The sequence below is a fragment of the Trichoplusia ni genome, chromosome 16 (genome assembly GCF_003590095.1).
Source record: "Trichoplusia ni isolate ovarian cell line Hi5 chromosome 16, tn1, whole genome shotgun sequence".
In the NCBI taxonomy this organism is placed as follows: Eukaryota; Metazoa; Arthropoda; class Insecta; order Lepidoptera; family Noctuidae; genus Trichoplusia; species Trichoplusia ni.
Window position 1 is genome coordinate 8,652,637 of NC_039493.1, and position 143,210 is coordinate 8,795,846.

Here is a 143,210-nt window from a genome sequence, read left to right on the forward strand (position 1 = left end):
CGTTCTTCGCCTTTAAACGTTTCTCTAAATTAGTAATAATAATTGATTCTTCAATTAAACTGTTTACATAAAACCTCGAACAACATTACTGGTTAACTTCCATCAAACTGAATATTTTTGCATTATTCGTGATTTATTGTCGAAAAAAAAAACAAACAATTAGAAAAACATGCTAAAAATTAAGAATGAATTTTAATTGCTACACGATAACGTAGGTAATCTTGTGTTTAACCGACACTTTGGATAGCTCATAAACCTTGGTATTCGTAACTACTATATTTAAATAAATTAATTATTTGTAATAAAACACTTTGTATTTGCGAAATTTCATCTATCGTAGATGCTTTTGATTACGATCATCAAATACCTATTAATACTAAAATAACCAATTTATGTCGGCAGCTATAAAACTTTTATTTCTTCTAATTACCGAATTAGGAAAGTGTTATTTATGTTTAGAAAAAACATTGATATAATTAATAAAAGCAATTTATTTTGCGAAGTTTTAATCGTTAATTAATTATTGATAGTAAAATCCTATATTGTCGGCCATTTACGGATGCACATCCTAGCAGTTGTGACTTTTTTAACATTCGTATGCGTAGACAATACCGCTTCCGTACGCCTATTTTTGGAATGAGTTTCCCTGTCGCTCTATCCGATTGACACTTCTACAACCATTAACGTCAATATAAAACTGAGAAATTTATTGAAAGGACATTTCGTTTAAATAACTTACGTAAATTCATGTTATCGAAAAGTAATGTCATCTACATAGCTTCAAACGGTTTTTTGTCAACGCCAACAATTGTCGAAATTTCACTTTTCAAGGGTGGCTGGGAAAATTTGTTTGGGGCGAATCGGAATCTATTGAAATATATTTGGTAGTGATTTTTCTTTTTCTTAAAAAAAAACGACTCCCGCAGTAATTAATTTAATCCTTGTGTCGCGGGGGTTTCACAAAAATTCAAGTCACAGGCACGAAGACACCCAGACTCAGGACAAGCATTAATGAATCACACAAATGCTTGTCCTACGCGGGTATTAACCTGACGTCAGCCACTCGGCTATCCGTGCAGTCATATTATGACAAATTCATGTAGGTATTATTTATTATGGAGTATAAACATACTATGTGTATAAACACAGTACTTGCATTGTTTTCCTGTTCCACATTCGATTAAATGATTAAATATTATTAAAGAGTGTATTCACCAACACTAATTTATCTATACATATAATTAACCGTACTATGAAAAATACTAATACACAGCTCACGAACTGACAACTGGATTGATGACTTTTCATTTCAAGTTTGTGACAAAACTATAAAATTATGTCGAAGTTCGCAACACAATGCGCATATGTCCCGTACGTAAACAGCTTTAATCATATATTATTTCATTTAGATACGACATCAAACACGAAACAAAATAAAGGCGAATTCATAACTATTTATTTGTTTATTCACGTATAGATTTAATGAGTATTTATCGCGATCGTCTGACTAGTTTCGAACCAAACGATTCCTTAAAAATGAGTTGTCGCAGTAGCGGGATTAAAAGTTTAATTTGGAGTAGTCGGGCGATACCGATAAATACTTGTGAACTTCACTTATCACCTTCAAGTGTAATATGAAGGGGTGGTAGAGTTTATATTTTTTTAAATACACCTTCCAACAGTTTACAAGAACTAAGTAATATATTTACCTATTCCGTTAAAATGTTTCTCTTTTTGTCGGCAGATGTCGCGGCGGTGTAAAGACAGATCTCAGGGGTAGCTCTAGTTATAAGAAAATGTCTAGAGACAGTTAATGTATGCAAATAAAATAATTAGATGATTAGTGACGGCAGACATTAGTGGCTACGGGGGTAATGGACGCGGATTGACACTTAAAGTGGCGGCGGTTGACGTAAACTACTGGAAGGTGAGCTAAACTATCATACTTTTTTTTATTTTAGTAAAGTAAGTGAGTACAGACCAAGGTTATATGATGAGCTAGTCAAATATACACGTGGCCAGAAATTGAAAAAGGCCAGAAAGAGGGGTTTTGAAGAGAAAGAAGTATGCGTATGCCAAGCAGTTGGATTTAAAAAAGGTCTATATATAAAAAAAAATACTTTAGATAAATTAATTTATATTTATTTCCTCCTCTCTCCTACGCCCGGCAGGGTCCACAGTTTAAACCTACTTCGTTTTTAATACTTTTTTAGATGATTGAGTACAAACAAGTATTTAATTATTAAATTAAGTATTTGTAATTTATTATTCTTAATTTGTTCTTCAATAATATAGAAAATTCAAATCAAATAATTAATTATTTTTACTTGAGGAAGTTAATTTATCAGGCGGTAGTCGAATCCTCCTCTTTTTGGCCAACCAGAAACGCCATTAATGAGGAAATAAAATTAAAATGACGAAATATAATTAAATTCACTTAGCATTACCATTTATGTCTATCTTTAGTCTACCGTTGTTTAGATGAGGTAAATATATTCGTATTCATAATTTTCTAAATTATTTAAAAACAATACATATGAGAGAATGTGTAATATTCAACATTAATTTAGCCAATCAAAATCAAGTCTCAACTGTTCAAATTAGGCTACTAAGTAGCACTTTTTAAAGGTCAAGTTACATTGGGCATTACCCTTATTCAACTGGTACAACGGTTTACTCACTCCTTCATGAGCTGTCGTGGCGGCGGGTTCGTAAGACATAGACAGGACTCTGAAACTAGTCGGAAGATGACGACAAATACGCGTGAGTAAACCGTACGTATCACTGAAGTATGAATCATTCTAAAAATAAATTAAATTCTCATAATCATGTTGAGCAATGATTACATCACTAAACCGTTATCAACCCTACTTTAATTAGTTGTAAAATAAATGCAATTGTCCAGGAAATTGTGACAGGAAAATTAAAATAATTAGCTGTAGGTATCTAAAAATACAGTTTTAAAACGGAAATCAAATTAAATGAGACTGTTCTAAATGAACACCTCAGGAACGTCGAAATACAAAGAGTTCAATTCTAAAACAAGTTAATTGAAGGTGTCTTATCGGTAACTTATAGACATACATTGTAAATAAGACTCCTACTCATAAACGTATTCCTGAAAAGCATTTTCAGCCCAGACTAACTAGAACTGCATGATTTACCCGTATAAGCATTTGCTGTATCCACGTGTTGAGTCTGGGTGTCTATGCATCTGACTTTAATATTTTTAAAACCCCCCGCGACACAAGGATTAAATTTTTCATAGAGGGAGGCGAGCCTTAAAAAAATATCTAACCTTCTAAGCTTTCTATTTTGCTTTTTATAGCAGTAGGTATTTAAGATCTTTTGATCTGACAGTTGCTCATTATAATACCAATCGCAGTAACTACTGATCAACCTTGCATATCTTAAAAGGAAGGTATTACATATAAACCACAGCACATCTGGATAATAACTTAAATTAAACAGAACACAAATGAAAACGGATACCGTTCGAGTCGTATTTGCCCACTGTGCGTCCCGTACGAAAATATATTTTTGCAATGTTTAATTCAAAGCCGTAGGAACTTGAATTTTAAATCCAGACTCCCTACAGACATAAAGACTATATTTTTTTACTAATTGGGTAAGGTTTATTTTTCATGCACGTGTGGGTTGTGACGATATTATTTGCCGAATTTCATAGTCAACAGAAAGTACCCTATAGAGCTTGAGTATCTTGAGAACTGAGTATCAAAATATGCAGTTTTGCTGTATAAACTGCGGTATCTATTTTTTTCCTTACATTTAATGTTCGTTTTTTTTACCGGTTAGACTGGTCGCCGACCCTAACATAGTTGGGAAAAGGCTAGGCCGATGATGATGATTTAAAGTTCGTTTTTTTAGCACATAGATACAGTTCAAATAAAAGATCTAATGAGAGTTCCGATTTTCCTTTTGAGGTTCAAAACCCTAAAGTTATCAGTAAGCTAAGGAATTTTTCGTTATTTAAATAAACCGCATTAACAAACGCATGACATTGAGGTTAACCACAATAGAAAACTAATAAATTGCCAAAAGAAGGAAACATAATTAATTTTAAATATGATGCAATTCTGTTGAGGAAAATTGTTTCGCTTAAAACGACAGAAAGGACGATAGATAACAAATATATTCCAAATGTTTTGTGTGAAGAGACAGATTTTGGGGTGAGAGAAATGCGTGGCATCTCTTAAACGTTAACCCTACACACTGCCTTTGTATGACATTGAATTTTTTAACATAAACCTTTTTATTAATCTCCTAAAATACACAACTAAGTCGGTTATGTAAAAATCATCCCTGGCTCCATAACAATATCGGTATACCATCTCAATTTTGTTTTTCTGATTTTTTGTTTCAACAGTAACAGAAATACATAATCTCTAAGAATGTCATCTGTATAATCTATATCTGAGCAGTTCAGCATTGTAACAGGCGCAACACAACCTTCTTGTAGACCATAGAATAGGGTTTCATTGTAACCCTTTGTGCACGGAAACCTAAATTTATAACGTTCCAAATAAAATTGAATTTAAAATAAAGTCGCAAATTATTTAAACTTTTTTTAACAAACTAGAATGACATGCTTTTCTTTTTTTTCAGGTAATGGCACAAAAGAAAAAAGAAGCTTGATTTGAAGTCAAAAGAACGATTCCCTCGTTATATATGTATTTGCTACGTAGTTATAATTGTGTAAACTGTGATATAGGTTAGGTAAACATTGTAAATATGTAAATATAACGCTATATATTAAAATAACAATTATAATTTATTGCAATAGATTGTAGAGAAAGAAAATATAGAAAAAACTGTGTTAACTGTTTAAAGTGTTTTATTTTTCTTCTTATGTTAAAACTAAGTCAAGGTGTGCATAATGCGTGGTGACTCAATTAACAGCTGTGAAGAAGACCTTTTTATTCTTCCACTTTGTCGAACTTTCTAAGTTTTTTCTTAAACTTATTTTTAAGTTTTTAAATTAGATGTGGCAGAACTCTATCATTCAGAATATTTTTGTAAGAATTCAGGGAGTGATCTGACAAAGATGAGTTTATCAAATTAACGAGGAATAATTTCACACAAATATAATGCCTTTGTTTTTCTTTTGTTAATGTTCTGCTTTGGTGCAACTAGAATTTAATTAAAGGAATATATTTAATTCATTCTGTACACCGCGGACTACCTGCACAAATGTTGCTCCTTCAGAATCTAGTCCATCCAAAGGTTGTCTGTAAAAGATCGCTTTTAGCGATAAGACCGACCATTGTGGCACCATGTAACTATTTATTTGTATCCAATCCTGTACTTATGTTATGTACAATAAAGAATATTCTATCTATCTATCTATCAATGTCTATAGAATACATAAAAGACTACCGTGTTTTTATGGTCAAGTTCTGCCATTATCCTTTTTGAAACTGGAATGTAGAGCCTAATTTAAGTGTCTCGGTTATTCTTTATGAATGATCCCTGGAAAAATACGTTCGTTATAGAAATCTGTTAATTAATCCTGGAAACAAGTATTATCTACATGAAGTCATGTATGTACTTCCTGTAACTTGGATCTTCCTCATCGTATTTAGTATCAGAACAACTTTATAGAATGTCTGCTATTTTTGTTTTCCGCCTTGAAATGCTCGCTAAATTTTAAAACTTAAAGTTCCTGGTATTTTAAAAGGACACCACATATGAAGCATAATTATTATCATCATCCACAGCCTTCATCCTCCTACTGGTGGACATAGACCTCCCCTTTCTCGGGCCAATTTCATAATTATGTAAAAAAGATTTATTACATGTTATACTTATTTCAAAGGTTAAATTAGAATTATATTACTTTTAAGTAAATTAATTGATAAGCTCGAACTTATCTAAATGTTAATTAACCACAAGCAGGTACTACAGGAAATCCACAGTAAATCTATTCAGGAACATTTGGACAACAGGCCAATGACATCTACCTAAATTCGCGGACATTTATAATTAAGGATATAAGGAACATTTTACCTCAATCACTTTCCGCACTCACTACTCTCCTGGACTCCAAATCAGAATGTGATGCCCGTGAGCGGTGACCTTGCATGAATACTTGTCTATTGCAAGATGGTTGGTATTTTAAAAGATTTTTCTTTATTTAATTTTTGTAATCATTTACGGGGTTCTTCTTTCTCAATAAAAAACATATTTAGGACTTGGGTACAATAAAGCCACAATTTTAAGACCGAGTAAAAAGCAAGAGAAATAAGTATGTCATCGCTCAATCTTGAGGGAAAAGAAAGGTTATTTTATATGCAGGTTACATTTCTTCAGCTGTTAGCAGTAATAGAAAATACTCAAACATTTGAAATTGTATGACGAATCGAGCGTTTTCTTACCACGAAGGTCGAGATCCACTGCTGCACGAAGACTCCCTCAGCAACATCCTCAGCTTTCCGCATCCCTAATGTACCTTGGACGTATATTGGTAGGTAGATAAATTGTTCCAAGACAAATTTTGTCTGAGCACTATCAAAATTAGGACGCTCTGAAATAAATACTTTTCAATACCACTCGTGCTATGAACTCACAAAGTATCCATCTGGTTCTCTTAATATTTTAAACTGAAATAATCTGCTACATTATATACATTATACTCAACAAAGCCACAGTTATGTAGGTCATTACATTTACTTCATTTTTTCTTGCAACAGACGTTTTACTAGTAGATTTGACATCAAAAGGAATTGAAACTTCACTCAGCGTTCATTCACTCTATTCATACAAAGTCTTGAATGGATAGGAAAAGGTATTATGTTAGTCTTTTGTTAATTCTTACCGAAATTTCCCGCCTGTTTTTTCCGGTAGCAGATGAACCTCAAATGAGCGAATGGTAATGCGATTTTAATTGCCTTAGCGATTATGTGAATTATGAGAAAACAGATTAATGAGAAATTAGGAACACTTACCTTTTCTAAGAAACTTAGATAAGTTAGGTATTTATCAAGAGATTAATTACCAATTAAGATTTTTAAGGATATTGTTATGGAACAGAATATTTTCTTCTCATTCGATATTCAGTCTTGTATTTTTCCAGATATTTAATTGTTTATCTTGGAATATTTCTTAAATATTTATAATAATTTTGAGCCAAAACTTTCGCATCCCTGATTTATAAAGATACGCGTAGAATTTAAATATAATGAATTTACTGGAATTTTTCTTTATGCGAAAACGTCGGTACCATTAAGTTGTACACATATAAAAGTACAAATCAAAAAAATAATTTTAAAACGATACCTCAATAAAATCGATTAATCTGATGAATCGAATAATAAAACTGATTTGGCGGTTACTTAAGAAATTGATTTCAAGTTTTAAAGGTAAACAAAATATTGCTTGAGGGAAAATTCATTTAAATCATGGATATGGCAATATTAAAAATATATTACTCTTTGGTTGAATATCAGATCAGTTTAATCACATTTATGGTTAAATTTTAATTTACCCACTCTTCAATAAAAAGTCGTAGTCAGTGTTAATAGCAATAACCTCGATGGTTTAGACGTCGCAATAGTGAATGGTCGTACACGAGAACTTGGGATCGAATCCCGGGACAGGACAAGTATGTACGGATGTATGTGTGCGATACGTCTGGGTATGGGTCCTTCTGTTAAGTACTCAGTAGAGCTCAAATCAAGAAGCCCGTTCAGCAATTGTTCCAAAAAGGCTAAACTGCAGTTTAACAGCATCGAATAAACCTTTGGCAAAGAGGAAAACACCGCTGGCGATTAAGAATAACCATTAATAGCGCAAAATTAATTATTTTCCAATCAGCCTTTTAGTAGGGACATCTTCATATCCATTTTTTAATGTCTACATGTCAAATCTACAACAGAGAAAATATAGTATATTACATAGCACGTTCTCTCTTCTAACCCCGATAAGAAAGATGAGATTGGTTGGCTAAAATTGAAGGAGGTTTAAATAAAGTAGGTTGTGTAAATAAATTAAACTTGATTGATTGAACAAATTTTATTTGTATAAATAAATATGTTGAACAAGTTAAAAAAACATACAATGCAAAATTGGAATGGATTTTTTTCTGAAAAGTCTGATGTAATGATTACAACAGTCCTAACTAATCCAATTAGTAATTGCAACACTCTAGTTAGCCTACTTTATAATAATTAGCAGAGAGAAATGGTAACATTGTGTTAATACGTGTGGGAACCTAGTGAGGAATATCCGGTGTTGCCATAATCGTTTGTTCGGCTCGTTCACTATAACTGGCGTCGAATGACCGACTTCCTTAATGGCGATATTGATGTTGTTTATCACTTGTCCCTCATTTAATTATTAATTTATAGAAAATATGGTTGGGTAATACTGTAAGATACGTACCAGGTACCTAAGACGACGATAAATATAGAACGTTATTAAAAGTAAAACCATATCGTGTTATCACTTAATTTGTAGAAGAATTTGGACCACCACTGATAGTAGAATAAAGGTAAAAATCTAAAATATACGATAAAAAAATACATTTTTATGTTAGAGAAACCAAGAGGTCTCACTAAATACAACTGTCCGGTAAATAATTACAAGGGACAGCGTTTCCTGATTTTGTTCCGACATTTCTTTTGATAGTAATCAAATGGGATATTTCGACACAACAGTTCTCAACAAAAGACATGTACAAGTGATGACTACTTACAGAATAAATGATTTCATTGAGTTTTCAGTTTACATCGATCAGTTAAATCCGTAAATTTCATTCACCTTGAAGTATTATTCCCGTTCGAATAAACAGCATATCTGCAAGAACTATGACATCAGTAACATGAAACTGCTACGGGAAACAATAGTTAAATTGTCGTAGGCGATTAAGCGCGTAACCATTGTCTACGACAATCGTAGCAACACTATTTTTCACCGATCTCGCGTGACAAGTTTAAGGTCAGGTAAAATTTTATAAGTAAAAATATGGTTAAAATTGTATTATTGAAACAAATAATAGTTTATTTAGAAGTGTTTCACGACTGAAAAAAGGGATAAAATAATTTAATTTATGACACAACTATTAAATGTACGAAATCCGATTGTTTTTGTTAGAAAAGTTTTAGAGAATAGTACTGGTAGTTTTATATTTTTATTTTTTAACCTAGCCCGCTATTTTCCACTCCTGGTCAAAGGTCTCCTACAAATCCTTCAACGATTCTCTATCCTGGGCTACACAGAACCAGCCCAAAGCCTTAGGTGTTTTGATCGTCCAGTCACCACTTTCAGTAGCCGTGAAAAAGTCTTTGGTTTCGGTCAAAAAATAGGCTATTCATTCAATACGAAACTCATACAATTTTTTTTACTGCCATAATTATCTATAATGCTAATCGATTTCAATTTATATTATGTCAACGTTCCATTTTCATTATTTTTACATTCTGTATTTATTTTAACTTATACCTTTCTGAATACTTAAAAAAACAATAACAAGAGACTCGGAAACCTTAGTCGCCTTTTCCTTGACTTTTGGAGAATAAAGGCTTTCTTCTTTAAACCTATTTGTTGCGTAAACTCTTTGCTTAAATAGGTATTGTTTTTTGCCAAAAGAGTTAAAAGTACATATATAGGAATTATCACGTAAATTCTTCGTAAGCATACGACTATATGTTGACTATAAATACCTAGTAACCTTTCCACCTACACCGCTATAAAATAAACTGAGCAATAAAGCGTTAGTAATTAAACATTCATTATGTATTTGTTTGTAGTCTTATGTATTTGTTAGAAGACAAGGGTGACGGCATCAGGCATTATTTAAATACATATTAAACACATTTTAAAAGTCATAACTTAATGAGTTTAGCTTTTTGTAAGTATTGCAACATCACGCGTCTACTTAGAAGTGTCATTTCAGCCCATCCTTACATAAAATACACGAACAATAGTCGTAGGTAATGCCTAGGTGTTGTGTAATTGTTAACGCGACCCTCCTTAACATCCAACTTATTCAATGGCAACAAAGCTCAGCTCCATAAAACATCGTAAGTCATGGCTCAGCATCGTCGGCGGCCCTCCGACAAACGATATGTCACGGCACGTAGTACAATGCAAACAGTCGGCGTCTGTGTCGGCGCTTGTGATGCTCTGTGCCAGTGTCACAACACTCGCAACACACAAATGTGGCGGCCGCGGCGCCGCGACTAATGCGCGACAATACGCCGCCGCGCCGGCCGGCCCGCTATGCCGCACCGAGCGATCAAAGCCGCGCGGTGGCGACAAAGCCTTTGTGCGCGGGCGCGCGGGCGGTCGACACACGCCGCTCTACCTAGCTCTACCTCCACTCTAACACTCGACGGACAATGCGCTAATGCAGTCTGCGCACTGCTACGCAGATTACCCAGCCTACGTCGCATCAATTAGATAGATCTGTATCAACACTCGTAACACAAGTAGTGCCCATACGAAACACGATCAGTAGAGGCGGCGTCGGAGCGATTGCGAATCGAACTCAATCAACTGTCGGGTTTTATTAATCTATTCTTCATTAGACACTACCGTCTGATCTGCCCGCTTTCAATTGAAACAATATTTAATGCTTTGCCGGCCCAGGAATAAAATAAAACGGTAGAACCATAAACATTCCACATTTATATTCGACCTCTGCCGGCCGGTCGGACGCGTTCTCTGTCGCGCGCGCTCCTGCGTCCCGCTCGCGCTGCGCCGGAGCGTCTGCGGGCTCCGAGCACCTCTCTGTTTAAAGATCCGAGAGGGAGATAAAAATTGTATGGCTCATAATGTTTTAACAGTCTCATCGTTTGAGCGCATCAAGCCGAGGTCCAATTTAATTTTCATCCTCGGGTTAGTAATAATTGAGTCGATTCGTTCTATGCGGCGAGGAGTCAGCGCAGAAGCAGACGCGTCTGCTTCACAACTACGTAATCGATTCCTCTTAATTGATTATTTCGACTCTCACATTTGGAATGCACGAGTACATAGGTAAAGTGTCTATTAATCAAAAACCAATCTACTATTACTATTAACTAATTTACGTACTATAATTTACATATAAAACAAGTGATACATACATAATATACTATATATACTACTATATCCATTTGAATTAGAAATGTATTAATTGAATTTTATAAGTGCTGCGTAGTAGGTTATGCGCAATAAGGGCAATAACAAAATAAAACTGATTTATTTTTGAATATAACATTAAAATATTTTTGATTCTCTAAATAAGAAAAATAATAATTTCGCGATGTTATTATCTCACACACGGGAATTGGTCACAGTCGTCAACAATGGCAGCCATACAGAGATCGGGCGAACCACCTACATCACCGAGAACGTCTGTCGGCGAGCCACAAAGCCTCTCCACATATACAAATAAATAACATCGGAACAACAAATATTTTAATAACCACCTCTAAAGAATTGTTGGACGCTTCGTTACGAGTACATGCGTGACACACAGGCTTGTCGCGTAGCTGAGTACCACCTGCGAGCCCTCAGCAGCGCGCCGCCGCCGCCTCACGCGGATGTCGCCTCAAACAACACGCGACTAAGTACCGTTTTACTATACAGTTTTGCACGTGCAGATACGTAAACATAGACGGACGGCATGACCAATGTCAGAGTATGGATTCAGTGTTGAATAGCGCTCTTTTCGAAAACATAAATTTTTATAGGGACATAAGAAAGAGCCGATGGAAAATTGGAAAGGTAAGCGTGAAATGTGGCAGATGTTGTGTCATAAAACGGACATTCGGCCGGCAAATGTTAACACCGAGCTTTCATTGCAGCGCTTGGTTTGGAAATAGCTTGAAGATATCCCACGGCAAGGTAAAGAATAATTGCGGACTACATGAACTCGTTTCATCTCCTCAGAGCACTCAAACAATTTGTTATCAATAAAAAGTATTAATTTACCTTCTCCGTCAATTTATTGGTATCTCGTTAACTTATGCGCATTCGTTATTAAAAACTAGCAATACCTACACGCGACAAAGCTTGAACTTACCACCTTGTGCAAATAAATCTTCAACAGAAGCTAATGGCTAATAAAACTTACGTAATCCAAACTAATATTATAAATGCGAAAGTAACTCTGTCTGTCTGTCTGTCTTTCTGTCTGTCTGTCTGTCTTTTCTTCACGCCTAAACTACTGAACCGATTTGTGTGAAATTTGGTACAGACATAGTTTGAAACTTGAGAAAGGACATAGGATAGTTATTATTACAAAAAATAAAAATAAAAAATAAAATTTATTACGGACATACTATATAATAGTGCCATCTATTGGTCAAATGTCGAGCTGTTCCTATGCTCCGTAGATAGATGGCGTTAATCGCGCAATGGTGTCATTACACGTGTTCGGTTCATGTTATTGTTTTAATTCATCGGAAAATCCATCAGAAAAATGTAAATAAACAGTAAAAAGGTTAAAAGTTTTACTACAAAGAAAATGCTCTAACGGAGTATAGATAATTCTATTAGTACTACGCGCAATGGTGTCGATCGTTACACGAGTTCGGTTCATGTTGTTTTAATTCATCGGAAAAAAGTAAATAAATAGTAAAAAGGTATGAAAAAAATAATAAAATAACATATAAAAAATATAATACTACTTTTAGTACAAAGAAAATGCCCGAACGGAGTATAGATAAATAATCCGAGTTGTCACTGTGGTCGATAGATGGCGTTGGGATCGAAATAGATCGCGCTATGGTTTCGTTACACGCATTTGGTTGGGTATCGGCCGAGCGCTTCGGTACCGTCGTGGTAAAATTGTATTGTCGGTTGTATGGTCGTTTATGTGGATTGGTCCTGTTTCGTAAATTCTAAATTGGTTCCGTTGTTTGATGTAGGGTTGATCCCGAATATTAGTACTTAGTTATTTTGTTTAGTAAAACTGTAATTCTAAGTTCGTTTTAAATTATTTAGTTTTAAGCTTGGTTGTTAAATAGGATAGGTTGTAATATAATTTCTTTTAAATTGTTATAAGTTCGTTTTTTTTTTATTCTTTAGTTTTAAGTTAGTTTTCAACTTAAGTTCGGAAAGATTTTAATATTTCTTTAGTTTAAGTTCGTTTTTAAACTATTTTTTTCAATGACTAGAAAACGCAAGACCAATTTAGCACGTAGTTCCAGCGGAGCTCGAGCTAAAAGAGTTGCAAGAAGTCAAGAGTCTGAAGAACAGACTCAAGCCCGTTTGACTTTAGACGCCGAGCGTCACGCTGCTCAAAGAGCTGCTGAGACTGAAGAGGTGAGGCAGGAGCGACGGCTCCTAGACGCTGAGCGTCACGCTACTCAGAGAGCTGCTGAAACCGAAGAGATGGCTCGGGAGCACCGGCTCTTAGACACCGAACGTCACGCTGCTCGAAGAGCTGCTGAGACTGAGGAGGTGAGGCAGGAGCGACGGCTCTTAGACGTTGAGCGTCACGCTACTCAAAGAGCTGCTGAGACCGAAGAGATGGCTCGGGAGCGTCGGCTCTTAGATGCTGGGCGTCATGCAACTCAAAGAGCTGCTGAGACCGAAGAGATGGCTCAGGAGCGCCGGCTCTTAGATGCTGGGCGTCATGCAACTCAAAGAGCTGCTGAGACCGAAGAGATGGCTCAGGAGCGCCGGTTGTTAGACACCGAACGTCACGCTGCTCGAAGAGCTGCTGAGACTGAGGAGGTGAGGCAGGAGAGACGGCTCTTAGACGCCAGGCGTCATGCAACTCAAAGAGCTTCCGAAACTGTAGATCAAACTCGAGTACGTCGGCTTTTGGATGCTGAGCGTCATACGTCTCTGATTGCTGCAGAGTCACATGAAGAATCTCAAAGACGACGTGTTCTATTAGCTGCACGGCAAGCACAAAGACGAAATATATTTACACGTAATACGTGGGAGGTATTTCATGATGCTGCTTTTGATTATGACCCTTTAATTGATTACATGAACCATCGATTAGTGCTCTTAGGACGGATGGCTAAAAAGTGCACATATTGTATGGCACTAAAATGGAAAGAGGAAACTCCGGGTATGTGCTGTTCTGGAGGTAAAGTTTCACTTCCATCACTTGGTGTTCCAGAGGAACTCCTGAAAACATTACTTTTATGCGATAGTAATGAGTCACGACTCTTTTTGAACAGTATAAGGAAATATAATAGCTGTTTCCAAATGACATCATTTGGAGTAGATCATGAGGTTGTTATGCCTGGATTTTCCAGTACATTCAAAATACAAGGTCAAGTTTACCATAGGGTTGGGTCTTTACTGCCTACAAACGATCAGCCTAAATTTTTGCAAATTTATTTTATGGGAGACGAAAATAGTGAAGTTAACCGCAGATGCCAAAATATTAATGGAGTTGAAAGGGATACTGTCTTAAAAATCCAGAGAATGTTGCACGAGCATAACAACCTCATTAATACTTTCAAAACAGCATTAGAAAGAATGCCGGGAGAAGAATACAAGTTGATTATGCACCCTGACCGTACACCAACTGGGGAACATGAAAGACGGTACAATGCACCGCTTATTAATGAAGTAGCAGCTGTAGTCACAGGCGAACAGTTTGCTTCCCGTGACATTATTTTGCATGCCCGTAATGACATTTTAAGTAGGGTACCAGATACACACAAATTTTACGACGCATTGCAATATCCGTTGATATTCAGCAAGGGGCAAGAAGGGTACCACTTTCAAATACCCCAAGTCAGTCCTGTAACAGGTTTGCCTGTAAACAACAAAAAAGTCTCATGCATGGATTTTTATGCCTACCATATCATGGTTCGAGAAAATGATTTTAATATAATATCACGATGTAGACAACTGGCCAATCAGTTTTATGTTGATATGTATGTAAAAGTTGAAAGCGAACGATTACGATATATATCATTAAACCAAAACAAATTGAGAGCGGAGAACTATGTCCATCTTCAAGATGCTGTGGCAAATGATGGCAATGTTAACCCTAACGATTTAGGTAAATTGGTAATTTTGCCATCATCTTTTGTAAATAGCCCCAGATATTTACACGCTTATACACAGGACGCATTCGCTTACGTACGTACATATGGTCGCCCCGATTTGTTCGTAACTTTTACATGCAACCCAAGCTGGCCTGAAATAGTTGAAGAGTTGCTGCCGGGACAGAGGGCAATCGATAGACATGATATTGTTGCAAGGGTTTTTCGATTAAAAGTTAAAAAGCTTATGGAAGTTGTCAATAAAGGAAATGTATTCGGTGAAGTACTATGCTTCATGTACTCGATAGAGTGGCAAAAACGCGGGCTTCCTCACGTGCATATTTTAATCTGGCTGAAGGACAAGCTGAGACCCGATCGAATAGATAATGTTATTAGAGCGGAAATACCGGATCCAAGTAGTGACCAGGCACTTCATGAAATTATTATTAAAAATATGATTCATGGTCCTTGCGGTCCTGACAATCCTCAAAGCCCCTGCATGAAAAATGGAAAATGCTCTAAAAAATATCCTCGCACGCTTATTAAAGAAACTGTCCATAATGACAATGGATATCCGCTATATCGAAGAAGAGCACCAAGCGATGGGGGACAAACCGCGTCTGTAAAAGTTCGAAATGTTTATGTTACTATTGATAATAGTTGGGTAGTCCCTTTTTCGCCCGTATTGTCAAAAATGTTTAACGCCCATATAAACGTAGAGGCTTGCAGCTCAGTGCGCGCTATCAAATATATATGTAAATACATAAACAAAGGTAGCGACCAAGCTATTTTTAATTTCAAAAACACCGATACTGCTAATCCCATAAATGAAGTCCAAACGTACCAGTCTGGTCGTTATGTTAGCAGCAACGAAGCCGTGTGGCGGCTTTTAGCCTTCCCGTTACACGAAAGGCACCCGACAGTCACACACCTGACTGTACACTTGGAAAATGGTGAACGTGTCTATTTTACTGCAAACAATTTCCAAGAGAGAATAACCTCTGCTCCAAAAACAACACTCACCGCTTTTTTTGAGCTCTGCACAAGAGATGAATTTGCAAGGACGCTCCTTTATGTTGATGTACCAAGATATTACACTTGGAACGCTACAAGGAGGGAATGGAAACGACGAATCCAAGGAGTTCCGGTCCAGAATTGGCCTGGTGTCAAATCTGGAGATGCCTTAGGCCGAGTTTATACGGTTCACGTTACCAATATGGAGTGTTTTTGTCTGAGAATACTGTTACACCAAGTGCGGGGGCCAACTTCTTTTGCAGATCTCAAAAAGCTAAATGATCAAGAATTCTCGACATTTAGAGAGGCATGTGAGGCAAGAGGACTATTAGAGAACGATAATCATTGGGATCTAACTCTAGAAGAGGCCGCGCAGTGCAAATCTGCGCCACAGGTGAGAGAGCTTTTTGCTATATTAATAGCAACGTGTGGACTCTCAAACCCTGAATATCTGTGGGAAAAATATAAAAATGATATGGCGGATGACATTTTGTGTAGATTTCAAGAAGGGGACCCAAATATTTCGTACAATGAGGTAATTTACAATGACGCTCTGACCAAGGTTGAGGACCAAGTGATAACTATCACTGGTAAATATTTGTCCGATTTTGGTATGAGCAGACCTCAAAGAATTGGGGAAGTCAGTAATGATTTAATGCGAGAGCTAAATTATGATCCAGTTTTGTTACAGCAACAAATTACAGCGGCCCTTCCACTTTTAAATCCAGAACAAAGATTAGTCTTTGACACAATAATCAACAAAGTTGCCAGTGGCGAAGGTGGTTTGTTCTTTTTGGATGCTCCAGGAGGTACCGGCAAAACCTTTCTTCTAAACTTATTATTAGCTGAAATCCGGAAAGATAAAGGAGTTGCTGTGGCAGTAGCTTCATCCGGAATAGCTGCTACGCTGCTTAGTGGAGGACGAACGGCCCACTCAGTTCTGAAATTGCCACTAAATTTAGCTCATGAGGAAATGCCAGTTTGTAACATAAGTAAAAGTAGTGAGCGTGGAAGAATGTTACAACAATGTAAACTGCTGGTTTGGGATGAATGTACGATGGCCCATAAAAGAGCAATCGAAGCACTTCATCGCACGATGAAAGACATTAAAAACAGTCAAGGTATTATGGGAGGAATGGTAGTTCTATTGGCTGGTGACTTCCGGCAGACCCTGCCGGTTATAGCAAGGGGCACACCGGCAGATGAAATCAATGCCTGTTTAAAAGCATCTGTGCTGTGGACACATGTGAAAAAGGTTTCACTGTCGACGAATATGCGAGTATTACTCCATAATGACTGTCAAGCCGGGCAGTATGCTGCTGCTCTTCTGAAGATCGGCGAGGATCGTATGCCTACCGACTCCGAGAGTATGATCACGCTGAGCAGCGAATTATGCCAAATTGTGGATAGCACATACAATTTAAAAAATAGTGTCTATCCGGATCTATGCGCCAATATCGAAAATCGGGAATGGTTATGCGAAAGGGCAATATTGGCGCCAACAAATGAAATAGTAGGCCGGATAAATGACCAAATTATGTCTGACATAGAGGGAGAAGTCATCGAGTATCTATCAGTAGATAACGTCGTGGATACCGAGCAAGTGACATGTTACCCAACAGAGTTTCTCAACTCCTTAGAGTTATCAGGAGTGCCTTCTCACAAGTTGAGGCTGAAAGTTGGTGTTCCTGTGATGCTTATGAGAAACCTTGATCCACCAAGGCTATGTAACGGCACACGGTTACAAATAACCTATTTAGGACGGAAGGTCATTAAAGCCGTTATTATGACTGGAATGGCAAAAGGCGAAACTGTAATTATTCCCCGCATTCCCATCATTCCAACTGATTTGCCATTTCAATTCAAAAGAGTTCAGTTTCCGCTGAAAACTGCGTTTGCAATGACCATAAATAAAGCCCAAGGGCAAACGCTAAAAGTTGCGGGGGTACATCTTGAAAAAGACTGTTTCTCCCATGGGCAACTCTATGTTGCGTGCTCAAGAGTGTCAAAACCACAAAACCTTTTCATTTTTGCAAAGGATGCCAAAACTAAAAACGTGGTATACAGAAATGTCTTGGTGTAAGAAACATTCATAATCTGTAAAGCCTAAAATAATTGAAAATTTGCCAATGGGAGAAACAGACTTTTTTTCCTTTTAAACTGAAATGACAAATCAGTAGAATGATGGGAAAATAAGGGAAAAATAACATTTTCGCCTTTTTCGATCGGCAATAACAGCTTTAATGCCCTAAGTGAGTATACATCTCTTAAATTGAAACGCAGAGCTCATTCTGTTGATTTTTGATGAGTTCCCTGGGATATCTTCCACATTTCAGACTGATCAAATTTATATGGGACCACACTGACACTTTACTCTTTCAAACACTAAAGAATTTCTCAAATCGGTCAATAACTGATATGCCTTAATATACATATAAAAATACGGTCAAATTGAGAACCTCCTCCTTTTTTTGCAGTGGGTTAAAAACTTTCTGCTCAAAGTAAATTTACGGACGAAGTCGCGGGTAAAACTACCCATGCTAAAAATGCGATAATAACTCTGTCTATCTGTCTTTCCGTCACGCCTAAACTACTGAACCGATTTGGATGAAATTTGGTTCAGACATAGTTTGGAACTCGAGAAAGGACATAGGATAGTTTTTATCCCAAAAATCCTGCGGGAGCGGGAACTTCTCAAAAATCCCGCGAGATCGGGAACTATGTGAGTAAAACCAAAAATCTGCCGGAAGTCACTGTTCCACGCGAACGAAGTCGCGGGCAAAAGCTAGTACATAAATATTTTAATACAAATACCCCCTTTTATGATACAACTATACCGGTTTTATTACCCGGATATTAAATTTATCTTGCCCACACTCGAATTATATATGCGATTATTACTACGTCTGTCAATAATACTTTAAATACAAAATTTAAGAAGAAAATAATTATATACGGTGTTTCTATGATAAGTGCAATGCATGATTATAAGTAAGTAAATCAGGCAATATTATACATTGACAATAACACTAGTTCAATACAATTACTTCATCAACTTATTAGAATTCATATCTTAAAAGTAATAAAACCTCTTTGTCGTTATATAATGAGTTATGTTGACGCAGCCAAGTCGCAGTGTTCATGAAAAACTTTTTGGAACGATTCCATATTCAGAGGAGGTACTAGTCTCTCAAAGTAAAATGCGGTCGTTGAAGAGAGACGACGCTCTTCTACGTGTAATGCGCTGTCACGCTTTAACAGAAGTAATTATAAGGTGGTAACTAGTAGATCCTATGGTCTTAGTGCAGCCGGACAAATGGACGAGAAACTTTTATTATTATTCATTAGTATGTTTATAGTCGGTTATAATGCCAAGATCGTAAAATAAGATGTCAGGGAATAATATTGTTTCCTTTTTAACGATTTAGGTTAATCGTGGGTGTGTTTTCCAATATAGCTTTGATAAAATTATGTTGACAAAATATTTGTGTGTCTAAACCAAAGGCTAAACTTAATCTCAGACTTATTTGGAAAAAGATATTACGAAGAATAACTTCACCAAGATCTAAGCATGGCTGCATTGCTTTTTCCCAATTTTCATAATTGGACTGAGTATGTAGGTTCTATTTGATGAAACTATTATACAATAAATTGATCTTTGACGGATTTATGATGGCATTACAACATGCAAATACATCATTATAACATAATGAGATGGATTTAATAAGAAGTTCAAATCATTATGAATATGTAAATAAATCTGATGGTTTGGTAGTATTGCTTAATTAAGACGATGTTAGTTTACGAATTTATTATATATTACGAATATATATTTATTTTATTTTAGTCTGTCTACTAAAATAAACATGGCCACATAGTTGTAAAACTGGCTACTGGTCTAATAAATAAAAAAGAAGAAAATGGCAAAATCAAAAGACGTGTCAAGCTTGAAAAAAAATACAATTGACGGATGACATAAAACCTAAACCTCTTTTCAAATTTTCTAAGCGCGTACTTCCATAAAGCAGTAAGAAAACTTTTTGTTGTTAAATGTCAAAATTAAAAACCTTTCTTTCTTTAAATATTGAACGAAACAGACCACTTTCCAAAGGGATTCCTTTCGTAAACGAACTTCGCTACAATTAAGTCAGGTAACCGATATGTGTGATCCCTTGTTCGGCTTTTGACGCCACCCCTAATCTGAAGACTGTTACGTCATCATTTTGGCGGCATCACAAATACTCTAAATGATACACAGAATAACAAATCGAATGTTGGATCATTATCATTCGAAAACGAATACAATAAACTGACAAATTAGCTGAATTTTGAATCATGACAAGTTAATAATAGAGGAAAGGTTTCACAAATTTTTAATTGGCTTGCTAAATAAAAGCAATTATTTTTAGCAGTTGAAAAGTCTTTGAGTACTAAATAAAACCCTAATTTGTCTTATACATATGCTTCTATCACCAACTACAAATGAAAACGTTCAAACATGGTTGTAACATCACATTTACTGAATAACAATCAATCGTGCACTTGAAAAATAAATCGAAACATTTTAATCCGTACCTATCTGCACTTAATAGTGAATTATTTTGTATGTGTGCTGCATTCGTGGGGTAATAAAAACAGCGCGGGGTCGGCAGACATCGCGGCGGGGAGGTGATGCAGGCAGACGTGCAGGCACCGCCGCCGCATCACTCTATCTTGTATAAGTACTCACGTAAAACAAAAGAAACAAAACAATTATGAATTTTCTCCTTTTCTGAAGATGTTCTGAAATGTACCGCTAAATGGATTGATAAATAATACTGTATAGTTTGCGTTCTGAAATTTAATGAGCTTTTAAGAAGACAACATTTTCTCTACATATCATTTTGAGAACTAACTTGGAAAGAAACCTTTTTAAAATAAAGATGTTTGTGAAATAATGGATATATGTAGTTCCTTATAACGCATATTTGATTATATTACTTTTACAATAAATCTCAATGCCTTACAAAAGGCCGACGCCAATAATAAAATTGACACACAAGCTTTACATTTCGGCAACAACTTAAAAGCACGTTTTATGAGCGACGTTGAGTGCAAGTTATTAATCCGGAGCTAAGTGGAAAAGCAATAGCTGATCGTAATAGCTTCGCTTACAAATATCGATCACAAAATAGCCCGCTTTCATCTCATAAAGTTTTTCGCGTCTTTTTGGCCCCGAATCCATCAATTCTCGTGATGGATGGACCATTGGACCCGACTCGGGCAATCGAAATTCAAATTCGCTAAATCTTCCCACACGGCATCGAAAACAGGTCGGGTCGTTAACAGTGTACGCACGCCGAGCCGAACGTTGTTTGTGTTTTTTTCTGTTTGCTCTGGAGATATTCGCCCCGGGGCGGAGAGGGGACGGGGGCGCGGGGGAGCCGGGCGCGTCGGCGCAGACGCACGGGCAACAGAGGCGTGATTACAGGCCTGTGCGCAGCTAATCACTCCGGCAACACGGCCCGAGCGACGGACCAGCCAGCACGGCTGCCCGAAAAACAACTGCACCCTACTGCCGGTTTGTCATGAGGTCACAATAACCAAAAACACATTAAAATAACGTCACTGTCACCTATCATTTACGTAGCTTCAAATCAATCATTGCAGTAGAGCACACAACTTCAATTGTTTCGATCAGATGAAAGTTAGTATTGAGTACTTTTACGAGTTAGTTTTGTTATCCTCACGCAACGACTCGAACTCGCATCTATTTAAGTGCTACGACAGATTTCAGCGCGTCACTTTCTCGTAGCCGCGCGGGGCCTGCCCATTGTTGTAAATAACAAACAAGACAAAAGTCTCGCGCTAACTACACACGTTTCTCTACGTGGAAGGTTCTTACCGACGCCGACGACCCGATAACGCATGGAAATATGATGAGCCCTGTCCCCCACACCTCTCATTGGCACGAAGATTGCTTAAACAGTTTTAAACTGCCTATCGGGCTTGTTTATGCCTTTGTAGTGTGGCCTTTTGAAGCCTCCGATATTTGCATATGAATGTGTATTTGTTCTTTTATTGCGATATGGAGTGTATCAGCCGTTTGTCATGTTGGCGACTCGTAAAAGTCTCTTGATACTGACGTCGTTATGAGATGGAAATGTGACGACTGAATTAATTGTCTGAGACCATTGCTTTAAATCAGTTTTAATTAACGCTTAAACAGTTGTCACATTTGATAAATGTGTGATATTTGAAGACAATTACGCATGTACGCATTAAAAAACAACCGAAATACAGAAGGCAAAGACGTCACTATTTCGAGGAGGTAAATATTATTCCTTTCTTAAAAAACACGAAGAAATTAATCATATCAAAAAAAATATCATCATCAAGAAATAAGTAGTACATATTGTAACAAACGATTTTTTACAATGTTCATGACTACGTACTTTTGCAAAATTTTCTTACATTATCATTTCAGGAATAACTTTATTTATGCAAGACGTGTTTTTCCTTAATTAAGCATTCAAGTAAAATGATAATTTAAAATTGTAATTTATCAAAATTATTTGTTTAGTTACGTAAGTACAGACGTGTGTATTAACTATACTTGCCAACACTGGCTAATATATATTTCATATTAATCACCTATTTACATAACCCTCAAATTAATTTATTACTAAGAGGTTTATAGTCAGTATTAATTTATAATGAGATCGGCAAAGCTTGTTATAAATAGTTTGACATTTGATTTGATATTCTGATGAAATGATACTTGAACTTATCGCAAGCTTCGCTCGCATCGTAACCTATATCATATGTCAGAATCGTGCAACGATTGTCGATACTCGATACACCTTTGTGTTACGGCAGCCATGCTTATCACATTTATAATGCCTGTTAGAATATTATATGATTTGGTGCTGTAGAGAAAAGCTTTCGACAAATTGGATATACTTCTGTTTGGAGTATATTTTTTGCTCATCATTATGTCCAGCCTTGAATAACCCACGGCTGGGAATAGGCCTCCCCTTGTTTATGACATTCTCCTGTCTCTTGCCCTTTGCATCATTCATAAATATTTGTAAAACTTGAATAACGCTCGACTAGAGAGGGCAAAAAGATTTCATTAAAAATAAACATTTGTTTTTTATTTGATTTATAATCGAATGCACATCATAATGACCGCTTCTTTCTATTGAGGTGTAGATCCCTTAAAAATGAGGCCAAATTTAGTAATACTAAACGTAATTCTTCACCTTTGTATTTATTTAAAATAAATTTTATGTGGAAATCTAAATCACTAGCGTTCCACAGGGAAGTATCCTGGGACCCTTACTGTTCTTGGTTTATATTAATGAGTTTCCGCAAATAATAGAGGATCAATCTGTCTTATTTGCTGATGATGCATCAATATTTTTTACTAGTAAAAGTATGAATAAAATAGAATACGAACTAAAAATAAATAATTCTCTAGCTAAAATAATTGATTGGTTAAAAACTTTAAATCTTAAAATTAATATAAATAAAACAAAGTATATACAGTTTCAATCATATAAAGCTGCACAGAAAAATCTAAATATAAGTTATAACAATAATAAATTAGAAGAAGTAGATGCATCAAAGTTTCTGGGTCTAAATATAGATAAACACCTAAATTGGAAATTGCATATAGAAAATTTAAATAAAAAAATTAGAACATATTGCTATACACTACAGATAATAAAAAATACAACTAATATTAAAACAGCACAATCAGCATACTACGCTAAAATTTATTCAATTTTAAATTATGGAGTAATATATTGGGGTAACTCCGTGGATTCTAAAACTACTTTTTTACTTCAAAAAAGGTGTATAAGAATAATTCATAACCTTGATAATGAAACCTCTTGCAGACCGACGTTTAAAAAATATGGATATTTAACATTGACAGGAATATACATTCTCCAAGCAGCTACATTCATTAAATGTAACAGTAATTACTTTCCTGACAAAAACTCTCAAGAATATAATAGGCGATTGCGGAACAGAGATAAATTAATAATACCACAACCTAATAATGAAATGTATAAAAGAAACATGTATTTTACTAGTATAAAAATTTACAACCACTTGCCCTGTAAAATAAGATCACTTAAGCTAAAGAGTTTTAAGAATGTACTTAAAAGATTTCTAATTGAACATTGTTTCTATGATTTAAAAGAATACTTTGAAGCTAACTTATGAAAACTGGGATGCTGAAATATTAATGTAAGAACATCTTTTTTTGGTACTGCCTATTATTTTAATGTTGTTTTATTTCTATAATTCATAAGCTAACATTTTATGTAAGCTAAGTACCCTATTGCATGCCTATGTAGGTAAATTGTGCAGAGCTGTAAACTTATATTAAGACCTTTTAATGTAACCACAATTAATGCAATAAAGATTTATTATTATTATTATTATTATTATTATTAATGTACAACTCAGACACGTAACTCAGCGAGTCATGGGTCGCACACAATTAATCATTCCGCTCTGCTATAGTAAATCGATTGTGTAGCAAAATGCATTTACTTAATCCATTGGACCTATTATAAACTAACAAATTGCAATAAATCAGCCGATCCCTATAGAGACTGTTATTTGTGATGCAGACGTTATTTTATAACCAAACAAATTATTGGAAGCAAATATGTTATCTATTTGTTTACATATGACATAAAAGAATATATTCAAACAACAATGTAATATTTCAAATACCGTATGTAATGCAAAACTCCAATATACTTAAAAGAACAAAGAAACATCAACAAAAACTAACAAACAAACCGACAAAACATAGTTGTTACACATAACGATGGTATTCTTTACGATAAGGCTAAACTAATATTCAAATGTGAATTTCGACTACTGGTGCTACCAGTCATTTACATAGAACAGACAAAAACACGATCTCTTATTAGCCCGCTTTTAAGCCAACGAAACATAATCTCTTATAATTTCAATACCAGTTTTTGTTCAACAAAATTTACCATATTTTTATGCAATTAGTCCGCAGTCTCAAGCGATCTCTTAATTTAATTCCATGTTATGTTAGACACAATTTATGATAAACAATATAAATCTTCTCTAGATTAAATATATAGGTGTAATAAATAAAGTACTCTGACATCGATATAACAGGTAATTTACGCAGAACACTTAGTTAATGTGACCGAGAGACGTGATAAACAAATAAAACTTGAAATGTTGTGGTGACGGCGAACTGGGTATGAATAAAATACGAGAAACGCGGATTGCAAGATGCTCAAGATTGTATTAATTAGAATACATTTTACTTATGGATAGAAATTATAATTCTGAATGAGTCTTCGTTAATTATAGTAGGTATTCTTTAAGCACATTTTTTAATTTATTATTCAATTTTGTCTATGACTATTTCAACGCTCTCTTACCAACCATATAAAGAAGGCGGACCGAAAATAAATACTTTTCCCATTTCTTTGTTCTATTAATCTCGCTCTGTAAAAACACAGACAACTAAATGTAATGAAAACAAAATCTAAATCTGAATAAATAAAATAACAAAAGCACAAACAAATGTGAGTTGATCAATATAATTATGCATTTAGGTGCACTGGAGCTTATCGCAGGGAACCATTGCGGCTCGTCCGCGGCGACAGGCGTCAGCAACGCTTGTCAAATGTCAACATCCGAAGGCACAATATTGAAGAAAATTTAATTGAATCGCGCGACATTTTACAATAAGGCGGGCCTCACTCCTACTCATTACGACTTCATTTTGTTATAACAACAATGAAAGCCCGCGTTTTGCGTTTTATTCATCCGCTGTACTTGACAGCGCCTTTGTGCTTGAATCAATCTTACGTCGCTTGTAATGATGCAAAATCAGTTCCACTGAATGACAAAGAAAAAAGCAACCGCTAATGTTGCTCTTTCGTTTTTTTGCCCACGGTGTTGTTTTATATGTGTATGAATATAAATTTCACGGTGCGCTATAGGTAGGCAGGTATATATATAGGTACCTACCTACATAAGGCGCACTTTAACATAAACATTAATAATACATTTGATTGCTATTAATGAGAAGTAATAATATAGTGCTGCGTCTGCTATAAACCAGTTAATACCCGCGCTTTGACTTGTTTATTCTACTTTTCATAATAGTATTTAAGTGCTTAAGTATATTATTGTATGGTCTTAACAGTGACAGGATAATCTTTATCACATAACTGAGAGCTCCTCAATGTTCTCTGGTTCTCTCATTAAGTTTAATAACTTAACGATAAATAATTGATTTAATCATTCGAAAAGACTGGTAGTTACAGCTATGTGGTAATTATATAGTATATTTATAATATTGTATGTTATTTTCCAGATAAAAACAGCATAAATGATTTAAATTTGTCTCTTACTTTTTTTAATTTTAGTAGTATATAGCAGCACTAGCATATCCAAGTGGTATGACCGTTGGACTGCCAAGTCAAAGGTGAAGTGGTGAGGTGGCTCTTCGCATTCCTATACGTATCAAAAAGTAATTTTCTCTTCCTAAAACCATAAAGGAAAAGGAGGAAACATTAAATTTTTTAAGTTTTGTTTTTCCACTTCTTGGCATACGGGTACACACTTTGACACAATATTGTTTGTTTATTTACCATGAACAAAATGATTGCCTATGTCGTTGACTCGATTTTGGAGGTAAATAAAAATGTAAACTAGTAAGTACGTACCTTAAAAAAATATAAAGTTTATTTGCGTATAAAAAAAAACTCATCTAAGAATTTTTCAGTAAACAAGGCTCAAACCTCCTTTGTTACTTGTAAATGTCAATCCAATGGAGGTTTAAACTAAGGGATATGCTCTCTAAAACTAAAATAACAAAATAATTTCATCGACAAAGTATTAATTGAACATCATAAGTAAGATTTGTAAAAATTAGCATGCGAATATTATTAACTGTGTACAGTATAAAGTGTTGGTTGAGCCACGTAGACTTGTAGGACTAGATTAGACATCAACCGGTCGACAAAAAACCCCTTTTACAAAATTATACACAAGATTGTAAACAAGAAAGTACCTACATTATTAAAAGTACCAGCGTCTATTAAGAAACTCTCAGTTCTGGTACTTCTGGTCTCTATAATGCTCGCAATCATCAGTGATTACTTAGAAACTAATTTGTGGAGGCGGCGCAAAGGTGCGCGGGCGCCGGTAAAGGCGTAATGTGCAAATAAAGACAGGGTGCCGGCAACCGGCGCGCGCCGTTTGTCAACCAACCTGTTTTCTAGTCCGTTTGTCAATATTTGTTAGAGTTTATACAGGGGGATTGTAGTTTTGAAGTTGTTATATGGTATGTTAAATGTTTGCCTAGGGTAAATATGGGAGTTTGTATAAAGTCGTAGCTGCAAACGAGGTTGTATATTTAGGCGAAGAAAAGATGAACTAATGAAGTTGCTATTACACTAAATGTCAAATGAGTAGCATTTAAATGCCTGTTAACTGTGCTGTTAAGCATTGTACAAGAACAAACACACACGCTCTCATTTTCTAAAAAGTATGCCATTTTGTTGTGGTTAGAAGATATAAGTTACCAATTTTTGAACGGAAGCCCTCGAAGATGATCTCCGTTCCTATTAGTTGCATCGTGATGTTATATAGCCCAAAACTTTCCTCGATGAATGGTCTATTGAACACAAAATGTTTTTTTCAATTTGAACCAGTAGTTCCTGAGATTAGCGCTTTCAAACAATAGTTAATAGTTTACAAATGTAAATATTCTTTTTTAGTTTTAGTACTTTCGAATAATGTTAATTTTGCAATAAACGTATCTAAATCTAAAATCTTCTTGAAAATATATTAAAATAATACAACATTTTTCACCTCACCCTGTAGTACTCTGTTTCTTGTTCTCCTAACTCTATCCTTAAATCCTCGCTACGCAGGATAAATAACAAATTATATTCTACTTTAAACAAATCGTCATCTGCTGTCCTCAGACGTATAATCAAAGTGCCATAAGTAGACGAGCTCATATATTTAGGACCGCATCCTTTCGCTTTTTGCTACGTTTTTTGTTCAACAAAAGCGTTCAGCGGCACCTACGAGATTATTTTCACACTGTATCGGCTATTTTGGTTCCAGAGATCCCAACTCGTTTGTCGATGGAATTCGAACATCGTTAGTTACATCACTATTTCAAATTAAACAAGATTCCGAACTTCAAATTACGCGAGAAAATTAACAGCTAATAACACTCTGCTGATAGCCAAATTAAAACAGGAAAAAGAAATCATTTCAGTTTGTGTATCCAGCGTATTCATACAAGAAATATTCAAAATGGCGTTGGCAGCAGTATTAAAACCGGCGAACTAATGGATCCTTCTATTAATCCGGTAGTAAACAAAATGAAACCCAATCAACATCGCAGACTTTGCTAATTATAAAAAAAGCAGAAACGGTAGTTAACATATTTATTGAACGTTTATAGATCCGTTAATTAATTGCAATAAAAACTAATAAAATCTACACTTTATCACTTTTGTAGAAACTCAAAATAACTTACACAATTACACGCAATTTAGTAATGATAAGCACTTAAATTTATGCAAATGTTTCTTTCAACTAATTGATAGACACCATTTATTAGTTCGCGTGCAAACATTAAATAAATCGCTTACCAGTGACTAGCATAAAGTTACCAACCATTTGTCTAATGGATATCGATACACACTTCCTTACATGCAGCAATTACCGTTCTGAGAACTTCAATCACGAAACAATTATAAACAATTGTTGAAGAAACAATGTCGGAACAAAAAATATCACAACAAGTGAAACTACGTGTATTACTAAACACATGACACTGCAAACCGGACAAAGCGAAATGAAAAAATATTTCGTCATGTAGTTATTAATTCTTTTCGAATTAAAGGTTGATCTTTGAATGAATATCAAACGAAACCTGTCTCCGACGCGGCGTCTACTCAAAATGGCTCATTACAAAGTAGGAATGCAACAATAACAAACAGGAATGAATTAACAATAGTTACCTACGTGTCAAGTCCCACACACTCGGCATTACAAACATGCTACAAAAAAGAGGTCGTATCCTAAACGCGAGCCACAAAAACTACGACTTACAAAACGGTATCGGGCGGCGAGTTCAAAAGCACCGGCGACCACTCATTTCACACCATCAGCCGGCCGCCGGCGAGCCATCTTCTACCCTGCCATACGTGACCTAATGACAACTCGAGCACGGTATACCACGCAAGCGTCGCACACGACACAACTCAAATTAGACTCTATCCGAACGGTTCAGAGCTGTAATTAGCATCCCGGTTCTCAAAGTTACGCCTTATTGAACAACATCACTTATAATGGAGCCGACACAATGCCAGATTTGTGCAAAGAGTGTTTTTAGCAAACAATTAGCAGTGTATGGACTTCGAGCTAAAACGGAATTCGCGTCATTGTAGCCGTTTATATGTGAAACATTTTTTATTAATATTAATTAACAAGAACCTAGCTCTTTTGCTAAATGAATTTAATCAACACGCTTAACATAACTACTTCTTAAGCCGATAATTGACTAATTGAGCTACTGTTTTAACTCTTTGGTATATAATTAGCAACTATTACCACATGATTTAATACGACGACTAAAATGAAACTCAACACTTGTAAAATTCAAAGTCACTACTTTCACATCGGATTTATATTACAATGTACATACACGAATGTTTTGTAATCAAAAAAATTTAACAATTTCTTAAATTGACAGTATAAGCGCTTGTTATCACGATAGTAATAAAAAAATCCATTCAAAGCCTACGACTGTTCTTCGCCAAATAGAAATATACCAACACCTCGGGCCTGACTATTTTTTTATTAACTAAAAGGCTCTGAGTATCGATAATGAGAAATTATAAACAGTCAATTATTGAAGTTATTAGGTTTTACTCAAGCGTGCCAACTGTGAGAACTCTGCAGTAATAAATAAAGGTACTAACTACCGTTAAAACGTAGAGTTAACAAGTTGTACCTTAGTTACCGGACGCACTCGAAGGTTTCCAAAAAGAATAGATTTTTCACGGAAAGCAGGCGTGATTAGTACCTACTTGTAAATAGATAATTAGGTAATAAAATAATGTGTATACCGTAAAGTAGGGAAAATTTGATAAAGAGCGTAAAGCGAGGAGAGCTCGTTGACGGAAACGCACCGCGAAGGAATAACGCTTCGTTGAACGTGGCCATTGTGGTTTCGTCACAACCAGCATTTATCAAGACATGCAACTTACCGATTTTCATCAAGTCTACTGTTTAATGTTGATCATTAAATAAGATTAAGACACAAGCGGTGGTCTAGTTGGGTAGGCATTTGAATTTAATTGCATTAAATGCGAGTTTACTTTTTCTTCTATGTATGTAAGCCTTTTCTTTAGATTTATTGTTTAATCTACAAAATGCTACATTGTAACATACAGTGGTAATACATGATTAAGGATTTCAATGTAGAAGACTTTTTTTTAAATAATTTGAAACGTGTTGTAACATTTTCAATTGCTTTTTTACCGGTTCTCATAAATACAGAATCTTTTTAAGGACCTAAGCTGAATTGGGACATTATAATAGCGAAAAAAAGTATGAATAACATCTACGAGGTACAGCAACAACTAAACAAGGACAGACCATAAATAGGTGAATGTAAATCAAGTTCGGGAAGGACCGTAGGGTTGGGGGCGTGTCCCGATACAATCGCCGGAACCACACCGCGGGACGCCACGACACCGACACACTGCGCCGATGCCGACACATTACGCCGACATCGACACTGGCACACCACTATGGGAGGTGTCACACGAGCGTTTTCTGTTCTCTGCGTTGGCGCTACATGTCCACTTTAGTTTGTTTGGATTTAAAACTTTTTAGATATCGAGCTTGGTAACTTTTTGGAAGACGACTCAATGTCTAATGAGGAGCCAGCCAGATCTGAATGACAACGGAATTGACGGACGGCGACGCAACACACTGACAGAAAAATAAGAAGAAATGGCCAAAAAGCCGAGCTTCCTTGAAATGTTATTAAATGATGTAACGGTTTACTCACGCGTATTTATCGGGGTAGCCCGACTAGTTTCGGACCCAACCGGAGTCCTTAATCATGAGCAGACGCGGCGGGATCGCGAGTCGAACTCCAGTTCGACTCGCGGTTGGGTCCGAAACTAGTCGGGCTACCCCGATAAATACGCGTGAGTAAACCGTTACATCATTTAATAATGAATCATTCCTTGAAATGTAGCAGCGGTAGTGCAAAGTATAATAGGATAAAGGGAGGATAAAGGAGCAATATTGGCGCAGTGCTCGTATGGTACTGGCACCTCGTACACGATCAATCTCGATCATGATCCAAACTTAATACGGAATATATTGATGGTCAATCTGTACAGAGCTCCTACGCGATCATGGATTATGATCGTGGATCGCGATCGAGATTGATTATATACAAGTCTCTATCGTCAACTTCACTTAACGCTCGTGTGGCACCGCTCTACAACAGCACCAGCAAACAAGTGACAATCACTACGCTATACTGTCGCAACACTTTGATCGGCATGACAACAATGTTCTTATTCTATTATAGCATTCATATAAAGCTATATCTCATCGAAACAGATTGATTGATGAATGGGTAGATAAAGTTGCACGTATAACGTACACAACGAGCAGTAACAATAACCTATATAAAACAACTAGCTCTTGCCCGCGACTTCGTCCCCGTGGGTAGAAGATATAAGTTATGATTTAGGTATACCTGCCCGGTTTGTTTTCATATTTTCCATTATATCTTAGCTCCTATTAGTCGCAGCGTGATGGTTCATAGCCTAAAGCCTTCCTCGATGAATGGTCTATTCAAAACAAAAAGAATTTTTCAATTTAGACCAGTACTTCCTGAGATTAGCGCGTTCAAACAAACAAACAAACAAACAAATAAACTCTTCAGCTTTATATATTAGTAGTAAAGTAGTAATAGTATAGATAATAAGTTATTTGAACACTGAAACTTTAAGAGTTTCTTTCGAATGATATATTTATTTAAAATGTTGGTTACTCCTGGATACTTGAATGCAACTTTTCTGTTAGATTTTGAAATAATTGCTATTAAATATTTAAAATAACATTTGATTTTGGAAATTCCGATAGCAACAATATTATGCGTCCTTTAGAGAATCATGATTGTCATTTGTAGAGAAGACTAAATTCAGTAAATGAATATTAATTAATGATAACTCGTGAATTTCCTTTTCAAACTCGGCTGAATTTTCCTTATCACATAACGTATCAATTAGTTTTGATTGTTTAATTATACTTCAATTAATTTTGAAAATTCCTTTGAGTTACCAGTTTCATAAACTAAAAGATGGCTTTAACAATGGCATAAATTTATTGTGTCGGGATACTGATAGCCTAATGGTAAGACTGTTGGACTGCCTACACAAAAGTTGTGAGTTCAAATCCCGGCACACAACAATGTCTTTTAGAATTCATGTTTGCATCAAACTTGCTTAAATAATGAGTTTGGTTTTCTTTCAAACAAAATAAAACTTTCTATTTGTTTAATTTTGCTTAACGTTACATGTATAATGTAAAACTACTTAGAGAAAACAAATTTTAAAATAATTTCTTAGCCAACCTTTCAACGAACTTTACAAAAATAATCATAGAAGCTTTCTTCCAGTACATACTCCATATAGAATTAGTAAACACTTATCGTCTGAAGAAAGTCACATTAAAACCTTCGTAAATAACCACTTTCGAGACACGAGCTGTAAAAATAGTTACTCCAACATCTTCTTATCATTAAACACGTCTTGAGTATAAAACTGAAAAAGCTGACAAGTTTTAAGGACTGGCAACAAAACTAGGAAAATGCTTCAAAACATAAATTTTACTTACATATATTATGTTAATAATGACAGTGTGTCATATCTTATTTGTAAAAATACATAATAAACGATATTGCATTATTTTATGGCTGCATAGTGTATACAGATTCACACCTCAACTAATCTAAACTAACTACACAAAATTAATGATTCAGTGAAAGGTTTATAAAAATGAAAATAATTTAATTAAATAAATATTGTGCCTAGCGGTTACGATTCCTTGATTTTTTTTCCTCTAATAATTGAAGTAATTCAGGAAAATGTTTGGAATTAATTAATGTTCTACAGAATATCGAAATGTCCTCTTAGTTCTTTTTGAATGTGACGACGGATGTAGATGATATTGCTAGTTATTTTTTAGGATATAAGGATTGAATTATTTATTGGGTTGCGCACACTCACCGAAATCTTAAAAATTCACTGATTTTAACCCACAATTGTACCTGTACTGAAGTTAAAAATTACAAAATGCATGAAATAACTGACCATTATTTTTCTCCAATGTTTAAGTATTAGTTACAAAAATGCATCATTAACACCATTTACCGCATCATCGGCAAGAGGAAAACTTGGAATTTGTATTCGCCGTTAAGTTTAGGCATGTGTTGGCAGACAATGCTTTTCACTTCTTCAATAGCAAACGAAAAATTCGGGGTGCTAAGCCTTCCTCTTGCTCTAAGCTCATTCAACGAATACCCCCAACAAGCTAGCGGATATCGTTAGGTATACGACCAAATTCCGTAGCTAATTCACATTTAGCCCTGATTGCTGATTAAAATACTCCAAACTAAACCTAAACCCTACCTCCCAGGATTAAAGTTCAAAATGTTCTCCTAATAAATTTGGGAAAGGCTCGAGGCGATGCCGCAGCAGATATAATTAGCAGTTATGGTGTCGGGAAAGCTATAAAAACGGCAAATCGAGGGACGGACGGATAGGCACAATGTGTTAGATATTAATTTCGAAATTATAGGCTATAGCGTTGCATGCAAAGGTGTTCGGGGCAAAAACATCAACAGAAGTGCTAAGAGAGACCGATTATTATTTTAGGTTTGTATAATAATCTGTCCCGAACAGCTGCCTCTACAAATATTTATTGTTTGCTGTGTGATTTGGATTGTTTAAAAAACTTTTTGGTACGTCCGTTTTGCCCTCGTTACGTTGAATCATGTTATCTAGCTGAACCAAAAGTGTATTTCTTGGTCCTTTAAAGTAGACTGCGATCATATTTAAATACCGCTTGTATTCAAAATCCTACAGAGATCTGTATAAATAATGTACATGGAATTTTAAGAATACATTAGCGAACAAATTCATCACATTAGACAAAAACCAGAATGCAAGGTGTGTATTGGAAAATAATTTAATTTATTAACTTTCTTCACATAATTCCAAACCGTTCTGCCTTTCAGATTAAAGTTCAGTACAGCGTGACATTATCAACAGACCTTATACACCGAAATATTACTCAATCCAGGAAAAACCCGAAGTTAATAACGTTTTTGATAGCGTTTTTAACTTATTAAATTTTCCCTTAAACATATAAATTTAATTTTTTCAATACACAAACTTAAATAAATATATCACTTACTCATTCTCTTATAAGGAAAACAGCGACTTTGACAACAATTTTGGTTGCATTGCTTTAATATAACTAATGACTTTATTAAATAAATTATGTATATACATTATTAAAACTGTAGGTTTTAAGTGTGAAGCGTATTATAATTCATAATGAAAAATAAATAGAACCGACATCGGCAAGGTCTTAGCTGCAGATTATTTAATCTTCAGAAGAATCTTCTCGGAATTGCGCCGTATCGAGAAATAGTGCTAGTCAGAATTAGGCCCTATTATAATCACACACGAAAACACAAACATTTAAAAGTATTTTTTTGAAAATCAATCCAGTTTAACTTTTATACTACCTAATTCAATATTTTCGTGACCGCCAAGTCGATACTACTGTATTTCTTGCTCGTTTTTTAAACGGCTTATAACCGCGCTGACAAGAATTGTTATAATTTCACTTATTATATTGGCTTAAAGCTATTACTCGATAACAGTACATTTACATAAAACACCTGTTTTTTGTAAAAAAAAAAACGAATTAAAGACATGTTTTCTTGAGGCGTTATCTTTTAATGTACATTATTGGTAAGCATTTTCAAAAGATACAAAGGCTTGACACTAAACGGTACTGTTCAGAATTTTAAGGAAACAACCCATTATTGTAACGTATAGAAATATTATTAAACATACCCACATACAATACTGGTGAAAACTTACTTGTGTAAGTCTGGAACAAGATAATAACATATTTTTTAAGAAAATTCAAGAATTGATTGATGCCAAAAGCGCTAAAAGTATTTTATTTGCAGATGAGTAAGCGAGAAGGCGCGACATAAGACGTATAGCGTCGTCTCCCTTCCTCAACCGCAAGTGTTACTTTAAAATCGACCTTCTGAAATCGTTTCACGCACCTGCCGTGCTTTTTAAAAGTAACAGACGAATTCATGTAAAACACGAAACTTCACACTTTATTGACACTTTGACAGGTCACTATGAACGGACAAAGATTTTGAGAATTATAATGAGACTGAACTCTTTAGGAACCATATACATTAAAGTGTTACCTTCATTGTTGTTCTTTTAATTTACAAACATATGTACGTTGTTAATGTTACGTCATTTAATGCAGAATGAAAAATATATTGTACTAGTTGTTACCCGCGACTTCGTTGGCGTGGTTAGGAAATAAGATATTTTCTCGTAATAAATCGTAGCCTATGTGTTAATCCAAAGTGCAAGCTAACTCCATACCAAAGTTCATAAAAATCAGTTCAGCCGTTTTGACGTGAAGAAGTAACAAACATACACACTCACAAACTTTCGCCTTTATAATATTAGTGGGATTCTATCAATAGATATAATCTCACTATTATTGTGAGACCAAACAAGAACTCTACTATCATATTTCACAATACACATACATACACATAAATACATAATATATTGATGTGTGCTCAATCTCTTGATGTGATCAACGTCATACATTTTTAGAGGGAAGTTACAAAACTAACGTAGCAACAAAATAAACTGTAATATGACGTCACAACCCATATGGACTAAATTGATAACACTTATCATAATTGAGTCAAGCATTCAAACGCACAATTGCTTTAGCATACCTATTTCCTGGTGCCTAATTACCTAACACCATTCCTTACCTTGCCTTGTCGCAGATAAGAAGTTTTAAGTTTTATTAATAAGTACTGATTAAGCTTTTGCTTTTTTAATTTAGTTTTGAACTTAGGTAGAGTCGGTATTTATAAGAAAAGTTAGTGTTTATCAATCTTACCAAGAAATAAAAAAAAATGCTATCTTCATAAATGAATGCATGTTTTATGCAATGACTGCTATAATGACATTGAAGAAGTATTTTATCACTTTGATATATTTTAAGTAAGAAATCTGACCCCTTTATTGAAATACAGCATTACATTTTTTGTTTAAATTATTATGGCTCTTCTGATAGCCTTGAGTATTTAAAACTAATTTAAAAGGTTTTAATGTTAGCTATACTAAATAAACCATCTAAATAAGTAAAAAATAAATAATTTTGAAATCTGCAGAAAACAACTCAAATTGATTAAAATAACTTCATCTAAATGTAACGAAATATACTAATTCCTATAAATTTAGGTCACTCCATTAGTTATTCTACTAAATACTTCTTTTTTAACTTGAAACTTTTTCTTTTCTGTATACTGCGTTAAACCTCTACATTTCGGCCTAAGGCTCTCCTAATCAAGTAAATTGAACCCAAAAAAGGATATAGAAGAATGGAACCGCCTATCATTAGATTAGGGGTTTTAAAAAAGGTTAAAACGTTGATCAAGCCTGTAATGCGTATTATGGTGTGTAACAAGCCGGTATGAGTCAGCGTATTGTGGAAACAGAGGCTCTACCATCAACACTATTGCGGCTGTGGAAGAGAGATGCCACTCTATACTGTATAGAGCGTTGTCCTGCTTACACCTGCAATATTATCACTTTAAGAAGGAGCGGTGGGCCCCTATTAGGGCACAGGGAAGGCCGACGCGCCGTATTACACCGTGAAAAAGACCACCAACAATACTCCATTTTCCAATTTACCACCACTTTTTTCGAGCAACCCCACACGAAGTTGTTAACTACCGCATTTTTGGTGTTCGGTCTATTAAAGACTTTATCCCATCTCTATAATTATAGCAGAGATGTATTTCTAGTAAATTGTATTGATTTATCGAGAAATGATTGCAACGATTAAGAGTTACTGGAAATTATTGATTCTTGGTTACAATTGAAGATATCTGTCTACTGTCCAGACTTAATGTGTTTAGATGAATTATTATCTTATGTAGTTTTCCTATTATCCCTGAAAAGAGTCCAGATAGGTAGTTCAAAATTGTATTTATAAAAAATAAAACGAAGAAATTAAATTGAATTCCATTTAATATTCGATCCTACTCAATAGTTATAACAATTTAAACAATATTTACACATAGATCTACACTATAAACAGGAAATGAAATACTCAGTTCTCATCACTAAAATAAATAACAATCTTAAGCTACTCTCGCTACGTATAATACAACAATATATATTTACATTTACTACGAATATTCATTTGAGTGTATAAAAAGTGTGAACATCTATTGTAAATAAACATGTTAACATAATATTATTTGTCATTGTAACACTCGGTTGTCATTGTTTTATATACTTAACTTCTAGTGTATTTTTCTAATTTGTTTGTTTTCACACGATATTTCCTCACAGCAGTACATAAACTTATCTGTTATTCACATCTAATTCACCTAATCAATAGTTACATAAATCTTATAAGTGAGATCACTTGATGATACGTTCCACGTGAGATAAATCATACGCAGAATGTTAATAGTAGGCCAATTATTATTAGCCTCGATGTAACTCGTAATAAATAGTTATAATACTAAATGCATTGTAGCCATTACAACACGTCCCTACTTAGCGGCTTTTTGAAATCCAGGACACCGTTATATACTATCGGCCTAACTTAGCTACAAATGTCGACGCTAAAACTGTAACAATTATAAACTACGAAACGAACTGGTCACATAAAAATTAAAACACTATACAACATTATGAATACTAGTAGTGTACTTACAATCTAACATTGCACGAAACATTGGGACAGCTAGAGTGCGCGCGGGGTCACGCGACGGGCAGCGGCGGCGGCGGCAGGTAGCAGGGGCGCAGCGCGTGCGCCGCCGCCAGCAGCTCGGCGTGGTAGCGCTGCGCCGCCGCCACGTACGACAGCTCCAGCCGCGGCACCGGCACCAGCACGGGCGTGGGCGGCGACGGCGACAGCCGCGGCGAGTCCGGCTCCAGCAGCGCCTCGATGGTGAACGCGCGACGCGGCCGCTGCGGCAGCATCGTCATGGCTGCCGGCTCGGGTAGCTCCGCCGGCTCAGGACTCAATTGTGGACAAAGCGGCGGTGTGTACAAGCCGCCCGACGGCATACTTGGTGGTGGAGGCGGTGCGCCCGCCTGCCTTGCCAGAAATGCTCTGTTGAAACTTGCAAGGGCTGCCAATTCAGCGTTCAAATTGTCTTTTTCGCCTTTCTGCAACTTGAACCTCTTGCGCCTCCTGAGCAGCGAGCCGTTCTCGAACATGTCGAAGGCCTGCGGGTGCAGCGTCCAATAGGCGCCCTTGCCGGGTCGGTCGGGGCGGCGCGGCACCTTCACAAAGCAGTCGTTGAAGGAGAGGTTGTGTCGCAGCGAGTTCTGCCAGCGCTGCGTGTTGCGCCTGTAGTACGGGAAGCGGTCCGTGATGAACCGGTAGATCTCCGACAGCGGCAACATGCGCTCCGGGGAGCTCCAGATCGCCATCGCCGTCAAGGAGATGTACGAGTACGGGGGCTTCTGGTCGCCATAAGATTCACGCGAGGGTCGCGGCATTGTCACTTCCCCCGACGGGAGGACAAGTCAATGTTAGCAAAGTCAAATTTAACAACACACGGGTGTACGAGCACGTCAGTCCGGTGCGAGGTGTGGAGAGGAACTGAAGCGCGGTGAGTGTGAGTCTCGGCCCGCCCGCCCGCTGTCGGCCGGATGCGGCGACCGCACGCGATTGGCGCGCGCCTCAACCAATCAGAGCCGACCACTTTCAGGTATGATGTCGGCTTTCGCTCCACTAACAAGGAATTTAAATTGATATTATGTTTATATTGCCTCCAAATATCTTTTGTGATCACACCGCTTTTTATTTAGCATATGTAAATTACGATGATACAGAAAAAGAGATTTGTATTATAAACTGATTTGACGATGAATAAGTATTATTACTGCCTACACATTGTGACTCTCTAAGGCGTGATTAGACGACATACAATATGTAGGTAGTAAACAAGTTTAACATAAGCATTTGATAGCCATTTGTCCTTTGTATTATAATATAAATTAAAAGTTAGATACACATTAATTCTTATAAGCTCTACAAAACTATTTTTCAGCAAACCTTAAAGGATAATCTATTACAGATTCCTATAACTTTCGAAAACATGAAAGCATTAAACCAATATGTCTCAAAAATACGTAAAACTTAATCGGTAGTTTCGGTAGAGCTACAGTCGTAGGAGTCGTAAACCAAGCTCGTTTTGATAATCATGCTCAATCGACATCCCTTAAAATAAACCCAAGGCCTTATTTGGGGTTTTATCGTTTTCTACCAGCCGCTATAAAAGTATGTACAACTTATATTACACTTTTATATACAATACAAGAACAAAACATGCGTCATTTATAACTTAAGTGTAAGTTAAGTTACAAGAAATGGCTCTACTTTTTCATTTCAGTTTTTTCCAATAAGTACTATATCTAAAAGGCTTAATTTGTAGATTATTTACACAGTTTTTTCCTATTAATTTTGGGCATAATAAAGCTGCTACTAAGTTATTATAAGAATAGGCATATTATTGGGATTGTAAATAGGATTCGATCAACGGATATAAGCGGTTTATATTATTTTAATAAAATACAATGAAAAAATTCACGTTTTCTAGTAAAAGTACACAGTGGGCAAAGTCGAGTTCCAATCGTTTAAAATTTCTTTTGAAAACAGCTTTTTTTAAAATGTGACGTCTTCCATAAGATGCGTTACTTAACTAATTCTTTATTTTATATTTTAAACCAAAGAAGTATGGCTTTTATAGGTAAATACCTACTTACATTAGTTCTATACATACGTCTCTACATAGCATTAAATAATTTTATCGAGTGCTCATATTTTCATCTAACTTATACCCATATCTTAATTTATTAAGCCTTATTAGCCCTGTATAACCTAAGTCGTATCCTAATGGCCATATTGTTATAACTCTATTGTTATTACGCAAGCACAAAGTATTCAAAAAGGTTCAACTAATGAGATTTCGTGCTAACTCATTGCGACCTATATGACATTATTACGCAGAAATTCTAAATACCTAAGTAGATAGATAAAACAAGAAATAACTTACTATAACAATCAAGTAACCACAATAGTTAAAAAGGTCAGAATAAAATTAACAAAATTGAAAGTCTGTGCTCTTTTATGTAATTTAAACTAGTAACAAAAGGGCTATGTATGATAAAACTCTTACTAAAGTATCCGTTATTAGTTGCAAGTAAGGTTTAAGTATCTGTTGCTTGTAATTGTCCTGATTTTTGTAAGATGTCCAAACAAATTTTCAAATTTAACCCCATATTTTTGAGCTCTACAATTTCCTTTTCCACAACACCAATCTTGTCAAACATATTATCATAATCGCACCAAAAACTTAAGCAGCTAACCACCATAAAGTGCTGATTGAATATTCAATTAAATTTATCGATACATTGCGTGGTCGTAAGATGTTTCGAATGCTAATCTTACCCAAATTGTTCAATCTCACGATTAGAAACACTATTTACTTTTAGAAAGCAAAAACGTTAATAGACGCATCGATCACGAAGTATCGTTTTTTTTATATTTTTTATTGTTATACCGTTTCAGTATTCGTGGAGGTGAACGATCTGTCACAAAAACACCTCGGTGACATTCGTCATTGCAGACAGGCCACGCATATCGACGCTACGCCTCACTTCTGTGGAAAACTATTTCTATTTCTGACTAATATTGGTTTAAATGTTTTAGTATCTTTTGTTGTAAATAGCGACAACTGAGATGACCAGAACGGTAAACCCAGCTCTTTGTTATGTCTTAGGAAAGTAAAAACTAAACTAAAGAGTTATAGTTGACCGTATGCTGTTATTTTCTGCATGTAGAGTCATGAATAGGAATGAGATGCGAAATGAATTATTTGATATCTTTGTAGTTCTACATTCTAAACTTAATTCTCTAGAGTGCTTTAGAATCATCATCATCAACGCATATTCATCCACTGCTGGACATAGTCCTCCCCTATAGCATGCCATTGAGATCTATCGTCGGCAGCTCGCATCCAACTCCTGCCAGCCATCATCAATTCACTCCACCTTACTTGAGAATGTCCGACACAACGTTTGTAATTACTAGCCTTTCGTATCCCTCTTTTCATTAATCCCGATATATTAATCTTTTATTATATGTATAATAATTTCTGTAAACGGATGGAATATTTAATCATTTTAACGTAAAATTACATAACTTGTTAGAGCCTTAGCACTTCGGGATTACTTTACGAGCGGAAACCAAAGCAGTTACGCAAAATACTGAAGCCTAATTGGTAACTGAATCTTAAACCTTCTAAGTTTAATCGTTCAAGACCAAACCCACGTCTTCATTGGGTTAAATTCTATCTGAAATATTGATCTATTATCTATATTTTTATTTGTGTAACTGACTTATTGAATTTAACTTGTCGTTGTGGCCTAGCGCCTCATGTATGAATCTATATGATATTTTTATGATTTTTATTAAACTATAGCATAATATTAATATAATATATTAATTCTAAGATACTACTGTCAAACGGTGAGGTTAACATCTTTCTATAGGAAAACTGAATTTCTTATATTGGAATGTGTGGCGACCAAATGCTCAAACCTTCCCAATATGGGATGAGATCTGTGACTGTGTCTCCGGAATAGGGATGATGACAATTTCTTTTTGCAGTGTCCGTCTTGTAGTTTTTTGTATAATAATGGATACGTATTTTTTTAATTTGTACCGCAAACATAAATTGACCAAATTACAGTGAATGAAACTTAAGCGTGACGTTACGATTGAGTATAAATTTTACTCTATCGTTACGTCACAAGCCCCCTCTCCTAAACTTTAAAGCAGTTAATCTTTGTCAATTCTAGTTTTTCTGAAAGAGGAAAAAATATGTGTCTCATACTTTTCAATTATCTAACTGAGGGACTAATGAGATTTTTTTCTTTTTATACCCAGTCATCATCCCCATTGTAATTCTTAAGCCTTGTTAAATACAAACCAATAACCTTTTCAATGAACAAAACTTCCATATAAAAGTGGCTAAATTTTTTCCTTTATTTATGTGGTACCTACTTTTCAATAAAACTGCATTCTAACAAACGTGTTATGTAAAAGTTTCCCGTGCATTTGATAATGTAATAAAATTTAGCTCACGATTTGTCATGGTTTCATCACAAGTCTATACTAGATATATATTTTAAATTAGAATCCTCTCTTCATACTTTTTCTGATTAAAATGACTTTTCTTTATAAAAGCCACGTTTTTGGAGCGAAACTCAGAAATTGCAATTTCTTAAAAATAACGAAAACACCGTTTGTAATCATCACCGATTAGCAATGGTTATTCCTTCCAGTTAATAGCAGTTTTACACTTAATATCATTTTATTTCGATTTACTTTAATCATATCGGTACTTTTCTGCTTTGTTGACTCCAAAACTGCAATTATTACGAAAAGTTCCACCCATTAAGAGTAAAACCTGTAAAATCCGTGAAGTTACATAAAAGATAAAAATTACGCGACCCCAAAATATTCTCAAAAATGTAAAACTGATAAGCTGTAAAGGTAATATTATAATTGGAATTAAATTTGTATCGATACTAATATCTCGTACATTTTCCCTTAAAAAGGATTTTATGGACCTTAACACTTGCGGCATGGCATTGGAAAATGTGTCTTGTTGCTTTGTTTTTACGGTACATTATTGGTTGATAGTGGTGACATATTAGTCATTTCAACAATGTGTTTACGCAGCCATACGAGTATCGTAGGTCCGAGTGCTCGAGTGGTGCGAATTCGTCACGGATGCTTATCGAGAAGGCAGTCGATAAAGGCGGCTTGTCGATGTTTTATTATTACAGGGGCCCGTGGTAATCACGAACCCACACTGCCTTCGACGAGATCTCGTGGGACTCATTAAACCGTTCGGTGAGTCTCAAACGTTACCGTAATGTGAGTGATTTGGTCAAAGTTGTTCCTTGGCTATTCAATTTTAGAACAGTTTACTGTAGCCCTTGAAAAATAGATAAAGTTCCATAGCCTAGAGTGGTATTTCATATTTATAGGTTGTAATAGTCAGTATGTCTGTAAAAAGACGAGGAAATTGGCAAATAAATATTTAATAAGAGATCGCGTACACGATTTTTAAATTACACTACTGTGTCTAGAATAATTTAATACTACAGTAGCCAATAAAAAAGCTTTTAACTTATAAATCAGTAAAGAAAGAGCAAGAAGCGTTGGCAAATATATTAGTGACAGGTCGGCTTTGGCCTCAACACAATTAATTCTAAGCAAGTCCGGAGCTACTCAAAAATGCTCTCAGGGTGCGTTCGTCATTACTTGCATATTTTTTGTTCCAAGTAGATCGCATTTTTTCGCGCGCCCTCTCAATTTTGCCACGGGGTGATTTATGATAAAAGTTATAAGCGGCATTTTTAATATCAACGAGCCTTTTAAGAGCCAGCCCTTGTAGATGCCGACGCTGAGATAACCTAATTAACAAACGTTATATATCATTGGCAGAGCGAGCGCAAATATGAGATTTTATTTATTAATCGACCTCAGGATAGTGTTATGTATGCGGCTGGGGGTTATGACGCGTCGTATATTCATGCCGGCTTAATTGCTTCTTATCTTGCATCTGCAAATCGGTGAGATCACAATTTGTATGTATAACTGGGTACGAGAGAGGGGCACCGGTGTCCGCCTACCCCGCGACAGAGCGCGGCTCAAGAAGTATCAACTAAATATCACTTCGGAATACATATTGCCTGGAATTGGTATTTAAATTAATATTAAAACAGTATTTATCATTTTACAAAAAAAAAAAGACAACTTATTTTATAAGTTTACGATAAATTGATTCCATCAAACCGCACCTATATAACATAAATAGTTGACCTTTCCAAACCGACAGAATAACAAAACCGTAAAAATGAAATAAATCAAATTAAGAAAAAACCCGACAGAGAGGCTCGAATTTTCATAAAACGACATAACCATTGCGGCAAAACAATAGGACTGAGAGTACGAAGTATGCAGCAATCACGTAACGCCTTGTTATTTGTAAGCTCAACCAAACCATCCCATTACCGAATAGACTACCCAACAATATAACGTAACAACCGACAACATCGCACACGAAACCCAACTTTAACATCCTCCACATAGAGTTTACGATAGCATGTAGAGCAATTGAGTTCATAACTCCCGCTGTAAGGCATATGCCGCATGTCGGCGTTAAAGAGAATCCGATTATTGTTATTGAATTACATACGGAGAGATTGCGTGTACCGGGCCACAGTATAAAAAGGTCCAATTACTCAACTCTACGAGTAATTAATAGCTTATCAAATTAGTACAATGATTTATTGTTATCTGCCGATCAATTGTGTTTCTATACGCATTATTTATGAGGTGTCTTGTCTGTGAAGTTGTGATATTAGATTGACCAACTAAGTGAGAGCTAAAGAGTTTAATTACCCTTGTTAAGTTCAGAATGGCGAAAAGGCTGTGAGTGCACCTGTTAAATATTTTATTGTACCATATCCACGCACGGTTAACTGGAAAAGTGTTCTGAAAACCATAGTTTTCTATTTTATAAAACTTATCTGATCGAAAATCTTACCGTTCATTTTAATAGAACAGGTGACATTTAAATAATATTTGATGATGAAAACTAAATTAAAATAATAATATTGAAAAATCATTAAACATTTTCAGTCTGTGTCAACCTCCTGATCAGTGCTCTAAAATTGATAAAAAATAAATAATTAAAAAAAAACATTCGAGATTCGAAATGGTCCTACTGTACAACTGTAGTCTGTGGGCAGAGCGTGGGCCGACTGGTCGCCTGTCATAGTTCCACCTGCGACTCGCTCAGCACTAGTATATGGACGTAACTTATTTATTTACACCGACCTTTGGACCGACCATCGTATACATTATGAATAACTTTTGTCTATATGTAATGAAGCAAGGATTAGAGAGCCGTCGAAATTCTGCGGTCAATTTATTTAGATACGATGCTCAATTGTTTAATTTACAGATTTTATTTCATTAAAATTAAATCAAATGCGATGTTGCGGTCTGACTCCAATGAATTTCAATTACAAAATTTGGATGAAAATTAAGTTCTCTGTAAAATAGAATTATTTACAAGGACTCTGTCCATCTCTGTTCGGGAAGAAACCCTTGTCGAGCAGTAGGACAGTAACAGACTTGATTGAAAACTGGGATAACATATACCTTATAGAATTCTTTATTTAATGTCGTGGTGGCTTAACGGTTCCAAGCATGGATTTTTATGCACGAGATGCAGGTTCGTTCCTGACGCAAGCGAATTAGAAATGTGACAAATTCAAAAGCAAAATGTTTTCTTTCTAAATATTCTATGAGACCACTCGCAAACAGTGCAGGAAAACTGAAATCCACAACCCGTAGTGAGCTAACGTGGTGATCAATGCTCAAGTCTTCCCAGTTAATGTACCACGGGAAGAGTACAGTGGGAAGTATTTAGGGTCTCTAAATCACAGAGTTTCAAAAGCCTAAAACCTTAACAATCAGCACTTAGTCTGCAAAAACAAAACAATAAATACGGGAACTTTATTAAACCATCAAGTATAAAAGCGTGCAGCAAAGTTTTTGTGAAACTAATTGTATTATTGTACCTACAACACGAAATTACGAAACACATGAAAACAATACAGGGCAACTTTATGTTAGTTTTCTTCAAAGCAACGGCTGAGCAAACGAAGTCGCAGTCACGTCAAGGCAATGCAATTACGACTAAAGAACACTACCGACCACTCACCACAACAAAAGTATTACAAACTCTAACAGATTACCTCACATACATTGCGCGGCTTCGTAACAAGCCAAGACGAGATTTTACACAAAACCAGCAATGTATATTAAAGGAAATTTTATTGCGGACTTACCTGTAGTTTTCAGTAAGGGTTAGCGGAAACGGAAGCGCCAGGTTGTGCTGGTAATGAATTTGCGCGGGCGGGCGCCGCCCTAGGAAAATAAATTGCCGCGTAGTTTCCTTGTTTTGTTTTTAAGCTTTAGTAGACTTGAATGAATTATGTCGTGTGTTGTAAGCGTGAAAAGATAGAAATTTTCATTCAATAATGGTAAAGTTGTGCCGGTGCAATGAAACCTCTGTACAGTTTTAAATCAGGAAAGGTTAATTTAAATAAATGTTTCAACATAAAACATAAATTGGTATTCGAATTGTATAATCAATACTGCAATCAAAACACATTTTATCTTCTGAATGAAACTCCGTTTACAAAATAAATTAATCTGCAAAGTCGGTACGTAATAACTTTTTGTTACGAACCTCTGATCTGATTTATGTTATCATGGATTAAGACTTGTCTTTTTATAAAGTTATAAATTAAATTTACAAGGAAAAAACGTCTTAAACCGCTCTTTATTAAGCTAAACAAAAACTATTGAAGAAGTGAGTCACGTGGGTATAAAAAGGTAACAAAGCAGGCCCGTTACACGGCAATTGTACGAAATTCAATTTGTTGTGTCGGCCGCGTCCGCCACCGCCGAACACTAGCGCCGTGAATAACAATTATTGTGTTGATTACCGCACCGCGCCGCGTCTAATAATTCACTCTATGGCCTAAACTCTGTAATTACGCGGATGGAAACGTCGGCTCACCGTTTGAGATAAAAATCGTAGTGAGCCAGCGCGGCCGGCCGTTCCTACCGCCGCCCTCGGTAATTGTGGCCTTTCGTACAAACAACATAAACATTTATTTTGTTATGATCAACCAAACGTTTTGTTTTACACGGATTCATACGATACTATTGTGTTCCGTTTACATACACAAACACATTGACGCTGATTGTTTACGGGTTGCCAGGCAGCCGACATTAGACAGCTGTTTCTTGAATCGAGAATTTTAGAGTTTTGAAACGTATTGTGAAATTAAATATTGTGAAATTAAATATTTATTTAATATGTAAGGAAATGTATGGAAACTATTTCAGCGAATCGAAATGGAACTGCAATTAAGATAACATAATATTTCGTATAAATATTTCCTACTATTGCTCGTAATCAGGTAATTAATGAAAATTATTATTATTTAATATTCGTATCGATGAAGTTTTCCTTCCTTCCTTGTATAACCAACTTGTTTGAGATAAGTTGGCCGTCATAATTAGGGATGACGTGGGATAAAGATAGAGAAACAAGATTGCAAAATTAATGTTCATTGTTCAATGCTATTTGAGTGTCACATATTATAGGGCACAAGTGTGTGCAAACACAGATGCACTCTCTGTCCCTTTACCCTCAAAAAGACGGCCCGGTTATCCAACACGACAGAATAGAAATAAGTCGCAGAACCTATTTTCCCGAGTTTTCCGAAAGGCGGAAGCCAGGAGGGGCATAGCTTGACATCATATATGCGTAAGAGCTATTGCGTAACTGCATACCTAATAGTATTTTAGAAAATATATAAGATACCTGTAAAATACACGTCTACTTTAACACAACTACAATCATTTTCGTAAACTTGTTTTTGTTTACACTTAAAAGCTTATCGATTCGACTGCGTGTCATAGTTACAAATAGTTAGTTTCCAAGAAGGTTGAGTGTCGGCGCGAGCGTCCAAATTACAGGGGCAGAACCACCGCGCTTGGCCCAAATCTACTCTGCCCAAACAATCGAATTAGCTGTAATGACTCCCATGCACCTAGTAGTTTGAACACCCTTTCTATGCCGCACCGACTTTCACAATCTAATTTGAGGTACTGACAAAGTGTACTTGAATTGAATATGAGAATAAAAATCAATAAACGAGACGATGAAATCTTTTCCTCATCTTGGAAAAAAATAAAATTAAAGTGTTGTGCTTTTTTTTTTATTATGTTTACTTAAGAATAATATTGAAATATCAATAACAGAAAATTACTTTTCTTATAAATTATACTTATCACGCAACACGTAGCAAGAATGTTGGTATTATCCCCGTCGGTACAGGTCTATCCCATCCTATTCAAGCTTAATTTACATCAATTTGGTTTGTACACCGATACCCAATGATTAATGTTCACGAAGCGGTCTAAACTAAAAGATAAATTAACGTCATTTTAATACCTACTCCCATATAACAGGCACGATACACATACAAAAAATCCTATTAGCCGGCCGAGTAAGGCCAAACATTAGACAAAAACTGACCGACATCGGCTACATAAACACGCCGGGCCCGCTACCAATAATTACCGTTTATTATAAAGGGTGAAATAAAGCGCATTCCAAACAAACGGAGCTAGCGAGCCGTACATGCTACATTCGGTAGTGCGTGTCACAGGTCGTGTCTAAACTCATCAATCTTGACTCCATTTAATTTTAGAATATAGTGTGCGGCGACGGGCGAGCGACGAGCGGCGCGTGAAAAGCTCCGCGGTGCGGCGGCGAAACAAAACTGGCTCGCGTGCACAATGAACGAGTGAATAAGAACGATGCCGCGCAAATGGAATACGCCGGCGACGCCATTGTCGATACACAAAAGAAAGGCAATCATTCGACATGAATAAATATCTTTGAATAATAGGGGCCTCGCTGCCTATAATGAAATGTTTTATGTATTGGAATTATCGCGTATAAATCGTTACTATATGACGCGGTGACGCCACTCTTCCATGAGACTTAATGTTTGATTCGCGGCTTTGATACAATAATACTTTGTTCGTGTATTTAAGGACTCGTGGCGTGAATTCATAAAGCAACTTAATTAAAAGTCCAATTAGCCGGTGCGATAAATAATTTGCTGATTAAAGTAGTTTTGGTCGTTATTTAAGCGTGAGGTCATTAGTTTAAGCGCTTTCTGTGTAACAGTCGATATGAAGGTGTGTCTGAATGAATTAATAAGCGTACTTTTGGAATATAGTAAACCAGCCAAAACGAGAAACAGTTCCCCGCCTACTCTTATATAAAACAAGTGCGTAAGTACATATAAAAAGAAACTTCAAAGTTCCCGAGTTGCGTCACAATTCCAGCTATACTAGAACGGCAATTAATTATATTCCATTAGAACACATACTAATTAAGTTTATGAGCCTATTACGACAAACAATACATACTCAGGCATTCTCAGTAAACAATAGTAATCAGAAATTCAATTTGTCTTATGAATCCCAACATTGTTCTCGAACACTTATCATTCGTGATGCTTGTACTGTGTCGAAGACCTTACGTAGCCGCTTTCAAAATCACAATTTATTCTTCTGAGGTTGAGGCTTTTTACATAAATAAGTAGAATTTAAAAAAATATTAGACTTACATTATATAAATAACAAATGGAACGTTTGTACCTACGAAGTAGTGATTTTAGACTCAATTTGCATACAGTTTAAAACGTTGTTTGAAAAAGAGAATTTCTCTACAGACTGTCTATACACTCGAAAACCGACCTTTGTAAATTAAGCTTAAAACAAGCACTAGTATTGACACATCGGGCACCATTATTAATAATATTATTCCACAAATTTCACACAAAGCCATCTAGTCTCCAACTAAGCAAGCTTGTATTATAAGTTCTAAACAACTGATGACCATACTTATAAATTTCTTAATACATACATAATTTAGAAAACACACAGAACAAATTATCGTGTACAAACAAACATGTACCGGGTGGGAATTGAACCCACGACCTCTAGACCAACAGGCCAGTCAATTCTTATTGACAACGTGACCTGAGTCAGTCGCTTATCCGTAGAGTTGCATACTTCCTTATTCGTTCGGTACCTAACATTAGTTCTTTTACCTTATGGTATTAATAAGGTTTTAAAAAACTTACAGTTCAATAAAACCTCAAAATAAAGCCTCATCGTCCTCGTTTCCAGTCTCCGGGAGGCACATTTTCCGGTATATTTCCGAATCGAATAGCATTAATTAATGTTGCGCGGGAGTGCAGCGGAACGAAGCGGCCAGAGGAGGCCCGGCTCACGCTCCTCCACCAATAAATCAATTTAATCTAATTTAATTTGGGCCAGGCTTCCTCCGGACGAACGTTTTCGTACAGTCACGCAAGCTAAACAATGTTTTTCATGAATTCAGTGATAGGCTAATGTCATGTTATCTTGGGTTTATCATCTGGTGGTCATTACAACCTACAGTTAAAAACTACTAATTTTTGGGGTTTCGTACATAAAGTGTAAAAACTGATCTCTATTACTAAGGGACGGTTATCTGTCCGTTTATCCGTCTTTCACCAGTATTTCATGAACCGTAGAAAGATGCACCTACCAGTAGAATATCTACCTTAGATAATATATACTTTGTAATAATAAGCAACCATTAAGTTTTCAAGAGTTATGTAGAGCAGAAAACGTCATATCCTTGCTATGATCACCTCTGTACAAATGTTGCATGTCTTACGGTAGCATCAATGAAACATGCTGAAAGAGAATGATTATAACTATGTAAATATTCTTGCCTGTAAAAGTTTAAATAATACATAGCTAATAGCAATTGTTAACATTCAGAACAAACATAAAAAGAGTACAAGTAGCACAAAACGTTCCCACATCAATCAACATCTAGATTGGTGTGCATTACACATAATACAGGTTCAAGTGACCAAACAAATTACAATCTCGAATTAAACCTTCCCATCGGACGGATATACCATCATTTTGCGCTTCATTATAAGCTAACAGTACCGACAAAATAATAAGACAGTCAATGCCTAATTCAATTTCATCTCAACAAATTGAATTTGTTCTACGATGTGAGTCTACATTCTTGCCCGTACAATAAGTATATCAACAATGAAAAGTTGAATACCAATACGGCTACCGGGTTCGTCTCGACCACACAGCGAGCGCGTCGTCACGTTTCCAATGAGATCGGAGCCGCGATGACACCCTTGAAATGTTTTTAATAGCGTGATTTATAGAGCAAATTAAACATTTGACTTGGCGTGAATTTGACGCTGAGTGGATCCGTCACGCACGGACACTGCGAGCGCTGCGCCCACGCCGCCCGCGGTACTGCCGCGCACAACGCCGTTAGGGATATCCTGTACAAAAATTATTACACTTATCGTATAAAACATAAATTTTCAATACTAATTAATTCCTAAAACAATAATCTAACTATATTTCTAGAATTTTCAACTCCAGTTTTGACAGCCTAATAATGAATTTTTGTTACCTTTTAAATTATATTTATCATGTAATAATTAGGACTGTGCTTTCCTTCCTTCTCCTTTAAGCGAGGTAAGTTTGTATAGCAACTAAGTTTAAATAATTAAAGCAATTTCCTTTAATGACATTCTGTATTTGTCTGTACATTTGCGCGAGCTGACTTTGTCCGGTGGTCGCAACTGATTAATACGCGCCACCGTCTTGAAAGCGTTTTTACCTCGGCGACACTGGGCGTGTGCGTGAGAACCGATTTCCTCCGCATTTTCAGCACCAACTAACGGGTCCTCAAGCTCTGTGAAAGTACCAAAACCATTACCAATTAATAAACCTCTAGTGAATGATAGCAAATCACGTAGATTTAGCCGACCGTGAAAGTACGTTTGCAGTTCTTTCGGCGTCGTTTTGTTGGTCTTGCCACAGCCTGTTGGTATAACTTGACGGCTGTCGACAACTGTATAGTGGAGAAAAACAACTCCGAAAAAGTTATTTTGGTATGACCAATATTTCTCTTTCTCTTGTTGTTCATTTTTTTTATTATTATATTAGGTGCCCGTCAATTTGTTATTTTTTTTTTCTCTTATTGTATGAATAAGTAGTTCTTCTCAGTTTCCAATACATAAAGATCGGTCTTGTATATTACCGCTAACTACACTTAAGGTATAGGTACTTAAAGTATTCAGTAGATAAAACATAACCAACGCATAACAAATACTTTCCATACAAACTGATCCCTAACCGGCGCAGAACTAATTTGCAAGTGGTTTCAATACTACTCCTGATAGCAGGCACGTTAAGTGAGGTTGTAAACCGTCAAGTGCCCGCTGTAAAGGAGTTCAATCAGCGTTCTGTCATCCAATATTTGTTATAGGCTGCGTGGCCGCAAGTACCCATTGTTGAGCACTTGATGCTTGTTATACTTTCAGCCTCCGATCTGGTCTACAGGATGAACTGATTTGTATGTCCCTTGAAAATTATTTTAGATGTTACGTTGGTTTGTTCATAGAAAACTGATGATTAGAATATACTATAAATTCGTGTAAACTCTACAGTATATTTCCCATAACCAAAGTTAAAATACCTAGTAAGAAGCTTAAAAACATTGATTAAATATAAGAAGTCTAGACCCGCAACCAGCTGACTACAGAAATAGGTATGTAAAAAAAAAGTACGACAAATTGTAGTCATCTAACTATCGCTTCTAATCTGTAATATTTTAATATCAATAATATGTAATTATATAATATCATAGCCGCATTTGCATGTGAAATCCATGCCAACAATTGGCAAGATACAGCGCAGGACCGCACAGAATGGACAGTTCTCGTTTCGGAGGCCAAGACTCACTTCGGGTCGCTGAGCCGAGAAAGTTTGTTAGTTAGTTATTTGCATGTACCAGCCAATGTTTTTTTACATCTCTCTACAGCATGCTATCTTAACTCCATAGTTGTCGTTATTCAATCACTCAATTACTCATCATATAAGTACTGTATTATTTTTATGACTTTGTTTTTATAGCATGAACTTAAAGCATGCTGTATCATAGGAGTGCTAACATACGGTCTCACGCGACACGTCTCGCGAATTGGTTAGCTTCTCCTTATTGCGTTCAACATCTACAAGCTCTGTAGCTGATTGCAAACGAGCTGACTTCCAGCCAGAACTTGGTTTTGCAAGGTTTTATGACCTTATACAAACGGAGAAATGTATACCGTCTTTAAATTCGCACCTAGAACACATTAGTGCTGATATTATTTATTCTTCGGCATTATCTTATGTTTTTGTAGGTACTTACCCCATTTTAAGAGTAGCAGGATTTAGAATCATATACTTACTTACATGTGTGTGAAACTTTTGTTTCATTCATTATTTGGTGAATTATGCAAATCACTTGTTTCGGAATATAACAACAGTAAAAAATAAATGTAGAGTTGTTGATTTTCGTCTATTGTTAGCGTGACTTGAAAACTCGAAACGTTTCTTTAAAAACTTTACTTTCTACATAAGGACTTTAAAAAAACGTGTAGGTATACCCATTTAGGCACATACATGAAGCTCAAATACACGATCATCTTCAAACAACAGACAAACTTACACAATAATCTCTTCAATCCCGTAGAGGTTCCCCTATCCACCCTAATCCCTAAGACATCACTCATAAACGTTAATAACCCCTGATCTAAACAAAAGGTGTTCAATCGCAAGCTTCTCCGCCGGGGGGTAAACGGCACTCAATTTAACCATTTCTCTATATTAATTATCAAAACAGCCCTTGGCCGTTGCAGAACATAAATAATAAAAAGTGACGTTGGTACGTCACGCCGGTCGACTCCGGCGATTGCATTAGCATCCCCTCCGAAAGACCGAAGCCTAAACGAGTTTAAGGGAGACGATTTATCACACGTTTAAAAATTAACCCCGCATTTAAACTGTAAAATTCATAAAAGTGGTTCATAGACATCACCTGCCCTGCCTGTTCTTTTATGTAATGTGCGATGTAAATGTTTCGAGTGAATAGAAAACGGGTGAGTGATTCTGTATTCGTATTTACACGCATGTATTTTGCTGTCGAGTTATTTATTGACGCAGATGTATTTTTATCGTATTTTCTTTGAATCGTGCTAAGTATTTATAAACACCACCTATTTCGAGTCACTGTTCAAGTATTTCTAAATAGTACGATAATTAAGTGTTACTTTAAGTACTTAACAGCACTTACAGCCCCAAGATTGGAACGTTAGCGAATTTTTGGTTGCCATAGGAAAAATGTTTATGATTTTGTGGAAATAAATTTTGTTGAGATGAATTTAGTTTTAAGGAAACATTTTAAAGGAAGCAATATAATCAAAATCCTATAATTCATGGTCTTGATGTTTTTAGAGACAAATCAATCGACTTGCTACTTTAAAAAATCAAAGGATAATGTTTTTTTTTTTAATTGTATGCCCATGTTTGACATTTCGTTGTTATTAAATGCATTGATTTTTATTGTCTATTACTTTCCAACAACGTTTATATGCTCATAGACTAGAAAATCGGATAAATTCCTACGTAATAAAACAGAGAGTCATCTAATTATAAGACAATATATTTAATTCACTGTACAAAATCATAACTATTAACACTTAATCTAGAAACATGACGGAATTAACAATAAAACATATTTGCAGAAAATAAAAATGCATTTGCTATTTGAAGTGTAAAAATACTTTTTATACTTCAAAGTAGTAAGTTAATCTTTACTTGGTATCAATGTTTTCAGTATTTATTTTATTATTGTTAAGCATTTTCTTATTTATATTTAAATTAGATAAGTTGGAAAAAAATCTGACGAATTGCTGGTAATTAGTAATTTTAAGCAAGCTTTAGATCCAGATAAGGTCTTGACTAAAATAATAAAACCTCATTTCTATGACAATAAAAAGTGCGTTACTTAAACTATCTATTTATTTATATCTACTTATAACAGAAATCGATCTAGGACGAAAGTTATTTACACTTGTATTAAGCTATTATTTATGACGCAATACCCTTACCAAACGTAGCTGATTAATTTCCTTAAATTAAATACTTAGAACTATTTAATATTTACAATGGAGTCCAAGCTTTTTTTTTAATCCCTTGACATTTCATACATTGCTTTGCATAAATAGTTATATATGTATAATACGGAACAAAAGTTTCATTTCTTTCAATAAAAATCCTATATTGGCATGTTTTTTTCAGCACACCTGGGATTTTATAAAGTAGTCGTGCTGATTTAAAATTGTGAAGCCATAATTAAAATATTTAAGTTACATATCTACATCAATTGTCTCTTCTAAAATAGAGCACTATTATGGTCAATACAATTCAACAGATTTTGAATTCCTTGATTAATTGCCAGGCAGTCTGTAGATTTCAATTTGATTTTTTTCGTAGTCCACTGATAGAGAATTGGAATTTCAGTCACTTCGTTTTTTTATGTGTATTATAATATTCATGTTTATATACATGTAGATAAGAAACCAAGCTTTTTAATACTAATCTTTCTTTATCCTTACTTAACTCTATTTGAAACAGGTAAAATACCTTACGGGTATGAACTAATGCTTCATAAAGGATTTAATGGCTGCTGAAAATATAAATGTAGATTATCAACAAAACTTTGTAGATTCAATCTTAGCTGTAGGTGCTCGAGTGTCGGCGGCACGAAGGGGGGCCACATGGCCGCGGCCAGCGCCGCCGCGTCTGCGCCGCGCGGCCCCGGCGCCGGCGCACTGCACTGCGAGTCACTGGACTTGTCCACACCACCCAACAAACTGTCGATGGAGAACGTCTTCCTCCAATTGTCCTTGCTATCAGTCGTATCAGTCACTGTACATCTCGGCACCGGGGCCTCGTACACCTGCACCGGCGGCACTCGCATGTTCAGCTGCCCCGCCAAGAACTGCTGGTTGAAACTCGCCAGCACTGACAACTCCGATCTGAAGCTCTCCTTCTGCTCCCCGTGCAACTTGAACCTCTTGCGCCTCCTGAGCAGCGAGCCGTTCTCGAACATGTCGAAGGCCTGCGGGTGCAGCGTCCAGTAGGCGCCCTTGCCGGGCCGGTCCGGGCGGCGCGGCACCTTCACGAAGCAGTCGTTGAAGGAGAGGTTGTGTCGCAGCGAGTTCTGCCAGCGCTGCGTGTTGCGCCGGTAATACGGGAAGCGGTCCGTGATGAACCGGTAGATCTCAGACAGCGGCAACATGCGCTCCGGGGAGCTCCAGATCGCCATCGCCGTCAGGGAGATGTACGAGTACGGGGGCTTCTGGTCGCCGTAGGAATCGCGCGGCGGCCGCGGCATGTTCGATAGTGCTAAATGCTAATGATATGTGCCGGGCGGTGAGCGCAGGGCGTGGCGCGGCAGGGCGGGGCGCCGCGAGGCCCCGCCCTGCCGCCCGCTCTTCGCCCGCGCCCGCTGCGTGATAACGAGAAAGCCACTCGACGTACAAACCACATCTCCCCCTGGGACTATCATTACTGACGTGATTGACTGTGCACTTACCTCCTGTTGGTTTATACTGGCATAACGCTAAATAGACATTTAGTGCGTATTCCTACATTACAAATTGGATGACATCTAGGCTAGAAAAAAAATACAAAACTTCCTTAGATAAGAATTGCTTATGTAAGTGAGTGTAGACTAAAATTAATTAATAGATATATTTGAAAAATTGACTGAACACAGTTTCGATTCGAAATATAATCTAAAAATACTTACCTGCCAGATGAAAACGTCAGCTAATATATATATAGGTATCTATACCTACTAACCACCGAATAGATACAAGTTAATTTCAGTTTTTTCATGATCATCTGTTTCTCAAATATTAAAAAAAAAATTGTTATCAAGTTTTGAAAATAAATATACCTTTCATTAACATACGAATACCGTATTCTTATATTGATGAGTAACGTCAAGTACTGTCAAACAGCGCCATCTATCGTCGAGTAGCGATACTATTTCAAATTTCTAAAATAACGCGAACACAATGGCTGATATTATTATATTACTTACGTCATATTTGTTATTAATCGATATAAATATTTTTTTTTTTCAGATGACTGTACATCTTTTATTATCGTAACATGTTTTGTTGCAATAAATGCCAATTATTTTTTGATACCCAGAAACACAACAACACAACACTGTATTCAAAGCTACTCGTTCAAAACATAGAAATGCATATTTAAATAAAGGATAAAGAAAACAAAACATATAGTAACAATTTTTATTATTCTTACATAATTCATTTACACATGATAGAATACGCCGAACAACAATAGAAGTTCATAAATCTCGAGGAAGGGTATAAAAGTCGTGTTATAAGTATAAATCTTTATCTAAAAACAATGTACTTGATTCTCTCTGGTTTACTATACATTATCTGTGCGTTCACAACTTGCCAGTGAGCTCAGGAACTGCCTTGAACAAGTCGGCGACGAGACCGTAGTCGCTTACCTTAAAAAAGAAATAATTCAATCAAATTTTGATGATCATTCACCTAATAAAGTTATATAGGCATTATAAATTACTTTTCGAACAAATTAATAATAATTGAGATAACTATAACATATATTATCTTTGTTGTTAGTAGCAGATAAGAAGCTGATAAGAAACAATCGGCCTTGACTTGTTGGCATAAGAGTATCTTGTAAAAAAATCTAAATGTATACTTAACGTATGTTTTCGTCAGTTCGAATGCTTATACGTTAAGTATCCTCCAAATTAAATTGAAATATCATGAGAACCTTTTTTAAAATATATATGATGATAACTTTTTTAACTAAAGAAATTTCGAAAAAAAAAATTGATTTATAACTTGAAAGTTATTATTCACCTGGAAAATAGGTGCCTCAGGGTCTTTGTTGATAGCGACGATGGTCTTGGAGTCCTTCATACCGGCCAAATGCTGGATAGCACCGCTGATGCCGACCGCGATGTATAGGTCCTATAGATGATCAATATTATGTGTTAGTTACTATTTAATCTTGAGCTAGCATCGGCTTATTCTGAACACCAACTTTTATAGACAAACAAACAGATTCAATCTAAAGTCACATTTACAATACCGTCAAATATGACTATTATAAAGCTATTTTTTTTGTATTTAGGGTCGAGAACAGTGTCGTAAAAATCGTGGAAAGATTTGGAGAAGGCCTTTGCCCAGCGGTGGGACTTAGCCCACTGTGCTAGATAAAAAAAAATGCTATTTAAAACTTACAGGTGCAACAATCTTGCCGGTCTGTCCGATCTGCAGGTCGTTGGCGACGAAGCCGGCGTCGACGGCGGCTCTGGACGCGCCCACGGCGGCGTTCAGCTTGTCGGCTAGGTCATACAGCAGCTTGAAGTTGTCTCCCGACTTGAGACCACGTCCTGAAACAATGTACTTCTTTTGTTACTCGTAATTCAAGTGAATGGACATATTTAAAAGCTTGCTAAAAGGAGCTTGCGTTTTAATTGCATAAATATCGAATAATAAAAGAAAAAAGTATAAATAGAAGATTTTGAAAATAAATTTAAAAACCTAATAAGAGCACAATCTTTACTTTCTCTACACATGCTCTTATAAGAATCATCTAGTTGTTAGTCTATTTACGATTCGAATCCAATAAGTTAGTCGATTGAGGCGGAACTTTAAATAAAACACTCTAATCTTGTTAGATCATGAGAAGAACAAATAATTCTGTAATCTATGCAGATCTTTTCTCCATTACAATAGTTCTTTGCATGTGTAAATCAAGTTTCTGGAAACCTCAAGATTTAATTTTAGTTCTCAAGTAGAGTATACTGTATGAATAATAACTACATACATGTAATATTTCAATAAGAAAGAGGGCAAGTATTTTACCTCCAGAGATGATATTCTTTGCGCTGGTAAGCTCAGGCCTGTCAGACTTCGCAAGCTCTTGGGACACAAACTGGACGAGGTCGCTCTTGTAGTCTCCTGCGGGCGCCTTGTCTACGGCCGCTGAGCCGCCCTCCAGGGGCTCCGGCGGGAAAGCCGTGCTACGGACAGTGATCACCTTGATCGCGTCCTTGGCTTCCAGAGTAAGGACTGCATTACCTGAAAAGATAAGTAGCAAGCATGTTAATGGTTTCACAGTAACTGTAGGGTATATAAGTCAGAATTCGTCATAATTAAGGAAATTGGTATGCAGTAATAAAAAATATTTTATTATTCTTTATAGCAGCAGAACCTTCCACTTATCAATAGAACAGCTTCAACACATTTTATATTACTATATAGCGACTGAATCAAATTACCTGCATAGATAGTTCTGATGAAGGTGTTAGCATCTTTTACTCCAATGATGTCTGTGATTGGTGAGACATCAAGCTTAGCCGCTACTCTGGGCAGAATAGCTTTGCCGAAGGCAGTAGCTGGGGCTAAGATGTGTGTGAATTTGAACTGGTTCTGTGTGGCCAAGATCAGGGGAGTAAGAGTCTCAGCGGTGAAACCCTTGAAGACTTCACTCTCAGCTACCAGGACTTTGGAAACACCATTTGCCTTGGCAATGGCTTCAGCAGCCTGAAATAGAAAAACATTTTTATTTGGGGTATGGATTAAATTCCTTGCTGCAGGAGTGGAGTGGAGTCTTTCATAAAAAAAAAAATATCATAACTTCTTCAAAATGCAATTGTAATTTAACTAAACAATTTGTAAATCTCCACGCTGCACAAGGATGAGAAGTAGCTGGTGGTTAAGTTATTAGGAAATATTTTATTTTTTTAATTGGTTTAGTTAGCAATTGTTCCATTTATAGTTTCTTATATCATACTGAATATAACTTCCATATACATGCACTAATCATTATGGCTTGTTGCCAATATAAAAATTGACAGCTTCCAACCTTTGATTAAATATGCAGACTATGTTGTTACCAGGTTATGTCAGACTTATAACACTTGGGTTTAATAGTACATATTAAATGTGGAAAAGATAAGATAACTTACAGGGCCACACTTGGTGCCAGCTACCAACACTGATACTTCACCACCAATCTTCTTGGCAGCACTCAGGGTGTTCTGTGTCGCCGCTGAGAGTGCTTCATTGTTGTGCTCAGCAACTACCAAAGTACTCTGAAGTCTCCTCAACTGGAAATATAATCACAATAATCATTATTAAGTCTGTTATATTTAAAAGGTATAACCTTCTTATTAAAACCTCCATGGTGCAATGTTTATAATGTGAACATAATTATTATACTCATTTTATCATCTAATATTATGGTTACAGGTAGTAGTAACACATACATAAGTACCAAGTTAACACAAAATCATAATTAATATTAAGAGATAATTAAAAATAAACGTGTTACTATGTGAGGCGATTTCTGTTGATTCACTTGATAACATATTCATGTGTAACTTATAATTGGAAAAGTACGAAATAGGGTAGTTTTGGTGAAATACTTTGTACGTTATTATAAAAACAAATGGACTCCCTTATTCGGGCTCGGTACGTCTCTAGTAAACAGGACCATATATAATTGGTATGTAATTGTGCTATCAATATTTTACCTTAACCTTGCAAATGAATTAATAATAAGACGAAATTAAGATGTTCACTCACCTGAGTTGAGAAGAATACATGTCGGCTGCACGGAGAAAACATATTGTAAATTATATAAACCGCTATAACTTACACTATTTACAATTAAAAAGTTTTCTAAAAGGTTACAAAGTCCAATTCACTGTACTTTACTACTATGCCCGTAGATATTATACTCGATAAACGCCACTTGTCTATTCGCTCTTGACACTGACAGTGACAGTCAGTCGTCAGTGCAATAGCGCGGAAAAAAAATCATGAATGCTGCATTTTTCACTACCTATCACAAGAAATTATACGAGATGGCAGAATGGAAATTTATTTCATTCATCGACATCCATTTTAACATGTTTCAATCGCTGAATCTGCACTTTGGCTACACTTTGTATTCCGTATTCACAGCGCACGTCGCTGGCAACCCAGCATTGTCACAAATATTTTAATGACAGTTGACGTTGAAATCAAAAGTTTTGACAACACTTGTTATACTTGTTGTATTACTTGTATATTCGTCTCGCAATCTCATTTTCATCTCTCTAAACTCGTATTTTATACTTAGTTTATTTACGTAGTCCGACGTGAGTGGACTGTTGTCTTTATTCCTGTTAATATTAATATTGTATTAAATTCGGTTTTTTTTATTCTTATAATATTTAATAACACACCACACAATTTATCGAAATATGGCCCCTTTACCCATCGTATCAATAACTAGACGAGAAACCTTCAGTTCGTGCCACAGGCTGCACAGGTATGTATGCGCAGGTGTTATTTAATACCCGTAACTACCTTTCTAATAGTTATAATAGAAAGGTATCAGACCACGTACTTATTGTATAAGAAAATGTTTCTCTATCTTTGTTTAGTATTTTGTGCTTTAATTTTCAAATAAAAAAAGACAAAGTGACGCTTTTCGATTAAATTCCAGACCCATATATTTCCCTGTACTAATTTATGTACCTAGATTTTTTACTGAGAACTTGAATGTTTAATTTTAATTTGATAATTATTTTCCAGCCCATACTTGACTGATGAGGAGAATAAGAAGATATATGGAAAATGTAATAATCCGAATGGACATGGGCACAATTATGTTGGTAAGAAAATCTTCACAATTTATTTTTTATTACCATTATCAACATAAAAAATGGCCTAATATAAGATCCCTCGTCCTTATTACTGCCAATGTGTTATAAAACTTTTTTTTTTACAGTATTGGTGACAGTGAAAGGCCCAGTAGATACTCAAACCGGAATGGTTATGAATGTTCATGAGCTCAAGCAGTACATGCAGCTTGCTATCATGGATCCACTTGACCATAAAAACTTGGACCAGGATGTCCCATACTTCAAAGCTGTGGTAATTATTCTTAATTGTCTCATTTACTATTTCAATCATTGTGTAATCAATTACATTTGTAATATCTTTTTAATAGAACAATGTTGCACAACACTACAAGGTTGTAGGTCATTTTTTATCTGTATCTCTAAGCAGTTTATTATCACTTATCAATGAGTTCATTAAATTTGAAGCTGTAGTAATGAATATGTGCCTTGATTCATGATACATATTGATAATAATGTTTATTATATAAAGACAAGTCACTAATTCATATTTTTTACACTTAGGTAAGTACAACAGAAAATGTGGCAATATACATTTGGGACCAACTTCAGAAGGTTATGGAAAAGCCGCAGTTGCTACATGAAGTTAAGATCTTAGAGACTGAAAAGAACCATGTGGTGTACAGGGGTGGGAGCACCTATCCAAGGAAGAAGTTTGACTCCACTAGTCTGCATCCAAACCACCATGATGTCTCATCAGACTCTGACTAATTGACTAGTCTTCAGAGACTCTTGCCTACCTTGATATTAAGTGTACAATATATTGTGATAGTTATTTTTTTTATGGATGATTATAATATTATATTATATTCCTATATTTTATATTCATGTAAACCTGTTAAAATTAAACATTCCAAACTGCTTAGCGATTTATTTTCTTCGAGAATTGATTCAAAAACAAGAATAGGTAGCCATTTATTTATTTCTATAACTCATTACATTTTGTGATAAATAAAAATAAGCATATTATTGTAGACGCAATTATAATAAACTTCTGTATAGTTGAACAAATAAAATATTTCATTATGTAGTTTCCACAATATTTGAAACACAATAACACTTTTTATAATAATTTACATTAAATATACCAACCCATGATTTTTCGCAGTTCGTAAAATCAGAGATTCTAATTCAATACTTATTTAAAGGCTAACCCTTCTTTTTCGAAGGAATAATTAACTGATATAATAATACGATACCTTCATATTTAGAGCGATAGAAATTTTAAATCGCGCCGCCTTTTTTCGAATAACATTCGATATATCTTCCACTTCAACATTTTTTTTTAGTCTCCTTAATTTAACACAAATTAATATATATTTTAAAGAATACTTTAATACAGTACATCGTCTTGATTTAATAGTAAATCAATAAATTAGGTAAACTCCATTGTCACACAATGATATCACTAGTTTTGTACTACCCTCCAATACAATTTAATAATCTAACAGTATATAAAATAAATAGCTACACACTTATACTATCCTACATTAATATCTCAGATATATTTGACATCACAAAACATTAGTAAATAAATAGACTGCTTTGAAAGCTGTTTGTATATTGTACCACTTGTGTGCAAAAATCGCACACTGCTTCATCTGTAAAAAGCTCTTGTGACTAAGTATTTTACCTCAATTTTTAAGTAGTTCATTGTATTCTGTTGGTAACTGACGAAGGGGAGATAAGAATATGCGCTATATTTGCACATGGTACTAGGTAATCTATGAAAATAATTAGCTTCATAAACCTGCCCAATCCATTATGAAGTTTTCTTTCCCTCAGTAGGACAGTTAAAATTGGTAAAATATATATCAACACTAATATAAATATAATAAAAATCATTTTTGAGGCTTCCTGAAGATGGTAGCCATTTTATATTTCTATATAAAATATCGTCAAGAAAAAAAATATAAGAAAATGTAAACACATCTAAAATAAAAATATAAATAAAAAAGGTTATAAAATACAACAATCACAGTCAAAAATATATAGTAAGTCAATGTAACAGAATGAAGCCCATTAAAAATGACTTGAATATATACCTACATAAAAATCGGATATGTTAACAGAAAATATATTCTCTGGCCAAAAGACGCTAAGACCGTAACGCCTCAGTCCAAATGTAATAAGTAATAAAGGTATCAAACTCTACAACCCTTAGCCAAATACTTGCTAAATTTCGTAATCGGGTTTAGTACCCACTTATTAAAAATACATTTTGGCTTCATTTAAACAACGCTTTAACTCACAAATTGACTATGATCTACATGTCTTTTGTTTTCCTTATCAGATCTGATAAATTATGGGAGTATCTCTCATCATGATAAGGTAATTAGTCACTGTTAATCAGCCTCATTAATTCTGCATACGTACAATACCTATTCAGGACTCGACGCAATCATAACTAAATTGCTAAATCGTCGCCATTTTTGCATGGATGTTTAATTGATACGTATGGAACACCTAATTCAAAATCATTTACGGGCCAGTACTTGAGCTGCGGTTTCTGTTCAGGCCTTTCTTCATTAACGTTGAAATATGCAAAGAGAACAAGAGCAGTGTAACTGGCAATGAATGCAAGCACATGCCATACTCCATGCATGTACGGGAAATCGATGGACTGCCAGGCGTCGCAGAACATTCGGTCAATGGTCCAGCAGAGTATTGCTAGCAAGGAGACGATGACACAGCGTATGCCGAGTCGATACACACGCGCACACTCCACCCTGTAATATTTGAATTAGATTAAGAAATTAAAAAAAAACATCTAAAATTGCAAGACAACAAAGAAAAATACGTACAGGTTTAATTCTTTGTAGAGGAACCCAAGGGCAGGTACGACAAGTGTCATTAACGCGAAAGCGTTAGCCGCCGGCTGCATGACTAAGAAACCGGTGCACAGCACTGAAGCGACGCTAGAACAAATCGCGAGTCTTCGTCTGAAATTATGGAATATTTTTATAAAAATAATTACCCTCGTAACATATTTCCGAGCAATCAGTGTTCACTGCTCACGTATTTATCGTGCCCTACAAAAGCGCTCTGACGCAAATATGTTTTTAATCGATTTAACTCGGCGACTTGTAATGGTTTAAATATTAGTTAACGCGCGGACTACGATGTTGCTTTTGTAAATCGTATGTGACTGGAGTAGTAGGTATTCCGTATTGAGATAATTAATATTGTATGATTTTAATAACATACATCGTATTGCATCTCAAGTTTCTAATTATTACTGATTGTTAGCTTTTTTTGTAGATGTACATGCTAACCGCAGATGACAATTATTACGTCACACTTAATAGCGATGTTGACAAAAATGATCGCAAGTCTTTGCTATGTGAAAACGTGATGGAATGGAGTAATTTAAATATACGTGTGTGGGTACGTAGGAATATAATTATAATTATTATATTTGATGAGAATAATACAGTGTATATCTAAGTATTAACTGCGTTATTAAATTCTCAATGCAAACAATTTATTTAAAGTTTATAATCTGCTGAATATTATCTCCCTGCGGCTAAGTAGGTAACTAAATGTAAAACAGGTTTCTTTCCCACACTTAAAAACCCCATTATCTAAATACAGTAGTACCTACTTAATAATATTAAATAGGTTCATGCTAGTTGTGTGTTACAAATAATATCGCCTTTGTTTGCTTCCGTATGTTTGTTTATCACAAATAAACAGCGCAAATGCGGTTTATATAACGCTTTTATTACCAACTGTTCAGATATTGTATATTTATGGAAATGTTTTATTTTGAAATTTCCATTTACCGTACCTACCTACTCACCGATGTATGATGCAATTCGCGCCAAAACTAGAGCGTGTTTGTATGATTTGGTTCCAATTAACAAATATAAGTACCATTATGTAGGAAACACAATTAATTTTGAGTGTTAATTCATGCTAAAACTTCTTCATTTGTGCTTTGGTCAGATGTGAGACAAACAAGTTAAAGTAAATAAATTGCTCACTATTGTGCAGTTTAGTAACTACCTAACATGCTTCACTTGCAAAAATAAAGATAAATTGCTATTTTTTATAGCTTATAAGATGGACACGTTATTACTTAGAATAAAGAATATTAATTAGATACACCTATACATACATCAGTTTTTGCAAGTACAACAAAAACAATTTTTAATAAATTGTAAATAAAAAATACATTCTGCTTAATTGTGAGTTTTTTGCAAATTTTTTAAAAGTATTTTTATGTAGCATTTTTTAAGTCTCCAAATTGCCATAGCAACTCTAACTAGTCACTCATAAAATGTATAGCACAGCAATTTAGCCTTGCAGTGCAACCAACACACAGATAAGACAGACACATATTATTAGTAAAATAATTTAGCTCACCGGTTGCCTCCTAAGAATGTTGGAAAATGTCTCTTTGGCAAGAACATAGCGAATGCTGCTATAAATACCCACAGTATAGACAACTCATCCAATAACTGACCTGAAATTGTAAATAGCATTGTTACAAGTCTGTCTGTGTCAATATTGTGGGACATACTAACAATATTTTAATATCATCAATACATAAGGACATAGTTTTGTTATGGCTTCTAAAAATAAACCTCCTTTTGTTTAGTCTCCTTTAAAAGACACAGAGTCTTAATGCAATCTGTGATTAAGACAATATTGCAATTTGAAGTATTAGGACTTGTCTTAAGTGGGGCACTTCACAAATGATTATGGATAAGATTATCTTCTTAAGAGATGATTGTGTTACAGTTTATTAACCTTGTATTATCAAGCACTCCTATAAGGCTCATGAAATGACACAAATTTGATGACTCCTCTTAGTCAATATTAAATATTAGACTTAAGTAATGTTGTGACATACTCTAGTTGTTTTATTTTTTGTGCTGATATGTATACAATTTGAATTGATCAAAGTAAATTAAGTAAATTATAAATAAATTCAAAATAAGTGTTTTAAATGAATTAAGTTATAATAATATGTAGTACAAATTGATTTGTGAATGACTCAACAAGTATTAAAGCCACAAAAACAATGTAAATACTTACCAACTAAACTCAAGGTCGCATGAAAGTAGGCAGAGCTCATACCAACCACCATCAGCAGAACCCATAGAACATTGATAGCTGGGTTGAAGAACTTTGAGTACTCTTGGAAGAGGTGAATTAGCACAGGGGGGAACAAGAAGAACAGGATGTTGCTAATCTAAAACAAATTACGACTTGTAAGACACTCATAAGATTGATTAAAAACTTCTTTGTCACGAAAAAGGTTGGGGTCCAAGTTCAATGACCATTTTATGTATGATGAAAACGAAAAAAACGATCACAAAGTTCGAGTTTTTGTTTCGGGTCTATGCAAGTATGCAGTCATGTTTTAAGGTATTTTTCTGTAGCATTTGAAGAAGATGTTTGCAGGTAAACCATAAAAATCCTTTGTCTGCATATTACGACTAAAAATAGAAAATTCAGTAAATACTCACTGTGTTGACGAATTCAGCTATAACTGGCGAAATAGAATAATTAGATTCACACCAGTCAACGGGTGAACTTCCACGTTCTAAGTGAGACCACATTCTGTTTGTTTTCAGCTTCTTTGTTTACAATCTTTCAAATAAAATTACGCACAAAAATATAAAAATGTTTTAAAGAAATTTTCAAAAACAAAGACACAGATGCTAAGTTACAGTAAGATATTTTATGTATAATCTTTCCAGTATAAATTTCTTTATTTAATATCGAAAATAAATACGAAAATTTTGTTTCCGCGCGATTCAACACATCTGTTCACCTTAATACATTGACATACAATGTTGAATTGTTGACTTGAGAGTACTGTCAACAAGCTGAATTCTCATTGACATTTTATATTTGACAGTGACATACTCGACACTTGACCGCAACCAATGAAAATTTATCGCAAAGGCTGCATTCAAAGAACATTTTTTATTAAATTCTTGATGATTTTCTTATAATATCGTTAAAATCTCAAATAGTAATACTAAAACGAGGAACTGTGGCGTCTGCAGTGCATAACATAGAAAAGTTCAATTTATCTTAACGATACTCTTTCTTAGATAGACACTTTGATAAGACACCTTTGGCTTGGCTAAAGTACATCAGATCAGTAAAATATTACACTTATTAAATTTCGTAGGTATAATTACAGTTATCTCGTCTGTTTTCATTTCGTCTTCAATATTATATGTATGACAGGCACAGCTACATTTTTCCACAGCCATATAGATTGTTGCAATCGGACAGTGACATTTTCCATCTCTTGTTTACAATTTTACAATGCACAAATTGTTTGTCAGTTAAACCTTATTTATTACATTATTATTTATCACTGATTAATTGTTTCATGACGAAATTAATAAGTCCGTAAAGTTCAATACGACAACATCAAGCAAGATAATCCTCATGGCCTATCAGAGTACGTATCCCACCCCTATATGAATAAATTCCATTACAGAATTGAAACGATGTATACGTGAACGGTTATTTTTTTACACAACATGAGATCCAGTCGTTTTGGATCACAGATGGTGTCATACCCTCACACAGGGTGAACATACCTCTGGATGAAACGCTGGACTAACAAATAACGAAGAAACTGTCATTCCGTAGATTAAATGGACAAAAGAATTTCTTGCGGGAATCGAACTTGCAACTTGTAGTTGTGTCGCTAATGGCGTGATCAGCTGAGTGATTATTCTAGTAGCAGTCCTACTTTGACCCCAAGACGGTCTTACGGTCTACTGGGACATGCGATTGCTTATCTGAATCTAGAAGAATCTTATTATTGAACGTTATTTCAGATCCAACATTTATCATAAAAAATATTGATCCTCAATATACATCACTGGAAAATAGGGATTACGACTTCGTTAACAACTGGATAGATGTATCCGTCGAAAACGAAGTTTGGCGGGGTAAAAAGCTCCGGGAGGGGAAGCCAATACCGATTAAAATAAAAGATGATTACGATGTTATTAATATTGATTACCTTGATCCAGTCTGCAATGCAAAACGACAACGTAGAAGGTAAGTAATCCCAGAGTTTCATAGGACGTACTTCATTACTAACCTATGTACCTACCTATCCTCCTTACCGACAATTTTATTCTTATCTTCTCCTGCATTAACAAATTTAATCCTTGTGTCGCGAGGATTTCATTACTTTGAAATCACATATAGGTAGGTACAAAGACGACCGGAATAAGAATAATTACCATAATTATGGCCTTAAATTCTTTTCCTATGCGAGACTCGAGCCCAGGCCCGCTGATGTTTCCTAAAATCGCAGGCAACCTTACCGAAAAAGATACAAAGGAAACAGAAATTCAAGCACTCCAAGATTTTGATCTCTTTATACCTTTTTCGTAGGCCGACCTCAGCTTCAAGTGCTTATACGCAGCATGAAGCAATGGCAAGAACAAACACAGGTCGGAAGAAGACTAAGCACCATAATAAAAGATGTTCCATGAGGATAGCTGAACTGGCTGTTCCTACAAAACGCCAGTGCATCGACACTTGGAGGAATAAATCATCTTTGCTACCAGAATTCATGGTAAGAATACGTTTTGTTCCGCACTTCTAAGAAAAAACACTCTGGACCTACATGCCCAACGCGACCTCTTACAGTAATATTATTGTAGTTGTGGAAGAGTGACAGCGCATTACATGGGATATGGTGTCGCCTCTGTTCCACAACTGCAAGTATTAGTTTTAGAGCTAGCGACTGGCCGCTTGTCTGCTAGTCAAAAATATACTGTCTAGTACCTAATGGGTGATCTTGAAACATTTTAGGTGGACAGATTAAAGCAGCACGTTATGGATCAGAGGCCAGTCGTGCAAATACCAGAAGCGATATACTGTTTCCAAAAACGACAAAGACCGCATTCAGCAAAAAAGTAAATAATAATCGTACTAATATTATAGACGCGAAAGTTTGTATGTGTCGATGTATATATTTTTGTTCCTCTTTCACGCAAAAACCACAGGATGGATTTAGACAAAACTTTATAACCAGGATTAACACATAGGATAGTTTTTATCCCGATTTTATGTTCCCATGGCATCATTTGTAGCGGGTGTGGCCACGGGCAACAGCAAGTACTAATAGGATTGTCTTAGCTCTAGTTTACAGATTAGTAAAATATCGAGTTCCTTGAAAACATTGAACACATTTACCAAACTTTCTACCTTTTGTGTTTTTGAATTGTGAGAGAGAGACTCTAAGCTTTGTAGAGCGCAGTCGCGCTTCCTTCGATAGCCTCTGAGGATGCAACACATTGGTGATAAATTGAAACCAACTTTGCAAGCAATATTTTCATTTCTGTTAAATTCTCATTCATCTAGTTCATTTGTTCTTTAAAAACTACAAATATTTTGCGAAGTTTAGGTACTAATCACGTTTCTTCTTAGTACTTCATACAAGTCTTCGACGTCAACGAAAAACAATGCTACTCGCAACATCTTGAAACCTCTGCGTCAATTGGACATGAAATCATTATGCATAATATTTGGAAATAAAATTGAAAAAATGTTGTTAACACCGATGAATCTAACTTTGAACACCAAGTAAGTATCCAACTTGGTATGTAGGTAATAATAATAGCCAAAGTAATGGTCCAAATAAATCCAATTTATTGTTTGAAAAGCGTGATACTATCTCTCTAGGCAAATATTATTTAGGCTTTATCAAGTGGATCCAGCCTGTCAATATAAAAATGTAGTTTGCATATTGTTCACATAGGGATCCATACACTCTTTATTACTATAAAATCCCGTTCTATTTTTTATTTTTAGTATGAAAAACTTATCCAAAGTCGTAGCATGTGACATTGCTCAGATTATGAAGACTTCAAAATTGAATATAGAACAAGATCTCTCTAGATCTATGCAGCTAGAGGTGGCTAACAAAGTAAGTTGCCTTCATACTAGATGCCTCCCATAAATACATAAATTCTATTCTACAGTACAGTTTCAAATAACAACGATCTTATCTGTAAGAAATAAAAAGAACACTTTTGTTTTACACGCGACAATAAAACATGGTAATAGCGTAAGTAATACAAACCATAAAATCGTAAATAAAACGATTTGAAGTAACAAGATAAGATAAAAGTAAGTGATTTGTTTCAAAACGACCTGGTGTGAGATAAAAAAAATGTTTATTAATCACTAGTAGGTATTTATAGATTTAAAACAACTGAGAATGAACATGAGATGCTTAGATCCTTATATGAAACATTTTTACAGGTAACAGTCTGGATAGCAGGCATTCTAGAGGATTTGACATTCAAGCTCTTGGAGGAAGATTTGAAAGGTTAATAATGTATATAAGAACAAGGATCGGTCGGTGGCAGGAGAAAGTCCTATCTCCAGTCAGCTTAAAGTTTCTGAATGCCCTAAATCTGTCACCAGATTTTAGATACGTTGCTCTAAACCTCCCATTACAAAAAACGGAAAAACCGCTTGGAAACAAAAGGGCTCGGTCTTTTTTTCTTTAGATTTAGTATTTTTGTTGGAAGAGATAGATAGTCTTTGTAAAGAACCTGTTTCCAAAAGAATAGTAAAAATTTGGGAACGTGGATCTTTTTTTTATATTGTTTATTATTTTTTTTAGTGAAAAAGGAAGACGAAGCTAAAGCACAAACTGCCGAACAGTTAGTGAAAATCATGGAGAAAATATTACGACAACAACAGAGAGTTATAACGACAGGTCTTTTATGTTTTTTTTTTATATTTATTCGATACAGTGCTTCAACTTAGTTCATGTTTACATACTAACTATGTAAACAAGTAAGTGCTTATTGAATTTGTGGCGTTTTCAGATTTGGAGGAGGAAGAGGGACCGGTATTGGACCTCCTCGATGGTTTGGTAGATAACGTTTTGGTAAGTTAAAGGGACGCTAAGTAAACGAAATAAAATAATACCTAATATTTTACCTTTAGTCATAATTTTTCGACTTCCTAATCGAATAAAAAGTAGTAATTCACACGGTTTACAAAGGAGGCTTTGATTTCAGAACATCTGCGAACCTCCACCAGTATACATTGATGAAACCTCCTCCTCGTCTTCCCCGAAGAACGAAGTACTAGAAGAAGAATCCTTAAAATCACCTGATAGTAATATTGATGTAAATGTAAAAAACAACTCGCCGTTCGATGACATAACCTTTTCAGTAGAGCAAATTCAAGACAAAGCGCAAGATTTGATTGGAGATTTAGAAGATTACAAAGAAATTACAGATGAGGAATTTATTAAAAATACAGTTTATAATATTATAAAGAGTATTGATAAACAATCTGATGAGGTGGACAGTGAGAAATCTGATTTAACTGAAAATTTGGCGGATCAAACTAACAAAGAATTTAGTGATGAAAATTTAGACCCAGAATTTGAAAATGAGGGTGATAAAGAATTTGATAATGAAGAGATAGTAGGCGATATCAATGAAGGATCTGGAGAAGCTATTGAAGATGAAGAAATATCTCTAGCGCAGGACGAAAATGATAACGGTGATTATGACGAATCTAACGATACAAAAAGTGATAGTTTCGACAATATAAAAGAAAATGATATATTAGAAGAAGAAGATATTGCAGATAAAAATGATTCAAACGTGAGTGACGTATTTGACCTTTTAACCGAAGATGGTGATGCCAAGAAAAGCAAATCTGTAAACTTACCTATAACAGATTTCGGTAATTTTTTGTTTATCTATTTTTATTTTGTAAGATTTGGTTTAAGCAAAACAAAACAATTATTTATCTTTAGGCAGTAAGTAGGTATTGTTACGTTGAAATGTAACGCTTATTTTGGCTTGTACGTGGGTAATTTACCTGTTGATTTTATTTGCTTGTGCCTTTGTGCCATTAATTAGGACAGGTGTACTGACACTTATGATATCAAGGACCACAGTGTAATACACAACAAAAATAATCTCTTTTTATTTCAGTAAACTCAGACGTCGAAAACATTAGAACCAGGTATGATACTCATTATTTTTACAATGTTTTGGCTTTTGCTTTTACTAGACTTACACTGAGAACTTAATATTCTAATTTTCTTTTATCAATCTAGTATCGCGGATAATTTCGTTCAACAAGAGAAAACTGGATCAGATTCCCGGGGGAACACTACTAATGAAAAAAATAGGCCTAACATCATTTTTGCAGAACCTAATGAATATTTACTAAGTAAGTGATAATTTTATTATTAGAAAGACATGTCGTACTCAATGATCTCTAAAGATAAGAGTTCATCTGTTCATGATGATTCATTTTCTATCAGTATGTGATACAATCCTACTGCTGCTCTTCCCATATAGAGAAGTTTTGAGTATATAATGTATTGCCAGTAGTAGGTTTATTTTTTTATTTGCTATAAAACAGGTGACGCAGACGAAACATGGCCATTAGAAATAAATTCAGATAGAACTTATCTCAAACTCAGTGAGAGTGTCAGTAAATCAGTCACATCACTTGGCAATATCTTTGAAAGTGAGGATGAAGACAAAACAGGAGACAAAAGTAGTCCGAAAGAAGAAACAAGGCAACAGCTGCACCAAAAAATTATGGACAATATTTCATCAGAACAAAGACACTCAGTAGAAGTTGTGGTAAATACCAGTAAATATGATATTGGAAATCAGATAAATGGTGTTCTTAAAACCGCAACAAAAGAAACTACTACGAATCAAACCATAGCTACTGATACTAACCTGGATGAAGAACCACAAGACAAGAAATCTCTCGACACAAAACCTGTCGATGCCAAACCTATCGAAAAGAAAACTATCGATAAAACTGTCGAAAAGAAACCTGTCGACACGGAACCTTTCGATAAATTTGAAGTAACCGTCCCTCAACCACATAAAACTGCCATGCTACATACAAAACAAAAAACATTTACGGAGAGACCTAAATACAATGAAATTAAAATAGATAACACAGGCCATTATAAATCTGGAAGTGCATCAAGTTTATCCACTAAACCAGAAGAGGAAACAATAAGAAGTCACAAAACCCAATCACATATAGATTATAGTTGGAGTAAGTAGTAATTGTAAAACCTATATTGATTGCTAATAATGGACTCACTTAATAAGTGGACACCTAGTTGGGTCAAAAAGGTGTCGCTCCTAAGTGGTATTTAAAACGAATTTAAGTAGCTCAGCTTTCAAATGTATACCAACATATTTTGGTCAAAGTTTTAAGACAAGACATGATACACTTAAAACTACCAACACTTACAAGTAAAATTGCTGTGGATGTGGAAACGAGTCCGACCGCGATGTTCTCTTCCCCAACTTCGACAATTTTAATTTTAGGCGGTGGTGATAGGCTTCTACTTTTTTTTATAAAATGAATGTGATTTCCATAGAGGTCCATCCGAAGACAGCGCCATCTTGGGTGAGGTCGTGGGGACAAGGTCAGGGAGAGCCGAGTGAAGATTCGATTCCGATTCAAAGTAAGACTGTTCCTTAATCCTTTCCTGTTCCTTTACAGTACATACATACTTAAGTATCACAAGTTTGCATTGGTTGGCATGTCTTAAATTTGGCAACTAAGACAAGACGTGTGATTAAACAACCCAAAACCCGGACATATCAACGTATCTCATGAGACTGTTCGTCCGCTGATCGTGGCGCACAGCGCGTGCGGCGCTGGTGGCCTAAGTTTTTTTTTAACCCAAACTTCATAAAAATCCTAGGACGCTCCCCGGATACGTATAAAGTTCTAAACTATGACAAACCGGGGATACCCTGACGGATGGCAACAGACCGACCTTACCTCACATGTTTAGCAGCAATATCGTTGACGCGTTTTGCAAGTTATATAACAACCTTGTTATTAAAAAAGAAAACAGACCTCGAGAGGTCCTTTCAAGAAACCATGATACTCGTATTCTATACTCTTCATAATTTTCAGTTAGACCAACGAGGGTCAAAGAAAGCGAAATGCGTAAATGGTGCAAAGATTTAGAAAAAGCATACATAAATCTAGCAATGTGGAGTGAGTGGATAGATACCACGTGCAAAGAAACTATTTCGTTATTGAAACGAAAAGGTAACCTTCTGCAATGACATTAAGGTTTATTTTTCAAAAATTCGGAAACGAAGTAGTTCAATTTCGTTTTTCTTTTAGAAACTGCGTGTTCAAGTTTGGGTAAGAGAAATACATCTGATTGGATTAGGTTCAAGAAAAATATTAATAAAGATGCGATTTTGTGGACCAAGTTGTACCAACGCACAGAAGATAATTTCAAAAGTTTAAAAAGGAAATATAACAATGTTGAGGTATGCTTATAATGTGAAAAACAAGAGCTATAAGAATTGAACAATAGTAATCGACTTTTTTTTCTTTTGTTTTAGTGTCCAAAATACCAAAAATCTCTTGTTTACAAAACAATATATGATGTCATGACTGAATTTGATAATTTAAGTGTTGCGTTGCATCGAATGGTGGGATTTTTTTTCTTCATTTTTTTATAATCAACTTTCATGCTTAGTTACTGTGAAAATTTTCAATATTTTTTTATTGAATGCTTTAGCAATGGAAGCCCCATTGCTGAATATATTTTTTCTAGCATTGATAACCTACTAGATCGAAATTGTTTGATATTTTAAATAACCTACCTTCCAGATTGTCTCAGCGGAATACTGTGCTATGTGTACTTGTAATAAAACTAGGAAAAATTTGAATATTGAATACCTGTGATGTGTATCAAGTATTAAAAATGTTAAGAAAAGAAAATCCATATTGGAACGAATGTTAACAATAAAACGAATATGTCCAATAGACAGGTATATTAAATCTTACGCATACTTAAATATTCTTACTAAATAATATTACACTGAGTTACTTAAAATGGACATTGATTTGATTGAAATCATATTTCCGTACATTAGAATCTCGACAACCAGCGAATACCCACTTGCCGTTGAAAGATATATCTCTGATACCGTCACAGTCTGACCCAGTCAACTGTACCCTGAGCTTCGAGAATCCTTCCTGTAGTGAAAGTACTGTGCAGGTGCCATCTTGCCGCCCAACGACGTACATGTGATTCGTTAAAACCGCCATACTTTGAACGGGGCTAGCAGATTCATGCCATTCTTTCATTACAGACCCATTTTGAAGATTTAATTGTGTTATCTGAAATTAGAAAATTATTTTGTTAAACTTTGGGATGGTGAAAACGAAATAATAAATTTAAGGGATAGCAACATGACAAAATTCTTTCAAGATGGGGTCAAGGTAAGCTTTTTGATAAACCCTTACCATGTAACACACTGTTTACTTTCCAGTAATAGTACCTTATTGGGTGGAGCGAACGAAACTTAATTTTGTTTCTGATTTATTTGATTTCTTTTTAAAGACGAACACGGGGATTTTCGTCCAACATGCAGAGGTCTTACTAAGAACTTTATTTTTTCATTGATTACAAGATTTTTGTACAACAGTGTTTAATACCTTTCCATTGCTGCAGCCTACAATAGCAGATTGATCCATGACAATGATGGTGTTGCAAGCAGAGTCCAGCTGCTTGGCAAATGTCTGACCTCTCTTGGCCACATGTGCACATACAACAAGTCCACTCTCACACCCAACAATTAATAGTTTGTTATTGGTGCCAACCTGCAATGTGACAGTTTTGTCTATAAATAAACCTTTTAGTATACAGTATGTTGTTTTAATTTAAGGTTATTTTTGAAACTTTCTAGCCTTACTGCCCATGTTTACAATTTTTTTTTTCTGAATTAATAGAAAACAGGATATGTGTTTATCTATCCTAATTAATATTTCGACGATAAAAAGCTTAGGATCAATTCAACGACGAGCCCAGTGAAAGGCATTATTTTTAAGTATTTTGCTCCAATATTCAAAGTAAAATGGTGGAGTGCTCTTGTAAAACCCGTAATGTTCAAATATTTTTCACTTTGTTCATATAGCATTAGAGTTCATTTTCGAGTATTTTTAAAAATCCTCTCGAATTGTGACTACATTCACTTTATCATAATTAACTTCTATTGTTTTATTGACCAAGTACTGGTAAAAGCCTTTGGCATTAAAAAGGAATAGTATAGTTACCTCTCTCTCATTGTCAACTTCAGCAATATCCGTGGTAGTAGCTATAGCACAGCAGTTGAGCTGGCCGTGGCCTTCAACAACATCTGCTAAGCAGTTTGATTCACCCACATCCCATAGTTTTGCTGATCCATCTCTGTGAAATTACTAATCATTAGTTTTTGGGACATATTATTACTAGTTATAGGTCTTTTTTTAAAACTGTATGCCCATAACTGAGCATTGAGAAAAGGCCTCTTTTTCCTCAGTCCTTTTTTTCCTAATGGCTTTTTTTAAGAAAAAAGAACAACTTTTCTAGTTTTATACTAAAAGGTACCTATAATTTTCAAAACATAAAAGGAATGATGAGAAATTAACTACAATAAGCTACTCTTAGGTTTTGAATACATAAAATTACCTGCTCACAGAGATAACATTTCTTCCTTTTTCAATGATACATATATCAGTGACGGCCATGGCATGGCCTTTCAGAGTGACCGGGTTTATACCTGACTCGGCCGACCAGATCCTGCAAGAGCCATCAGCACCCGCAGACAGCACAACAATGCCAGATGGAAAGAACTTGCATTTGTATATTGGACCTCCATGGCCCTTTAAGTCAAGGCTTACTTCACCTGAAAAAATAAGTTATAATGGTTTTTTTTTTGTATTTGCTCTAAATTTATGGCATCTAAAATTCATTTGTAGGGTGTATTCGTTACGAAGCTACAAAATTAAGTCATCATTAGTGATGAACCTCTTTTACTGTTGTGTAAGTGATATGATTATGCTTACTTGTTCTGCTGTCCCACACTAAAAGCTTGTCCTCTTCACAAGAAGACACAGCTAGAGAATGGCTTGAGACCGCAACAGACAAAACAGCTTTCTTATGTATTTTGTGAGCCTTGCTGGGAGCCACAAATGCTACTTTCAGGTCAGAAGCAATATGTTTAACCACCAGATTCAATGGCCCATGGGATATGTACTGATAATTGTCAGAAAAATTGATTTTAACTTTTCCATCACTTAAAGAAGTCAGCAGCTTATCATGAATACTAGCTTCATTTAGTATTTTAGATGATATCCAGGCTTCGCCTTTTGGTAATCTGAATATAGAAATAGAAAAAATTTAAGACTTTATAAAAGTTAGTGTTTTTTAAATATACACTTCAAATTTTCTTACAACATATTATCTGTATTACTTACACTTATCACTTAAAGTATCTATTAAAACACAAATAAAAATATATTTTCAATGATTTACCTTATAACATCGTTCCAATCGCATTGAATAGTAATGACCGGCGATTGATTGGACATTTTAAACTATTAGTATTTCTTATAAACACTTCAGTATATTCGAATAAGTCAGGCACAAATCAATATTCTACAGGAATAATAATAACATTCATCAATATTATTCAGAAACTCAGAGTGCAAACAATTTGATGATTTGCTAAAAATGATGAATAAAAATCAAAATAAAAGTTCAACAGCTGACTGACGTAAAAGTTTTAGTGCTGCCAGCATTATCCTATTGTTATCGATTCCAGTTCACAAATATTTAGTGATGTCAATGTTTTCCATGGAATTTTTTTTAATTCGTATTTTTTGTTTTTGTTTATTTACTCATGGAAAATCTATGGCTATAATACTAAGTTATATTACTTCAGTAATACTATAGAAATACGTAGCGTTATTGTGTTATTGTAGTACTGTGAGGAATACCTTTATTATTTAAATTTGCAACTTAAACAGGATGCTCTTTTTATGGTCAACATACAGTCTTGTATGATTTGCTTTATATCAGGTTAAATTACTAAAAAATAATTTCAATGGCATCGAATAATAATAATAAAAAAAAATGATACAATATAACTAGTAAGTATTTCACATTTACAAATTGATTCGACTATAGAATCAATTTGTAACTGTCAAAAAGTATTCGGTTGTGCCAGTCCCTCTCTAGCCGTAGTGGAATGAGAAGGAAAGTGAGTGTTGTGAATTAAAGCTCAAAACCAAGAAAGTGGGCGATTTCCTAAAGTTTGTAAATAAACGAGAAGAGATAATTTCGTGAATCGTTCAAAGTTAAAAACCTGCTAGTTCTACAAAATATTATGCTTAGTTTGTAATTATAAAAATGCATTTTTCTATACCTGATTCGCAACAATTTCATGATGACAATGGGATCTCGTACACGGTAATTACATTATTATTGTATTGTCTAGTTAAATATTAGCAAAAATAATAGTATAATTTCGAATAATTACTTGCAATTTTCGGTAATTCAATGCTGTATTTTCTGAACTGGGACTCATATGATTTACCTAGCAAGTTTGTTATCATTTCAAACAATAATAAGTTGATTATTCTTGTTTTTTGTTTAAGTCTTAAATGTATCTGTGTTTTAAAACAATAATTAATTTTTCTCTGACTAAAAACTGTACGTTCTAATGATGTATGTAATCTTTTTTTGACTGTCTGTTTTGTAGGGCTACAATATTCACATCGATGGCGTTTTCCATTGTACGGCTCGGTACAAGCAATTGCTCAGTCTACATGAGCAATTACAAGCTCAGAATCCGTACATCAAACTACCACAGTTTCCACCTAAGAAACTGTTCCTGACCAGTTCTCAATTGGAAGAAAGAAGAATCTTATTGGAGAAATACATGCAACTGGGTAATTAAAGCTAAAAGATCCTAATAAATGAAACTATTAAGTAAATCTAGAGTAAATCTACAGTTGTAGTATTGTTAATTATACTGTATTAATTGATATTTCATGGTTACTCAACAAGTGCAGCAATGCTAGTAATATCTAATGAGTTTTATACTAAAATAATAATTTTTCTTTCATTATAAATTGTTTTTTTTATCAATTGATTTTTTGTATTCCGTTGTGTTCAGAAATTCTAACTCTATAGTGGAATAATGTTACTCATTTTTTTAAGTTCTCTCAGTTGTAAGTTAGTAATTATACAATGTTTTATAGTAAAATATACAACCTTTGTTACAGTTGGCCAAAATCCCCTGTTCACATCCTCTGACCTTCTCGTAACATTCCTGTTTTCGGCCCAACAAGAAACACACTGCGTCAGAATGCATGAAGTAGAAATTGAAATATCATTGATGAATGGGTATAGAATACCACTGTGTGTGTCATCAACTGATTCATCAAACACAATATTAGATATTGCATGCAATCACCTTCATGTTCCGAAAGAACTGGTGAAATATTTTGCATTGTACCTTTTTAACTGGAGCTGTGCAAAGGATGGACAGCCAGCATTAAAGAAATTGGAAGAATATGAATCTCCTTATATCTCTCAAAAGTATGTCAGGCCAGAAGATAAAATTGTTTTGAGGAAGAGGTAATAACTATCTGATAAACAAAACAAACATGTTTTATAAAATTATCACTTTAACATTTAATTTTCTCTGTTACAGTTATTGGGACCCATGTTATGATGTGAATCTGATGATAGACAGAATGTCCTTAGATCTATTGTATTTGCAAACTATTGAGGATTTGGATTTGGGATGGATAACAGCTGATCCACAAACAAAAGAAATTCTTGCATCATATGAAGCTAAAAAACAAAAGAAAGAGGTAGGTGAGAATCCTATAATTAATACCTAATTATTAATTTTCTTTATCTATTATGTGTCCAGGTGTACACCAGGTGTTTGTATTTAAGATTAAGAGTAAACAACAAAATAAAGTGTTTTGAATAGAATTGGAATCTAACATAACTAAAAGCAACCACTATAATAATTTTCCTTTTATTATTAATGTGGCAGGAAGAAGCCATCAAAACATTTAAAAGAAAAACATTCACATAATTAATCACTCAGTATTTGATATCAAAGAACCCAAATCTAAATAACACTGGTACATCTCAACAGACATGTGTATACAATGTGTAGTTACTATAAACATCTTTATCTACAAAGAATGTTGGGTCAGTTGAGAGCATTGGGTTCTGTATTATACATTATATAAATAATGACCTTTATCAAGTCACTGTTTGTTCATGAGATTATGCTTGTTGTTTTATTTCGTAAAGTTTAAGGAAATGTGACTTTTCGAATGTTGTTTTGGCCCCCTACATGTTACCGATGTTGATGTTTAAATGACTTAACAAAAGCGAAAAATATCACATTATTTTTATTCTTTGCTTATTTTTCTGGTTTGTTTATAAACTCCTTAGTGTGGGAGTTGTACTAACGCATTTAGCCTTTGTGTCGTTGGGTCTTTCACAGACATCCAAGTCACATGCACAAAGACATCCAGACTGTGGATCACATAAACACTCGGGGATCGAACCCGCTACACGTCGCGGACCGTGGGTTTGGCTTGCGTGTATCGTTAAACAAAAATTGATTTATATTGGATTTATTTGTGTACATTTGCTAGATATTCAAAAAATTAAAAATAATATTTTAATGGACATTTCAAAAGAGTGATATCAGTGATATCAGTATGGATTATAAACTTGTGGGTAGCTCACAAATATTCATATCAAATGTATTAGTCATATTTATTTAAGTTTTTATCATGTATTGTTAGCTCTGGCTGCATTAGTCATAGTACTGAGAGATTATGTCATTATTAGCCGATATTGTAGAAACTCGAGTTATAAATGAATTGTACACTCCTAAGAGTTGGTTTTTATTGTTACAGATACTGTATCTTTAGGCAAATTATAAATAAATGTTAAGGAGATCTTTGAGTTTCGTCAAAGGCTTTTGGTACTGACCACATTAACATTTACTGATTCCTTGCCAACTACCAAGGATGAGTGATAATATTAAATGCACGATTTATATTTAATCCAAATCTGAATAAAATAACAGAGTAATGTTTACTATTTAACTGATATTGTTTTCAACATATGAACTCACATACGCTCACCTTTATGGGCGGAAATGAAAGACTTATGAGGCAGATTCATCATTGTGTTTAGTAACTTGTATATTAACTGGGATACCCGACTAGTTTCAGACACAACGTCCAACTCCGGCCCTTCGTTGAAATCAAAGACTATCTTGTATACATTAAAGATCAATATATTAAAAACATACAAGCCAATAGAAATCTCAAACATATTTTTCAGTTATGCCTACAACTAGAAAATGAGTGCGTGTTTTAGGTATAGGTATACAATTATGAAAACAATTAACATAATAACTCACGCAATACTGACTATGCATTGCAGTGAATTTATCTTCAAATTTAAAACTTTCAGTATATGGAGTTGGCAAAAACGTTGCGGCATTACGGCAGGATACCGGCTGGCGAGGCTGTCACAGAGTCTGTCAACGTTGGCGGGACCGGGGCGGGCCCCGACGCGACCTGCCGAGTCCGCGTCTCACTCGCCTCTAAAGAACTGACCCTGCTGAGTCTGACGCAGCCCGCTCGCGAACAAAGATACAAAGTCACACGGATGAGGTGCTGGCGTATCATTACACTGCACTCTGTGAGTTTGATTTTATTTTTTAATATCTATTTGTACTTGTTTTACATGAAAATATGTAAAAAGTTGGACTTAATACTTGAAGCAATAATAATATAAGTATCAGTCTTTACAACCCAAAATGTAGCTTGAAGTTGCGAAAGGGTGATGGCGTGTAGTGGTCTACTGTTTTATCTCCGTTCCACGAAGACTACCTTACTTTAAGATGTAATAGATAAATGTTAATCTCATAGTTTATAATTAGGATTATGACGTCAGATACGTTGATCAGTTTATTTCCTTATATTAAAATACCACATCTCGACTGCATTGAAGATTAAAAAATAATCGCCTTCGTTTGATCATTAAATTTAATTTAAAATGGTCAAACGAACATATAAGAATAATTGATTTTGGAGGTCGAATTTTTTTTATTTATTAACAGGAACTAAATCATCAAACAATTGAAGACTGTCCGTTATGTACCTATAAGGCCTTTATACAAATATAAGAATATTCCTATAGAAGTAGGGGTCTTATATCTAGTAATAACTTTAAATACTTTTATACACAAGTCACAAAAAAATATACCTTTCACGTCAATAGCTTAAGTCAAAGAAGCAATTTATCGCTATAACAAGCGTCATTACTTTATAGTTTTTACCTGTTATTGTATGAATAACAGGTAAAAACTATAACCTTATATTATTTCAGATTGAGAGGTCACAGACTCCAAACGGTCACGGCGCCCTTTTAGAAGATTCGAATAAAAACTTCGAGCTGTCGTTTGAGTATCTTATTAGCAAAGACAACTTGAAATGGATAACCTTGAGAACGGAACACGCAACCTTTATTAGTGTTTGTTTACAGGTAACATTAGTCATTTATATTTCCAAAGAATTAAACATTATACTAAGCGGCTAGTTGATTGCTCAAGCGGCAACCTTGCTAGTTTTATTGTTCCACATTTGTTGCATTGCATGTTACATGTTTTCGGAGAATTAAATTTAGCTTTAAGGGTCGTGAAGTAAAATGCTACTGCGTGAGTTGCTGTTTGTAAATCCTTGCATAAAGGAATGTTTGTAAATATGGATTATTTCAAACCTGGCACTCAATCAACGAGGCTCTACTGAATTTTGACCAAGTTCTCGTATCTCACACAGATAAACCGATTTGACCTGAATCGAGAACGATGTCGGCAGATCATCCGCGCTAAATGTTGCCCTGATCCTGACCACGATCCTCAGATATGAGGGACCGTTATAAAAAGAGAAATATTTATATCGAATTAGAGACCAATTATCTTAGGGTTATTATATATTTATTTTCTACTTATATAATTTGTCTATTATTGTGACATTATGGTGTTTTATGTTCTAGTCTATAGTGGACGAGTTGATGTGTCAGAAGTCAGGCGCTGGCCCGGCGTCGCCCCGCTGCAGCAAGCGCGGCAGCCTCACCTACCTGCGCCGCGACGGCTCCAGCCAGCTCATCACACCCTCCTCTTCCAGTGACACGCTCAGTTCTACTGTGAGTTTAACCATTGAGAAAATATGTTTCATATTGAATGAGTAGAAGTTTTTTGCAATTTATCTCATTCGGTTTAGTCGTTTCGTATATAAGTGACAAAACAAAATCTGCAGCCAACTTTCGTCCCGTGCTTATGAGGCCGTAACTCAAGGATTAGGCTCACCCTCAGCAACAGCACTACGTAATGACAACGAGTTTTGTTTGTTTGTTACAGAATGGAGATTCACACAACTCGGGTAGCTCTCGAGAACTATTTTCCGTCCAGAAGTTGACGGAAAACTTCGCCACCGTCTCTTTCAGGTCAGGCAGAGAATGTGTGGAGAACAATGCCTTTGAAGCAATAGGAGACGAAGAACTATAACAACTTCCCACACGAATTTAACATGAATCATGTTCCCCAAAGAAAATTATGACAAGGAAACAAAGTTGCCAACAATGTATATAAATGTAAAAAAACTGTATACATAATTGCATTTTTCGTATTTTGTACAGAATATTTTTTTATCTAATTTTCTTGATAGATAGATTTTACATTTTATCTAATGTGTAAGTAAAGTCTTGGCTATGAATACTGTTTTATATCAAATTATTTGTCATATCATTATAATATAAATTGTCGAACAGTCTACTTGCCATATTATGTAAGTGTATCTAGTTACTAAGTAACAATTAATTGTATTTGCTCATGAATTATTTTTATCAATCATTATTTTAATATTAAGTTTTTTATATATTGTCTTTGCCAAATGAACATCGATTTTATTTTGTGCCAGGAATAATCAAACAACTTTTTGAATGTTTTTCTTTTTAAGTATCTAATTAACTATTGATACCGGCCGGAAATTGGCAGTCCGTCCGATGAGACAAAGAGATTATTGCATAAATTGTTTCACTTACATTTTTTTTTAATGTATTGAAAATATATTTAAAGTTATTTACATAAAAATACATTAGTTTTTATAATAACTTTCGTGAGCCGGTTTCATAATTATTTGATATTTGTGACTATCCCGCTAAATACTCAAATGTAAACCATTTAAAAATATGAAGACAACTAATGGTATACTATTAAAATTCAAGTCAAAATTCAGTTTATTTGATCTAAACTTACCATATTGCACCTATTGTCAATAGGACTGTGTTATATTTTTTTTCAAATGACCATTTGAGCCTATTACTGGTTCCGCCTAATGAAAGTACTTCAGCAATGAATTCGATAGCTGTCAAATATTTTCATTATTGTTGGCTTCTATCTTATTGGATGTATATTTGTACATAAAATTAGTAAAATCTGTATGTAAAATGTTTTCTAAAGCTCATCCTACTATCAAAATTGTTAACATTTGTTTAAGTTTTAAAGGTTCTGGTTAATTTAATCTCCAATAAGAAGCTGTCTTCCTTCGATCGCAACTATGTGTATTATCATTTCCATTAAAACATTAACTAATTTAACATTAAGACTACGCGGCATTTCCTAATTACATGCGTAAAAACTTCCATTTTCAAAAACATTGTTTTTTGTTTTTACTTTTTGTTTTTAAATGGCATAAAGATCTGGACCATTCTGCTCGAATTTCTGTAGGTTTTAAGCAGTCAGTACTAAAATAATACCAATGAAAGCATAATAAATATGTGATTTGGGGACATACAACTATAGAACACATTTAGGTAGAATATAAACATTTTGCAGCAGTGACATAAACACCATGCTTTTAATTTTCTCAATTTATAATAGGTTTTTTTTTTAAGAAATAACCCAAGCATTATAGTAAAAGTAATTCGGAGTAACCCAGTTCTATTTTAAATATTGCATTTGTACATGGAAATAAAACAACGATCGGTAAGAGAGCTATGTAGCTAGCCTTCTGTAGTGTGCTTGTCTTTGGGAACGCGACATCCAATAGGGACGCACGGCTAGTTTGGCTTTTTTTATCATATTAGCGTGAATTAGCCACACAAAAGTTGTTATAAAAAATACAACAACATTGATTATCCGTTGACTCAATTAACTACGTGGACAAAAGTCATTTTCATGTACAACATCGGTATTTAACTCACGACCGGGGTCTGTTAGTTAAATTATAAAATAATGTATATTTTAGTGCATGTTACTGGATGTTCAAATACATTGTTTCTGTGCTTACTTTTGCCGTTAGAAATTTATCTATACAAGTACCATCTAACTTATAAGAATAATGGTTACTATAATATAATTTCTATACTAAATTGTGCCTTAGTTTTAATGTTTTGTTATTTGTTTATAATTATAATCGAAATCTATTTATTCATTTCAATTGAACAAAATATTAATCGGGTTATTTTATACTTTGTATATAATCTTCTGCCTACACTAGTTATATTTCATCTTCCCGTATTAATAATAAGCATCATTTTGTAGACAAAATATCATAAATCATAATCAATAAAATAAGACTACTGTATCGCATCATCCTTATAGTTCGTACCTTAAATAATTCCAGTTGTTGACTTTAAAGGTAAATTTTAATTATTGTTACGAAATTTCGTGTTGTTTTAAGGGACCATTATTCCTCCTATTTCTTTTTGGTGGCCATAACATATTGTTGCCATACTTTTTTTATACATCTGCTTATTATATTCGTATTCTGTATTTTACGATATTTTTTTGTACTTTGTAAATTTAATAAAATTGTTTACATTGATTTGTATGTTTTATTGCGATTCGAGGTCTAAAGTACAGGATGGCAAATTAAAAAAAAGTATATTATTAAAACATAATATGCAACGGAACTTCGCTAAATTTATTTAAATTATATACACAAACAATAATTTACTATTTAATAATTCTTTTCCCAATTCTCGCGTTCCTCCCTCTCCTTCTTGACTTGTTCGACGGTGGGAGTGAGGTATAAGACATCTTCCTCCAGCTTGGTCCACTCCTCTTTGGGCAGGATGTTCTTGGTCATGGAGAGTTGGATAGCGCGCACGATGCGGAAGTTGCGCTCGTCGACTACGTTTTGTGGGATCCTGCGGAGGGCCTCGGTGACGTCCTCAGTTTCATAGAGGCAGTCGTCGCGGAGCAGACCTATAACAATATAAGAATAATGACGTAAAGGTTCCTCACTAATTTTTTTCCTAAACTTAAATTGTTCAAGTTGATGCTAGATATTACCTACATATTATGCTAACATCATAGCCAGCGGTTTCCCTTGTTCTGTGTTTATTTGTTATTGCATTCATTCACAAGTTGTTGGGTATAAACAAAGATAAATACAAAATCTTGACCATTTAACATACAAAACAGAAACAACATTACCATACAGGTATAAACATGCGTTGTGACCAATCTCATGCAAATACAAGTGTATATTTGCATAAAACTCTGACTGCAAAATTTTTCACAGAACAGATTTTCTGCTCTTGCCTTGAATTACCAATAAAAGACAAGCTACTTGTTGATGGTAACATCTACAAGGTAGCCAGATTCATTGATTAGCTATGCTTTTTTTATTGTTATTGTAATGGTTTTATTGCATATACTTTTGGTTTACATACTTTCCTTTTCTTTAGCATAATACAACATTAAATGGGAATTTGAATGTTAAGGGTTGAAACATAAAATGTTACAAATTAACAACTTATGACAAACTGTAATCTTGAATTTTATCATTACCAAATATGTGTAGAAAAAGCTAAGTGGCTACTTAGTTTTTTTTTTTTTTTTAATTTAGTTGCATGTATACCTATAATTGAGTGGTTCAACAAAAAGGAAATTATTATAAAAAAATGATAATGGATTTAGGAAATATTTATTAAAAAAGATTCACTATGGAAAATTAAAAAAACCTTTAGCTGGTCAGAATAGTTAATATATATTGTTTTAACTGGTTTTATGGTTTTCCTATCTTTTAATGATCCACAAATCCATCTAGTCCCAAACTAAGTAAGACCTTGTACTAATAGTACTAGACAACTGGTAAACATACTTTTATATTTCTAAATACATTTATCATATAGATAAATTACACCTAGACTCAGAAAAAATGATCATGCTCATCACACAAACATATGTCTATGGTAAGAATTAAACCTTCGCACCCACACTAACCGCTAGACCAAAAGGCAACACACAGTAAGGATATTAATTTTGATACACTTTAAAGATTCTTCAAATAATAAGTCGAAAGAGGCTAGTAATTACTCATTACTTAATGTAATTGGAAAATATAATGCAAGGCAAGGCAATTTTAGTGAGGTTGTCATTGACTCTTCATGTATATACAGTATACATAACTGGGGTACACTTAGGTACTATTGTTTCATATGGTTGTAATCAGTAAAGTATATATATGAAAATAGGTGAAAACATACCGTATTTGTTAAATCCAGCCATTTTGTAGGCCCATCTTTTCATGTTGTCTGAAAATAACAATTTACACAGTTACATAACTTTAATGTTATTACTGAAATTTATAACAATTGTGCAATTTTTGTGATATACTTACTCAAGGCGACAGCTGAAGTTCTGAAAGCCATTTTGTTAAGATCTCAGATCTTATTAAACAAGGATCAAAAATCCACAATCGGGACCAAGAATTATGGTAATTCTCACTGCGTGCAAGTCCTGTCAAACTGACATTGGTTGTCAATTGATTGCTGGAAGGTCTGGCTGATTGAGTGGAGTGTTGCCATTTGAAATAGAGCTAGAATTAAGTAAAGCTAACTATTCATTCTCTTCTCCTTAATAATTTTACTGATTATACTATACAAGTCATGGACATGAGACATCCTCTCGTATTGAAAACGCAACCGTGAAAGATCGTGCCTTTTTTAGATACCTTCATATGCATCAGCAAAAGGACGAGTTTAATTTAAGGAAAGGCTTTGTGTCTGTCAGAATAAAGGCAATGTTAGGTAATCTTTGGTTGAAATAGTCTAATCGATCTAATCACACAAAAATATAAAATTATAAAAACAAGTAAAATGATGACTCTAACAAATGCTTTTCCATTGCGGAAACCTGTGTTCTTTGTATGTACTATGTACGTAATCCTACTAGTCTGAATTATAGTATTGGAAATAAAAATCAAGTTTTGGTTATAGAACTTTATATTTGTGCAACTGATGTTTTATACAGGTTTTATAAAATTAAACATCGCTTTAATTACATGTATTAACGAGATTATAAGATAAAAATGATATCAAACTTCGTGACCTCTTTCTAGGGACTATGATTGAAATCAAATGAATGACCACCTGTAATAGGAAGGAACAAGAATGAATGAATGAATTTATTAACCTCAATTTATCTATGTTATAGTGAAAAAAACAAACAAAATAATGTCTGCAAGATAATTTTGTTATTTTTTTGTTAAAAAATAGAAAAATAAGCAATGGATTCAGTTCAGCAATTACATATCTTTTAAAGAAACTATGAATTCGACGGTTGTTTTTGTGGCTGGAAAAACAGGATTATAAAATGGTACGGTACGTCTTCGCTAGAAAGAAGGGTTGAACTGTTAGGGACAGCATATCTTTTGTTTTAATATAGCGGCCGAGTATCCAAGACAAGTACGATAAGGTTGCGTTGCGCGTGGCTACTTCGTGCTTCTTATCAAGTTGTTTGTTTTCTTGTCTTGGAGTGAACTTCGAATGACCTCGCTCGACCTCCTAGTTCCTCGGTCCGCTTATCATTATCAGTACGAATAAAACGAGACGGCGGAAGGTAATTCATTTAATTCATCAGATATCGTGGCGCGAACACATACTGTTCTCGGTTATTCCATTACTAGACACTGGTCTCTGTAATACGTTGTAGTAAAACACTTTCTCATAATAATTCCATTCTTTCGGTGTTAAATCTTGTGTGTTATTGTGTAGTGATTTTTTTGTTCATCCTGCATTCAAGAAGAGGAATGCCAAGTGACTGTCGAGACTGTTTGGGAATTCGTTATCGAATTAATACCCTGCACCAAACCTGGAAGTGGCTGCATCAAACAATCGCCCTTCACGAATATCTGATCTCCCTCTCATCGGCTGATACTGACGCCTGTTGCTCTATGCACTAGGTTATAAGGACTTTTTGAACTGTTATTAGTCAATTTATTTAGGTGATAGAACTGATATTAGATAATTAGCATTTAATAGACTGTGGTTATTAAGTTCATACAGAAAAGTATCCGTTTACATATAAATTTTATAATATAATACTTAAAGATGGCTCAGACAATGATGAAGAAGATTGTGGCGAGCAGCGCCTGCCTGGTGGTTGGCCTGACAAGAAGAACAAGCTCTCGCAGCTTGGCAACAGCCAGCAAGAACCTAAATACTAAGAAGGAACGAGACCTGCCGAGTGAGGGGGAGATCACCAAGTCGGTCTTCATGTCCCAATCAACTGACATCTACACAAACCTGGCTCTGGAGGACTGGATGTACCGTAACATGGACTTCACCAACCATCATGTGATGATGGTGTGGCGCAATGAGCCGTGTGTGGTGATTGGAAGACACCAGAACCCATGGTTGGAAGCCAATTTACCACTTCTGAATGAGAAGGAGATTGCTTTGGCTAGACGCAACAGTGGTGGTGGTACTGTCTACCATGACCGTGGCAACCTAAACGTCACATTCTTCACTCCTCGCGAGAGATACGACAGGAAATACAACTTGGAGCTGATTAAAAGAGCACTCTTCAGAGGATTTGGTGTCAAGTCACTCATCAACGAGCGTCAGGACATCATTGTACGAGACAAATACAAAGTATCCTTTTCAATTAACAATCATCATTATAAATGTATAAAACAAAATGGTATTGCAACTCCTATAGTATATTTACGATACACTGACTTGTTAAATCGTCAAAGTTTTATAATCGTCATTATAGGAGATATCTTGAAACAAATAATAATGTTCAAAATGAGTTAAACAAAAGTAGTTTCCTTAACAAAACTTTATCAGGTCTCTGGAACAGCTGCAAAGCTAGGCCGTCTCACAGCCTACCATCACTGCACACTTCTAGTCAATGCCAATAAGGCAGATCTCAGCAAAGCCCTAGCTAAACGTGAGGTGAGTTACATTGTCCAAACATGACTGGATAAAAACAAATTATTTTATTTTTAATTATCATTTCGACCTTTCTGGAAAAATGTGAACTTACTGCATGAAGAATAAAATTGCTAATTACGTAACAAGAAATAATTCGGAAATATTTTTGGTTTAGCTTAACAGTAAGATCACATTTTTCAGCTAGTTATAATTGCTTGTATAACTGTTTCTGCTTATTTTATAATTTCTTTTTTTTACTGTGACTAATTTACTTAATTTCATGTTTTTTTCCTTCTTTTCTCTTCAACTACCCTTATGTAGTTCAATATAAATCCCAAGCTATGCTCCAATAAGCACACTTTCAAAACATTTAACTAAAGTCGTGCTGTAACTAAGTATTTAGTATGCTGGCATCAAACAGATACCCAGTGTGCCTTTAATGCATATTCAGTAGTGTCATAGGTCGCACATGTTGCATTTCATTGTTTATGTATGAATCATCAGTTTCTGTGAAGCAACAAAAGCAGCAATGAAATGCTCGTGGCCAGCGATATTCTAGATTTCACAATATTAATGAAAACAATAGTTCTCATTATTGTAATTGTTCTTAACCTTTTGTTGTGAGCTGACTTTTCGACTAACTCTTTGTACTGACCTTGACTTGACTGCCCTCCACAATATGTTAAGGACATTTTAATTCTATTTAGCATGGCATACAGACTAACGCGACTGCGTCCACGCGCTCTGAGGTGGCCAACCTGTCGGAGGTGGACAACCGGGTGACGGTGGACAGCCTCCAAACTGCCATCGGCTATGAGTACCTGCGCACGACCGCCCTGAGTCTGGAGGACGGCGGACAGAACCAGATCTCAAAGCAACGGGGCTTCCAGTTCGTTAACCCAACCGATGATTGGTTCCCAGGTAAGCTAAACGAATCATAAGTGTATTGTGAGATTATTTTCTTTTGCGATAACTCGGTAATATCTCTGTTACTGAGAAATAAAGATAAGTGTTATTACAACTGCCCGTTTAATATTTAAATGACCTGTTTGTTGAACACTTAATTAATTGCAACTTATTGTCCAGGACTTGCGGAGTTGAAGAACGAGCTTCAGACTTGGGACTGGTGTTTCGGCAGGACACCCGCCTTCACAGTGAGTCGCTCCTTCCCCGTCCCAGCGGAGTTGCTCGCTCCATCGAAGGTCTATTCAGCAACTCAGGAGCTTGCCATCAACATGACGGTAGAAAATGGTCTCATCGACGATGTAACGCTCAACATCCCACCGGGACTGGTGGAGTCAGGGTTCCACGGCGAAGCTTCCGTCATCACTCATCTTAAGGGTAAAAGATTCACGTCCGAAGCTCTGAGCGCTCTTCAAGAAGCCATGTTGACACGTCATTTGACCAATGACGTCAAGAAACTGGACGATAAAGAACAATTTGTCGCCAAGTGCTTCGACCAAGTGGTCAACACTGTGTAAGTCTCAGATTAATGATTATAATTAATATACATGTAATCCTGTAGGTGCTACGATACTATGTATATGTTAGGCTAAGTGCATAGGCAATCATGTCGACGATTTATACTTGTAGTCATGCTTTAGTTGATTGTAATTTTGTAGATAATAATCGTCAAAATGAAAGTAGCATTTGTAATGTAAATAGTTTGTACATTGTACTAATATTTTATACAACTAATAAGTGATACTTGTTATCTTTCTGTGCCTTTTAATCTCTCCTCCTTTCTTCTTATCTTATGCTTTGTGTCCATTTATAATTATCTGTCTGCTTCTTACATTTCTTGCGTGTTTTTAGTTTAGTAATATTTTTATAAATATCGGCAAGGAGCGTAATTTTGCTAATATATTTAGAGGATAATTATTAATGAATCTCTCATCAAATCAATCATGAAGGCCTGCAAGAGTTAATCTGCGGCAAAATTACGCTGTTTGCCTGAGTTTTAATCACGCGAATTGCACCTGTGTGCCGATCGCTACAAGAATGCATCATATCATTTGTTTTAATTAATTAAATTATAATTTTTGTTACAGAATTAACGTATCCACGTAATGTTACTTATCAAACATTTCATGTAGCATGTATTACTTACTGTATTGTTATAATATACGTCAACTAATTTGCCCATTTCATGACCCGCACATTGTTTAATTAGTTTGAAACGGGAACTTTTTTGTATGAAATGGACGTAGGTTATTCTATTTTTATTGCTTATGTAAGGCTATTTTAATGATAACTAGCAGCTGGTTTTGTAATAATAACAACATACCTAGTTTATTACGCCATGTTAAACAATTATATATTTAGAGGATATTTGGCTTAAGAAATTGAACAGTTTTATGTTATTATTATTATTTAATGGGAAAGGATATTTTGAGAGTTAAATCGTGTTGAATTAAAATTTATGATAAAATTAAAAACATTTTTTTTTAATCTATGAAAACCCTACCCTCTGAAACAGAAAGGAATCTGACGAAAAGGCAATAAAGCTATATGTCATCATAATTACACGGACATACGAATAAATGCGATTAAAAATATATTTAACTAAAAATATATCAAGGCTGTTTCCTATTTAGTCAATGAACTCTATTTTCAATGCAATCTGCCTCAAACTTTCCAAGGTTACAAGTTAAAGATAATTTGCCAATCAATGTAACGTCATAAAATCAAACAGGAATTCTTGATTTATTATCACGATCATTGATTCATATTTAAATTTATTTAATTAGAACAAAATGTATGAGAAATGTGACTCTAGCAGTAACTGTTTGTAAGGTATGTTAGATAGCCGTGGGCGCATTTTTTATACAAATCAATGCTATATGGAAACATGCACTTGTCCTCGCACAACAAAACTCGCTTTGAGCTAAGGCTCTTCCTCTCGCTTTCCGAAGCACGCGGTGGTGGTCGTCGGCCGGCGCAGGCGCAGCCAGTCTGCGTTCGTTCACAGAGGTGTGCGCGCATTCAGCGCCATATTGTATTTACATACGTTACCATGACGACCGCGTAAACACGATCGCTAAGCTTTGATTGAACTTTCCCGGCGTAAAGTTTAGTTTATTCATACTTTTTATATCAGATTTCTTAAGTGTTGTGAGTCGAATTTCGTATGATTTATGGTTTACCTGTAGTTTGTAAAGAATAAAAGTAAGTATTTGCTTTATTATTAACATTGGTACCCTGATTGAAACAGATATGAATTTCTTTTGTTATGTTTTATCTGATAGAAATAAGTAATTGCATATTTTAGGAATGGAGATAAGTGGGTAATTGAGTAGTGTTATCTTGGTCACACTTTTCGCTTCTGATTATCACTTACGAGGTTGTGGGTATCGTTTTCATGATAGCACCTTACCGGTATTTAGGTACATTATAGTATTGAATAAGATTTTATCATTTGTCTAATAGGTACCTGACTATATTTCACAAATAGTTTCATTCAAAAATTGAATTAAAACAATTTACCGGTCAAACAAGCCAACTTTGCTAATCAAGGTATCTTTGCCCCAAAAGCAATTTATAAGCAAATCCTCTAATATAAGAAACAATTTTAGTTTTATGGCAATATTTATTATTTGGGTGAAAAGTTGATTATAAATGTTACCATAAAACTAAAATTGATATTGAAATTGAATTGGAACAATTGAATTTTAAAACAATTTAAGAGCCTCTACAGCGCATTACTACAAAGGCAAATGAATAGAACCTTCAAAAGAGAAAAAAAACAGAAGAATAAATTAATCAATAATAACATAACTAGTAGAAGGCCTTGCCATGCCTCAGTGAGTAATAATAATATTCATTATTATTATAATTCTGAGCGTAAAAGAGAGGGCGAGAAGACGTACCGACGAATGAGCGTAGGGACTAAAAACTTATAGTTGAGAAGTAAAAACATTTGAAATGTAGTGAACAGTGTAGCAAACAAGTATATGATATCTCACTTACTAAAAAAAGGCATAAATACGATAAAAAAAAAAATCAAAAAATATAAAGGCATAAATAGGATAAAAAAATACTTCGTCAAAGAAGAAGAAGCCCAATCAGAAAACAGGGGGATTTTTGGGGCTCATCTCGTTACGAACATAATATTATGTAGATTGTAGGTGTGAATGACAATAATCGTTACCGCTGTAAATTCCTTAACCTTTCCTTAACATTTTTAAGTAGTTATAATTTGATATTGAACAATATGATTGAACCCGTACAGTACTGCAAGTGATACTAACTGCAGCTATAATACAAAAAATACAGGAAGAAATTTCCCTATTTTCTAGTGGGTAGGCGTGTTTTAAATTTTTCTTGTGTGTCACTATACTTTTTTAAAAGACCGGTCGTTTTTATAACCAAAATAATCCTATTTCCTTCGATATTGACAACTTCTTATTTCTTCTTCACTGCTTATCAATTCCCATTTTTTAAATTGGATATAACTAGGAGCTGACAAGTTTTCTTGCATCAACTACATACTAACGTGCCGGTTGTTTACAGTGTTCAGTTCAGAAACCAAGTGGAATTTTCACATAAATTAGAAACAGAAAGTAATTATCTTCATGTAACCTGAATAGTTTTACAGCACGTGATCTATGTTAAGTGTCCTTGGCTGGCAATTACCCGCTTTTCCGATTAGAAAACTAGCTTCCGCTTCGTTCCGTCGAATCATGCAAAAAAAAATAACGTTTTCATAGGGATTGCAAAATACAGGTATTGTTATTAATTACATATCAATTATAAAACTGCTAAATGATTAATTCTGGTAATTACCAATCAAGTTATATGAACAAATAAGCCTTTTTGGTGTGTGGTATGCGAGACAGTACTCTTGTGTTCAATCAGCCGGTTTGCGACGGAAAGATGATGAACATCTCTAGTTGGGAATTACTTTAGACTTACTTGTGGTTGTTCGAATGATGAATGCTGCGAGAGGTGGACTCAAGACCGCTGAAAATGTTATGTGCCGACGTTTGTCTGTGTCTCTGGAGGTGATTAGCACTTGAGTGCACATTGTACCGAAGCACGGTCATTTCTGCGACCACAAGCAGTAAAGTATTTAATATTGTTTTTAACGCATTTGGGATAGCGCATCTGATTTCCGTAGGGGAATAAAACCCTCACTGAATTCATATTTATTTGATATTTTAAATAGAACATCATTATTATTTATTGTTGACAATTTCCAGGAAATCCTTAATTTAATTTGTAATATTTGTTATGTATGCCTATAGACCCAGTTTTGCAAGAGTCCGTAAATAAAGAAGTGTAGTACGATATATCTACTAGGTATTTAAGAATTTAATCCGTTGAGTTTTAATAAATCTATAATAACAGTTCAACGGGCGTAATATTTGACCTTTTACTGGTTAAGTATGCCAACTAGCTTGCCAACGGGCTAATAGCTCTGCCTTAGTCAATATTGGCCAACTTGCTATCGACAGAACGTTACATAAAAATAACTTGTAAGTAGCTTCAATTAAACATCACTACGTTTTTATGTTGTAAACTATTGTTTGAATCTTTAGAAATTTTAGCTACTTACCTAGGCTAATTTAATTACATCGAAATATAGGTAAACGAAGTTTTTTTTTTCCGGCAAACTTTAAATTAAATTAAGCGGTCGTTGCTAACTGAATATTAAAAAAACTGACTGTAACTAATGTGTTCTGAAAGTGATTATTTGTTATTTATCTTTCATATAAAATTAGTATACCTACATAGTTAATTTGATTGCATTTATAGTTAAAAGGTTGCTTGCGGAAATATCGAGAAATCGGAGTTACAACCGGGTAATTCTCATACCCCGGTAATTTGCACATTACGGTGGAATCAAACGATTAGGGCCTCGAACAGTGTTTCGTCCAACGCAGAGAATGATTTTGCACCACGCCTGATTAGGATTAAAAAAAAACTGATTCAAACTCCCAGGTTTAGTGACCAATGAGGTTTTATTATTTCAAAACAAGGGGAAATCTTTAGTAGGTTTTTTATTATGCACCACGGTCGAATTAAAGAACACTCAAACGATTAGGGCCTCGAACAGTGTTTCGTCCAACGCAGAGAATGATTTTGCACCACGCCTGATTAGGATTAAAAAAAAACTGATTCAAACTCCCAGGTTTAGTGACCAATGAGGTTTTATTATTTCAAAACAAGGGGAAATCTTTTATTATGCTCCAGATATGTAGAAAGTGATACAGGAGATGACCGCTTGATCTAGAGGCTAGATTAGACGATTGTTGGATGCTAACATGGGTAAAACGTTGGTATGTATTGCACAATTGTTGTCGGTAACATCTCGTTACGTAATATTGGGCAATGCGGGCTCTCCGTGTGACCAGCTGCAGATAGATGTCTTACTTAGAAATCGGCTCACGGAGGACATTTTTGGAATCAAGCCATTTTATTGCTAAGCTAACCAACTGTTTGTAATCGGTGATACTTACTTACCGGTACATACCGATAAAAGCCTAAGCCTAAGTTACATTTTAACCGTTAATGGCAAACTCTCAAATTTATGGAAATTATATTTTGTTAAGTCAAGTGTGTATTTATTGCCAGCGATAGCTCCGACGCAAACATTACGCGGACTTCCAAAAGCTGGACTAGACTGGACTGTTATTTTAACTGGATTAGTAACAAACAGTGATAGATTTTTATAGCGTAGGTAAAGGTCCGAAAAGGTAGGTACAGCGACTTCAAAAATTCCATCGCATAGTTTTCATCATAATTTTGTATTCAATTTTAGACTAAGATTAGCACATACCTACTTTAAACATAACATTAGGATGCAGGAAATTATGAATACCTGTTTGGAATATGTAGCTTCAATCATAAAGCGAGATAGTACAGGGAGCGTGGAAGCATTAATACTATATGGCAGTTATCTATTCTTAGTTTCACTAAATAAATACTTCCATTCAAGATGAAGAAATAACTACCAGTGATCAAGAAATTCGGTCCTAAGCCTAAAATCATGATGACCGATGTTTTAATTATGGAATCGAGACAGCAATATACAAAGCGCATAGTTAGGTCTCTCTTCTACGTAGGTAAGAGGCTTTAAATAAATTAAGGAAGGACTTAAAGGATTATTTATAGTATATATAGGTAGATTTAATTTCTTTAGACTCGGATTTCACCACGGAACTCCGCACGTATGGCAGATAGACCTATGTCTTTAATGTCTTCTAAGATTTATGTCTCATAAACGCGTCAACAAAGGCATGTACCTACGGTTAAAATTACCTTTAGCGTTCGTCTACATGTTAATAAAACGTTGTTTTAAGTACGTGACCAAGCCTAACTTCTTAGATTTGTTCGTTGTCTAGCTTTAGGAGAGGCTGGCGTTGTTTCATGTGATTAAAATACATAAAATTGGCTGTTATTTTATACCTCAGTATAAATAACAGCCACAGGAGAGGCGAATTAAGTTTTGGATCTAAGCAAGAACTAATACGAGCTTATATTATATAACAAAGTCTTATTAGATTTGGCTTGAGTGTTTGACAGATGAAGAGGGGTTGATGAAATAAATCCTGATGAAATCTTCTAACTTTAAGCACTCCTTGTCTCACCCTTGCACTCATTGTCATTTAATTGATACTTTACCTGATAATTCCACATACAATTTGTAAACAATTTTTAAGTTATTTCGACTTTATTACTGGTAGGTAGGTGAGCCTGTTCAAGTGGTATATAAGTGCACATACAATTTAAGTTGTTAGAAACTTGCAGGAAGAACGTGCACAATTTACTTTCACCGAGCAACATCTTCGGAGACCATTTAAGTGGCTTGTAATATCAGTTTCCTTTAAACTTAATATGGACTAGTTTTCGTAACATTCCTACAATTTTGTTTAATTTATATTTCAAATTTCTTTCCTGATTCTCTACTCTACTTTCTTGGAGCATTTTGGGGTTAAGTAAGTATCCTCTATGTTAAATGAGTTGTTAGAGCGCAAGCCGAGTCCTGTGAACTTAATTCTATTGTTATTTATAACTATTAAAAACATTCTTTTACGACTTGTAAAATAGTCCTTTTACAAGGACTGCACTCATTTAAATTTATTTTGTCAAAGCGCGTAGAATCGCCGCGTAGGGTCGCAAAATTTAAAATGTAAAAGTTTAACACTAACACTTAATAATTTGCAAGTCACTTGACATCTAAATGCACTTAAGATCGGAAATTTTAAAATGAGTTAAATAAACACTTTTATGATTGATATTTATTTAGGCTAGTATTAATCTACAATGTCAAGATTTATTTCAAAACTAAGAAGAACTAGCTTATTTGTAGTAACCTTAATTGACTTCGCATAAACAATTTATGCGGTTTTAAATTTTCAAGCTTAGAAATTGCGAATATAAAAATCTAGGTTTACTATCAATTACATAGACAAGTTGAAAGGTCTTCACCGAATTCGTATATAATTTAATTTAATAACTGGCAGAGGTCATTAGATTTATCAGTAGCGATGGCATCATCGTAACCCAAGTTCAGAATATTATTATGGTCTACTAACAGTAATTAACATAACATAAGTGTCGTTTATTGCTCAACATTCTTTTTCTTAGGTCACGCGTATGTAGATTAGACAATTTATAGACATATCTTATACGTCTATCTGCATGAAATTCTCGTGTTTTTGATGCAAACTTCGGGTTTTTGCAGCTAACGTTTATGATTAGCGAATGTATGGACATTAAATAATACCTTTCATTAAAGGCGTCTTATTAGTTGTGTATTTCTGCAAATTGAAAAGTCAAACGCAATTTGTAGGTAGGTACCTACTATTTACTAATAGCTAGTAGTTATCTGTTTTTTTTTTATTTTTTCCTTGTAGGTATTATTTCATATCTACTAAACGTGATACCTACTATTAAAATAACCCTACTAAATAATAGGTATGTTTAGTTTGTTATAATGCGCAGGTCCTTTTCTAGTTCTTTTTTACATTTAGTTTTAATGAAATATTTATAAATTTAAATGTATGTACATTTTTTTAATTAATAACAACTTGCGTCAAACCATGATCGCATAGAAAAATAAATACATATTTGTTTTCTTAATAATACGATTGGTTATTTTAATGCATCATCAATAAACGCAATAAAAAAGGTTAGTTTTTTTAAATGACACTGCGGTCAAAGTTCAATGCTACTTACGATTGAATGTAAGAGCTTCTAAACACATCTTATTATACGGCTATCGGACGTTACGGCCATACGCAATCATCACGGTTTTTATAGAGGCACTAAAAGTTACAAGACTCGTGTAGCGTAATTAATTAGATAAAATATTACGTATTTTATGACCCAGTGATCAAACTGATACTCTAAAATCTATTCTTAATGTATTTTAATTTAATTTGCAATAATGAAATAATTAATTATAAAAATAAATTGACGCATGTGCTTATTCACGAAAAGAGTTTATAAAAACACAATAGAACTTCGAATAACAAAATGGCGACTCGGAATTTAAAAATTATACCTTATTTTATGGTAACAAAATAACCATGAGGACTAGTAGACCACCTCCTTTGTGTAATAAAGATTGTGAAATGATTGTCCGAATGACCTCAGATTTTATTTTTAGACTAGAGACAAGAAAAATAATGAAAAGGCAGTCTTCAAGTGTATAAACCTATTAAGATTATTGGCAGCTTTGACAGTAACTTTGCATAAATTTGATAGCTAACAATGTTTTTAGTGATTCGCTTTTAATCAGTTGTCGATTTTGCATTAATTAATATCACCAATCAAGAGATTTAATTTAATTAAGAAAACATGATGTTTATATACTGTTTGTCGTTTGTCATACGCCAATTAAAATGCTGACCAAAATTTAATTATTTAATATTCGTTACTGTGATTCGTTACGTCTAAATAAATAATATATTATGATATAAATCTTATATTTTATTGCATAGTCACGAATCACGTTAGATATTATTTGTGAATGAAGAAATTATATATTCATGATGCAGATCTTCACGAAAAACGGAAAAATAAGATTAAATGGAGAATGTTGGCCACTACTCAATAAAAAGTAAAAATGAATTAATTAGGAAATTAAAGTACTTAATGTCGGTATATAGGTTTTTAATCCGTCTCCGGACAACAATTGCGTTTTTAGGTTTATAACTCGAGAAAGTTACAGAAATAGCTTTAGTAGCTAGGTAACCAAATTACGTACTTGTCATCAAAATTTCATAGACTTTATATAAAAACATGCAAAATCTTTCAGACGGTTGCAAAATCTAATTAAAAAAATATTTAAATACGTAAACTTCCTGTTTATTATCATTTTTATAATTCTTTATTTATGATATTGTTTCAGAACTGCAGCTGCTAGCCTAAAAGCAAAATGGAGATGGAAAAGGACAAAATTGTGTTCAAGGTGAGTCTATTTTAGACACGTTTAGCTTTTTACTTCACGTGTACAAAGTATTTATACGTTTTGTTCGTCCACGGAACGTGTGAAACCGGTAAACATCCGTTTCGAGATCTTTTTCTTCTTATTGTTACATTCACACTGGCCAGCCAGAATGACACGACATTATTTATTTGGACGAGCACACCATTTCGCTCGTATACCCGCGGCTCAAGCTTTATTTTTTTTTCATGAGGGCTTGTAAAGTAAATTCCTTTTTTAACTTGAAGCTTAAAGAAAAAGAAATAAAAGTTTTTTTTTGTCACTAGTCATTTGCATAAGAAAGCTTTTTAACATCCATCTTAAATCGTATACTAGTTTTAATAGGTATATTGAAAATAAACTTTTATTAACCGCATAAACAATGGGGCAGTTTGTATGCAAATAAGATTGCGTAAATAATATCATAGACAATAATTTAACCGTGTAGGTATGCGTTTTCGTGATCGCACATTTTATCTCGTATCTTAAGTTTATTTATAGAAATTGTGTAAATATACGTACACCTGGCTGTGGTCAGTAATCGCAGGCAATGCCGGTTGTTGCAATAATCTAGCGTCTGCCGTCTGCGTGTGACCGACGGATCACAAAGGCCGACTCTATTAGCGCACTGATGATGAAAATGTTTCGACATTCTTTTAGATAGACACATTTCATTTTAGCGTGTTGACGACATCTCGCGGACGTTGCTTCCTTTTACTTCCTAATTAAGGTGTTTGTTTATTAAGCGTATATGTTAAGTTTCTCGGCTCACCGTGGTGTGTTACAGCAGGGCATGTCGTGAGCCTGTGACATTCCACTCATGCCGTACCTACTCATTAGTCGTCCATCAAGGCTTCGCGTTCACTATTGTCGTTCCTAGCAGGTCCTGTGCTCGCCTTCATGCGTATTTACCCTATGTCACTAACCTTCACCGCTGGTAACACGCCTCTGCACCTTACCGACTCCGCTTATTCAGCCATCCATTTATTATATAACCCCTATTGTGTTAGGCTCGCGTAGTCATCGTCTACGTTTAACCTGCAATCAGCAATAGTGTAGTGTCGTGCCGGTGAGCGGCGAATTCATTTGTTTCTCACATTTTTGTTTCATAAACTAGATACGCTGAGATTGCTGGGAAAGGTATTTGTCCCCATTAGTTTTTGCTTGCTTGATCTACCGAGCGTCACTACAATGGGTACTGCAGCTGTACGTTAGTGACGTCGCCTTGGTGATCGGCTCGATACATGTGGAGAGATCAAAACAGGTTCGATGTCACGGCTGTCGTCGTGGGTCAAGGTGTCCGTAATCAGGCGCCGATCCCGAATACAAGTTTGGAGGAAAGAAGGTCACGAGTCGAATGGCGAAAATTGCTATTATAACACATATTTGTTTACGCCTTCTTTAGCTCGTATTATAGTGTAGGAAGTTTTAAGGATTGACTTGTCTGTAGCTGTCGACTTTACCGCACTTTTTATATAGTATGCTCAGAATCAATTCGAGCGGTATGGTATAATTTACCCACTATAATAAATCACGATTGCGCAAAGCGTGAGGAATGTTAAAATATACCGAGAGCGTATGATTGACTGGATCGCTAGTTCCGACAGGAGGTTTTTACTGGTTGCTCGTAACTATTGACGAGGTAATGCAAGGTGTGGTTGGGTAAGCGAAGCGTGCTTGATAGTACATAATCTGGTGTTCAAAAATTGCGAGGAGTGGATTGATCACGACTCAGCGCGATGTAACCAAGCCCGACACCTCGACACTCCGACACTCCCGCCCGGTGAACACTGACACAGCTTTGACGGATTCAAGATGACATGGTAATCGGAGACGTCAAGGTTAATTTTATGGTCTCTTTAAGTGGCGTTAACTCTATGATTGATCGTTGCTTGTCATAATAAATATACGAAACAAGTTTGTTTATTGGAATTAACTGTTATATCTTATATATTTTTGTTAATTATGGTTATGATTGCATGCGAAATAAAGTATTAATGTGTAAGGCTATTAATCGTTACATTAAACGTTTCAAAAGACCTAAGTTAAGTAGGTCTATAGCTGTTGTTAACCTGCTCAAAAACTTAAGTAATATTTTGAGTCGTCAAATATTAGTACCAAACTTAATTCGACAGATTATTCAAGCGTGTATATGTTTATATGTTTGCATATTAATTACATATGAGGTGTATTAGTCTATTGTATTCTAATTTATCCAGCCCGTGTGTCAACACGAAGGCTGATCTTGTCACGACGCTGCCGCTGAGACAAAGCAAGATAAACTAGGATCAGCTAATACGAGAATGATGGATGAATCAGACATAAACATGAAACAATGTTATTAAGTTATTAAATAATGGATTAGGTGCTAATACTGGCGTTAATTTCCGTAGCTTATGTTATAACAGCTAATCAGATGTCTGTATTACAAAATGGAGTGTTACGTTGGTATTCATGTATTATAATCGCGGTTATAATTTTATTTAACAATATTTGGCAGGCTTTGAGTTATGTAAATGATTTTTGCGGATGTTTTTCTTCCTGTCCCGTTGTGATAGACGTTTGTATTTTAATTAGCTACCTACATGAATATATGATGTTTTGTTGGTAGCGTTTCTCTTTTATTGCTTTTTTTTATATACTTATAATAATGTTTCAAGACCAAACTGGTCAATAAATTGACTTTTATTTTACTTCATCATAAAAATATGATTTATACACGTTTGAGCACTCTTTTCATAATGGGAAGCTTTGAGCAGTCATCACAAGTTTTCATAAAGTGCTAATTTAATGCTTCCTTTTCCAACCATGCAGTTAGGCTCAGCGCAGGTTTTAAATGTTACTACTCGACTTAATATTTTGTGCTTCTGCTTCTACGAATTCCTTAGCTTTTCGACTTCGTTGAGGACATAAAAATTCATTATCTATATATAAATAGTCATAAAAGTAGTTTCCATAACCAGTATCTAGTTACTAGCCCGCAAAGACTGGCTTCTAAAGACGTCTGTCAAATCCATTTACAAATTAGAACAGGTCACGTTTCTGCTATTATACGTTCCAATGCCAAAATATAATAGATCGGTGAGTTTAGATCGTATTATTATTATTAGCAACGGATTCCCCGCGAGTTCACAATGGAATCTTTATTTTTTTTAACTCTTAACCCTGACATTTGAGCAGGCTAAGGAATTTTTCTTGTAACAATTTCGGAGAATTGTTTGCCCTTTTTATGAAGATGAATTATTTGATTGTGTTTTGTTAAGTGCCGCCCTAGTCGTTATCGAATAGCTTTTAAGTAGAATGGTATTTTTTATAAGTTCATGGACGGTTATGTGTTGTTGGAAAATGTTTTATGTGGACCTAAGTTCAGCATTTCGGGAAATTATGAGCAATTCTCCAGTTTAGTGATAGTAGCTATAACATATAAAAAAGTAGGTTTTACACAGCATTATGGATCTAATAACGGCAGCAAACAAATCAAAATAACACCGATATTGCCAATTTAAACAAACATCAACTCTACAATTGTAGTGCAGAAATTGCGCAATAATTCTACTGTCATAGACTATTTTTGATGCTAAGTCCGTACAACAAATGAATAACTTTCATTGAGGAGCGTCGCGACGCTTCCAGAATCCACTCAGATAAGGGTATCTTCTGAGAGATCGGTATTTTCCGTAGCTTTGTTGCGAACTACGGACGTGTATAGAGAATGGAATAGATAGTGCATTTACTAATGGTTTCCTTAAAGTAACATGACCACATGACTTTACTTATGAAGCGATGTAAATCGCAGGTACTTGACAACTTTAGTGTTAAACACGGTTTCAAATGAAATTTTATGAGTTTGTTTAGTCTCTCCCTAGACTCTAGAAGGTTGGAAAAAATCTCTACGGAATCGCCAAGCTTGTAGCAACGTGGTATCGTGGATAAAGGGCCTTATTGCGGTACAAAACGGGTAGTTTGTGATTGCTAAGGCCATTCGTCTTTTGCCCGAAAACTTAATAGCACGTCATATTGAAGTTGGACTGCATTTTTGAAAAACAGACATTGAGTAGCGCTCTTGCTTCCATCTCTACATCAGCCTAAATGTGGCGGTAGAATTTCTGGAAAGCGTCTGAACGTCATAATAAATATCTCGTCGTTAGCTATTCATGATGAGTGCCATCATTAAGTGTAAACTATCTATCTGCGTATGGACTGCAAGGATAGCTGAGTTACAACGCCAAACCCACTGGACAAGCAACTACGAGATCCATAAATGCTTACTTAGTGGTATCTTTGTCACTCTAATATTTATAAAACCCGGGAATTTTACGAGGTTTTACAAATATTAAACTACATAGCGCGTGGCTCTATAAAAAAAAAATCATTCCTAACTACCACTATAAAGTAAGGCTTTGCAGAGGTGGAATCAATGTTAAAAGGTGACTCTTTTTCATAATAAATATATTGTCGCAGTGTAAACGAAGCTTCATCTGATACTTACCTTTGCCGCCGTCATGAATTATACATAGAGCAAGTTCATACGCCTATACCTACGTCTTTATTCTCTGATCAGGAACTGTTTTCTTGTCATTATGTAAATTAGTAATTAGTTGACCTCTTATTTCACTTTGTAAGGCATCTATAAGCATTTCCTGTTTAATTCGTTTTGATTCTTTGTTATTGAGTATAAAAACTTGTTATTCATTTCGTAATAAGCTGCTTCTTATAAATAATTGATTCACGGGTTTTATGTATGGAACGTAATATAAGAAAATATATAAAATTATGGCAGTAATTTTGTTAATATGACTAGATGATTACTGGCTTGAAATTTCCGTATACGTAATGCACAAATTAAGCTCTACATTCAAATATTCGATCTTAAACGTCTATACTATCGTGGCGATTTAGAGAATCACGTTGTTTTTGAGATAGGTATGGCATAAAAATACTGACTGAAGTAACTTTTTCACGAATCATTCATTGGCATAGCTAGTGATATATTAAGGTTATTATAAAAATTGAATACCACCAAGCAGTTGATAATAACCTCTCATGGTGAGACCGCAGATAGCTGTTCTCGTATCACCGCGTCCTATTTGCAGGAGACGGTCTTATCTGATACCGATTGGTAGACTGTGCCACGATATCAATTGTTTTTAAGAACATTTCGTTATATAAACCGATTATACATGTAGGTATAGATTAATGAGTCTATATATGTACAACTTTTAATTAACCTAAATGCTAATCGCTACTGATTGTAGATTAGTATAAGGCAGATAGATCCAGTTTATTTATCAATATAATTTAAAAAAATGTTTGTATTGGAAAATTTTATTTATCTACTGAATATTATTTATGATTATTTGATTATGATGGGCAGATTTACAAGAAAAATAGTTTACCAACTGCCCTTTTTAGTGGTGTTTTGTAAGAAGTTTAACCTTTATGAATGTTTAACGGTTGGTTATGTCCCGATCTATTTTCTTTAATTTATTTTCTCAAGTGAATTTCGTAACACAATTTACATCTATCGTAGGTGTCGACTGGTGCAAGCCACCTGGCCAAGTCTTGTACAGTCTGTCTCGGGGCACGGGACAAACATTGTACAATACACATTGTGAAATGTTCCTGTTTGCTAGGCGCCCATTAGTGCAGACATATCATTTAAATTAACCAACTGACAATATTATTGACCCAATAAAAGTTGATTTAATATCTGTTCTTGGTATTAGGAAATTTGTTTATCTGTAGACAAAATAGAATGTCTAAAGTCAGTGTTTTCGACATATCCAAATAAATATTTGCCGGGACGAAACAATATAGCTTTAAAAGCTCACTAATTATTTAAAAATGAAATAAACAGACTGTATATAGGTACCTATTAAATAGCGATGATCTTGAGGTGTAACACAACCTCTTAAATCAGAGTTTAGACGTGGAAAGAGACCCTCTTTTTACAGTTACAAGTAGAAAATGACTTCCATAGCATTTTATAGACATATGTAGATTACTGATTGATAAGGAATGACCGAGATACGGCACATGAAAGAAATAATTGTTTTCTTCACTCTCGCTAAAAGGAAGAGAGAAACACGTGTCTATAAGTGAAAAGTGATTTCCATTCCTCATTCGAAATTGAAAGTGATAGTTGTTCCAGTAGAGCAGGCACATACGACCGTGACTAGCTGTATCAGATACAGGATTATATACTGTGCCGTTCTAAACATTGTCATTATTGTTAATTAATTAAGAAGATATTTGAATAAAGGTAAAGTAAGTGTTTACTTTGAAAGTTGTAAATTTTTCTCAAAAACATATGTTAGGTAACTCTACCTCTAGAGAAAGCTAGATATTAGTATCCAAATTGATATGAGGAAGAATATTATTTATGTGTCTCACACACATCAAATGATCCTATCTGTAATTGCCTAGTATATCATAACTTCAAAAGCGAGTGACAAATGATAAGCAACGGAACTAGTCTTCACGATAAACTTTCTTTTCTCGGTCTTACCGCATGTGCTTGACTGACAAGTCTAGTGAGCTGTCTGGCCACTTTTCCTGCCAACGTATAGGAATTTAATAATGTCTCAATTACAATTGTCGCTAACATCTAATCATATCTATCAATGAACTGACCGAGAACGTACTCACATATCGTGTGCCGAATACCAGTCTACTGTTTAATACCGGATGCTTTGCATTTAAAGGAATAGGTCTCACGTATTTTTGTTAAATTTACAGTATAAATATTGCGTAAGAAGTCCAAAACCACTCCTCTATTTTCCTATTACTTTTTGGTCATAAAAAGTTGTGGAAACTGATGTTTTGCTACGAATGTTTTAGTTTTAATCGTTGCTAATGAGGTAAAAATGGTAGAATTCTGTTGATTAAGATTTATTTAGATAAAAGGCTTAAATGCCTACCTATGTGGTGCCTTTACCTACAAGAACATTTTATCTCTGCTAATTAGTAAACAAAGATTTAAATAGATAATATTGAGTAGTTGGTGTTAGTAGTCAACGTAGGTTGTCTCTTAATTCTCGTTAAGAACAAAAATTCTATAGTTGCAAAATTCCTCTATATAGTGGTGCCCAACGTCGACTTAAAGCACGCAATAAACGTAATTTTGTATAAACAATAAATCTAGTGACAAAATTTACTTTATGATTTATTATTTAGGTATTCATTACGAACATTATAACAAAACAGTTTTCAAAGCGAAACTATAGCGAAGGGATGTCGACTAAAATCCTTCTTAGGATCAAGGGTGACGACTTAAGATTAAGTGAGATTTTAAGTCCTGGAAATAAGATCGCAGAGCACAGATGCCAGTCTTCGTTTAAAAACGGCAACTTTGTTTAAGAGGGCTACTCTTGAATCTAAATCTTAAAACAACAAATTCACCACACGTTATAAATTATAAAACAATGTTTCTGCATATTCTAGATACATTCGTGTGTAGATAACTTTAGTCGGTGATTGCTAATATTATCTTTCGCTACTGCGCATTAAGGTTTTATTAAAACTTATCTACAGTAATTACGCGCTTTATTAAACATATAATAATGATATATATTGTATACGGTTACATGCGCTCAATCACTTGGTTTGTTATGTCCGACAAAATGGTAGATTATAATGAGGAATAAATATTGTACAATTTAGCTAATGTTAAGCAAAACATGTACTTTTTTATCTGTATAGATTTGTAAGTCTAAAGTCCATTCCATATTATGTCTGTTAATATGCGACCGATATATTTAGTTTTTTGCATTTTTATTCTTGATTTACGTTTCTTTTTAATTACATTATATTTTTCAACTGATAATTTTTCAACACCAAGATTGATTACCTTCTTTTCCTTTACCTACCAAATGGAGTATAGAAAAAAAGAAGAATGAAATCGAGGCGATGTTTGAAGTCTTGCAATTTGCAAGCACAACATCATTAATCGTGGAGTTTCCGTTGTTATGACTTAGATATGGATTATGCCGTATTCTTTCTATTCCTATGATCGCTTATGTCGTGTTAGCAAGATATGTCAAGACCTGGCCTCCTCCGAGGGGTTATCAAGCATTGATAATGGCGCCCCCAGCCCGCCGGCCGGCCAATCAGTGGACACGACACTCGTCCTACATAAATGTGCCTTATAATATAAGATACTATAATACCTACAGTTATTCTAAGAATAACTTGTCTTTTAAATATTTCGGTCACAAGATCACAGTGTTAAAAATGGACCGGAAAATATTATTTATAAAAATCGGCTCCCGCATTAAGGAACTTATTTTTTGTACGGCCGTCGGTTTTACAAAGATTCAAGTCACGCAAAGTCGAACTCAATTGCCGTGGTTTACCTGTACCACTCAGCTTGGCCAGTAAATTCATTAATTTGGACTAAGGAAAAGCTTCAAGTCTCGCACTGACGTCAAAAGTTCAAAGTCTAAGAAATTACTCATTATATAGTAGCATCAGCACCGTTTGTGAAACGAATAACTTTATAATGAGTATTAGAAAATTCTCGGTAACTGATTTCATAAAGACAGTTTCCCATGCCGTCAAGAAAGATGAACATCTTAAGATTTACGCGAGAGTACCTTAGAGTTGCATGAACAACACTATCCGACTTTATCAGATAATCGTATCAGAGTTAGAAGATAATGCTTATAGCTATAGTATTTACGTAACATTCGAGCGACGTCTTTTGGTTTTTGACGACATACACTTGTTTTTTGTGATATCATCGGTATTATTCATGTTATAATTGGTACAATTGGCTTATAAATCTTCTGTTAGATGCCCGTCACGATGCGCCGGCCCCCGGCGACGTTATACGGTAATGTTCGGCGATTAGGCAATCAGAACGAGCCATCACTCACAATTTACATTTCAACAACATATTGTCTGTTGCAAGACATTCTAAATGACTGGTTTTGTTCTTCAATTACTAAAACAAGTTTATTCTTCTAGAAGCTTTATTGGTTCTGGAATTCCCATTTGTATCGTGAAATGATTACATTTTCCACATGGGATGTGTTCTATATCTTATTATTACAATTTATTATATGTTATCGGTGCATATTTTAATACTCAGATAAACTGTGTTATCTGTATCGCCAGCCTGGTGTGGCTTAGTACCTACCATCTTTAAAAAATGCATTAGAATTATTGAACAAAAACATTTCGTTTCATCCAGTGGCAATACCATACCATGCACTCTTAAAATATTACTATTACCAATTTTGAAGGGGACACTATACGGCATGGCATCTCGTAAAATAAGAGATTTGTGTAACCAATCTTTTTTTAAAAACCAGAAAGAGTAGCGCTTAATATTTGTCATTCATTGATGATCTATTGGGACAGAATCACATCAATTGGGAAGTAAAAACTATAATTGATGTTCACACGCGATCACGTAACTTTCTTGCTCAAGTCTGCAATGATAGTTTGTAGAGATAACGTGCTATTGACCACAGCACTGTCCAGTCTGAAGTGGGTATTCATCTATAGATTTTATTATAATGTAGATTGATATTGAATACATTTCAATTATACCAGTTTGTTAAGGTCTTTGTGCTGGACATAGGTATTTTCCGAAGTAGGATTGAGCTTGGATTACTTTACCTGTTTCACTCTGCAGGTCTGTCAATCTGAAATCACATTCAGATTAATTTGTTAGATTGTAAAGATAAAATCAAATCGCCTTCAAACTGTTTTACAGACTGGCGATTTTTGTTAATATATTTTATGTTTTTGGATGAACAAATACATACATATAAGTTAAGAGATGCGAATATTTTGAATACCGGTTTCCCTTGCGGTGTTTTGATGTTCTCCACTGGGCTGTGGTATCTTGCGAACAAGAGTTGGGTTTGAACCTGCAACCTACCTACGACATTCAGGTTCATATTAGGTAATTTAAATAAACTGTGCAGTTAATACACTTTGGTATGAACAAATCCCGTTGCTTGTCACTTACGATCCAAGGACGAATTTATGCAACATAGGTGGTAAACGCAAAATGTTTTACGCATTATAAACTAGAAATAAATTGTGAATTACTGAATTTAATAGACAGCCACTGTTATTTAGATGGCATTCAGTGTTTACTATTAAGAAGAGTTACACAAATGATTATAAATAAAACACATATTGCTGTGTAAATCATATGAATTAGAAGCGTAATACAATAATTATCTTTAAAATGATGACTTCACGTAATATCGTTCTAATCATCTAATAAATGGACGCTCTTTGAATATGTGAAGCTCTTTACTCTTTTTATTGGACACTTTTACTTTTCCACTGTCACTTTTAGGACTTTACTGCTTGTGTTATCTAAGAAAATTTCTTGTTATTAATTAAACACTAGCTCGATAAACAACAGCTAAATCCGACAAGGAATCCTCCAATTTGTATTGACATTGACCTACGCATTGGTTTTAGTAAGATACGTAAAACGCCCACACTTCCCGTTCTTATATTCCCGATGCGGACAAATTTTGATATTCTTTCTCCGCGAAAAACAAAAACTACAAATTATAATCATCTAATTAAGCAAGTCATAATTGAAAAAAAATACAATTAGCAACTAGGTCATAATGAACATTTTCAGACTTACAGTCACCAAGATAAGTGGGTGGTAACAAAGGATCCTTCATCCATATCTAGTGGCCACCATCGCGTCGCGTGCACGTAATATATTAGTGCCAAAACATATTGTTGTTGGTGCCTTATCTTCAGACGGTTCTCAATTAGTGCCTATCGATCGTAGATATAGATTACTAGTTCAATATTAGATGTGTTGCTCTGTTTATTTATACAATTTTTATTTGGATTTTGCGAGAATATAGAGCATTCTTCAACTGATTAGTATTTTTTTCTTAATTATAATGTTGACTGCCCTTATAGCTGAGTGGTACAGGCCACCACGCTAAACGAGTCGCGGGTGGATTCCCCGCGTAGGACAAGCGTTTGAGTGATCCATGAATGATTGAGATGGGTGTTTGTGAATGTGACTTTTATGAGTCCGAAACCTTATGCGATACAAGAATTAAAGTCCTTACATCGGGACGGTGTCAGATTTGTTCGGGGAGCTAAGACTAGCCCTGGTTGTAAGAATGTTCGAGTTGTAGAAGTCTTACAGCTACGCATGTACCTTGGTTTGGAGCGGCCATAGCGGTATTTTTCCGCCCGGTCTTTATAAGCCTCCTGTCCACCCAATAACCACCGATTGGGTCGATTATAAAACTATCCTTAATACAAACTTCAAGCATGTTCACTAAGTAGGGTAAATATGTTGTTAAGATTTGCTGAGAAATAATGCTATACTCAACCTAGTTTTACTAGATTTGAACTGACATGGTATGAGTGTTATGACTTAGATACAGGATAAGTATCATGGGTAGGGTAGCGGGTGCGGCTTGTTCATAATTTTATTATCTCATATGAAACTCGGGCAGCCTGAACATGTGACTCATTTCACTCAAACTGGCTTACATGAACGTTCACACGTACACTACCGCATGTAACTTGGCGCTTCGGAATAAGAATAAAAGTTTCTTAGAGCGAGATGGAACAATACAAACTAGATGTGTGAAACAGAGACAGCTATATTTTGTAGCTGTTTCACGACGTGCCAAGTTACATCGGCAGCACTGAAGCGTCCGATACACTTCTATGAATTAACTTGTATTATATTGCAACTTAATTTATCGTTGCATAGACTCTCACTTTACCAACGGATACAGATCTATCAGATATGAATGAATGATTGCTAATATCGATGTTAAACCTTATTTAGCCAAAATGATATGTTCTATGACCTTTGATATGACTTTAAAATTACTAAAACCTTCATGAAGTATAAACTAACTGTTATCATTAGTTGCCATGCGGTAATCGAGTTTTGTTTTTATTTTAATATGTGTCACGTTTTGGTTTATCTTTACTGGTAAAAAAACCGCTTAAGAGACGCCTTTGAAATGAAATAATTATATTATTGTAACCTCTCTCTTGTTGCTAGATAAGGTCAGTGAGGTATTCATTGTACAAAACTATAGCGAAGTTAAGAAAAAAAGCACATAGGCGTTGTTGTATATGCACTTTATTAACAAAAAGCGACGGTGAAAAAAACAATTCATTTACAATGGAGAATGAATGCATGAATGACAATTAGATTAAATTTGATATTAAGTATTTCTATTTTCTTAAGCATTTTACTAACAGCTTTTAGAAATTCATTTTATTCCGCCCCGTACTGAATTCCGATTTTTAGTTTAGTACCAATGGTGTTTAGCCGTCAAATAATTGCCTCTGCAAACTGTCAATCAAAAGATACATAGTTTCATAAAATCTCTTCCCTTTAATTCCTCTACCTTTGGCGACATCGGCACTGCCAAAACTTGTCACCTTTTACACCTTCATAATAGAATTGCAATAAATATGTACAAGTTTCGTATGTATGATGACTCCTTGGTACCAGCATTCTTGATACATGTTGCAAGAGCTTGTGAACTGTTGGGCGGGGCGGCGCGGGCGCAGACGCGGTGAACTTTGACTGACCCCTACTTAGTCGTTGCTCGTCGGTTAGATCTTTAGCCACTCTATTAGGTGATTATATGCACGCTATGGACAATTAGCGGAGGTGCAATTAGGTTAATGTTATTGTAATTAGAGTGTGTTGAATGTTGTTATATAACTTGAATTAGTTGAATTGTTGTAGTCAATGATTGATTAGGTACCTACGGGTCGAGTGTATTATTCTTCTAGCTGAACGTTTGGAAGAGCATTCTTTTATATGACGATTTTCATGAAATATGTAATTCCCATATTTTTTATGTGACAATTTACTCGGATCAATTTACAAACGCATGCATTATAAATTGCTTCACCGAGAAGTCATTTTTGTTGTCATTTAAATTTGATAGGATTTTATTTTGCTTATGTACGCTTAGGCTGTGGTTTTACACGCCTATGCAAACGAATTAAGCAATTGAATTTTCGCATTTAATAAATTTAAATGCGTAAATAATAATTACCTTTAAATATAATTCAGAGGTGAGTTCGTTAGCAACAATGCTGACAAGGTAAAAGCCTTGACATGTTACGCACCTAAGTCGGGCGGTAGACCTTCAGGACGTCGCTTAAATACGATGATACATTTGCATACACTATTTAACGGCTTACATGCATAATATACCACAGTATATACTTATTAATGAGGTCGAATTGCGCCATTATCGTGACCCAGGCGACACAGCACCCTTTGTAATGCCGACGTCGCGGCCCGCGATTCGCTACGGGGATTAAAACCCATATGTCGTGAAACCAGCCAGTTTACGACACCAGTGTTAGCCAAAACGATGTAATTACTGCTATTGCAAATATTATAAACGCTGTTTCTCTTTTATTTTAAAACTTTTGTTTTTATAATAAAGATTCTGTTCACATGACCTCTGGCCTTGAACGAGTAAGTTTAAAAATATTTTTATGAAAGCTATCGGATCGTGGAATGTTGAACAATATTCGCGATTTTACGATTTTGTTTTTCTGCTATAATTGTATATTAATCCACATTACGTTGATTGTAGTATCTCATTCTAAAACACGCGCTCACCTTAGTTAATCTCAGAGGTGAACGCGCGTGGCACATTGATAATGTTTACATTAACCGTTGACTATAATAAATCAATGAAATAGTTATGAAGTTATAAGTGGGGTTACATTAATCATGTGAAAGTACTCGCTGAATACATAACCATAGCGTACGGTAATCGTATGAAATGGATCCTTGGAGATAGCGTCTCGAGATGATAAATGATAAGAAACCAGTATTGAACGACGTGATTCGAATATTAAAGATTATTTTTAGCCAATTGAAAACCGCGCAAGGACCGCTGTTTGTTAAATACTCATAATTTTTAATATGTTATTTGATCTTTTTACAAATTTAAAAAATAAAAGAAAATGTTTGAATGCCAACAATGAAAAAAGTTTGTGTTACTATAATTTTGTTAAACGTATTCGATATACGAAATTCTATTATTTTTGTCATAACCTTGAAGTTTAAGTTTCCGATTCATGTTTAATCGATTAAAACTATTAAGTACTTGAAGAGCAATGTAAAGTCTACCAGCCGTATTGTAATTGCGTAAGTTTAAAATCTACATAGATTGAAGATTCGTGAGAACTTATTGGCTTTGGCAATTATCAAAGTAATCTTATAATTATAACTGTTCTAAATTATGCAAGTAACCTTAATATCGAGATTAACTGAAATAAAAGTGATTAAATATCGGTACTTCGATAAATAAATTAGAAAGTAAGTACTTTGCTCTGGATGGAGTCAAAGAATTTGCAGCATATCATCGGCTTATAGATATGTACTTACAGCGTTTTAAAATAGACTTCGTGCTTATTAAATAAAAAAATATTCTTAAAAATAAATATCAATATTTGTTTTACTTATTCATTGTCGAAGTCGACTATCGCTTTCGTGAAAAAGCATTCATTTCATTGCACGGACGTAAAATATGATCCAGAATTGACTAAAATATCTTGAGGAGATTTTCAAATAAACGAAGAGAAGTTTGTAACAATTCTGTACAGGTACCAAGAAAAAGCAACGGATAGATTTTTCAACTACCAATAGCATTAATAATCGTTAAGTATTAAACACCCCACTATGCCGGCGCATTCATCGAGTGACATCACATAATAGATAAGAACGCCCGTCATTTGTCTCCATGGTTCATTGTTAAGGCTATCGGGAAACTTACTGACCTCAAGAATTTTCCGCGGACTCCACGTTCAAGTGACTGTTACTACGCCCGTCGCCCTGTTGCGACATTTTCTACCACGGAATGTGTGACGTCAAAGAAATGTCTTTACGTATGTTTTACTTGCTCTTTCATGAGAATAAGGTTAATCATCGTACCACTGATTAAATGCACTGGGATTTGGAGTGTTCTAGGCTAGTGACTTCCAAACGATGGAATCGAACTAAGTATATCCAAATAGTTATGGACATTGATTTTGCGCTCTTAGTTACAAACACGAGAAACAGGTCTCTAACCTATTATTTAATGAAAATTTCTTTACTTGCCGCTTTTCTGAATAAGTATTAATCTTCGGTTTACTATACTATAATAAATTCTGTAATTGTAATTTAGAAATACATCGTCAACTAAGCATCATACATCACACAATTAAATTCGCACAGCTGATTTGTTGCCCACATCATGTCACCTACTAATATTGCGCAACCGCTACATACATAAGGGTCGAATTAAAAAGCCTTTTGAAACCAAAGCAATTAAAAGTTAAAATACTGGCATGCGTAGGCTTAGTCGTAACAAAAGGAAATCGATCTGTTACTTATAGTAGGCTGGCATTTCGTTGTAAAACAAATCTGGGCCAGCCGGCCAGTATTCACTTACGTAACAATCAGTCCTCTTCTTGGACCAGAATCACTTACACTGGTACAAAGTATCTATTACACTGGAAATGTCATTGTTATTAAGAGTTCCGGACGGACTTTATCTATGTAGCGATCTGTAACATACGTGAAAGTGAATATAGAACAATAGAATTAAGTTAGTGCGGGTCGAGGAAATAATCGTCGCCCATCAGTCTCGGGCAACGAACGATATAGATCGATATGATAAATGAAACGGTATTGGACGTTATTCATTATGCTTATTAATGGAAAATTCGAGTAATTATTGTGTCATGTTTAATTCTTATGAGCACTGCCTTGTAGGTACGTTTTGTATTGAAAATAGTTCAATAATGTGAAGTTTATGACAGGATTTTGGATGGCCGCTGAAGATGCGAAATAAATATATGGGTTACGTACGAGTCTTACCTTCATGCAAAAAAAAAGTGAAGATTCTACAGAGTGGTGGTTTGTTACGTGTCGGTGAAATAATTATACCTAGACTGAAGTGACCTCACCCAAAATTGTAACTTACATTTGCGAAATAAAAGAGAAAATACGTTTCAAAGTAATTAAAAAAAGTGTGAAATATGTAGACCAGTATTTTTAACGAATACCTTTGTAATTTGTTTGATTGTTACTCGAATCTAAATTGCTTTATCGTGAGTGCAATTAGGCCTTTAATTTTGCGAACACTGGGGTCAGAACATAGTTCTTAGTTCAAATAATTACATGACTTGTGTTGATAGCAAATTACGACCCTAACTTAGAAAGCAAGCTGTCAATTGTCGAAATGTCCAGACTTTCTTTTCTCTTGGGAATTGGTAAGAGCTGGTCATGTGACATTTGTATGGTCAACTGGAAAATGGATTGGCGATTACCATCAGTACTTGTGCACTGTAAAGTTTAATTTAATGTTGGGTTTTAGTTTTTCACGTAAAATCAAAAGTCAGTTCACATGGTAACGATATTATTTAAAAATATTTCCAAAGAACGTTATTTTAAATTAGAGGTTTTAAGTTTGCATGTACATATTTTTTGTAACGGGGCTACTTTGTAATATCTACCTAGATTTTACGTCCAGATAGAAAGAAAGTGTAATGTTGCCTGTAATCGGTTACAATATAAGTTAAGACATTGTTCACCTGTGGAATCAGCTGCTAATTACAACAAGTGCAATAACCAGAAACCAGAACGCATTTACGTTAGAACATTACTCAAGAATGCACTTCGTCATTATTTCGTCGCTGGGAGCGTCTCCAATCAATTAGTTCCGACTTGTTTTATTCAAAATACAACGGTGAGCTTGTTTTAATTTCCACGCCAATTACACGCCTCTGTCATGCTTTGGTTTTACCTTATTTGGTCACAAACATGACCAACTAATTTTCATAATTAATCATTATTATCTGTGCTATATCCTTTATTTAGCGATAATTACAGACTGCGAGGATAAATCAAACGCTCTCGCCCTTGTGGGTATGAATGCCATGACATTTCTGTTACGACCGGGACGGGCCCAGCCTGCGCATGCGCGAGATAAAAGCCTTTAACCTCGTTCTAGCTTTGGCAGGAATCATGTGAACAAGATTCTAATTATATTTAACTTATAATTGCGTTACAAACTAATATTATTATAAGTCGTATAATAATACGTAATGCATGGACCTTGCTATTTGAAATTTGCAAACATAAACTAAGAATTAAGGATGGTTCGGAATGCGAGATAACCGATTATAACTATCATTATATTATTACGTGCTATTATGTGAAATATCCAGAATTTTCTCGTATAAATTACGAGTATAGGAGATTATTGTAGCTATGATAAAGGCTTATAGAGGGCAATTGCAACTGCGTCTACGATTAAACGATACACGTAGCTCCACAGTGACATAGCCACAGTGTGACGTTTGTTTATATTATTTGTCAAAAGAGGTTAATAATGGAAAGCTACAAAGATACAGATAATGATAAATAATGTGGTCTTATCTAATATTATTATAATCTTTGGCAGCGCACGCGGCGATCTCGTGTCACGATGTGGTGCGTCGATATCTACCGAGGAATATAGCGCACTGTGCCGACCTCCCGTGACTTCATTTGCATCAGAAACATACTTGTAACATTATATATGAAACATCTTAATATACAAACTACTTGTCATGTTGTTCGTCCACGATGTACTCTTAAACTTATTTCTACTGTCGCTTGAGCCAACTTGAAAAATATCATAGCTTACATCTCAATTTATTGTCACAATGTAACTTCCTTGCATTCTTTGTATATGACCAGTCTTGTATCTATCACATGGATAAAGTCGCAAGCAACAGCAAGTATAATATGAGATATAAAATACATTTACAGTTATTTAAAGGAGTTTTCGACCGGACTTTGATAGAGGCCGAATTGATTTTAATCTTAACATATTCGCATAATACTTAGAATATGCGAACGTAAATTCATTTTAGGAATACATAAATCGCATACGATCTCATGATTGTTCTAAGTCATCTGGATAGTAATCTGACCATCTAGAATAATGTACTATATGAGACAATGCGAATTATGGTTTTATGCAACAATGAGGCATAATGCTAAGTAAACCAATATTTTGCCTCTAATTATTACGTTCACACGGTCTAAACAAAAGTCAATGGTGATAGTGCCTATAAAATTAATGAGAATACTCTTTTAGCAAATACATTAAAAACTCTTTGATTTTGTTTCAGTTCGAACGATCGATTTGATAGATTAAATTGAAGCTCCTTATGTGAGAATTTACTTTTTCTTGATACATCATTTTGTTAACGTTAATGGCAGTGTTTAAGTTATTTATGATTCAATAATAAGTGTTTAAAGAGTTTTCGTCCAGTTTGTCCTTATTATGTGGTATCTACGAGTATAGTATCTAATCTAGTACTTAAACATAACGTATGAGTATATACTAGGTTAAATATACCAGCTAGATAATAACATTATACTAATACAGGTAATATTCAATTTTATTGACTGCATAGCTCGTTATTAACTTGTGTAAAGAGGTTATAAACAATGTTTACGACCTCAAAGCCGTCGTCAAGATGTTTTTTGTGAAGATGCATGCATTAAGAGAATTATGTGCCAGTTATGTAATGATTACATGTCCAGTAATGTATTTGCGGCTATTTGATAACGGAACCGTGACAAATTATAGTACTTTGTGTTTGTGTTGTTGGAGATGATTTTTATTTGAATGTATTTTACAATGTACGTGGAGCATGTTTCTTATGCTTTAAATGACAAAAAAATATTAATTCCGTTAATAGTTACAGTTATATGCGTTAACGGTGATAGGAATTTAAAGAAATAACTTATTTTCAGTAGTCGTAAAGACTATTGAAAATACAACAAGTATAACTTGATACCCATTTATTTCAGACGTGTAATCGCACAACAATTCTAACATGAACATTTTTCTTTAAAATTATCTAAGATTCATCGAAATTGGTCTACGTTCATAAAAAGCTAACTTTGTTGGTGTTGATCGAGGGCCACTTATTATCTTAAAAGTAACCAAATTAAAAACAGCTTGCGAGTCGAAAATTATCAAATCCAAAGCTTATAGCGATCACAAAAAATGCACTTCTAATATAATACACGTAAAGTTGATTTTGCAACATATAATCAAGTATTTGCGAAACGAAATCATAGCTTCCGTATCTCCTCACCGAATCTTCACTAACGATGATTGCTTGGTGGCATGTCATGGTGAAAACAATCGCATTATACCTGCAGAGGTCGCCCGTGACCGCGACTCTTGCGTCATGTCACTACCCAAGTGGTTGCCGGCTACCGGTACGTAAAGGTCCTTAATTTCCCACGATCTATCCAACTTTACCAGTCTAAATTAGGCTTAAGTCTGCTTGAATAGTGTCGATTGGATGTCGATAGCTAATTTTTTGATGGAGGTAGTCTGTAAATGTCAGTAAATCGACTACCGATTTCTAATTTACTTTATTATTTATTTATTTATTTATTTACCTTACAAATTAGGTACATCATACAAGCTCATAATGCCATTTATTATAGTGACGTGAGGATTAAAATAATGAAATCTAAAATAACCGATCCGCAGTGAGCGAGCGATCAACGGTCACCAACTCTCAAACTTCCCCTATTTGTTAAGACGCCTATGCATGCCGTAGCAGTGGGGTATTTTAAGCTTATACTCTTGAAAGAAAAAAAATGAGGTTCGAGTAACTAAAACTAAAATTCCACATTTGTAGATTCGGTAAAGCTTGTTGATTGTAGAGTTTTGGAAGCAAAGTTTAGGTGAGTGTGAAACCAATTAGAGAACAAAATTGCAAATGTCACTAATAAGTAGTGTTTGTGCATAAAAATTCTCATCCGGCTTCTTCTTTGTATTAAGTTTCTTAGCGTACCTCCCTTTTAAAAAAGTTCCCTATTTAAAAAAGGAAATGAAGTCACCATTTTGAATCTTTTTCTTTTGCGAAGCGAAAAACAGGATTCCACATTTCTTCTATGCTCATGCGTTGCATTAGTTAACGATGACTGGTTCAATAAATTTGAATGATACAAATAAGTAGCTTACATAAGTTACGTAATATAACCCAATTAGACTGTACTAATCGGTTGAACTTTACGATTTAGTTTAACCTCGCTTCGGTGCTCAATATTTTTGAGTAATGAGGAAGAAGTCTCAAATTATTTTAGAGGACGCAGACTCCATAAATTGCATTTAATCAAACGATTTATTACTCTCAATGCCGATTGATTGTATTGCATACAAAACAGGTTTTAATAGAACCTTCTTCATGTTGGTGAGAAATTTAAAATCATTTGTTTACTTCAATGCGATACTGTGTTTGAATTTATGTTGTGTGTTTAAGATGAGAAGGCTAATTGTTGTTCGCCATTTATAATATAAATAATTAAGCAGCCGAGCTTCTTTGTGCATGGGAATGCTTGTAGGTGATGTGTCAAGGTAATTTATTATTTAATAAACATTATATTATCTAAGAGCTATGTCGAGGCGGTGCCGGTGTTAAGGACGACCACGTCACTCGGAGATGCGACCCGCTTTAAATTCACACCTGCGGAGCTTCGTATGAATTTGACTAATTAAATGCTGTATGCTTAATTATCTTGTTCGGGGATAATATTCGTGATATTTTGTATTATTTGGTTGTTAAACTCTTTATAGGCTTGTCTAATCATGTTGGCCTGTTTATGAAACAATGTTGTGAGAACATTATGTTACTTGCTTATATTTTACTAAAAATGACCAGATTGTCTACCCGTATTCCTTGATTATGAAAAGTTCCTATCGTAGGCGAGCAAGCTACATGGTCAAGTTAAAAAAACTTGTAGCGTATGCCAAAATTACCAACTGCGTTTTTACTCGTTTTACTAAGATTTACTTCTTTTTACACTCTTTCAGTTTTTCTACATCGAATTTATCTTATGTACAGTAATGGTTTGCTGACGGGGCAGTATACCCGTTATCTGTTAGTGAGCTAAGAGTGCACAGTAGCAAATTATCACCAGACAGATGGCGTTCACGACTCCGGATCCGAAGCACATTGAACCCTTATGATAGATAGCAACAGCGATCGACTTCGGATTAAAGTCTGTGAATGTTCTGGTAATCGATGTCTACGGAATATACGAATGACCGATATAAAAGATAGGTCTTGTGATTTATTTCATCATTCATGTGGAGTATTATTAGAATTGTAGCTAAATGTAATGTGTAGTAGATAAAAAAACAGTGTTAATATTTTCTTCTAGTAATTACTTCTTTACATGTTAAGGTGTTATTGTTCCTTTAACCGCTGCCAAAAGGAAAAGCATCAGCTCGCAAATTTCGGAGTCGTCTTTGCACTCTTCGCATTTCTTGGATACCAGAAGACGTAAGAATTTTCCGATGCGTGCCAATGTACCAATCTTTGCTTTATAAGGCGGTATTAGTTTCATACATCCGGAATTAGTACAGATAGCCCCCAAAGAATGCCACAGCGATACGCGAATTGTATAAATGTCTAGATAAAGTGCTAATCCTGTTCTCGATTAAATTGTATTATCGATAAATATACACCTTTGCATTCTTTAGTACATCCATTACATAGTATGATACGTTTTTAGGGATATAATATAAATCCCTGAAACCGTTTTTACATTTCGATATGTGCAATTTATTTTGAAATGTTGATGAATCTTTAATATATCATTTGCGAGTAATTTATTATTAAGTTAGCTCATGACGACAGTTCCTTTGTTTATTTAAATATATTCGTACAGAAGTTGCAACACGGTTGAGAAACAAAATATCTACAACTTAACTTTCGCTTAGGATTACAATATAAATAATATAAATTTACATAGAACAATACTAGGCATTTTTGCCGCGAGCCAAACATACGTGGATCTACATGTATTGTAGAGCCGAAAGTGTTAAAACATTTGCCATTTGAATATCTATTAGACATGATATGTGAGACTTCGCGACGAGGGTGAGGTTGTGTCTTGTGCAATGATCTATTGTGTTCAGGCGCCACATGGTGGTAGACCATAAACGTTCAACCCACTGACATTAACATCACCCTTGTTGCACAAGACTTAGAGTCGTTTTTGTAAATGGCTTGACATGTTCTTTGTGGTTCATTGTACACGTCACCCCGCCTCAAATCACTAGCCAATTTGAATTACCAATACGGGAGCCTTGATACGTCCATCATTTTGCTATGAGTTATGTTATTGTCACGTACCTAACGTGTTAGTAACATTCCTGACATGACATCTGACTCATTTGTGATTTCATTGTGATATATTGTAAGACTGCGATGGTTGTTAATACATATTTGTATTAGGTCATTCTCAGATTACGATCTATTTGGATGCAAGAAGGTTGTATATCAACTACAGAGTACAGGGTGGGTTCCAAACATAAAAGAGTTCCTAAGATGGTGTGTCCTCTTCTGTCAGATGTCAAGTCACTCGTCAAAAATACACATGTATTAGGGTTGACAAGGTCACACTGTTTTGACCGACTTTTTTGTTCAAAGCACTACCTTTATCTAACAATGTTTGACGCATCCCGTCCTTTTTTGGCAATTTCTTGTAAAAATAAGTTCTCATTAAAGTATCACTCTCTCCAACAATTAAACTCAGTTATGAATTACAAAATATTTATAACTTACGAATATGTAAGTAACGTAGGTTACGTAGACTATAAAATATATGTATAATATGTATAAACTAGTTAAGGAAATGTTATTTTCACTGATGGTATAGAGATAAAACTCGTCTCTACGGAAGCGGGTTCACGACAGTGTGACGGATAAGATTTCATGGTTGAAGGTTTGTTGAAAATGTGATGCCTAGCATGAAAGCGAAAACATATATATTACGTAACTATGTTTTTAGATGTACACTCGACGCGTCAGTGGTGATAGGGATTAAGAAAACCTAAATTACTCTTATAAGATTGCCGCACAGTGACATCATTCCCCTGCCCTTATCCCAATTATTATTTGGGGTCGGCGCAACACGTCTCCTCCTTCCATACCTTTCTATCTGACGTCATCTCACAAGAACATCGCACAGTGACACCTAGCAAACAAATTACTGAAATATCGTGGAGTAGTCTAAAACTTTCTCATTACATTTATAATAAATGACAATCAGACTCGCTTTTGAACAACATTTACTGTTCACACAAATATTTTTAGCACGAGAAGGCCAAACGAACATTATGCGAAGAAAGATATTTATTTACCTATCGTTACAGGGTTTACCCTAATGCGACAGCTAAGCACTTAAACTAAACAAAATAGTAACACATTACATTATTAAAATCTAGGTACATTATTATTATAGAAGTTTTTTTCAGCCTTTTCCACAAACCATAAAAAGAAGAGTCGCGAACAAATCTTTTTGCAGTTAACTGTACTGAATACAGCACACTCCGATGATACTTTTTCGTCATAATGCATTAGCTCGACCTGGATGGGGAAGTCATTAGAAGAATGGCCAGTACTAAATGATGAAATCTGAATTAGGTTTTAATTGTAGCTCCATTTACGAATATCGCAACCGTTTCGTTGTATAACTTTTTCTGTGCCGTAAATGGCTCTCAAATTGCTGTTCAAAAGTTTTCCCTCTATTGTAAATTGGTTGAACTGGCGAACTTTGTTTGCCGAGAACTTTGAGGGTTCATTCTTAAATATTAAAGCTTAAGTCGGTAGTGTTTTTTTCTTAGTTTATTAATTCATTATAGAAGAGACCTTTGCGATATGAAATACAACTTTACGACTTAGGTCTATATTCTGTGTTGAGGTGTTGTTGTTGTTTGTCGTTCAACTAAACGATAACTCTTGGTTATGGATGAAAATCTTTGTTTTTATCGAATAAAAGGAACTTTATGACCCCATTCAACTCCGATAGCTCCAATAATACAGTATCATGATGGGCCAGTAAAATATTTTTCGCTTGAAAGCTTAACAAAAAACTTTCACTCGCATTACATATTAGTAGCGTTACCAAGCATCGAATTCAATATTAAATTGCTATTATCAAATATAACTCCATTTATTCAAAAGACGTTGGCTGAGTAAGTAGAAAAGTATGCCGTGGGACCATAATCAAAGCTCAGGAACACTATGTTCAATAATTACGCATGACTATTGACCAAGCATTGATGTTGCTCGTTTGACACGAACATGCAACAAGCTAGTGCTTAATAACATCCGAAAGTCAGTCAAAAACCGCGTGATATTAACATTCTTAAAATAAGTGATACATGGGTTTTACAAAATCGAATAAAAATAGAAAACAACGAGATAACAGGGTCCGTAGTAGCAAGATAGATGCAAATGTTCCTTGACAAATATTTACTTATTAAATACCTATGATACTTAATTAAATGATCGTTGCTACGGACGAAATAAAGTACATATATACCAAAACTAGCTGTCCCGGCGAACTACGTACCGCCTAACGGTCGATAATCACAGAGACCCTTATCACTTAGGGGTATGGAAAATAGATAGTAGCCGGTTCTCAGACCTATCACCTACTGCATATAAAATTTGGTAAAAATCGATAAAGCCGTTTCGGAGGAGTACGGTAACTAACATCGTGACACGGGAATTTTAAATATTAGATATAGTTGTAGTATATAGGTAGGTACAATGTACCATATGTATGTTTTGTGAGATAAAGTTGTTGACGCCCGCGGGGGTCTTACACAAATATAATGATACGAAGGTAGGGCAATTAAATAATAACAAATAATAAGAGTACAACCGATATGTAGTTGTTTTTGTGACGTCATGTTTACGATTATCAGCGGGAATGTAGGTAAACAGTTAATGAGTTGATTTGACGTATTTGTGTAAAGTTATCAATGTTTGGCCACCTTTACATAGTATTAAACAGATGGGATCTGCCATACCTAGTTAAAATAATGTTTTCGTGATCCACGAACGCTTATTTTGACTTTGGCTGTCTTTGTAAGTGATTAACCGCGCGATATTAGGGTTTGTATCCAAAATGCTAATTTAGTTTACATTATAAATGTTTGAAAGCGGCTCATCTTTAAAAATTCATTTGTTCGAAATTTTTTGTCGTAGTTTGATACAACTCGATACAAATTAAACTCAATGTTAATTGAATATAGTAATATAGTTGATTACGTGACATCTATTTTGGGTACAAAAATAAGATTGTAACTGTTGTGGCAATGTTTACTTGAATTACTTATCAACGCAAGGAATATTCCAATACTAAAGTTAGAGTTTTGAATATAAACAGAGAATTAATTGTAAGAAAAATAAAGTTTGGTAAACAATGACATATTAAAGGCATATTTTTAAATGACATTCGTATCTACCTACTTTGACACGTAAATATTTCTAATTATTTTGTGTCACGTTTAACTAAGGGGAACCGTGTTGTACAACTAGGTTGAGGAGGTCGGATAGGTAGTAGCTCCTTGTAAATCGCTGGTACTTAGGCTAGGATGATGATGATTTGGTGTCAAGTAATAAAATGTATTTTTTCTGAATATATAATACAGTGTGTGCATTTTATTTGTACTTTATCCAACGTTCTGATATATCAGAGTAAAGGTAGAGTCAATCAATCAGTTTGCAACTAATTATAGTTCAAAAAAAACCGCTTGTCCTACGCGGGTATCGAACCGTGGCGCACAGTGTTGGTTCGGCGACCATTATTAATATTTTCTGTTACTAACATGCCAAGCGATAGTCTTTTATAGCATAGAAGTAGAAGGCTGTGCCGTACAGTTGCAGCTGCACCGGACACAACCAATTTCGGCATACATAGATAAGAGTCAGCCGAACACGTGTGGTTTTAAGGTGCCGACAGATATATTTAATTTTAATACACATGAAAGTGGAATTCGTGTTGTATATGTAGTAGTCATTTGTCTTGCCTTTCAAAGATATAGACCATGATAAAATCCCGTAAAGCTATACATGTGCTACTCAATTAAATTTGTGTAATCGTTGTGTAGAATAGGGAAATACACATATCCTATTTTAACAGTTTTGCGTACATGACCTAATTAATAAATAAATAAAAAGTTCTATTGCCATTGTTCATGTTTAAGAACTTTAGAATCCATCATTGATTTACAAATTAATACATTCTTGACCTACGACTTTTAGATGATGTATACCTTCGTGTAAGTCAGAATTGCAGAAAAATCTTTGGCTAATATTATTTCCTTTATTAAATGGTAGAAATTGAGTTATGAGCATGCATTTTTAAAAAGATTTCAAAGTTTATTGTCAACTTAAAGCAGTTATGTAACCTGTCATTTAATTAAAAAATATGTTTGACAAATAACATGTCGAAGATTTAAATATTATTTTATCCTTCACATAAATCACAGAATAAAGAATAAATAAAATTTATCGGATCCGGAATTTGCACCGTAGAGGTTATCTTAGTTGACATGGAGATTTGAAAGCGGTTGTAAATTACCTACAGAGTTATTTTGCGTTGAACTTACGTTTTAGGTACCTATTTAGTAATCCCAACTTCAATGACTTTCACAATTTCCTATTTAGTAAATGATACAATTAGATATAAGAGTGGTGACTTGTAGAAATATATATATGTACGTATGTATGAAGCAGTCAGGAGTCAGTCCAACGAGGTTAAAGATATAAAACTTCTGATTCCGCATTTGGAGTAGTTTTCCAGGCACTTTCAAAACATAACAATATTCTAGACTCTAGGTGCACGGTTCCAAAATGTCATTCTTCTGGAGAAGAACCGAATCAAAAAAATAAAAAAGGTTCCATAGGTGCGTGTAATGAGATACCGACAGAAGTTTGCCTTACTCATATTAAAAGGGAGTATTTAGTTCCTCCCTAAATAAGGTGTTTCGTTGATCAGATAGGTACTTTTCATATAAATTGATAAACCAGAACATTGAACCTCCTTGTGTTAATGATGCTACTTGTATAATGTTACGAAGCTCGCTCATTGCCCAATAGAAGCATAAATGCTAAATGTTTACGAGCCACGGTTGGCATTCAAAGTTCTGATATGCCATTAGATCAACGTCCTGCCCTGATTTAGTTAAACTAAGATGTCTACCTCCACTTACTAAGTCTGATGCGGTTGTGGAAGCAAGATGGAGTATAAGACTTCGTATGACGGCGTCTCGCTTACTCTTCTGCAGAATAAGAGAACTTAGTAGTAGAATAGCATGTCCCTTTCCACTGACCCAATGCTATTTGTATTTTTACGTTTCTTGAACCAAATTCATTTTACATTTGTTCGAAATTTGTACATATTAAATACAATTTATACCTAATCAAACTAAGCTCGTATAATATGTACTGACTCAAATAAAAAAAAAACACTATCGTAAAACGTGACACGCACTGCGATATAAACAAAGCAGAGCCGTGAACTTTAGTACCCAAATATAACCAGATTTCAAAAACATTGTTACTATGTTAAAACTAGTAATTAAACCTGCTAAATTATTCATTCGCACGTCCACAATGAGCATCACACAAACGCAAGTGATTATTGTTTTTTTTTTATGCTTAATTAGTCGACTAGGCGAGTGTGCCAAGGTGAGAGCATTAATCTCTACGATGCGATGCGACCCCGCATATGCGCATACGGCACTGACTCATCACCCCGCGTGGGACACACAATAACACCTATTGTCGGTAATATTTGGCAGGTGTACTTTGTTATGCGCATCCTACATGAACTTTTACCTTTTATGGTCAGCAATAAAAGTTACAAGCTCAGATAAATAAACTGCAAATTTAAAAAATAAAAATATTTGTGAAACAGCGAATTTTTGCCTCAAACATACTTTTAATGCGGTACTCTAACTCCACTTTTAATGCTGACTGTAGGTACGCACTTTTATAACATAAGTCGCCAAAAACATATGCAAGCAACATATGGTGCTAATATCTTTCAAAATGCTAGTCCTTAAATGGATAAGATTGAGTACAAGACCAAAACATTGATGAAATACCGAAGTATATTGAGTTGAATGTGAACAAGAATTTTTGTTAGGAGGATTATGATTTTACGAGCGGTTGGAATACGTTTCGCCATTTGTGCATTCAAGTAAGTGTGAAGTGTCTTTAACGACATTTTCGCGTTCGGATATTTTACTATTATTTACTACGCAAGTTGTTTAACTACCAATAAAATGAATACATTACTATTGCGAAATAAATAATTGTAATATATTTTGAAATCCATTTCCTAATGACGGAAAAATTGTCTGTTCGCGTTGTGCTCATAAATCTCGAAATGTGTTTCCTAGTGTGTTAAATTCGAAGGAATAATGTCTGAAAGTTATGAAAGAGGTATTATATGATATATGACTAATAAACTTATATGAAATATCCACACTACTCGGTTCAGCTGCTACTCATCCTAATATATAACCTTTTTATATGTAACAAAGACCTTACAATATGAATACCAAATGATGATACTCTATATAGTTATATACATACTTAAATAATATAATTACTGCTAATTGAATGTCGGTTACCGGGCATGATATGTAGGTACTAACTAATGCGTGATAACTATTGCTACGAGCATAAATCAATATAGAATATTATCAAACATGGCTACTTTGTAGCGTGACTCTAGTCAGCATCTAATGTATACCTAAACTAAACATGCATTAGTAGGTCTAACAGCGCGATAAGAGGAACACCACTGGTCGCGTGGCAGGGGTCGACCTCAGATAACTTTAAATAAAATATAAACATTGGAATGTACCCTTGAAATGATACGGATATGGTTTAGAAACTGTGATGACTGTGGCCCGCGATTTTTGCAGTGTCGTATAAGACGTGGAATACTTAGGAACTCTTGGGATATTATGCAGTAGTCTCTTTCTCAGCGTATGAGTAACCCTTGAAAATTTTCAGTTTGCAGTTTTGGTGACAACATCAGCCCCCCAGCTAAGTGCCATTAGCTCTACAAACAATCCTTAACCTGAAATAACGCTCAAATGGATAGACATGAATTTGGTATCGATGTGTCACGTGACTTTGATTAATTTCTCCATAAATTAGGGCGTGTTCTATTGACATTTACGAAGCTAGATTGGCACGGAGCGTATCCATATTTACGCAAATTTACTCTTGGATGAAACTCCAGATAGAGAATCTTAAGAATCTTAGATGAAGTCCATATCAGTACTACTTATTTAACTAATATGTATGTAATACATGGGAAAGATTCCTAGCTGCCAATAAACAACTAATCTTCTTTTCTCAAAACCTTAACCAACCTACTTTCTCACGCGTCTAACTAGAACATCATTTTCGTTCACCATCACGAACTAATTAATGGCGTGTTGAAAGTAAATGGTCCGAGCGAGTTGCGTCTGCTTCGAGCACTAAACTATCGAATTACATTCGCTACACACGTTTGACAGTGGTTTCTATTGGCTTACATTACATTTAGCTTTGCCCACCTGTCAACAAGGCCTACGTAACGTGATTACACATCTGTCAGTGGCCTATTGAACTGTAATTGATTTAAGTTCGCGACGCAAATTGGCAAAAAGCCCATAGCGGCACGTTCTAGAAACGCGTGGAATCGTCGTCCTCACGCGTTGGCAATTACACCGCAAAACACCATTACGAGACTAGATATTCACGGATGGCGGCACAATTATCACGTACTTCAGTTTAATTAAATAATTATCGGTCGTATTAGAGGAGTGTGCGGGAAATATGCACATTAAATGTTTTCTCAGATACTTTGTCTGACGTAAATTGACTAATGTGATTGGTGATCTACTATTGATTCAGTTTTTGCAATCGGTTTGCACGTTTTTCATTTGCAATTACATGAATGTAGCATAAGCGTGTCGCACGTTTTAAAGTTTTAGTTTGGCTGAAATACATACATATATCAAGGATTATGATTTAGTTGGCCAATCGAATTTATTTTATTATCAATTTTTATACTGTGTTAAATCAGTTCGATATTTATGTTCGTTTCGATAGGATAGTCATAAACTATCTAGAAGTAACTACAGACACTATTAACAGTCCAAATCGATCACTATAGTCATACAAAAACATGTCGTAAGATACAGACCTCTTTGTAGTCGCAGTCACCTAAGCTGACAGCGAACATTAACAATCCGTCTATTAAGTTACTAATGATTGTAACACTCCATTGTTATGACAACAGTAGGTACAGTAGCCGCAGTACAAATAATTAAAGCTGACCTGTCAATATCAGCTGTTTCGCAAAGTGTAACAAACGTTGCACACTGTCATTGACAGAACAATTTGTACAGTCGATTCGAAATGTTAACGAAGTAAGTCAATATTATTTAACTTGTATTGTCCTATTTGAACTAGATATTTGTGTCGTGTTTGCGGTGGACCGTTCGCTGGACAAAGATGTGTTTGAAATTAACTGGGTCAAAGCGTTTGTTGTATTCGCTTGTTATGTAAGCAGAATCGCTCTTTTGATAGTCTTCTGTAGTAGCATCACTGCGCAGTTACTTCATTTTGGCAAGGCACTTACATGCCTAAGTGTTCTTGTTTGGCTAAGCCTAGTAACTTATTATTCAAATCGTGATGTAAAATCTGAGCCAAGTGCTTTTGCAGCATTCGTAAAGAGCTATCCAAACAATCTATCTTGTAGCAAAATGCCTCAGAACAAGACAAGTAATAATCTGCTGTATCGTATTATCAAGGATTTCGCCTTGTTTGTTTATTAGTTGAGCAACGCATCTATCGTCACTAATTAAATGGAATTTTAAATTGGCGTTAAAATTTTATATCAATAAGTATTTAATATATACCTATTTTAATGACGTGCCCTCTGACCTGAGGTTACGTGCAACTTATGTTTAGAATTTAATTGTTCGTCGGCTTCGTAGCATAGTCAGGTCTCCTTGTAAGGCGTACATCGTAGTAATAAATTAATACCGGCCGCATTCATGCACGGCCACGCACACGGATTAATGTGATCGTGTACGAGATGTCATACGACCCATAGCTAGTTATTAATGATGCTGGACTCCTAGTACTTAATATGTATGTTAACTTTGGAGTATTCCGAAGGTGTCGCACCGAACATTACTCACGACGTTACACGCAATTTGCATGCAAAATACGTATTGTTGTAGTTTCACAATGTCTGAAGAAACAACATACATTTCGATCTATGCGAATAATTTGGTTTTCAAGTGAACAAAATTGCGTTTAGCTATAGCATATTTTGCAGTTGAATTGGACAACTTGTGTGGTAATCTTCGGTTAGTAATGTTGCGGGTATGTGTGCTGGTCGCACTGTTTTCAGACTAGTGAAAAATGTAGAATCTTGATTTATTGATCTTCACAACAATAATGTTAGATAAACAGACTTTTACAGAGTGTGGTAGGTTGCACCAGCTTTAACGGCTATACATCTAGATGTTTATATGAATGGCTTTGGGATTCTATACCTAAAGGTCATACTAAAGTTTCACTTTTACTAAGGAACCACTCGTCCGTGCGTCTGTCTGTCCGAGCTGCATTACAAAAAATTAAGATCGAGGTTTAGCTTCGGCTTCTACCGTCATGCAATAGTTAGAACCCTCGGTGTTTTGATTCCGACTCGCACTTGACTGGTTTTTAATGTGACATCTCGTCACATCTCGTTCTCATGTCGTCGACTCTTGGCTGTATCGAATCACCTGTGTCGTGTCAGGGTCCATAAGATTTTGCAAACGTTCAGAGAAGCCGCGAACGTGTTGAAGTAAATGAACATAAAATGTCCGCGATGTTACTTTAGTATTTAATTGATTGTGTAACATGGTGTAAGGATATAAAATATTCTCGTTAGGCTGTTATCTTAAGCTCTTCGCATGATCTTATGTTCTTGATAAACTTTATATGTTCCTACTGTTTACGCTATATTTTTACAAATTTATTTTTATTGCTCGTCCTTTAATGTCCTTTTGCAACATTTACTTAAGATCATTTTAAGTAGGAAACTTAGTAAGTTGTAGCCTGGGAAGTTTCTATAATTGTTCTGTTTTGGTTAATAATTTTGTTGCAAATTTTCATACTTATAATATAAGGATGCGTGTAGCTCTACATGCGTCCAAGACAGTCGTATTATAATCCATTCGGCTATAATCAATACGTCTGATTAAGTGTCAAACACTCACATTAGATTGTATAGAATAAATAAGGACTGAAGAGTTCTGTTTTAAAGAGGTTATAGACACGACCTGTAAAATGTTTCTTTAGGAATTTTGATCCATACAAACCATATAAAGCCAAAACTCCGAATTTAGGATGTTTTATTGAATATCCCTCCAAATCCTCTTTTAATAAAATTATTATGTAACTATTAAAATGTCAGACAAAGGCACGCGCGTGGCATCATCCGTACCTCACACCTATTACATTGTCATCTAAAATATTGGCAGATAAATAGGCATGCGAAGGTTAATCCGCTGATTGTCGAACCTCGGATACCTGCGTGAATAATCTGCAAAATATCCATAAACAGGTTACTGGGAAATAAACATTAATGCGTTGCTATAAGAGTGAATTTAAGTTGTAGAATCCTAGGGTTGAGTACTCGTAAAAATGTACAGTAAATGATGTCATTATCACCTCTTTTGTACAGCCTACAGTACACCTTGAAATAATATAATAAGATATTATGTTACTATGATATAATAATAGTACTAACAGCTGAAGGACCGGCAAACATTACGAATAAGTTATATAAGTTTATGTCAATAGGTCGCAATTAAACTTATTTACCTTCTGTATGTGGGTAAAGGATTTCCATATTCATTTATGTATTATTTAAACTGTACATTTTAAATTGCACTTTACCTATGTAAAAACAATGTTTTTTGCAATTAAAGTGGGAATTATTGTAGAATAATATTATTGTTTTCCATATAAATGATTTTGTTATTTCGTTTAATAGTTAAACGAGTATTTCGGTAATATTATCTCTTTCGATATTAATTTATTCATTTTTATAGTTTGCATGTAAAAATGTAAACTATAAAAAAGTTTTTAAGTGAAATATATGTCTACTGTTGAACGAAGGTCTTCTTCATTTTTCGCCAGAATTTACAGTCTTAGGTTTCCATCCCCGAAACACTACTAGGTAGCTTCCAAATGAAACATAATGGGGATGATGACAATTTTTTTTTGCAGTGTCCGTCTTGTAGTTTTTTGTATAATAAAATGGATACGTATTTTTTAATTTGTCCCGCAAACATAAATTGACCAAATTACAGTGAATGAAACTTACGCGTGACGTCACGATTGAGTATAAATTTTACTCTATCGTTACGTCACAAGCCCCTCTCCTAAACTTTAAAGCAGTTAATCTTTGTCAATTTTAGTTTAACTGAAAAAGGAAAAAATACGTGTCTAATATTTTTCAATTATCTAACTGAGGGACTAATGAGATTTTTTCTTATTATACCCAGTCATCATCCCTATTATAATTTTTTGTTTTTTGTTAAGGCTAAATTGCATGGTATGTTTTGTCACGACGGTCTTAAACGATGCATAACTTAGTTAAACCGCCCAAGCTAAGTGTAGTTATTTCATCCATTATTATTGCCTATGTCTGTTAGCCGGATGTTATAACAAGTTGACCTCACGATGCTTCGCTCTCGTTTATATTGTAAATCACGACTGTTTGTCCATTCCATTCATGTAAATTAAATCTGTATATCGTGATTGAGTTTTAAAAAAAACAGGGTAACGCTTAAGTGGGGTCTCTCATTGGTTACGTTTTAATGTTTGTAGAATCTATATTACACATGATTGAAGTTCTCTTTGATATACGCAAATAATACTACTACATGTATATAATATTTAAATAATAAAAACGTATTCCTCAGTTCCTTTTTTTGCGGTTTTGCATGTTAACGTCTTGTTCTGGATGATATAAACGCCAGAAACTTATATTACTAACAAAATATGATAATGAAATGTTAAATATTTTGCCTTTATCTTCTCACTTGTTTGTAAAACCAATAAATAAAATAAGGAAAACTTATTATGTTTTCTGTGTAAACACAAAGGTTGCAGTATTTAATTCATTCGTTGTCGTTTATCAACAATTATGTAAAAGTTACATAGTTCTCTGTTTGGATAATATCTAAAGCGATAAAGTCTTGTGTATTGTCCGAGAAATGGTTTTAGTGCATCTAGCGAACCATGACGAGGTTATGAAATACTAATGCAAGAGTTTGACTGTCAACAAAGAGTTTTGATGCGATCGCAGATGGTTTCTCAAAATGTATTGCGCATATTTAGGTATTTCATATCAGCTTTGTATTCGTACTATTGAATAGAAGATAGTTATCTTAATGTCAATGTAGGGTTTTGTAATTCGAATTTCTCGATCTTTCCATTTTGAATGCTAATATACCGCCGTTTTAATGAATAATTCTTGCGATAAGTTGCTGCAATAATTGCAAGTTTTAATGATTTTTAACATATTCAATTGTGATTTATTAAACATTGCTTTGTGTTTTATTTACTATTCGTTGCTAAAGATTTGAAGAATATTATTAAAGTTTTTGTTAGAATTGTAAGGACCGTTTACCTTCAACTTTGTTAACGAATTAACAGGTGTTATTTTATGCCGCAGCTTTCATTTTAGATATAAATGCGATGTTCTTATATTTTCCTAGAATGGATTATTTAATATTATAATTCAATTTTAAATAAAGAGACTACTCTCTTGCTATAATCTTGCAAGATTTTATCCATAAACTTAGAAAATGAGCAACATTTTCGACGTTTTTTTTGTTCTTTTCTTTATAGTTCTATCTTTACCTAAGTAGATACTTAGAGAAGGCATTTATATTATTGTGCAATTTCAAGTGTATCGTATTGTTAATATTTGTTTCACCAGAAACCTTTACCCTGGTAGTATCCCTCATTATCATAAAAATGTAAAGAAATTTTACCGAAAAATATTTTCAACTTGAAACATTTACATGACATTTACGGAGTATAATGCTAAAGATAATTTAGATGTTCATCGATTCCGCGTGAGTCAGGAACCGACCCGGCTGCAATGCGGACAGGGTTCGTAATAGTTCGTATTTTCGATTACAAAGTTCAAGCTTAACTAAAGAATTCGTGTGTAGCACAAATGTCAGGCAAAGGTCGGTCGGATGTTCAGTACCGACGGTACCATTGTCGTGGGGTACATACACTACCTGTTACACTATACAAGTATTGCAATAAGGGTTGTCAAGATTAGATACTTGTGTTGTTTATAACGATTGATTTATAATCACGCTCAAAATATGTAATATTTTCCGTACCATATTTACGTTTGGGTATTAGAGAAAAGGAAAGCTGAGTTTTATTGGAAAATAGCGCGAATTATTTTTTCTAATTGTGCGAGAACTCAAACAAAACTATGTATTTATACAAGTTCAAAACATAGTGCAGGTCTATAGCTAATATATTTATGTTATACGAAGATTGACAGCCCTAATTATATGTCTCAGGGTATTAGAATTCCTTCGTGACTTGTCGTCAAGCGAAACAATCGAGATCGAACGATTAGAACCTCATTAATTCAATATGTTCTATAAATGACCGATGACATCAGTAAATTGTTTCAATTTTATTAATTGATCTTTTAATATCCAATTGTATAAATTCATCATTGCAATTTGTGTTTTAATCGTCCGTATCGGTTGTTCTGACCTTTGGTCGATCGTGTTTTGTTTTTGCTTTTAGTCGCGTGACCTGTGGCGCAGCGTATCCTAACGAAGTAGACGATGATAACATAATGATATGTTGGTCAAAGTACACAATTGTAATATTTGTTGTTTATTATTCAATAATTAGATATCATTCAATTACTAATCCTCTTTAATGTATTCAGAACGTTTTAGTATTTCAGATTTAAGTGCAGATGCAGCAATTCTTCTTGAGTTAAGAATGAATCAGTATCTAGCACTTATTATATCAAGTAGCATAATTGAGAATAGTTCAGTTCTAAATATCGTAGTGATGAGTTACTAGCTGACCCAGCAAACGTTGTTTTGCCTAATAAATTATTTCTAGTTTTATGTATTTTTAATGCCACATTATAAAAAAAACCAAACAATTTCGCCTAAAAAATAAACTATTTTTTTTAGTGTGAGCAACCCTTAACACTCAGGGGTATGAAAAATAGATGTTAGTCGATTCTCAGACCTAATGAGTACCCATATAAAATTTGGTAAAAATCGGTTTAGCCGTTTCGGAGGAGTACGGTAACTAACATCGTGACACGGGAATTTTATATATTAGAAGATATTAGTTGCAGGAAACTAGTTGTATCAATCTGAACATCCGTCATCATAGCCATTTTCCAACCACATTATATGCGTTCAAATCTAAACAGACCATAAAACTTGGAAATTTCATAAAAAAAATTACCATTTATCATCCAATATTGTCGCAATAAAAGAATATATTATTATGTCAAAGTTATTAAATGGTCAAACAGTTTATTGTTATTGCATCGTGACGATATCTAACTTTTTATAGATTTCCGTTTTAACGTCTCGATAATATAATATTGATTACTTCGTAGGCGGTATATTGGATTGCTATGAATGTAATGGATTAGCCAGTTTAACCCGCGTAGATTAAGCTCAGCTGCAGTGAACTAACCTTCAACATAAAAGTTATCTCTTGCGTATTATCTCCAACTTTAATGATTTTTCTCTGAACGTTGGCAAACCATGGCTGAATTCTTTCGGGAATTTACAAGATTTCCAGCGAATATTATTTGTGACTCTAGATAGAGATAAGTTCGCCGAGCTGACGGCTTTCCTTTTTGTACCCCAGTATATGGATAAAATATAATTTATGTTTCTCGCTAAAAATGTTACTTTACACTGGATTCTTAGCAGACAAACCTATATTGGCAGAAAAAATAACAAATCGAATTGCATAACTTATAATATTCAATTTGATAATAAAAGCATTAACATTTAAAAATTATAAATGATTTCAGCAAATATTTTAAGTAACTAATTAATTGCTTATTTTTTAAATTGTATAAGTGAATACGAATACTTAATCTCTGATACCTAATTTTTATTATATTTTTACTGCAATTTATCATAATATATACACATACAAAGCAACAGGTCAAACGTCAAAACTTATTTTTTAAGACGCCAAAACCTTGTTATCGCACTCAAGACAAATTACCCAATTTCTATCATTGATATAACATTGTAATAAATAATATAACTAATGTTTCCGCTCGTTATAAGTTCATAAATAATAAAAGATGGCCGCGAGCCCCGTCCCAGGTGATGAGTCAAAATTACAATACGATTAGCATGGCATTTTGTATCGTGGTAATTTAATAATCGAGTGATAGTGAAAATCGAATAGCGTCAAACTCTTGCTTCCGATTACATAAATACCGTAAAACAGCCACATTCTAGTTCGGTACGGTAATGAATATTTGACTTTTGACATTGTTGTCTGTTTTATGTTCAACAGATTTTCTATTCCGTGTCAGTGGTGATACAAGAGTGGTTGCGACAGCCTGACATATATACGAACGTATACAAACAATTATAATGAACTTTAAGCTTCTGGAAATGTCGTGTTGGCGTTGTATTTACCGTGATAGGTACTTTAACTGACTAAGAAATTAAAGAGTTTTTGTTATCAATTCACCTTTTCTCATATTTTATCGCTATAGATTGGAATGCTAACATTTCATGAACAGAAGCATTCCCACAAATTAATAAGTAAAAGCAGTACATGTAAAACATTTTAAAGTTTAAATCAGAACATACATTTAAGTGCAAGTTCTCTTTCTTCAGCTATATAATAACAATAATCATTAAATTACACGTTACTGTGTGAATACTTACGGAAGAGAGTTTACTTTTAACAATTTAAGAGGTATAATCGCATTGGTGTAACGACAGGCAGTAATAATGACCGTCTGAAAGCGACCTGTTTATAAAGCCTCCATCACATCACACTTTTCACTCTTAAATTGTTATTGAAACACGACAAAAAGTATAATTTAAAGACCGTGTTAAAGTGCTTTTTTATACAATAAGGGGAACGTCAAGTGCTAAGTGATCGCCAGAGCGCGCAAAAAAATATGCAAAAAGCGTTGAATTTTTTTGCATCCTCTGAATATTCAGCTGCTTTAAGGCCGATTGAGTTTTTTTATTACGAATAAGGAATTTTATTGGATGTAGGGATGGTAGAAAGTCGGTTATAGTAAGATTTTTACTTTTCTGATTTTATAAGAAGTGGGCAATAGCTGTATATAAGCGTATAGAAGTTTAAAACGCCATAAGTTTATGTTATAGCAATTTTCTTTAACTGTATTGCTTCTACATCGGCAAGTCTTAACTTAAGAGCTCAGGTTACTCTGGTTTTATTCTCACAGTTGTTTGTCGTTGTCGTAGCGGTGAAGTAATCAAAACTTGGCTACATAGATCTGTACCAAAAAAAAAACTGGCGCTGTAGATGCTCTCAGAGATCGGAGTTTTATACTCGTTTGTCGGTCGATAAAACTACTTTCAATCACATCATATCAATCATTTAAGTAGTGCTTGAAGCGTCGTGTGAATTAGACTTCTTTTGCAACGATCAGTTACCGGTCAGCTGTCGTATCTCACCGTGATATATCGCCGAACAAGATTAATTGCCTTCAGACGTAATACAAGGTTAATTCACACATTTATAGCGCATCATTAGAATCTCACAATCAATTATAATTTTTACGTAACGACCCCCAACCGTTTTTGATATTTATATGTTTTGCTAATTAAAGTAGCGATACAAATTATACGATTTGTTAGATGTCATAATATTGTACTTGCGTCGGATGACTTTATTAGGAATATCGGGTTGGTAATAAATGACTGGTGCTATTGATATCCGCATTCTAGAAAATGGTTTATTTATTCGAATATGCAGGAGCAATCAATAATTAAGAATTGATTTTTATATGATGCTCGAGGAAGTTAAAGATCATAGATGTACGATAAGACATAAAAATGTACGTCTTGTGGCTAGCGGTCCTGACTGGAGATTGCGGTTTTGATTCCTACCTGGGATAAATGTTCGTGTGAGGACCACGACATTTTTACCTGCGCCTAGGTGTAATTTACCTATTATATGTATGTATTTATCTAAAAATATATATTTGTCAGTGTTCTATAGTTATCTGTAGCTTTGTGAGAAATTTTCAGGTTATATTGTTATATAATACCAATTGCCTAATAAATATCAAATGACAATTGAAAAATTCTTCTTTACTATACAAATTTTTAACGTGAATTTACTTAATACTAGTAGTTGTGCTCTACCAAAATTTTCTCACAACATTAAAGGCTAGCAAAAAATATAATTTAAGGTTCTTAAACATCATTATAAAATAAATTATGATATTAAAGAAACATTAGTTGAATCCAATCCCTCGAAATTATTCCATTTAATAACAACAATTTTATTTAATCATTCATGTATTGCACATTAATTATTCTGTGTTTAGAAAATGTCGATTTCAAAAGTGCAGAACTTAATTAAAATAATTAATTACTTGAGATCAGATAACACTGTTTTGTGTGAGATATTATAGACAATAGTCCACGTATCACTTTCAAGTTGATTGCGATACGATATTGTGTAACAAGTAGGCATAAATAATGACGCCTGTAGTTCTAAATTAAAGTGATTCATAATATAAAGGTTATTGTATCATTCTCAGAGAAACGTGTCAGGTGACATATTAACGCCCAATTTAGTATCTTTACCCGAAGTAAGTAGGAAATTCATAAGTATATTTGTTTTTGTTAAAACTGGCTGTGTAACAATTTCATCGTCAGTTTTTCGTATAATTGATGTACAACCGGGTATCGGAGTTGAATTGAAAAATTATATCATTTTTCATGAAACAAAAAATATTTGTTTTAACAAATGCTAAACCATCAATAAAAAATATAGAAATAAAAATACACATTCGTGAAAACACACATACTTTGCTACTACAAGACTTGTGTTAAAAGGTGACACAACGCGTTGATGTCTTTTGTACGTTCAAACGACAAGTGCTTTTTTTCTTGCACCGTTCTTACGACAGGCCTATATTATAAACACTGTAAATTAGTAAATTGTATTGACTAAGTACACAGTGCTTAAGTGATTGTACATCTGTAAGGCTACATGTAAAATACGTTTAGTTCAAGTGCCAAATAATTATGCAAACAAATGTTGCCACCTTACAGTTTCTGAACAGCTCATGGCAAGGTTTTATAGTAATACTGGTTAGCCATTGTATTTTAAATTTATTTTGTTTACACAGAATACATTTGTTAAGTCTTTTGGTTATTTGGCACACCGACTAATTTGAATCCTGTCAACATGTAAATACTATAGTTGAAAATATACTAAAAATATATCTCGCACAGTTAGCGGAGAGGGTGAGGTAACCACGCCAAATCCACTGTGAGCGTCATATCGCAGGTACGATCCGCGATTGCTTGTCCGAGACTCGGTGTCTGTGAAACTCCCGCGATAAAAGGTTCAAATTCCGAAATGTGGAAGTCGATTTATTATATGTAACAATATTTGGCGCCATTCTGATTTGTCTACAATACTTTTTTTGTATGTATTTTTGCTACACCATAAAGGTGTATAAAATTACTAGCTGTATATATATTACTAGCTGTTGCCCGCGACTTCGTCCCCGTGGGTAGAAGATATAAGTTATGTTTTATACCTGCCCTGTTTTTTTTCACATTTTCCATTGTATCTTCGCTCCTAATAGTCGCAGCGTGATGGTTTATAGCCTAAAGCCTTCCTTGATGAATGGTCTATTCAACACAAGAATTTTTCATTTTGGACCAGTAGTTCCTCAGATTATCGCGTTCAAACAAACAAACAAACAAACTCTTCAGCTTTATATATTAGTATAGACAGATATAGATGTTCAGTACTGTACAAAAAAAAACTAAATTACTTTTGTTTCTACGTTTATAATCATGCGATCAAATTATCTAATCATGCTTGTCGTCTGAATGCGCTATGGTTTCGCAAGAGGTTGTGTTGTTTTATTCATCTTTTGTACGCTCGCGATTGTTAACCATTCACGAACGTTTCCATTTCACAAAACGTGGTGACTTCCACTAGCTAATTTTGATGATCCGATTGAAGGTAATAAGGTTAATCCAGTAATCCTATAATAAGTAAAATTAAGGTAATACGTTTTTTTAAATCTATCGCATTTGTAGAGACCCAGAGTAGGGAAATAATTATATTATAGCGTAAAATAATAAAATAAATGCATCTTACTACACTGGTGTTAAGTTTTATTGCAGTTTTTCTGCGTAGTTGGGGAATGAAAAAGAAAAATCTAACTGTGAACATACTTTTTTCCGATTTGTTATTTGTTTTCCCACAAAGGCTTTCGTAAATAAAATAAAAACCGGATATTTTCCTGTACATTGTTTTAATATAGTATGGGAAATGAAAGTGATTGCTCCACAATAATTAATAGCATGCTCAACAATCATTTTCATTTCCCATGCAGTGTCAAAGCGGTATGCAAATAAATTTATGTTGTGAAGGTTTCTGTGTCCAAGGAGCAAGATAGCTATTACCAAGACACCGCTGTCTATCCATCTTTTCGACTACCACTAGGCTATGTCTCATGAACGGTAATAGATGAGTGCTTTTTTACAGATTTTGTTTTTCTTTTGCTGCTATTACTACACTGAAAATGAAAAAAAGAGGCTTCCGTTTAAAAAAAAATAGCTTTGTTTTACTGTATTCATTGATAATGGTTCGGAATTTGTACTTGCCCTGTTTATTTTGTTATTTTGTTATTTCGTCTACTGCAGTATACTATTATTTTTAGCATTAAATTCGCGTTGC

General features: G+C 34.8%; 12 protein-coding genes across 12 annotated transcripts in view; 7 read left to right on the forward strand and 5 right to left on the reverse strand.

Annotated features, from left to right (window-relative positions):
* LOC113502177 (fork head domain-containing protein FD4-like) overlaps positions 1-2,133 on the forward strand; it is a 5,816-nt gene extending 3,683 nt beyond the window's left edge. Inside the window, exon 2 of the mRNA XM_026883598.1 lies at positions 1,745-2,133. The gene's annotated coding sequence lies outside the window, so the exon portion shown is untranslated. The remainder of the gene's footprint in view (positions 1-1,744) is intronic.
* A 10,980-nt stretch (positions 2,134-13,113) lies between these two features.
* On the forward strand, positions 13,114-25,689 carry LOC113502101. Its single transcript, XM_026883481.1, has 2 exons — positions 13,114-17,701; positions 25,580-25,689. Exons 1-2 carry the CDS (start codon positions 13,114-13,116, stop codon positions 25,687-25,689), a joined length of 4,698 nt encoding a protein of 1,565 aa, XP_026739282.1.
* Positions 25,690-37,401: 11,712 nt separating this feature from the next.
* LOC113502012 (fork head domain-containing protein FD4-like) lies at positions 37,402-56,428 on the reverse strand. The gene is made up of 2 exons (XM_026883367.1): positions 56,084-56,428; positions 37,402-38,579 (listed from the first exon to the last, which is right to left on the reverse strand). Exons 1-2 carry the CDS (start codon positions 56,404-56,406, stop codon positions 38,156-38,158), a joined length of 747 nt encoding a protein of 248 aa, XP_026739168.1. The 5' UTR covers positions 56,407-56,428; the 3' UTR covers positions 37,402-38,155.
* A 927-nt stretch (positions 56,429-57,355) lies between these two features.
* LOC113501681 (electron transfer flavoprotein subunit alpha, mitochondrial-like) lies at positions 57,356-60,868 on the reverse strand. Its single transcript, XM_026882869.1, has 7 exons — positions 60,680-60,868; positions 60,061-60,201; positions 59,371-59,635; positions 58,955-59,170; positions 58,328-58,479; positions 57,944-58,054; positions 57,356-57,564 (listed from the first exon to the last, which is right to left on the reverse strand). Exons 1-7 carry the CDS (start codon positions 60,719-60,721, stop codon positions 57,499-57,501), a joined length of 993 nt encoding a protein of 330 aa, XP_026738670.1. The 5' UTR covers positions 60,722-60,868; the 3' UTR covers positions 57,356-57,498.
* A 236-nt stretch (positions 60,869-61,104) lies between these two features.
* LOC113501683 (6-pyruvoyl tetrahydrobiopterin synthase-like) lies at positions 61,105-62,836 on the forward strand. The gene is made up of 4 exons (XM_026882871.1): positions 61,105-61,409; positions 61,676-61,755; positions 61,872-62,017; positions 62,287-62,836. The coding sequence occupies exons 1-4, from the start codon at positions 61,342-61,344 to the stop codon at positions 62,491-62,493; spliced, it is 501 nt and encodes a 166-aa protein (XP_026738672.1). The 5' UTR covers positions 61,105-61,341; the 3' UTR covers positions 62,494-62,836.
* A 1,004-nt stretch (positions 62,837-63,840) lies between these two features.
* LOC113501682 (alkaline ceramidase-like) lies at positions 63,841-67,830 on the reverse strand. Its single transcript, XM_026882870.1, has 5 exons — positions 67,260-67,830; positions 66,826-66,982; positions 66,151-66,250; positions 64,587-64,724; positions 63,841-64,511 (listed from the first exon to the last, which is right to left on the reverse strand). Exons 1-5 carry the CDS (start codon positions 67,350-67,352, stop codon positions 64,190-64,192), a joined length of 810 nt encoding a protein of 269 aa, XP_026738671.1. The 5' UTR covers positions 67,353-67,830; the 3' UTR covers positions 63,841-64,189.
* Positions 67,831-67,910: 80 nt separating this feature from the next.
* Positions 67,911-76,477, forward strand: LOC113501679 (papilin-like). Its single transcript, XM_026882867.1, has 18 exons — positions 67,911-68,212; positions 68,598-68,823; positions 69,166-69,349; positions 69,589-69,692; positions 70,207-70,362; positions 70,591-70,705; positions 71,044-71,110; positions 71,619-71,680; positions 71,814-72,492; positions 72,747-72,777; positions 72,872-72,987; positions 73,183-73,842; positions 74,174-74,260; positions 74,722-74,859; positions 74,938-75,089; positions 75,436-75,596; positions 75,921-76,050; positions 76,283-76,477. Exons 1-16 carry the CDS (start codon positions 68,200-68,202, stop codon positions 75,508-75,510), a joined length of 2,865 nt encoding a protein of 954 aa, XP_026738668.1. The 5' UTR covers positions 67,911-68,199; the 3' UTR covers positions 75,511-75,596; positions 75,921-76,050; positions 76,283-76,477.
* Positions 75,585-78,371, reverse strand: LOC113501680 (proteasomal ATPase-associated factor 1). Its single transcript, XM_026882868.1, has 6 exons — positions 78,125-78,371; positions 77,656-77,966; positions 77,279-77,495; positions 76,885-77,017; positions 76,267-76,431; positions 75,585-75,948 (listed from the first exon to the last, which is right to left on the reverse strand). The coding sequence occupies exons 1-6, from the start codon at positions 78,178-78,180 to the stop codon at positions 75,652-75,654; spliced, it is 1,179 nt and encodes a 392-aa protein (XP_026738669.1). The 5' UTR covers positions 78,181-78,371; the 3' UTR covers positions 75,585-75,651.
* Positions 78,372-78,813: 442 nt separating this feature from the next.
* LOC113502004 (sorting nexin-17) lies at positions 78,814-84,250 on the forward strand. The gene is made up of 8 exons (XM_026883358.1): positions 78,814-79,060; positions 79,353-79,542; positions 79,879-80,233; positions 80,310-80,472; positions 82,112-82,342; positions 83,033-83,188; positions 83,699-83,848; positions 84,063-84,250. The coding sequence occupies exons 1-8, from the start codon at positions 79,001-79,003 to the stop codon at positions 84,207-84,209; spliced, it is 1,452 nt and encodes a 483-aa protein (XP_026739159.1). The 5' UTR covers positions 78,814-79,000; the 3' UTR covers positions 84,210-84,250.
* Positions 84,251-86,607: 2,357 nt separating this feature from the next.
* On the reverse strand, positions 86,608-88,482 carry LOC113502006 (cytochrome b-c1 complex subunit 7-like). The gene is made up of 3 exons (XM_026883360.1): positions 88,333-88,482; positions 88,199-88,246; positions 86,608-86,912 (listed from the first exon to the last, which is right to left on the reverse strand). Exons 1-3 carry the CDS (start codon positions 88,361-88,363, stop codon positions 86,665-86,667), a joined length of 327 nt encoding a protein of 108 aa, XP_026739161.1. The 5' UTR covers positions 88,364-88,482; the 3' UTR covers positions 86,608-86,664.
* Positions 88,483-88,810: 328 nt separating this feature from the next.
* Positions 88,811-90,153, forward strand: LOC113502102. Its single transcript, XM_026883483.1, has 2 exons — positions 88,811-88,858; positions 89,620-90,153. The coding sequence occupies exons 1-2, from the start codon at positions 88,811-88,813 to the stop codon at positions 89,893-89,895; spliced, it is 324 nt and encodes a 107-aa protein (XP_026739284.1). The 3' UTR covers positions 89,896-90,153.
* LOC113502005 (lipoyltransferase 1, mitochondrial) lies at positions 89,710-118,886 on the forward strand. Its single transcript, XM_026883359.1, has 6 exons — positions 89,710-90,586; positions 90,785-90,892; positions 91,579-91,792; positions 91,958-92,348; positions 101,232-101,291; positions 118,763-118,886. The coding sequence occupies exons 1-6, from the start codon at positions 90,044-90,046 to the stop codon at positions 118,869-118,871; spliced, it is 1,425 nt and encodes a 474-aa protein (XP_026739160.1). The 5' UTR covers positions 89,710-90,043; the 3' UTR covers positions 118,872-118,886.
* Positions 118,887-143,210: the final 24,324 nt, after the last annotated feature.

Bases quoted from the DNA above. Each gene is read 5' to 3' on its own strand.
- LOC113502102 (XM_026883483.1), top strand. From the start codon at position 88,811: ATGATGACTCTAACAAATGCTTTTCCATTGCGGAAACCTGTGTTCTTT. The intron at 88,859-89,619 runs GTATGTACTATG...TTCCATTACTAG, and splicing joins TGCGGAAACCTGTGTTCTTT to ACACTGGTCTCTGTAATACG.
- LOC113501682 (XM_026882870.1), bottom strand. From the start codon at position 67,352: ATGTGGTCTCACTTAGAACGTGGAAGTTCACCCGTTGACTGGTGTGAA. The intron at 66,251-66,825 runs GTAAGTATTTAC...TTACAATTTCAG, and splicing joins TGCGACCTTGAGTTTAGTTG to GTCAGTTATTGGATGAGTTG. The intron at 64,512-64,586 runs GTACGTATTTTT...CAAATATTACAG, and splicing joins CTCTACAAAGAATTAAACCT to GGTGGAGTGTGCGCGTGTGT.
- LOC113501680 (XM_026882868.1), bottom strand. From the start codon at position 78,180: ATGTCCAATCAATCGCCGGTCATTACTATTCAATGCGATTGGAACGAT. The intron at 77,967-78,124 runs GTAAATCATTGA...TTCTATATTCAG, and splicing joins GATTGGAACGATGTTATAAG to ATTACCAAAAGGCGAAGCCT. The intron at 77,496-77,655 runs GTAAGCATAATC...TTATTTTTTCAG, and splicing joins AGTGTGGGACAGCAGAACAA to GTGAAGTAAGCCTTGACTTA.
- LOC113502005 (XM_026883359.1), top strand. From the start codon at position 90,044: ATGGCTCAGACAATGATGAAGAAGATTGTGGCGAGCAGCGCCTGCCTG. The intron at 90,893-91,578 runs GTGAGTTACATT...AATTCTATTTAG, and splicing joins AAGCCCTAGCTAAACGTGAG to CATGGCATACAGACTAACGC. The intron at 92,349-101,231 runs GTAAGTCTCAGA...ATATTGTTTCAG, and splicing joins GACCAAGTGGTCAACACTGT to AACTGCAGCTGCTAGCCTAA.
- LOC113501681 (XM_026882869.1), bottom strand. From the start codon at position 60,721: ATGTTTTCTCCGTGCAGCCGACATGTATTCTTCTCAACTCAG. The intron at 59,636-60,060 runs GTAAGTTATCTT...TTTCTATTTCAG, and splicing joins CTGGCACCAAGTGTGGCCCT to GCTGCTGAAGCCATTGCCAA. The intron at 58,055-58,327 runs GTAAGTTTTAAA...GATCATCTATAG, and splicing joins CCGGCAAGATTGTTGCACCT to GACCTATACATCGCGGTCGG.
- LOC113502101 (XM_026883481.1), top strand. From the start codon at position 13,114: ATGACTAGAAAACGCAAGACCAATTTAGCACGTAGTTCCAGCGGAGCT. The intron at 17,702-25,579 runs GTAACGGCACAC...TTATGCATTTAG, and splicing joins CCTTGATCCACCAAGGCTAT to GTGCACTGGAGCTTATCGCA.
- LOC113502012 (XM_026883367.1), bottom strand. From the start codon at position 56,406: ATGCCGCGGCCGCCGCGCGATTCCTACGGCGACCAGAAGCCCCCGTAC. The intron at 38,580-56,083 runs GTTCAAGTTGCA...GAGGCGCAAGAG, and splicing joins CTGCTCAGGAGGCGCAAGAG to GTTCAAGTTGCAGAAAGGCG.
- LOC113502006 (XM_026883360.1), bottom strand. From the start codon at position 88,363: ATGGCTTTCAGAACTTCAGCTGTCGCCTTGA. The intron at 88,247-88,332 runs GTAAGTATATCA...TGTTATTTTCAG, and splicing joins AACTTCAGCTGTCGCCTTGA to ACAACATGAAAAGATGGGCC. The intron at 86,913-88,198 runs GTATGTTTTCAC...ATATTGTTATAG, and splicing joins GGCTGGATTTAACAAATACG to GTCTGCTCCGCGACGACTGC.
- LOC113501683 (XM_026882871.1), top strand. From the start codon at position 61,342: ATGGCCCCTTTACCCATCGTATCAATAACTAGACGAGAAACCTTCAGT. The intron at 61,410-61,675 runs GTATGTATGCGC...ATTATTTTCCAG, and splicing joins TCGTGCCACAGGCTGCACAG to CCCATACTTGACTGATGAGG. The intron at 62,018-62,286 runs GTAATTATTCTT...TTTTACACTTAG, and splicing joins TCCCATACTTCAAAGCTGTG to GTAAGTACAACAGAAAATGT.
- LOC113501679 (XM_026882867.1), top strand. The intron at 70,706-71,043 runs GTAAGTTGCCTT...ACATTTTTACAG, and splicing joins AGCTAGAGGTGGCTAACAAA to GTAACAGTCTGGATAGCAGG. The intron at 72,493-72,746 runs GTAATTTTTTGT...TTTTTATTTCAG, and splicing joins CTTACCTATAACAGATTTCG to TAAACTCAGACGTCGAAAAC.
- LOC113502004 (XM_026883358.1), top strand. From the start codon at position 79,001: ATGCATTTTTCTATACCTGATTCGCAACAATTTCATGATGACAATGGG. The intron at 80,234-80,309 runs GTAATAACTATC...TCTCTGTTACAG, and splicing joins AAAATTGTTTTGAGGAAGAG to TTATTGGGACCCATGTTATG. The intron at 83,849-84,062 runs GTGAGTTTAACC...TGTTTGTTACAG, and splicing joins GTGACACGCTCAGTTCTACT to AATGGAGATTCACACAACTC.